At 48.0% G+C, this 143,468-nt stretch overlaps 1 protein-coding gene across 1 annotated transcript; it reads left to right on the plus strand.

Annotated features, from left to right (window-relative positions):
- The first annotated feature begins 10,173 nt into the window (after positions 1-10,173).
- Positions 10,174-120,951, plus strand: Hunk (hormonally up-regulated Neu-associated kinase). The gene is made up of 11 exons (XM_051150191.1): positions 10,174-10,446; positions 56,323-56,615; positions 70,105-70,160; positions 76,239-76,374; positions 86,203-86,330; positions 94,026-94,161; positions 99,175-99,337; positions 103,896-103,979; positions 109,980-110,027; positions 115,988-116,168; positions 120,204-120,951. Exons 1-11 carry the CDS (start codon positions 10,189-10,191, stop codon positions 120,860-120,862), a joined length of 2,142 nt encoding a protein of 713 aa, XP_051006148.1. The 5' UTR covers positions 10,174-10,188; the 3' UTR covers positions 120,863-120,951.
- The last annotated feature ends 22,517 nt before the right edge of the window (positions 120,952-143,468 follow it).

Raw genomic sequence — 143,468 nt, forward strand, 5'->3', positions numbered from 1 at the left:
TATGCCCAACTCTCACGAGAAGAGAGAGGAAAGGGAAACAACTTAGGCAATTTTTCAGAGAGAGGAGGTAGCTTTACCAGGATAGTAATAGATATGGAGTGCAAAGAAAGAACAGGTGGGGATGGAATGGGCCAGAAAATGAGAAGAAGCCAGAAGATTAGAGCATATAGATGAGTTTAATTTGGTACAAATATGGCTTTAGCTTCAATTACACAGTTTTATATCTTAGATGTATAGTCCCGGATTGATTTTCTTTTCAAGTTGGGAGCGTATGGTTTAAACAGTGTTTGCTGACCATGCCCATGTCCGCAGGAGACTCATTGTCAGTGTTGTAAGCCAAGCTCTCTGCCCTGTTTTATTTTTAAGTTCAATTTTAATATTTTTATTTTTAATTAGGTGTATATGTGCATGTGTGTGTGTGCGCGTGCGTGCGTGCGTGTGTGTGTGTGTGTATGTGAGTGCAAGTACCCATGGAGTCCAGAAGAGGGCAGTAGATCCCCCTGGAGATGAAGTTATAGGCAGTTGAGAGCACTCATATGGGTGTTAGGAACCAAACTTGGGTCCTCTACAAGATCAGTGTGTGCTCTTAAACACTGAGCATTTTCTCTAGCTTTTTGCCATGTCTTTCTTCCAGAAATATTTTCAACAATTTATGTGAGCTGATACCCTCCCCCCCTTTTTTAAAAGTGATCTATCCACAATGGCAGAGCCTAATACAGTTCTTAATACTGTACATTAGACTTGATGTGAATGTTGGAAAACACACAACCATTCAAAATGCTGCAGCAATGGCTTATATTCCATTGAGGGACTAGAGGACCTTAAGATCATGAGCAAATGATCCTGATTTGTTGATGAGGAAGTTGCTCTTGGGCATCCAGCCTTGACTTCCTCAAAGTACATAAAATGAACTAATATCCTTGTTTGCTTGCCATCTGTCTCACCCCTAGGGCTATCATATTCTGTATTGACATAGTTCTCTATGAGGGAGCCATAACGAGGTGCCTCTCACCTCCTGTTTTCATCCCTGTGATTACACCTGCCTCGCTCCTGGTGGTTAGGCACTGACACCTGTTAGCTCAAGACCCTACTACATGTGGAAGTCTTGTATTTGTATTTTCTAGAGGAACAGAACTGACAGAAAGAATATAATGAATATAACAGTGATTTATTAGCATGGCTTACAGGCTGTGGTCCAGCCAGTCCAGCGATGGCTGCCTACCAATGGAAGGTCCAAGAATCCAGTAATTGTTCAGTCCACAAGGCTGGATGTCTCAGCTGGTCCTCAGTATATGCCAGAATCCTGAAGAAGTGAAGGAATGGGCCGGCCACTGAGAGCATAAGCAAGCAGGCAGGAGAGAGAGAGAGAGAGAGAGAGAGAGAGAGAGAGAGAGAGAGAGAGAGAGAGAGAGAAAGAGAGAGAGAGAGAGAAAGAGAGAGATTCTTCCTTCTGTGTCCTTTACATAGGCTGCCAGCAGAGCAGAAGGTGTGGCCCAGATTAAAGGTGGACCCTCCCACCTCAGAAAATCCATATTAAAAGCGGGCTTTTCCACTTCAAATGATTTTATTACAAAAAACCAAATCTCTCACATGTATGCCTAGGCGCTTGGCTTTTAGTTATCTGTTAGATGTATTCAAGTTGACAAGCAAGAACGGCCACCATAAGTATAAAGGAGCCCAACTCTGCCATGGTGGCTCCTGCTGCAGCTCTAGGAGGCTCCAGCACTCAGTTCACTATTGCATGGTAGGCAGACAGACAGACATCCAGTGGGACAGATCCCACTCTCACCATCCATCTGCACTGCCTGAGCATGGTCTGAGGGGCCAAGCCAGCCACACAAGCACCCACCAGGACCTCCTACCTCCACCATGACCCAGGGGCTCTGCCTGAGCTCACCCTGTGGAAGGGAGTACTGATGACTGGCTGATAGAAGGAAGAACATGGTGTATGAAGGCAGTGGGCACAAGCAGACAGTGAGTGAATTATAGCGGCATTTGGTGAGGCTTTGAGGCCAGCAATGGACCCTTTGGTGCGTGGAGCTTCTCTGTGCAGATAGCGTCCATCTCCTCACCTTCTGTCACCTGGCTTTCTGTTGATTAGTTTTTCTGCTAAGCATCTACCTAGATATCATTTGCTTCTTTGCTCTTATCTGTGCAGCATCTACTTATCTAGAGTTTACTGATCTGCTCGTATCTCCATCTATTTGCGTACCATCTACTAGTCACCCTCTACCTACCTATTAGCTATCTATTTTTTGAGACATAGTCTCATACAGGTATCTCAGGCTGGCCTGGCTTAGGTTGGTTTTGAACTACTAGCAGCCTTCTTGTCTTCGCCTGAGTGCTGGGATGGCAGGTGCGTGCCTCATCTCTCTGCCTCTTTCTGTATCTGCACATTGTCCACTGAAGTTCTATTTACATATCATTTGTCGTCAGCATCCTCCCCATTGCTATCAACATGTCTATTTACCTGCCATCTATTAATTTCTTTTTTCAATCATCTACCTATTATTTTTTTGTGTATATCTTGTATGTCTGTCTGCCTATTTGTTGACCTATATACTGATCTATCTTCTTCAATCTTTCTACATAGAGACTCACTGGCAGTAACAAAGGCAGGAGGCAGGGTCAAGGGGCAGGAGACAGGATCAGAGGCAGGGGCAGAGGCAGAGGCAGAGACAGAGGCAGAGACAGAGACAGAGGCAGGGGCAGAGGCAGAGACAGGGGCAGAGACAGAGACAGAGGCAGGGGCAGGGGCAGAGGCAGAGGCAGGGGCAGAGGCAGGGGCAGAGACAGAGGCAGGGACAGAGGCAGGGGCAGGGACAGAGGCAGAGGCAGAGGCAGAGGCAGGGGCAGAGGCAGGGGCAGAGACAGAGGCAGGGGCAGAGGCAGAGGCAGGGGCAGAGGCAGGGGCAGAGACAGAGTCAGGGGCAGAGTCAGGGGCAGAGGCAGAGGCAGGGGCAGAGGCAGAGGCAGGGGCAGAGGCAGAGGCAGGGGCAGGGGCAGAGACAGAGGCAGAGGCAGAGGCAGGGGCAAAGGCAGTGGCAGGGGCAGAGGCAAGGGCAGAGGCAGAGGCAGGGGCAGAGGCAGAGACAGAGGCAGGGGCAGAGGCAGGGGCAGGGGCAGGGGCAGAGGCTGGGGCAGAGGCAGGGGCAGGGGCAGAGGCAGAGGCAGGGGCAGAGGCAGGGGCAAAGGCAGTAGCAGGGGCAGAGGCAAGGGCAGAGGCAAGGGCAGAGGCAGAGGCAGGGGCAGAGGCAGAGGCAGGGGCAGAGGCAGAGGCAGAGGTAGAGACAGGAAGCAGGGATGGAGACAGGAGGCAGGGGCAGGGGCAGAGGCAGAGGCAGAGGCAAGGGCAGAGGCAGGAGGCAGGGGCTTCAGCAGAGGCAGGGGCAGAGGCTTGTGAGTGGGCTTCAGCAGTGAGCACAAGGAATGAAGATGTCTACCCCAGGATGCTCCCCGGAAGCTTCCGTCGAAGACGAGCTAGACAGCCATGTCTTTTAAATTGTTCACTCTTGATTTACTTTAAACTCGTTTTATAACTTACATATTCAACTACTGTGTTGTAAGACTGTTGTGCTAAGAACAGTAACAACACACAAAAATGTTCTTCCCTTTCCAGATGGAGAAAGCTGACCCTCAGAGTGTTCCCTCGCTAGGTTGTGGAGGGGGAAATAGAGTGTATCGGCCAGCAGGGGGCGCCCACCTCCTCTAGTCTGCATCGGTCCTCCTGCCTTCTCTAGGCAGTCCTCTGCGGTCAGGTCAGGCTCCGTCTGTGGATTCAGTGCCACAGTGCCTTCCTCTTACGGTCCCCATCTGCAGCCTCAGGGTTGTCCATTCACTCTGTGACTCCCTCACACTCTCACTACTGCAGGCTGTGTCCAGAAACGGACAGGAAGCAGTACCCAGCCAGTCACGGTCAATATAGTACTGATGGCTATAACGCACACACGCAGCTTTCCACAGAGGCTTATCTCTGTAGCATGAATATTGATTTCCCCCCAGTGTGCCTTTGGGATGCATACAATCTCCAGCAGGACCCAGTTTTCTTGCAATTTCTCTTTTCTGTCTTATTTATTATGGTGAGTTAAAAATTCATCCAACCACCACCAATTTGAATTGCTCTCCTCCCAGGAGTCATGCTCCACGCACAGCGCACTTAACCGAAATCCCAGCCCTCGAGAGGCTGTAGTTCCTAAAAGGAAAACAAACAATAAGCAAAATAATAAGGAGACTATGTAATATCTCAGTCAGCAAAAAAAAAAAAAAAAAAAAAAAAAAAAAAACAATAGAAGGGGGGAAAGATTAAGGAGGCGGGGCTCAGGGAGGCAGGGCCTGTTAATATGGTAGGGGGAAAATGTCACAGAAAAGACACAAGATGGTGAGAGTGAGCTCTGAGGGTATTGGGGGTGCATCTTAAAAGCAAGCAATGCAGAGAGTCCACTGAGCAGTGGCTTCATATGCCGCCGACCGTAGCTGGAGCGGGGTGACTGCAGGGAGACGATGTAGGTGACTGTGAAGTATGGGAAAGGATGTGGGTACCTCAGGGTGAGGGCAGAGCTCAGGGCTTCGGAAGGCTACAGGGATGACACTGGCGTTGGTGTGAGACGTGGCACCTCTTCCACCTGATGCAAGAGGCCTGCGCAGGATGGTGTCTTCCCAGCAGAGCGTCTTAAATGTCCGTCCTTCTCAGTGTCTCTGTCTGGGACTCAGACTCTGCGAATCCCGTGTTCCCTGGTGGTAGAGGACAAGGATAATTGTCTCTCCCACAACATCACATCCCTTGGCTTCTGGGGCCTGAGGCAGGCACAACGGTGTTGAGAGAACAGCTTTCCTAGAAGGGCAACCATTGGTGTCTTGTGTGGAAAATGTATCGTTCCCACAGAATGTCATTGTGGTGGCTGATGGGAGGCGGTTGTCGGGGGCTAATGTGGTACTGCCGCCCACATCCCATCACACTGTAGTTGCCACTCCCAAGACAAAAATCCAGAACTGTCCTCATCTCCCACACAGATAAGAGTTGAGAGGAAGCTGGGTGAGTGGCGCATCCCAGCACTCGGGGAGGCAGAGGCAGGCAGATCTCTGTGAGTTCGAGTCCAGCCTGGTCTACAAAGTGAGTCTAGGACAGCCAAGGCTACACAGAGAAACCCTGTCTTGAAAAACCAAACCAATCAGCCGACGAACCAACCAACGACCTAGCTAACCAACCAACCAACCAAACAAATGAAAAGAGTTGAGAGGAAGCTCCAGGCTGAACACCCGCAATGCATCAGGCACACAAGTGTGGCTCTGTATGTGTGCTTGCTTGTCTGTGTGTGTACCACATGTGTGCAGTGCCTAAGGAGGCCAGAAGAGGGCATCAGATACCCTAAAACTGGAGTTAGAGATGGTTGTGAGGCACCCATGTGGATGCTGGGAACTGAACTGAGGTTCTTTGGAAGGACAACTGGCACTCTTAGTCATGGAGCCATGTCTGGAGTCTGACTCCCATGATTAAGAGAGGGTGCTTTGGCTTGGTGTAGAAGCAAGAGACCCCAGTTAGGAGGTGAGAGATGGCAGTTGGAATAGGGTGACAGGGGTGAGAGTCACAGGTGGGCATAGTGTGTCTGAGGGAATACACACAAGCATTAAGGAGGAGAGGAGGCAAAAGATGACTGTTTGATGTCTGGGTGAACTCAAGTGAAGCCTAAGAAAAGACGGGAGAGGTGTGGGTAATGGCATCAGATGAGGTCTGAAGTCCCATCAGATGGCCTGGTGAGATGAAAAAGTCAGGCCCTGGGGCTTGGAATGAGGGAAGAAGGCCAACCTGGAGCTCATGCTTGAGATCCAGTGTATCAAAGAAAGGCATTTGTGGGCTTTGGGATACTCTGGGCTGACTTCTCCGAGAATGGCCTCTGTAAGCTCATTTATTTGAAGGCTTGTTCTGCACTTAATGGAACTGTTCGGGAAGAATTAGGAGGTGTGGCCTTGCTGGAGGTGGTTCGCTAGGGGTGGGGCTTTGAGGTTTTAAAAGCCCATGTCGTTCCTAGTAAGCCTCTCTCTCTGCCTTGAGACGTATTGTCTCAATATGTCAGCTGCTTGCTACTGCTCCAGCGCCACGCCTGCCTGCCTTCCTATCCCCCACATTCATCATCATCACGATCGTAGACTCTCCTACCCCCAGGAGCCATAAACCCCAGGTTAAATGCTTTCTTTTGTAAGTCGCCTTAGTCATTGTGTGTCTCTTCACAGCAATAGAAAGGTCACTAAGACCAATGGAAGCAGGAACAAAAGTAGACAAATTTATAATATACCAGGGACTGAGCTAAACACTGCTTTACATGATGGGGAAACTGAGGCACATAGGTGCACCGTCGTTATTCCCTATTGAGAAGCTGTTGATGTTGGAGTAATGCTGCCCAGGCACACTGGATTTTATGCCAGCGCTTGCACTGAGCACAGTCTGTGCACTGGCTGTGTGACAGGAATCGCAGCGGCCATGAACTCCGGTGACATGGTTCAAATCCAGATCTGGGGTTCACCAGTTACTTTGCTTGCGGAGGACAAACACACTGATTTCGCAGGATGTCGTCCAGGCATCGCTGCCCCATGCCTTCTGCCTTCGCTCCGCTGTGTCTTCTCCAGCTACTACGCCGCTCCTGCCAGCCTAACCCTCTCTAGCCAACTCTCATTTGCTGGCAGTGCCAGGCTGACTATTTCTAATTGTCTTTGGCTGCTTCCAGCTGGGTCTTGTAGCGGGCGTACTGGGGGAGCATACAAACAGTCTCTCAGCCATATGGAAGGAGGGAAAGGAGAAAAGGGGGGCAAGTAGGGAGCAGCTGGCACAAGCCAACCAAGACAACTTCTCCAGGCTCGCCTGGCCACTTGCGAGTGATGATACTTTGAAAGGGTTAACTCCCCCAGGCTTGAGAATGGCCTCTCTTTGATAAATGATTAAATCTGTCGATTTCCCAAAAGGCAACAATCTAACAATTAATAACTTTAGAAAGTCATGCGGTGTGGTGGCCCAAGCCTTTAATCCCAGCACTTGGGAGGCAGAGGCAGGTGGATCTCTGTGAGTTCGAGGCCAGCCTGGTGTAGTAAGTGAGTCCGGGACAGCCAAGGCTACACAGAGAAACCCTGTCTCGAAAAACAAAAACAAAAACAAACAAACAAAAAAGTCATTTGTAAGGTCTAACTGAGGGCAGATGGAGTCCCCAAGCAAGAAGTCATCACTGGGCACTCAGTGACTGCTTTCACTCACTCAGCCAACAAATACTCTTCAGACACGTCTGTAGCTTAGACACAGTGCTGGGTACAGTAGAGCGAAGCACAACCCAAACAGACACAGCCCCTGTCCAGATTCTAAAGAAGAAAGCCATGCAGCAAGCAATATGGTGGGGCAGAAGGTGGGTGTGAGGCTGAGTGGTATGCGGTGAGAAGACAGAGGTTTGTCATCTTACCGGCAGCTCATCAGCTGGGAAGGGCTTCTCCTACTGGGACACTGGGTCAGAAGCAAGCGTGGGATAAGTGAACGGAGCTAGGAGAGTCAAGCTTGGAGGAAGATAAATAACTTGTTTAAAAAAATATTTCGCTTTGCATTGTGTATGTGTTGGCAGGGGCGGGGCAGGGGAGGGCATGTGCTCCCGAGTGCAGGTGTTTCTGGAGGTGAGAGAAGGGCTTCTGGGTCACCTGGAGCTGGAGTGACAGGTGGTTGCAAGCAGATCACTGTGCACGCTGGGAACTGAACCGTGGCCCCGTGGAAGAGCAGCGCAGGCTCCTAACCACTGAGCCATCTCTCCAGTCCAAAGACAGCTAAGTTGTAACACCTAGAGGAACCTTACACGCTTGTGGGGGGGGTGGTGGTTAGTAGAAGCTCTTCAATGACCGGTGACTGGTCCTCAGCCAGGTATTTCCAGAATCCCTAGTGTGAGGATGACACAGCGTCTTGCGTGCTTATTTGTCTTATGAAATGAAGTTTCTGGAGTCAGTCCTTACTGAGCAAGGCCACTTCAGAGAGCAGGAACCAGTTGAAAAACCAGGCAGGGGTGGGCTTTGAACTTCTCTTTGGCATCCGTCCCAGCCAATAGAGTTAAGCAATGAGCTTGGATTACACCCTGGCAGCAGGCTGGAAGAAGATTTAATGGGCCTCATTTTTCTCTCTTCTTCACCCCGTTCCTGACCTCTACCCTGGGAGGGTATAATCAAAACATTAAAAGGGAAGAAAGTCTCTATTTCATCACAAATGACTTCCACCACTTGTGAAGAGCCGGCCCCAACTGATGAGGACTCTCTGGGATTTGCCTTAAACTGAAACAAACGATTCTCTAAATTTTCACAAAGAGCTAATTTCCTAAAATTAAATTAACGGGACATTGGGAAACTTCAAATCCTTTCCTGATGGAATATTCACCCCAAAGTGGGCTTCATCCTCCCCACACAATGAAACCTCTCCCTCTCCCCGTCTCCTGAAAATTCAATTACTGAATTAGAAACACAAAAGCAATTGGATGAGCCCTGCAGAAATTGTAGGAGCTAAGAAGTCCCTTAAGTACAGCAAGAAAGCAGTGGAAAGCTTGTCTTTATTGTGGGAAATCCGGAGCAATGACACCCCAGCCCAAGACAAGCACTAGACTCGGTTATAGTAGCAAGGATAGCGACTTACAGCATGTGCGTAGCTCAAAAGATGCTTAATCGTATAAAACCGGGCATTTTGGGGGTTACTTTTCAGATAGGCTAGGGACCTCCTCCGCCTCTGGATGGGTGACAGCTGTATCCCTTCCCCCACCTCAGAGCACTAATGTGGATCGATGATGTCATACCTGTTTACTGCGGGGGTAAACAATGAAATGAAGTTGTTAGTCCCTCCTCTCTTTGAGCTCAGATGATGCGTGCTCAAGAGGTTAAATTTACATTAGGCGTGGGCACCTCAACAGGTCGCATTTTGGAAAGGCCAGTCTGCATCCTTTTATTTTATTTTATTTTTTGTATCCCTCATTTAGGTTCGGGAAGATGTTGGGGGATCCTAGACATACTAGGTAGGTGTCTCAGAACAGATGTAATTGTTTATGTGGGATCAGTACAGTCACAGAGCCCGCAGAACAAAAGCATCCAGGAGCTGCGAAGCTCCGGTCTGGCTCACCCTGCAACCACCGACATCATCTCTATGGAAAGTAGAGAGGGAGCAAACGCACACGCACAGGCAGCAAACGCCCTGGTTCCTACGCTGCCGCCGCTACTATTAACTGTGGCGGCTGGTTCTTCTCGGAAGCAGCAATCTAGTCTGCTTGCGAGCACCGACACACAGCCTGTTACATACACACCCACCCACCCACACACCTATCAATCCATCCATCGCCCGGAATCCCTACTGTGTGCCAGGCTCTGGGCTGGCTACCCAACCCGTCCTACAGTCCAGAGCGTCTCTTTCTCTTTCTCCTGCCTCTGGTGGGTGCGGTTGGTAAGGAAATTCACTCCCGAAAGGTCCAGAAAGCTCAAGACCAGATTAGCGTGATCCGCACTGCCGGAGGAGCCTGGTCTTGGGTAGCCCGGGAGCGCGCGTCTACGCGGCCGCGCGGGGTCCCCCTGTCTGGCGCTCAGGTGGCTTCGCCGCCCACTCCGCCGCTCCCTCCCCCTCCCCTCTCCAGCGAGGGTCGAGTTCGGCTGTTGCGCGCGGAGAAAGAAGGAGGGGCTACGAGGGATTTGAAAGTGCTCAGGCTGCGGAGTGGAGCTCGCGTCTGTCCCTGCCGCCCGCGAGCGGATTAAATTTCTGCAAATTCAAACTGAATGGGGCTTTCTTCTGCTGCCTTCCAGAGGGCGCCTGCAGCCCGTCGCGCGCTTCTCTCCGGCGGGAGCAGCCCCGGGGCGCACTGCTGACGACCCGGCGGGCCTGAGGGCGGCGGCGCCCGGGCTTGGGGGACCCCGCCACCCGACAGCGCCCCTTTCGCATCAGCAGCCGTTCCCCCACCCCTCGCACCCGAACAGAGCACCCGACGGGGCGGTGGACACGATCTGGGCGATCGATCTTCCGAGAACGAACTTCTCGGGGGCGGGTCCCCGGTCGCCCGGTCGCCAGCTATTGTCTGCGTGTTGCGCTCGCACTGAAGCGCGGGGGGCGTGAGCGGGGAGACCCGAGCCGGGCGGGGCCGAGCCCAGGGCCGCCGGCGGAGCAGGAGGAGGAGCGGCTGTGAGCGCGGGAGCCGAGCGGGCGCGATGCCGGCGGCAGCGGGGGACGGGCTCCTGGGAGAGCCGGCGGCACCGGGGGGCGACGGAGGCGCGGAGGACGCGGCCAGGCCGGCGGCCTGCGAGGGAAGTTTCCTGCCGGCCTGGGTGAGCGGCGTGTCCCGCGAGCGGCTCCGCGACTTCCAGCACCACAAGCGCGTGGGCAACTACCTCATCGGCAGCAGGAAGCTGGGCGAGGGCTCCTTCGCCAAGGTGCGCGAGGGGCTGCACGTGCTGACCGGAGAGAAGGTGAGCCGGGGCTTGCGGGCCTGGTAGGAGGACCCGAGAGCACTGTCCCGCGAGCACTCTGTCTGGATTTCCAACCCAGTATAGGAAGACGCACGCTCAGGCTCTGGCAGTGGGCCACCAGGCGCCCACTGATGAGTAATGGGGGAGGGTCACGTTCGTGGGCTGGGGGACCTGGACAGATAGATGTACCCACGAAGCTACCCCACTGCCTTTCTGTTTTGTTTTGGAAGGGTGCCGCCTGGTGGACGCCAGAGAAGGGGGCTGCCGAGCGGTGGGGGGCTGGGAGGGATCCATAGCTGTGGCTTTGGAGGGTCCTGCGGTAGGGACTTGGATCAGTGCACAGGCGGGAAGTAGGTTCAGACTGGGCTTCAGCCTTGCTTTTGGAACGTGCCGCTGGAGAGCAGGGTAGCTAGCCTCTGAGGTTGCTTACTTAAGAGTTTCGTCCCTCCTGGGCTCTGGCGAGGACATGGAGTAGAGTTGAGGCTCCGTGAGCTACCCTGTCCACCCTCGTGGCCTGGGGCAGTTCTTCGAGTTGCAGTAAAGACCCCGCTTTTGACAAGTGCAGAACTACACAGATAAGCCCTGGACTCTACAAGTTCGGAGATACCTTTTTTTTTCTTTTATCTTTCTAGAAGACACTGAAGGGAAGGAGCCGGAAAGGAGCCCCTCCCCCACACCTGGAGGGATACTACTTTGACCTACTTAGAAGTTAGAGAGGAGTGTGAACTCTTGCCAGGCCAGGTGCGGGCAGATCTCGGGTGTTAACTTAGAAGAAACCCCAAGAGGCTGACTTACTTTTGAGGCAGGGTGGCCTCAGATAAAGAATTGCTCCTGGCTGCCAAGCTGGTATCTTTGCATAGACCCAATACTTTGTAATACTTCCCCCAGGCTGTGCGATGTTCCCTTGGGAGTAGGAGGGGACCTCACCCGGTCCTAGCAACAAATAGCCCAAGGGCAAAACCCTTGAGCTTGTTGCTTGCCCAGCCTAGGAATTTGTGACGGTGATAAATTTCGTGAACTCTGGTGACAGGGCCAAGCTGCTGCGCTAGCCTTTACTTAGCCTGATATCTTGGGTTTCCCTCTATGTTTCTGTTGTCCTGGAGACCCCCTACATTTGAACAGTGCCCATCAGCTTTAGAATTCATACCCTTTTTCAGTAGCCATTCCAAGGGGGTGAAGGGGGGGCGGTGGTGGTGGTGGTGTCCCTTTATACTGGGTAAGCAGCATTAGACTGAGTCATTTTCAAAAGTGCCTCTTGCCCGAATTGCTAGTGTTCTGTATGAACTCACTCAAGCTCTTCAGAGAAGAGCAAGCTCCTCAGACGGGGTGCTAGTCATTTTAAGTGGAGAAGGGGGAAGTTTGGTGACTCTTTGGTGTGCAGTGGGCTGCCTGCCTGGCACACAGAGGTCCACTCAGGGTGCTGGCTGAGCTCACTTCTGTTCTCTGCAGGAGAGGCGAAGGGCCTTGTTTGCACGTGTAACCTATATGTGCCACCTCTGTAGAGATGAGTCTTCCTGTCAGCCAACTTTCTCCTGCGCTTCTGGTCAGAGCTCTTTAGAACTTCTTGCCACATTGGGCTGGACCTCAGCTCCTCAACTGGGACAGTGTTGCCCCATAGCACAACACTCTGGGCCTTTGATAAACTACCTGGGGACATACTCAGAGTTCAGCCCTCTGCCCCTGTCCACCAACTCCCAGTGCTTCAGTTCTGGATGCTTCTGCTATTCCTGCCAAGCGGGATCCCCTGGAATAAATACAAGGAGTTTCTGCCCAACTGGGGTCCCTTTTCCTCCTGTCTTTATGACGGCTCAATTCATCTTTGTAATGAGAGGAGATATTTGTTGGATGTAAAGTTATTTCCCTGGACCAATTTATCTGCTCTAGTTAAAGGCCCTAGTCCTTCAGGCAGAGGCTGAGGCCAGGGAGGGAAGCTTAGGTTGCAGACGGTTGGCCTTTCCTGCTGTGCTTTTCTCTAGCCAGGAGGGTCGCTCCTCTGGGACAGCAGAGTATCAGGAGGGACCTGGATTTGAGCTCCTTCCACTGTTAGCTTTAAAGAAACAGTGCTGTCTGGTGGCGCACACCTTTAATCCCAGCACTCAGGAGGCAGAGGCATGTGGATCTCTGTAAGTTCGAGGCCAGCTTGGTCTACAAAATGAGTCCAGGACAGCCAAGGCTACACAGAGAAACCCTGTCTCAAAAAACCAAAACCAAAACCAAAAAAAAAAAAAAAAAAAAAAAAAGAAAGAAAGAAAGAAAAAGAAAAGAAACAGTGCTTTTATCTCCCTAACCCTACACCTTTAATGCTTAAGTAATAGATGTGGGCTTTAGCTGATTGTAGAGATGAGAAAGAGATGGGGGGGGGGGGGGAGGGAGAGAGAAAAGCATTATTAGTGAGTTAGTGAGTTCCCCCAGCCCTCCTTTGTTTTGGGAATCTTAAGCAAAGCTGAGGAAAGGGGAAAGCTACTTCAAGCTATTTGCAAACTAAACTGCAGGGCAAGTCGTTTCACCTGGGGTGGGGGGAGGGGAAAAGCATGCCCCATTATACGTTCCTTGTGGTGCATGCATTAGTTAAAGCATTTCACCATTTTCAGCGGGTGCAGACTCTCTTTCTTAAGTGGAGGATGGAGGGCACACCATCTTAGACTCCTTCCACTCATCAAAGCAAGCCCTTTATTCGGCTTGATTTGTGGCCAAATCCAGACTCTTGCTGGTTGAAGGCATTTGAGGCAGTGTGTGTGTGTGGGGGGGGGGGGCGGGTAGGGTGGTGGTGGTAGTGGTGGGATTGGGCATGTATTTGGCAAGGTTCACATTTCCAAAATGCTCTGGATAAAACCCTCCACAGTTTTCTGGGAATTCCTGGCTAAGTCCAGATGACAAACAAGTTCCCCTTTCCCTAGCTCAGTCCTCCGTGTCTGTCTGTCTGTCTGTCTGTCTGTCTGTCTGTCTGTCTCTCTCTCTCTCTCTCTGTCTGAGACAGGATTTCTTTGTGTAGCCTTGGCTGTCCTGGACTTGCTTTGTAGATCAGGCTGGCCTCGAACTCACAGAGATCCGCCTGCCTCTGCCTCCTGAGTGCTGGCTCAGTCCTACCTCATCACAAGGCTCCTGTTGCTTGCTACCTGCAGAGCAGGTCGGAAGATGTTTTGCCTCAGTGGCCTCTGAAGTTGTTGCCTGGGAAGTGATCTGAATCTAGACGGGGTGGCTTAGGGCTGAGACCCAATTTGCTTTCCTTTAGCTTTTAAGTGAAGACAGTCTCTGTCCATCTGGCTTTATAAAAATAAATATTCACTGGACCACACGAGATTCTTAATTACTGGGTTCTTGGTCATGGCTGAAGTGCTGTTTGGACCAGGAGGCATCATCTGTTAGATTCTGAAAAGTGTCACTCATTATGGCTTTGACATGGAGGACAGTGCTGGGCAGGAGTTTGGGCTAGGGACTTTGACAGACTGTCGGAGGCTGTGCTTTTGGCCTCAGAGTGGCTCTGAATTGGTAGGGAACATTTTGTGTTTGGCCCATTGGGAAGATACTGTCACATTTTAAAACTCAGATAAAACGTAGCTGAAATGGCTCAGTGGTTGCAGGTGTTTGCTGGCCATGTGATGACCCAGGTCCCATCCCCGATGCTCTTGTGGTGGAAGAATGGTGGAAGAAGACAGCCAGCACCTGGAAGTTGTCCCCTAATGCCCAGACTTCCATAAGTTCACTTTGGTGTGCACCCTCCACCCCCAGTAAATGTAATAGAAAGTGTGGTGGTGGGGGGAGGTCTAATGAAATCTACTGGGCTTGGCAGGCCAGCGGCAGTGTTCAGCAGGGCAGACAGTGGTGCCACCTTGACCTGTGATTAAGAGGCCAAGGTGGGTACACTAAACAATTAGTGAAGAGACTCTAATAACTCATTCTAGCCTTTGGTTTTTATTTTAAAAGCTCATTTATACATTTCATTAGAGCTATTTTGGGGCTGAAAAAACAAGGACTGCCTGCTTAGTAAGTTGCAAGTCATCGCGTAAAGAGTGCAGCGGTACCAGATACCTGGAGTGAAGAAGTTACTAAAATTACCCTTTACTATGTTTTGCAGAACAGGAAATATGACTAATTTTAGAGGTGGCCTTTTGGCAGATCTGTTTTTAGCAAGTATTTCTGAAACAAACAGGTGCTAAATCCTGTATTTCTTTTAGAGAGAGAGAGAGAGAGAGAGAGAGAGAGAGAGAGAGAGAGAGAGAGAGAGGGAGAGGGAGAGGGAGGGAGGGAGGGAAGGAGAAATTGATTTCGGGAGCAATGTCTTTGAGGTATGAGGCATGCATGGAGAACTGGAAGTTCCTATTAGCCTTCGGCAGGGGTTTCTTGGCAAGGCTTTTGCCGAGGCACCTGCCCCGTGTGTCCTGTGTGACGTGGCAGTGCCTATATTTCCTGAATTACAGGTGGTGGGGTTGTGGGCACATTCTTTTGAACTTCCTGCCTTGCCTCATCTTTTTGAAGTACTTGGGACGATGGAGATTGGCATGTGGGGCTTGGTCCTTAGCGCTCATTGATACGGGGCCAGAGGACTTCAAAGGATGCTGTGAGTCAGCATCAGCGTGCAGACCGGCGCCCATGAGGAGGGGCGCGCCTCACATTTTCTCTGCAGGTGTGGAGTCCCGGCTGAACTTACTAATCTTGTGCAGGTCTGTGGGCCCATCTGTGTCTGCATGCTGCTGGATTTTTCCAGAGTGGTGATTATCTTCCCAGAAGGGGTAGGGAGTGGCAGCCACATCCGTCTGAAGAGACAGGCAGGTTGTGTTGATGGCTTGGGCACGAAATGGCATTTGTACTGGAGGTTTTTGCTCCTCTCTATTATTCATGGTAAGTGAGAAACTTGCTGCCTTACCACCACCCCCCGCCCCTGCCCAGTCAGTGAAACTTATCTTACTGGTTTTGGTTTGTTTTTGAGATAGAGTCACCCAGACTGGCCTCAAACGTGCTACATCACTGGGAAAAGTGATCTTGAGCTGCTTGGCCCTCCTGCCTCCACCTCTATAGAGTACCGGGATTATGGGTGTCTGCCCATCCTGCCCAGTCTATTCAGTGATGGGGAGTGTCTTAGTTACTGTCTATTGCTGTAAAGAGACACCATGACCAAGGCGACTTAAGAATAAAGCATTTAATTGGGGGTTTGCTTACTGTTTCAGCGGTTGAGTCCATAGCCACTGTGGCAGGGAGCACACGGGAGCAGCGGGCGGGTGAGGTGCCGGGGCAGTAGCTGGGTGCTTCCATGTGATCTATGAGCAGGAGGCAGAGAAGTAGACTGGGCTGGGCATGGGCTTTTGAAACCTCAAAGCTTGCCCCTGGTGACACAGCTCTTCTAACAGAACCGCGTCTCTCAATTCTTCCCAAACAGTGCCACCTACTGGGAATCAAACATTCAAATATATGAGCCTATGAGGGCCATTCTCATTCAGACTGTCAAAGTGATCAGTCTCAGGCCTTTGTGCGCGGCAGGCAAGCACTCTACCGTATCAGCCATATCACCAGCCTCGCCTTTGCTTGGCCCAGGCTCTGCCACATTCATGTGCTGTGCTGCTCTGGAGTCCCTGCTGTCTCCTCGGAGCATGGCTGGATGGTTAGATTGTCAGCAGCGGTGGGGCACATCCCGAGGCAGTCTTCTCAGAGGCTTTGACCCAGGTGAAGCTGGATTCTTGACGTTAGTGCAGAACAGAGTCTCAGGATAGCAAGAAGCGGAGCTGTAGTTTGTTAGGAGATTTTTAGGGCTGGAAAATGGCTCAGGGGTGGGCAAAGTGATCCGAGTCTAGTCTCCAGGGTCCACACTACGGAAGGAAAGAACCAATTCCTGCAAGTTGTCCTTTGACCTCCCCAGTATGCTAGGGCCCCCAAAGCAGGTACACACACACACACACACACACACACACACACACACACACGCACGCATGCACGCGCGTGTGCTAAACAAATGTAATGATTTGAAACATTGTAAAAAGAGATTTTAAGGGCCAGGGAGCTACCTGGGTGTGGAAAGTGCTTGCTGTACAAATGTGAACACACCGGAGTGTAGATCCCAGACACCACATAAAAGCCAGGTGGGCGTGGCAGCTCCTCTGTTATCCCAGCAGGGAGGAGGCTGAGACTGAAAGCACAGAGCAAGCTGGTTAACCAGCCTAGCTGATTTGTAGCCAAACGTTCTGCCTCAGTAGGTAAAGTGCAGAACAGCTGAGGAAGACACCAGACATCCACCACAGGCTTCCACATGGATGTGCACAACCCCACATGTGTACGCTCACATACATGTGGACACATGTATATACGTATACAAACCCAACAAATAGTAACCAGGAGGTTAATAGAGCAGCTCCTAAAGAGAGATCTTACACACCTTACACACGTGAGTGTTGGTTCCTCAAAAGAGAGCTCCACCTAAAAGGCCCAGCAATAGCCGAACACACGATTTCGGTGGCTCTCAAGTTATTTCTGAAAAAGCTGTTAAAAAGTCCCCTTACCCTTTGACATCCCTCCCTCCCTCCCCGCCCCCCCCCCCCACTTTTTTTTTTTTTTTTATAACAAAGAATGAAATTATGATTCTAGGGTAGCCCTGGAGATGGCTTGGGAGGGACGGCTGTCTGGTAAAGCTATGCATCGTGAGGGTTGTACCAGGCGGTTAAGTTTTAATGCCGGGCGGGCGTGGTGGCATATGCCTTTAATCTGCCTCACTCAGGAGGCAGAGGCAGGTGGATCGCTGTGAGTTCGAGGCCAGCCTGGGCTACAAAGTGAGTCTAGGACAGCCAAGGCTACACAGAGAAACCCTGTCAGGAAAACAAAAACAAAACAAAACAAAACAAAAAACAAAAAAAAAAAAAAAAGAAGAAGAAGAAGAAGAAAAAAAAAAAAAAAAAAAAAAGACCTGTCTTTTACTGTGGATGGGTTTCTTTGTGAAATTTCTAGAACATGGCTGGTTTCCAGCTCCAGGTAGGGGGAGTATACAGAGAAGGGCCATATGTGCTCAGACCTTAGGCATGATCCATTGTTATTTTAGCATTCTTAGTTAAAGTGTATAATGTAATATTCCTCTGTGAAAGGGATATTATCTCTATGCACATAGCCTTCTCAGCAAATGTAAACTGTGTGGAGATCCTTGACTCTCAGCTCATGAGAGGTTTCAACCAGACTCCTGGGTGGGCTTCTGTTCCTCCCAAGTTTCTTCTGCTTCCCACCCCCCAACCCCCACCTCCACCGCCATCGTTGTATTCCATAACAAACCGGGAAGTATAGAAAATCAGGCCCTGGATGTCATGGGCATTAGGTGATGCTGGCAGATTCAAAAGTCCTTGTCTTGAGTACCGGTGCTGTGGCTTCTACTTGCTGATTGATTCTGGGTCTTCTATGCGCTTTCTCTTTAGATGCCGGCGGCGGCTTGCACAGGGGAGCACTGCCTTGCTGACCTCTTTGCCTGAGGGATGTCTTGAGCAGGTTCATTCTCTGTTGCTTTGTTGGGTGGCTATAATAAATTACCACAGATTAGGAGGCTTAAATAACAGAGATTTTTTTCTGTCACATTTCTGGAGATCAGAGTCCAAAGGGAAAGCCTGGGCAGAGCCATGCACCCTCTTTCCTTCTTCTGGTGCTTGGTGACCGCAGCATCCGCCACAGCCCGCGCTTGTTCGTGTGGCCCACCAATCTCTGTCTCCCTTCTCACGTGGTGTTGTTCCTCAGTGTATGTCCTGGGCGAGTCGCTTCATTCTTCCGATCAACGCACCCATCATTGGATTTAGAACCTGTTCTAATCTAGTTTTACCTCCTTTTAACTTGATTACATCTACAAATGCCCCGTTTACAAGTAAGACCACACTCGCAGGCGTTACCCATGGGTTGCCACCCCTTTGGGGGCCGAATGACCTTTGCACAGGGGTCGCATATCAGATGCTTACATTACGATTCATAACAGTAGCAAAATTACAGTTAGGAAATAGCAACGAAAATAATTTTATGGTTGGGGCGGGGTCACCATATCACGAGAAGCTGTATTAAAGGGTCACACAGCATTAGGACGGCTGAGAACAACTGAGCCACGGGTTGAGTCTGTGTGTGAGTGAGACACAGTTCAACACGCTACACTGTAGCTCACCTTGTTGTGTGTCATGGGTGATTTCCTGGCAAGCTGACCTTGAGAAAGACAGCAATGTGTTCCCAGAGACTGAGGAGGGAAAGAAGGACAGTTCTGGAGGCTAAAGGTCTGACTGAGGTCAGGGCTGGGGAGGCTGGGAGGCCCGGGAGGCCGAGGAGGCTGGGAGGCTGGGGAGGCTAGGGAAGCTGGGGAGGCTGGCTCCTTCTGAGAGTTGTGGGGAGGAGTCTCTCAGACCTCTCCCCTTTGGCCTGTGGGTAACTGTCTCCCACTGTGTCTTTCCTTGTTTTCGTCTCTATGTGTCTTCCCACACCCTTCCCTTTCTGTGAAGGAAGTGGACACACTAAGGGGTCAGCTTCCCCTCTAATGACCCTGCCTCTCTAAAGACCTGGTCTCCGAATAAGGTCACACTCAGCGCTGTGGAGAGCCAGGCCTCTCAGCTATGAGTGTGGGAGGGGTGCAGCGGGACTCTTGTTGGTGCACCCACATCACCCATGGTATTGCGTTCATGAGTTCATCTCCCCACTAGACCATAAACCCCATGAGGAGGGGACCACTGCCCTATTCCTGATGGCAAGGGTGACCTCTGGCACACACAAGGCATTCACTAGAGTTCATGATGGACAGAAGAATGCTTTGATCTTCCTGGGTGTTGTATAGCACTTTTTCTTTTGGGTATAACAAGATGCCATCTTGGACTTTGCCCGGTAGCCATGGCAACTAGAGCAGAACAAGACAGTGCAAGCCAGGCCTGAGATAATGGTAACAGAACCTTTAACAAACACTCCCCAGTATATGCAGGAGAGGAGACTCCAGCTGTCGTTCCCTGCCCCCTCCCAACGGCTGCAAGTGACCCCAGGAGATTTGGGGTACCTAAAAACAGAAAGGGCTAATTCAAACCAGGACTCCACGGTGTGGCTTCAATGAGGTCACACGGCTATGATGGCATGGGACTTCTCAGTGGTGCAGCTGTTTTGGGGGTCACCCACATTTCTGTAAGTAGCCCCTTACCCATGCTCTGTAAGGTAACCCAGTGATTCCTTGATCTCACTAAACTGGGCTTCGGAGAAACTGAACTTCGGTCTGTCCTTGGTGCCCATCTAGGGTGAGTGGATGTTCACTGCTGTCTCCCTAGGAAAATTTACCACAAACCAGCATGTGGGGGAGGGGTCAGGCTGTGGTTCTGAAAATGCAGCCGGTTTCCCTCCCTCGTGCCGCATGACGTGTGTGGAACTGAACGGGTTGCTGGGCTGCAATGCACCCTGGGCTGCCACCCTAGCCCAGCAATAGCTGTGCTTTCTATAGAGACTTGTTAAGGTCATTAGGACAGCTAGTTATTAGAGCGACGGGATCAAACAGAAGACACCTTTTAGTGTCTTAGCATCTTAGCACTGTTCTTGGACCCTCAGCTCTTCCCAGAGAATAGGAACCAACGCAACAGCAGACAAGAGAGGTTGCTATTTGCAAACATACACTTTTTTTGGATGCCTCCCATGGAGATATACATAGGCTTGGAATCTGTCTCTTTGACTATAATTTTCTCCATAAGTTTATTAGTCTCCTAACCCAGATTCTTGCCAAAACATTCCGTAATCCTGCAGGCTCTGCTTGCCTGTTTTCTGAGCAATTTGATAAGTTTTGATCTCATTCCCCGTGTTACCTCTGGTTTGTTTGAGTTGTCTTACAGGCTGTCTTGAGGCTTTTTGTTGTCAGGGCACATTTCTGCCACAGTTTAAACACTATTAGTTAATGTGGTGTGTGTGTGTGTGTGTGTGTGTGTGTGTTTGCCTACATGAGTTTTAAAAAAAAATATTTATTTATTATTACGTATACAGTGCTCTGCCTGCATGTACACCTGCAGGCCAGAAGAGGGCATCAGATCACATTACAGATGGTTGTGAGCTACCGTGTGGTTGCTGGGAATTGAACTCAGGACCTCTGGAAGAGCAGACAGTGCTCTTAAGCTCTGAGCCATCTCTTCAGCCCCTGCCTACATGAGTTTATGCATACCTTGTGTGTGCAGGAAACTATCTGAGCCCGAAGAGGCCATCAGATCAGCACTGGGAACCCAATCTTGGTGCAGGAGCAACATGGGCTATTAATTACTGAGCCATCTCGCCAGTCCCCTGTTTGAACTCTGCTTTCCCATGAGGCACCTCTGCTGGTCACCTGCTCTCTGTTTCTAGAGTAGGCAGGAAGGTGAGTGTCCACTGAGCTCAGAGGGCCACCGAAGGGGCTTGATCTTCAAGCAATGATAGGATGGAGGTCAGAATCCTGTAGCTCTCTATCTGGGTGAAACAAGAAAGGGTTTCATGGCCTCCCCAGTCCCTGACTTGCTGGAAAGAAATGAGTAGGGATCCAGATAATGAAGATAAAAGGGTGAACACTATGGTTCATACCAAGTGAAGGCCAGGTCTTTCGTGTAGTGTTGGATAAGATGTTTTCCACCATGTAGCGTTCTGTGGTAGGTGCTACTGCCTTCATTTTCCCCTTAAGCTTGAATAGAGTCCTAGGAATCTATTGGCCTTACCACATAAAGACCCACATTCTGAGCTGCTCGCGGTGGTGCATGCCTGTGATCCCAGCACTTGGGAGGCAGCGGCAGGCAGATGGCTGTGAGTTCGCGGCCAGCCTGGTCTACAAATTGAGTACAGGACAGCTGAGGCTACATAGAGAAACCTTGTCTTGAAAAACAAAACAAGACCCACATTTTGGGACACCCATCGGAGAAGAACGAAGCCAGATTTGTCCAAGAGAATGTTTCATCAGTGTTTGGGGTGTTAGCTAGCTGAGAGTTTCCGAAGGGAAGTGCCGCTAAGTAGGCAGCTAACTAGATCATGAGTCAGGGCAGCATCAAAGCGCAGAGGCCTAGGCAGAGCTCAAGACTGGCTGTGGGTAGTAACCTTCATGTGTGGTCCTGGGGAGCGGGGAACACTTCCCACATCTGTAACATCCAGCTGCTGTCTTTTACAGATTCACCATAAGACTGTGTGTGTGTGTGTGTGTGTGTGCGCTCACCAAAACATATGTGTATGCGGATATAATATTAAATATAAATTATATGATACTACACTGGGTATAGATATAAACAAACATAACCTTTTGGCAGCAGAATTTCTCAGTGAAGGATGCAGTGGAAGGGATGTGGAGGAGGCAGGATGGCTAGCAACTTAGAGGAGATAGTTGGAAGAGAGAGACCATTTCTCTCCCTTCCGGTATTGTTCTGTTAAAACCCCAGGGATTAAAATTTCCCCAGGAATCCTGGGCTTGACAAACCAAAAGGGAGGGAAGGTTGAAGGCCACATGCCAGACAGAGGAGGAACCATCTCCCAGAAAGACATTTCACACAGCTGTGATAACTTGTCAGAGTAGCTTTCAGGAGAGATTGGAGGTGAGAGAGTGATGGGTCAGCTATGAGGGATGAAGGACCATACCTCAACTAGGACCGCTTCCTTACGGGAGTCTCTTACCTTCTATTAGAACCTAAACTTAGTATCAGTCTCCCAAGGGTGGCCTGGGGCGGGGCAATGTGTGTTCCTTTTCCCATTGTTGCCACTGGAAGTCTCGAGTTGGCGTCCGAGGAGGAGGAAGGGGAGGAGGATTGTCTTTCTGTGTAAGAGACTTGCTAGAAGGGTCATTAATGCCACAGACAGCAGATGACAGGGCACAGAGGGGTTCAGGCCCATGTGGCAGAATGGGGTCCCTTACACATTGACGGCTCTGTGCCATGTGATTGATGAACAGTCCACAGTACAGATTGCCTCTTATTGGGAGGTGGGGTGGGTGGGAGCCCCTGTATTTTGAGGAAGGAATGTGTGATCTTGAGGATTTGTAGAGAAGTGTGGAGGGGAATCCCATAGAGTTAGAATGTGTCCATCGCAGGGGCCACAGGAGTGGAGTCTGGTAGGCTGAGGCCTGTGTGCAGACTCAGCTATGAGTGAGGCGACACGGCTACAGATTGGCTTTGCCTCAGCAGTGACTTTTCTGGGTCCCAACATCCTCACCTTGTTTGTTTATATAAAAGGAAAAGTGTGGGGAGACTTTTGGGGGTATGGGTGTCATAGTCAATTCCTGGTTGCTTCCTGAAGACCCTTGGGGCCTCTTGGATACCTCCGTATCCTGGGGTGATGGTTTGGAAAAGGGGGTTGTCTACGCAAATCTATACGGTGTACCTTGGGGTGGCCTATGTGAACTGACTTAGCAGAGGGATTGGAGAGGGGCGGGTGGACATGAGAATAAAAACTGTCACTAAAGGGATAATCACACGTGTGTCGGGATGCCCGTGAGGAGTTTTGAAATGGAGTTTAGCTGTACTTGCTACGAAGTGTGGGCAGAAGGCAAGCGGAAGAGCGAATAAAGTGCTGGATCCCTGACAATCGCAGAGAACGCATCAGAACATAAGAGTAGGTTTCAGTTCCGTTGCCATCGTTGCCATCGCTCTCCTTGCAACAGAGATCACTAAATTGTTTCGATTTGGTTGCAAGACTGTTAAGTCACATCGAGATAAAGGTAATTGACTGCCTATTTGTTGTTGTTGTTTATTTTAAGACTAAGGTAGCCCAAGATATAAATAACCCTTGGCTTTGGGGCTGTAACATGCCAACTCTTCACACTTGTTGAAGTGCTGGGGGAACAGAGGCAGCTTTTACAGACACTGCTGTAGCTTCTCCTGGGAAACGTTCTCTGGTCCAGCAGGACAGATCCTATCCCAGGTGAGGGTGAGGGGGGATTATCAGGACAGAGAAATGGCTACCAAAGCCACAAAGCAAGGGGCCTCCTGCATCATGTGACTCTGTCAGCCTTCATGATCCGACCTGAGTTTGTATTGTGGGTGTTATACCTAATACTACATTAAACAAACAAACAAACAGCAGAGTATGTGCCAAAGTCTAAAAACAACCTCTAAATTTAGACTAGAAGAGATCATTTAAATCTTTAGATATCCTTAACTTTTGTAAATGCCCTGGACCTCATTACTACTTTTCTTAATAGGAAAAGACTTTTGGCTGTAAGAGTTTGCATATAAAATATAGGAGCCATGCTGGCGCACGCTGGGACAAGTCACTTGTTGCCAACCAACTCTAACTAGCTGAGGTCATTCTCTATGACCCACGTGAAGGAAAGAGAAAACTGGCTCCTACAAGTTGTCCTCTGACTTCTACATGCTCCCATGGACACACATACACACACCACACTCGCATGCACGTGTGTGCGCACACGCAGGTGCCCAATAAAAAATATTTTTTATACAAAACATGTATTTGCATCCCCAAATGGAATTTCTTTTGGGATATTCAAAATAAATTTTTATCTATTTCAGATTATGTTTCTTTATATATACATTATACTGTGTAATTATAAAATACTTTCACAAAGACAGTGACACACTGGAATGTTTTTAAACATGAAAACTTGGTTGTGGTAGAGTAGGGTCTGGGTGAGTGAGCAGTTAAATAAAAAACACGAACAAAAGGAGAACACAATGCCATGCTTTTCTGCAGTCCGGTGAGAATCAAGAGTAGCATCATTTTACCCATGAAGAATAACCCGGCAAAGTCTTACACATCTTTTAAGTGTAGCAGGACTGAGGCGCTGTTAGAATGCGGTCCTCCGCCTCTAGGCTTTGGGAATCTTCCAGTAAATGAACTCATCTTCTTGTTCCTCTCTTGGAAGGAACTGTGATGGACTCGCTGTCAGCTGGTAGCAGTTGCTATTTAACTATCCATCCAGAGCTCTGCAGATCGTACGCACAAGGAGGATTTTATCTAACTGGCCAAATTTAGAAATAGATTGAATTATTTGTCCAGCAGAGTAAGTTTTATGATCACTGTAATTTAGCAGAAATGTCTCAAGCAGGCATAATTCTTTGTAACAGAATTTTCCCTCCTGTTAGACAGTGCCTATTCAACAAGAGACAGCTTTGCTCATTGAGGGTACATACCAACAGGATTTGGAGAAATCTAATCACAGGTTTTATGTGTCTCATTTAGTAAAAGGATAGAACACAATCATTTTTCTAAGCCCATTTTTGTAAACATTCTTAAGAGAAGATCCATAGAAAATTTTATTGTAGTAAACAGAGAACCAGCATTAATTTAATATCAGTGCAATAGAATTTTGGTCATAGGAATTATAATTAATTAAGAACTAATATAGCCATATTTTTAAAAATAATTTCCCACATAAAAATCTTTTTATCCAAAGCGTTTCCTTTCTTTAAACTTCTTTACCAAAAGTCCACTTTATAATGCCCGTATCTATTAATAAACAAACGAGAACTGAAGAAATGACAGTGCGTTGCAGAAATACATTGTAAAACGAGTTTATATTTAAAATGCATTAATATTATCGGTAAATTCCAAGACGTTTCTCTGTCTTTTTTTTTTTTTTTCCTTTTTTCTCTGGGTAGCCCTGGCTGTCTTAGAAATCAATCTGTAGACCAGGTTGGCCCCAACTCAGAGATCCAGGAGTGCTGGGACTAAAGGCACAGGTCACCACTGCCTGGCATGTCTCTGTGTGTCTTATAAAAAAAAAAAAAAAAAAGCCAACCCTCCCGCCCCCAAAAAACCAACAACCCTCTTTACCTTATACGTACATACCCATTCATACATGAGCATACATCTTAAAATCAGGTATGTAGCACTTGATGGTGGCTACAGGTCTTAGTTTTTTTCTCTAATATTAGAGTACAGAATGACACATAAAGACAGTTTACATACATGGAACATTTATGAGCACACTTGCAAACCAGCTGCAGCATGTCGACAGAGTGACAGGACATGGAAACGTCAGTGAGAGGCGCTAAGGGTGGAAGGAAGGTTTGGCTGTGGGCAGACAGTGAGCATTTGGGAAGAGCTGTGCTATGGGAGAGGGGCGTGGCTAGGCGCCAGTTGGGGCATTGAAACTTATTCTCTGGAAGCCTTTGCTGCTTGGGGCTGCAGGGCAGGCATGTGGTGATGTGATCTCTTTCTTTCAGGTGTGTAGCTCCAGAGAGAGAGAGAGAGACAGAGAGAGAGACAGAGAGAGACAGAGAGACAGAGAGACACACACGCAGCTGCGGCTGAAGGGGTTTTGGAGAGTCAGGAAAGCAGCTCGGGCACCTTCTGATTGAGCCAGATGATCAGGTTCCTGGGAACCAGCAGTAGCGTGCCTTGCTCAATTCTGGAGCTACTTTGTCAAGAACCAAGGCCCCCAAGATTACTAGGGTAGTGGGGTGGCACGCTCAAGCCAATTCACGAAATTTGTTAGTTGGCAAGGACTAAGCTTTTTGATCAAGAGTCAAGAGCCACGTGTAGCTTCTATTGCCAGGGAACACGCTTTCCTCTCCCATCCCTTCCGGTCTCCCTTTCCCTTCCCTTTCCATCCCTTCCTCTGCCCCTACCCCGCCCTCACCTCTTCGCCCACCTCCCTTGTAACTCAATAGTATTTGGTGTGGGCTCCAAGGCACGAGGGACCCCTCTGTGGGTTCCTGTCTGGCTTGCAGTGAAATCTGGTTTTACTTTGTGTATGAGTCAGCGGTGAGGGGCTGAACATTTGTAGATGGAGGCCTCGGGGATTGTCCCCCAGGGAGAAACAGTGGCTGTTTCCTGTGACATACTGCCCTGGAGATGGATCCTGGCAGGGTGCCCATGTACAGACTAACAGCCGAGAGAAGGAAGTTGCTCCTGGGGTACGGGTAAGGGTGAGGCTGGGCAGTGGAGAGAAATGGGAAGATTTTACTTGAGAAGCTTCAGAGTGTAGGAGAGTGGCAGCCTGGGGCCCTCACACGTGTCACAGTGTAGGCGATACCAAGCTGGGGAACCTGGGTGCCACCATGTAGAAGCTGGGTCCCTTGTTATGTGATCGGAGGAGGCAATGTAGCTAGGAAGGACAGCGCAGGAGGCACAAGTCCTAGATCTCCTGGGAAAAGTTGCTCTGGGCCAGGTGAAAGCCTTTTTGAATAGATAGGTCTGTAGTAACAGGATTTGGAAAGCAGCATGCAACTGGCTGAAAGGAAGGTGGTTTTTAAGACAGAAAAGGTTCCCGCAGGAAGTCAACCATTTGCCACTGCGCTCTGTGAAGTTACCTGGGTCTGTACGCACAAAGTTTTTAAAGTCAGCTTGCAAAGCTCTGAGCTCTGGTCTTGAGCAGCACAGAGAACAAACGGTCCCTGGAAGTTTCTGGTCAGTGCATCCTCTTGTTAATACGCATATTAATTTCTGGGCACCACCAAGAGTTTCAAGTTCTTGTGTCTTGGCACAAGAAATTGGATAGGGACGCATGAATAGTGGGAGAAGCAGAAAAAGCTAATTCACAGAGCGCTTCCAAGGAAGGAAGTGGGCAAGAGCGGAGAGCAAAAGTTAAGAGCGCCGTGGTGCCCCTCCAGTGCCTTGGAACCTGCAGAGATAGATCATTCGGAAAGCATGGGCCTTCTCTGTACTGTTCTGTGATATATCCCCTGGGGCCTCCTGTCGGTTTCTTTTAATGTACTTTCTTCTCCTCTTTTCTTTTTGATTTTTTTCCAGATAAGGCTTCTTCTCTGTGTAGCCCTGGCTATCCTGGAACTCGCTCTTTAGACCAGGCGGCCTCCCGAGCGTTGGGATTAAAGGCCTGTGCCACTTCTTCTTCTTCTCCACTTTCTTGTCACACCTCTACAATAGTGACCATTCTCTCAGAACTGCCCTTTTGCCTACTTGATCATTTGGCTGTCTGGAGCTAGCAAACCTTTCCTAAGCTTTGAGGCTGCGGGGTTGGGGGTGGGCGGCCAGGGGTTCCCTCGTGGAGACTTCAAGTTCCAAGGAATGAGGAAATGCCCCTGGAAATGAAGGCTGGCTGCTGTACATCTGCCTGTCTGTCCGTCTGTCCACCTTGGGGTGCGGGTGGGGTGGGTCGAGTGGAGGTGGTAGTCTGAGAGCAATCATCAGAGCCCTGTGTCAGTGAAAGCAAATGGCTACAGGTAAGTGCCACACTTACATAATAGGGCTTCTAGCTGGGCTCGCCCTGCTCCCTGCAGAAGCGGGCTTCCTAAGTGCACCCTTTATTCCAGGTTAAAATTTAATTAGGGAAGCTAGTCTCTGACTCTGCTCTCAGCCGAACATTTACATTTAATAATACTAATAAAGAAAGCTTGTTTTGAAAACGCGGCTGCAGGTTTGAGAAGTGTTGTTCCCATAGGATGACATTTTATTCTATTAAAAACGAACGTTTGTGAGCAGTAGTTGCAATTTCAAGGCCAATTTGAAGTAATAAAACTCAAATTTCCCTCTGGAGGGGAAGCGCTGTGTGGCTATTGTACTCCCACCTACTTCATTACTTTATTTCCCAGCTCAGAAATGAGTTGTTGTCTTGTTTTTTTTTTTGTTTTTTTTTTTCCTCACTTCTATCCCCTCCTCCTTCCCTCCCTCCTTCCCTCCCTCTCTTTCCTTTCTCCTTTTCTTTCTGATGGTAGGCATTGAAACAGGTGATAAAGGGCCACAGAGCATGCGTAATAACAGGTTATTTTTTTTTTTCCCCAATCAGCAGACGAAGAGCAGTGGCTTTCTCCCTTCAAAGGGGTCACTACTTAACTGCACATTTATTTAAATGTGTGTCTGTGTGCATGTGTGTGTGGCACGTGAGAACTCTTTCTAATGATCAAGGGTACATGTGGTACCGAGAGTACACACATGGGCTCCTTCATGCTAAGCAGATACTCAACCGCAGACTAGTGCCCCTCACCTAAATGCTGTAAAAATAATATTTGTAAAGCATTTTGACAAGCCATTTCCTACTTTAAAATCAGTCACAGGAGTGTTTTGTATTTTTTGAGGGTTTAGCACATTCAGTTTTGGGCTAATGGCTGCCTGTGTTGTCTTGCATAAGCATTTAGCGTCCTCTTTCCCTTGTCGTCAGCCCTTCCTCTTGCTGTGCACTCTAAATTCATGATCTGCTCCCCCTTTGTTTGAGATAACAATCATGTTTTTCTCCTGTTTAATTAAACATGCCTCCCCTTTTTTGTTGAAAGTAAACATAAACTTAAGTAAAAATTGATTGGAGGCACACAGTCGAGAGAAAAAAAATCAGTGTGCACATTTAGTTCACATGTGCTACACGCACATAATAGTTATATGTAGTTGCATGTAGTTCATACATTTATTACTCATGGACATTGCTCGCTTTCCTTTCTTTTTGATTACATTGTTAAATATCCTCTTAAAATGTGATGTTTCATGACATGTTTCATTATTTGAAGTTATTGTGATGTTGAAAAGTTGGGATTGTTTCAAGGGTTCCCTGCTATAAACATTGCCGCTGTGTCTGTCTCTGTGAGCCATCCTCTAGGAACAGTGCCTTGAAAGTTTTGACATATTGTCACGTTGTAATTTAAAAGGATTCTGCTGCATAACAACGTTGTATGAAATTGATTCTTAAAAATATGCATCTTGGTATATTGTTAATGGTTTTCACCGTACCTCTCCTGCCTTATTGGCTTTTGTAGGTCTTTTACACATACGGGTTATCTTTATTATGTCTTCTGCTTAGTTAGCCTTTCTTTCTTTCCTTCTTTCTGAGTCATTGTATGACTCCTTGGCAGAGGTACATTGAAGTTTTGTTTTGCTTTGTCTTGTCAACCGATTTTTCTTTACTGTCCCTTTATTTTCAAGCTTATATAGAATGAAGGGTTTGTTGTTGGCTTTGCTTTATACATTGTCAGCGACTTGCCTGTTTCTTGTTGTTTTATGCAGAAGTCTTTGTGCCGGGGTAAGGAAAGACTTTCGGCTGTGTTTTCTAACCTGTTGCATAGTGCAAGCCTGCAGGCTTTGGGGGCTCACACCTTTCTGATTCTTAGGAGTTGTGTGGTCTTGGGTAAGGTATTGAAATCCTTTTAAACTTCAATCTCTCCATCTGTAGCGTAATGAAATGTACCTCATGAATATTCAGTGGCAACCATGCACATATGTATATGTAAATGGTGTGTGTGTGTGTGTGTGTGTGTTGCTTAATTAGCTTAGAGTGCGTTCATCATTCTGTTGTAGAGCACATGGCAGTCAGTCACATACGATTTCATTTATACTCCCAAACCTTTTTTTAAGCTGAAAGGTATGTAGGGGTCAGGCCCCTGGAGCTTGCAAGACAGAGACCGCCCACTCGGTTTATCTGGATGATGGAGTTTCCTTCCCTCTGAGGCTTGGGGAGGATCATGGGACACCTCTGCAGCAGTCACCTCCCCAGGGCAGGAATGCCTCTGGACGTGCAGGGACACACTTGTCTGCATTCCTCAGCCTACACACCCTTCGTATCTGCCCGTGCCATGAGCCTCTTGGCAGCCTCCCTGCTCCGCCTGGGGAAGGGGCTTCTTTGTCTCCTGGTTTTTACTTTCTGCTCTTTGTAGGTGTGTGTGTGTGTTGCCCCTCACGTTTCTATAATTCAGGGTATCATGCTAGGGGCTGACCACTGACTGACCCTTACCAGTCTCACCTCCTTGTCACCTTTGTGGCCCCTTTAATAGTAGAGACTTCTTTCCAAAATGAAATCATAGACACTTCTCCACCAGTTAGCTGTCTTAGGTTGGGGAAGCTTTGTTGGATTCAATGGCCTCCCCTTCCCTCAGTGGGCAGCTCAGGATTCGTTCTCCTGCCTGCTGCCATCAGCCGGCCCCGGACCCCCCCCCCCCCCCCCCCACCTCGTTAAAGGCCCCTGCAGCGTTGAGCCCTCCGCTGACAGCATGGTACTGGGTAGGAGAAGGTATTAGGATTTTCTGCAGTTCTGTTTCCAATCCCACAGCCTCCCCTCCTGCAAGGCCGTTTTGTTCCTGTGTCTCTCGGGCTGCTGTGACTGCCAGTTGTCCCAGGATGAAGACGCGATATTGATTGTTTCCTGTTGCCTGTGGGACAGGAATGCATCTTGGATTAAAGCTAATTTTGGAGTTTGAAGTATTAAATGTCAGATTTGAAAGAGAACATGTCTAAGACTTCTTTGTTGTAGAAAGGGAAGGTCATCCAAGGCCTAAGGGAAAGGAAAGGAAGAAATGGGAGAAAGAAAAAAAACTGATTTCTTCCTCCATATACCAAATTGCCCCCGCCACACTACACTCATGGGAAACTCACCCTTTCGGTAAAGTCTGTTTACGATAAAGTAGCCTGGACTCTTTTCCTTTTTTCTTCTGTTTAAAATGATAATCAAATCATTGTTATAGTGCTGTTTAATATGTAGAGTGTATTGCTGCACATAAAATAATGCATGCTAAAGTTTTGTTTTTGTTTTTTAAATTAAAAAAAAAAATCATTGGATAAACACTCTTTGCTTCACAGAGCTCTGCTCTACAGTAAATTCATCAGGTCCAAATAGCCCATTGGACAGCCCCTAGCATGGCCGCAAGGTCAGAATGTTCAACACTGGGGAAATGTTCCACTTGTAGTTAGCTGAAAACAAGATGGCGATAAACAGATGGCTGTGGTGACGAACCCCCATTCTGTTTTGTGGTTGTTAGCATGCACGTGTGTGTGCATGTGAGCGCATGCGGGAGGAGCATGGTGTCCCCCTGGGGCTGAAGTTACAGGTGGATGGGAGTGAGTACTCCAGTATGGGTGCTAAGAACTGAACTCAGGTCCTTCCTTGGCAAGAGGAGCAAGTGCTCCTAGCTGCTGGGCCACCTCTGTAGCCCCCCTCCCCGCCCTTCTTAATTCAAACATCTATTGGTTCTTCCTTCATGTATGGCATGTGCTAATCACCTGTGTGGGCTTTTGTACAAACTAGAGACAGCTCAGTTAGAAATGAGGGACAGAGCAAGTGTACAAGTGCACAAGTGTAGTGAACTGTAAGTGAGAACAGGCCAGCGTCAGCCCTGGCGCTGGCTCTGCTTTGATGAAGTGCATCTAAAGTGTGGTTTCCTATAGAGCAGGCAGGCAGCAAAGGACTTGGGAGACTCTGGAAGGGAAAGGTGTTGAGTGTCGCTCACCACCCAGCAGACCCGGCACATCCGAATCTTCTGGAACAAGTAGAGCCTAAAGGGAAATGCCTTGGGCCTCATGACCTTCAACCCTCTGTCTCCAGAGGCTTTGCTCAGTTGGACACAGGAGGGACTCAGGGCTCAGATTTGTAGGGTGGCAGAAGTCCAAAACCCAGTTCAAACAAGGTGAGAGAGACCCCAGGGTGTATGTTTGATGAAGAAAAAAAAAATCTCAAAGTGCCGGCACTCAGCCCCTCCCCTGCTCCTTCCCACAAAGTCCCTTCCATGGATGAGTGAGCAATGTGACAGTTTAATAAGGGGCTGTGACAATGACATGCAAGTGGGGAGAATGGAAAGCCAGAGCCTCTGTACTGGGTTGGTTTTTTTTTTTTTTTTTTTTTTTTTTTTTCTTCTTCTTCCTCTCTTTCTGGGAAAGGAATTCGGTGGTTTTGGGTTTCTTGGTGTGTAACCTGAGAGGCTCATCCATCTCTTTGTGACAGAGGACCGGTTCTGCAGTGGGAGAGCAACTTCTGATTTATCACACACAGCTGGGTGGGCCGCGGCTCCCTGGTGCCTCTCGGTGCCCAGGAGCAAGCCCAGTCGCTCAGCAAGGCCTTCCAAAGAGGCTTGTGAGCTGGGGCTCGCTGCGGTGGCTGCTGGGAGCTGTCACTATGAGCATGTGTGTATGTGGAAGCTCAGATGAAGGAGGGGTCACCTACCTACCACCCCCTCCCCATCCAGTCTTGTATTTGCCCAGCCGGGTTGGGCCCCCCTAAAGTTCCTTTATTAAAGTCTGAATTCCTAGTACCTCTGAATGCATCTATGTTTGCCTTGAGAAAAAAAGGGGACCAGAAATCAGAGGTGTCTTCCTAATCCAATACAGTGTGTTCTCCAAGAGAGGAAACACGGGCAGATGTGTGCACACACACAAAAGACCCACGGAAGAAAAGACACAGCATAGGGGTAGCCGTCCACAGCTGTGGAGAGAGGCGTCAGCAGAAACCACCCTGCCCATGTCTTGCGTTTCTGGCCTCTGGAACTGGGAGACAATGCATTGCTGCTGTATAAGCTGCCCAGCAGTGCTTGGGGCTTTGTGATGGCCCTGGTAGCTGACCAGCACCACGCTCCCATGCTGGGAATGCCAAAGTCGCCTCAGGAGTCACCTGTGGGGAACTTTGGCTGGTTCCTGAGAGCTTTTTCTAACCAGATCCTCCCAAGGACCTTGGGCTCTCCCTCTCACACCCTTTGCTTTGCAGAACTCTGCTCGACAGTAAATTCATCAGATTCAAATAGCACAGCGCCAGTGCCCAAGCAGCCTCCCCACGGAGGAAGGAGCGGAACTTGCTGAATGGTTAATCATTGATTGGTTTGCTTCTGTGATAGAGAGCTTAGGGCCAGCTGCTTGGGTGGGTCTGGCAGGGGTGAGGGGGGGGGGACTGGAGTTCCTCTTTAAAGAACTAACAGGAGGTTGAGGCAGGAGGATTGCTAACAGTGCTAGACCAGCCTGGGTTCTGTGGTGAGACCCTGTCTCGGGGAAGGGGGGCGGGACGGAATCCCTATTAAAAGAAGGAAGTGTTTTAACTTCCAATTGAACACTCTTCAGTGGCCACATATATGAAGTTATTAGCGTGACCATAGAGCCGCTTACATTTGATTATGGGAGTCTCCCATGTGGCTTGTGAATATTGGTAACTTATGAAATCTGTGAGCCTGACAGGCTGTTCTGTGTGGCTTCTAAAGTGTTGCCACAAAAAACAAAACAAAACAACAACAACAAAAAAACTGTTGTTCTTCCTAATAGCATTTTGTGCCTAAGTCTTTTCTTTCCTGAGGCTGTCATGAGACAGTACCGCTGACCTGATGGTGTCATAAGCCACAGCCATTGTCTCTTGGGTGTCATGGGCACTGCCTTCTGAGGACAATTCTATCTGGATTTCTTTACCAGTGGCTCAGATGACCTGGGACTGTACCGGTCTGCCCCACTGTCTCACCTCTCTGTGTCTATCTCCTGCTCACATTTAGACTATTATATATTGCATTGGATGAAGGTCCATCTTTGTGGCCTCTTTTTGAGACAGGGTTTCTTTGTGTAGCCCGGCTGTCCTAGACTCAATTACTAGACCAGGCTGGCCTTGAACTCACAGAGATCCACCTGTGTCTGCCTCCCCGAGTGCTGGGATTTACAGGCGTGTGCCACCCCACCAGGTGCTAAGGTTTTTCTTTGTGGCCTCCAGTGTTGGCTAATCTTGGTCAACTTGGTGCATCTAGAATCAATTAAAACCCAAGCAGCTGGGCACACCTGTGGACGATTTTCTTGACTGGGTCATTTGAGATGGGAAGACCCACCCTAAACCTGGGCCACACCTTCTGGTGGGAGCCCACATAAAAGCACACAGAAGAAGGATGCCTTGTGCTTGCTTTGCCTGCTTGCTCCTCCTCTCACTGGCATGCGCATCTGTCCTGCTGCTGAGGCGGTCCTTTGCTGATGTCAGAGCCTGCTTCTTCGCTGTTCCAGTGTAGACTGAAGACCAGCTGAGGCATCTGGCCTCATGGACTGAATAACTTTGGGATATTTGACCTTCCTATAAAGAGACTCATTCATACATACATACATACATACATACATACATACATACCGTCACTTACATCCCTCTAAAGAACTGTGACTAGCACATCTCCCAAAGATCTTTGGTTTCACAAAGCAAAGAGCAAAATAAAGGCAAAGTGAAGGGGTCAGTGAAGGAGGTGAGGTCACCACAGCCAAAAGACACACAGTAGCCATTCCTAGGGTTCTGTGGAGATTTAGTTCTATGGTCCTCCTTACATAACCAATATCTGCACGTGCTCAAGTTCCTTATGCACTATATGGTATAACCTGGGCACCTCTACATTCCCAATCACCTCTAGATTGGTTTCAGTGCTAATGAGATGCAAATGCTATGTAAATCGCTGCTATACTTGTTTAAGGAATAAGGGCTGGAAGTCTGAACTATTGGATACAGGCTGCAATCTTGTATCTTCCATCCACAGTTGAATTAATGGCTGCGGACCAGGACCTCCAGGTTTTGTTGCTCTTTACAGGCTTGTTGCCCCTCCCTGTGTTGTGGCTTTTGAAATGCTCACCTCATTAGTTTCTTTCCTTGTTGTTGTGAAAGATTATCTGACGCAAACAGCTTAAGGGAGGATTTAATGCTCCTGGCTCCTGGGGAAGGCCTAGTGGTGGGAGTGACTCCCAGCTACAGCAGTGGGATCCTGAGGCGCCTTGTCCATATCTCAGCAGACTAGGAAGCGGAGAGACCCAAGGTAGAGGTAGGGCTGGGTGTCCTCAAAGCCTGTTTCCCAGATACCCACCTCTTCCAGCTAGTGCCCACCTCCAAAGGCTTCCAAAGCCATTGGAAAGAGTACCATCACCTGGGGGACCCAGTGTTCACACCCATGAGTCTGTGGGAGACACTTCATAACAGACCCATAGCTCCTACCTAGGAGGTGTTCACTGTTGGGATGCTTGGGCTAATGGTGCAGTGCACGAGTGTGGAGAGAGATAGAGCCCCCATGGAGGAGAAATGCATGGTAGAGACCAGGGTGCTTATCTGCTCTTAGGTAAAGCCCGCCCTGGCAGCAGTCTGGGCCCGTGGTATGACTTTCCAGGAAAGGTGAGCAACACCACGAGGCAACACACTTCACCCACCTGGCCTGTGGCGAGTGAATTCCCATCCAGAAAAGCCTCCTAGTTATTAGAACAAGCTTTCTGCTTTGTGGTTTTAAAATTAGGGCAAAACTTTGTGCGTGGAATGTGCTTTTTACGGCTCGTGTTTTCTTCTAGAAGATGTTGTGGGTTCTCTCTTGTTCCTGGATTGACCATTGTTCTGCTGTGGGTAGAGCAAGGTGGGCAGGGATAGAAGCTTCTGGAAGCATGAAATGGGGGTTGTGATGGAATGCCTAATGCCAGACCAGCTCTTCCTGGCTGTGCTTGAAAGTTAGAGTGGAATCAGGAGGAGCTAATTATTGGCACTAAGCTGTCATGAAGGCAAAGCCTTCGATGCTCATGAAGTTGTTAACGGGCGGAGAGGTTGGGAGGAGTCCCTTGAGGAATCCTGTGTGTGAGCTTCTTGGGTTTTGTGGCTTAGAGTTGAAAGCGTTTGTAATATATGTCATGGCAGTGGGCTTGCCATGGCTCCCTCCCTGGTAGTCCTCACCCCAACCCTTTCTGACAGGCAGATGAGTGGGAAGAGAGGACACTGTTGGATGTCTCAGCCTCCAGACCAGGGGTTAAATAAACCTTTTTTCTTCATAAAAAGTCTTCATTTGTGATATTTTGTTATAGTGTCAGAAAACGGATTCAGACCTCAATGCTGCTCTTTATTTTTGTCTGACGCTTCACATGACCTTTCACCTGTATACCTGTGTCCCATCATCTTGTAAGGCCACCATGTCTGAGGCACCATAGACACACAGTCCACACAAATGGCCTAATCATAACTGGTGAGATCTGTAATGACTCTGTTCCTAAGCGGGGTCATGTTTGATATCCTGGTTGGAGTATGGTTTCATATCTTTCTGGGGGACAAATTCTGACCCTGGTGTGTTTCAAAGTGGCCTTCACCACGGAGGACTCTGCCTCCCCGTCTCCCTCATCACTGTCTGTTACTTCTCCGTCTAAGCATCTTGGCATTGTCTTATATTTTCTACTCTCTTTTACCCATTGGTTTATTTGAGTTGCTTTCCATTCTCAACTTGGCTCCATCCTCCTGTCTCGGTGCCCTAAGGTTGTAATACATCCCAACTGTCTGGATATGAATTCTCACAGGCCACGTCCTGCCGATAAAGCTTGCGGGTCTCAGAGAAGATTCCAGTTGTTCTGTGCATTCAAGACTGTCAGGGTCAGTCCCCATAATACTCAGCGCTGCTGGTGAGCACTCTGTCCTCTGTGGGCACCTGCTGGCTCCCTCTGCTTTCCTCCGGTGCCTATAGTGGGCATACATTTCTAGAGCATTGATGTACATCCACAGAGTTTGTGGTCATCTGCCTGAAACAGGCAGTATCTCCTACCAAACTGTTTTGACTCCATGACAACTGCTCATGCTACCTGTGACATTATGAACATTAATGAATGAATGAATGCTGGCTTCCTCATCAAGTCCTAGGATTATTTCAGGTAGAATTGGGCTTTAGACATGTTGAAAATACACTTTTTATCTACACATAATGATTGTTCCCAGACAGTGGCTGCTTAGACAAGCTCAGCTGAACAAAGGTCTCTGGGAAACTGTCATGGTCCAGAGGTTTCCTCTTTGAGCCTGTGTGCAGGTGACATGCACGTTAATGAGTATCTGTGAGTCAGCCAAGGACACTGTGGGTGTGTGGTAGCTTATATTTTAACTTCTTGATGGGCTGGACACAGAGTGGTTGGAAGAAATTCCAGTCAAGTGGACTCAGTGGAGGGATCCCTTGAGAAGTGTGTTTGGTTTCTTAAACTGCCACAAGGTAGGTGGTTAGAGGAGCACAGATACATGGTCCCGTGGTTCTGAAGGCTGGGAGGCCAAGATCAGGGTGTTAGGCGGGCACATGCCTTCTGAAGGTGCAGTGGAAGGCTTGTTTCTAGGCCTTTCTGGAGGCTTGCCATGGTCTGTTATTCCTGGTGGTGTAAAGCCACTGTTGACACAGCAGTCTCCCTATGTGCCAATTGCCTCCTCCTAAGCCCAGCACTCTGAGAATTTCTTTAATCCATTGTGTTGAGGTCCTAGGAAGAGGACATCACATGTTTTACAAGACACATTCCCAGGCTAGCCACTGCTAGCCTGGGCTCCCTACCCAGGCTGAAGCGTGCCTGCTAGGTGGATTATTAAAGCTTGTTAGGTAGAAGGACACACCCTACAGATAAAGATGTGAGGAGGTGGCTACTCACATCTATGTTTAGTGAGTGCTTCAAGTGGCTTGTCACCCTCGTCTGGTTAGCCCTGTTCCGCCCGGGTTGTGCCTTTTTCTGTGAGCCGGGTTCTGATGATCAGAGAAGCAGTGACGGTCAGTGACTGACTTCTCAAGATGGGTGAAAGTTCTCACTAGTGAACTCTGCTGAGTGATACCTATTGAAGCAGTCCTGATGGCCAGTGGTCAAATTCTAGTTAGTGGTCAGTAAATGAGTTCTGAGGGCTGGTGACCAAGTACTGGTAATGGTGCCTGAGTTCCGACGGCTGAAGTCTTAGTTTCATTTCCTGTTGCTGTGATACAGTGCTCTGAGAAGAGCATCCAGAACCTGCAGAAGTCAAGGCAGCGGAGAAGGAAGGAGCTGCTCATCTGTATCTAGAGTCAAGCCCCAGAGAGTGGCGAATGCCTGGTGCTGCTCGGGCCACTTTCCCCCATTGATACAGAACAGGATCTCAGCCAGGGAATGTCACCATACACAGTGGGCAGATCTTCTCACTCTAGTTAGAGTCATCAACATAACCCTCCACGGGCATGCCTAGGGGCCCCTGTACTGTGTGACTCAATCGTTCACTTGACAGTTAGCACTGACTGTAATAGTCTCTCATTGCATTCTGATGGTGGGTGATTAATTTGCTTCCTCTATACTGAGACACATAACTGAGGTCACCTACTTAGGACATTGGCGGTGAGGAGGTTTGAGAATTAGGCCGTTGAAGTAGCCAGTGTGGACGATACGCTGATACTGTTCTCCCTTGCTTACTTTATCATCGTTAAGTTATTTGTAGACAAACTCAGGGCAGACCCACGATCACATCTCCCATCTGTTCCAAGCAGCAGCTTATCCACAGGTCAAGACCAAATGCCAACCCTGCCATGGCCCAGGTAGGGGACCGTGGGGTAGGTTTCTTAATCTGTGTAAGCCCAGAGTTTTCCTCTGTATGGGGAGAGCTGGTGTCCCCCTTAGAAGGATAGTGTACACACGATGCAGAAAATGGCTTATAAGACCTTGCTTCCTAAGTGCCTAGTGAGCAAAACTAGTCCCAACTAGACATTGTGTTTTCGTGACTGTGGTACTCGGGTGTACCCTTTTCACACTTCTTAGTTAACAAAGATGTGACAATAGACCCTATCAGTGTTACCCTTATCAATTGTGAAACTAGATCATTTAGGCCATTTTGAATGCAACCCATGGGAGATTGGTTCCAAGGCTCCTAAAGAGCACTAGAAACTAAGGGTGTCAAGTCCTCTCCATGAAAAGATAGAGCGTATGCGTAAAACTGAAACACTCCTCCAAATACATTAAATCAACACTAGGTTATTTGTAACATCTAACTCAATACTCTGTAAATGGTTGTTATGTTAGGACATTTAAGGGTAAGGCCAATATATTGACATCTCTCTGTATTGTATAATATCGTCAGTATATGTTAGTATGGATACAGGAGTCATAGGCCTGACTACTTACTACGAGTGAGGCTCCAGGCATGATGCTCCAGTGAGCGCTGGCGTGAGATGGAGGACCAGTGGAGTTGCGTGGTGGTGAGAGGCAGGGTATGACTGCATGTGGCCTCAGTGCGGTATGCAGTGTGTGGCCAGTTCAAGCTGTTTTTGTAACCTTATGAAATTTTTGTCCTCTTTTCATTTCTTCTTTTCTCCATTCCTCTCCCCTCGCCCCCCACCCCCCCCCCCCTTGACAAGGTTCTAGTCTGTACATACCCAAGGCTGGCTTGGAACTTGAAACAGTCTTCCTCTCTCTGCACCCATGGAGTATGTACGACTGTGCCCATTTTTTTTTTCCTTAATATTTTCCTCTGAGCTGACTGATTCTTTGGATGAAAACTTCCTAGATGAGGCAGGATCACTGTTTACAAAGCTGAAGTTAATCCGACAGTTGTTTGGGTTGATTGATGGATTGATTGATTGATTGATTGTATCTGGACCATCGAGCCTTCACTTGTGTGCTGCTTAATTATAAGTGAACACACAATTAATTAACCTTTCCTTCCTCCCTCCCTCTATACCTCCATCTAGCCCTTCCTTCCTTTCTGTTTTTGTATGTGTGTACTTCGTGTGTGTGCACACGCGTGTTCAGGTGCACATATGTGGCATGAGATCAACCTTGGCTGTTGTTCTTCAGGAGCTATCTACTCCTTTATTTGGTAGCAGCCTCTCACCAAGTACGCCAGGCTGCCCACTGAGCCCTAGGGATCCGCTCTGCCTCCCTAGCTCTGGGGTTGTGAACACCACCCACAGCTGAGTGCTTCTGGGTTCTGAGGATTAAACTCAGGTCTTCATGCTCCTGCCGAAAGCACTTAACCACCTGAGCCCTCTTCCCAAGCCCCTAACCTTTCCCTCGTGAGTGATTAAAAAGCTCTGTGTGGTACAATGAGAGCTGCCCTCTTGATCATTTTTTCAAAGTATGATAACAACCAACGTATCTTAGTTTGTTTGTTTATTTATTTATTTATTTTGAGACAGGGTTTCTCTGTGTAGCCTTGGCTGTCCTAGACTGGCCTTGTAGACCAGGCTGGCCTCAAACTCACAGAGATCCACCTGCCTCTGCCTCCCAAGTGCTGGGATTAAAGTCGTGAGACACCCTTGCCTGGCCTCTTATGTTTTTATTTTATTTTTTATTTTTGATTTTTTGAAGCACAGTTTCTCTGTATAGCCTTGGCTGTCCCGGACTCGCTTTGTAGACCAGGCTGGCCTCAAACTCAACAGCAATCCACCTGCCTCTGCCTCCCGAGTGCTGGGATTAATTTTTTTTCCCCCTCTTACAGGCAGAAGGTTAGGTTTGTAACCAGCACATCTTGTTTCCCATGAAAGCAATGTTAAAATCTTTCCGCCCTGATTTTGACCTAGCAAAGCTCCGTTAATTGTGATGAATGAAGGACATAGACAACCAGTAGTTAGCCCAGATTCTCAGGATGAGGCCCACTGGGACCGGCATTTAAGAGCCGAAGATGGCAACTCCCATCACGCCTGCCTCCAAACTCAAAACCCTCAGAATTTAAAGTGTATTTTCAGCTAGCGATCACACTCTTTTAAGTGGAAAACACCCTTTGAAGTCTCCGATGGTCTCCTTTTTTTTTTTTTTTTTGAAATGGTTCTTTTATTGATTTGATCATATAAATATTCATATCCTTGGATGTTTGCCTTGCACATTTCTTTTTCTTTAATTAAAAATTGTTTACACTTGTGTATTTATTTTGTATGTAGGCGGAGGCACGCGTGTCGACCACAGGTGCGAGGGTTAGAGGGCAACTTTGGGGAGTTGGATCTCTCAGGATTCGTCGCAAGAACCTTTACCTGGGGAGTCATCTCTTTAGCCTGAAGCAGTTCACATTTCCTTGTTAGTTTTTTTTTTTTTTTTTTCCCAACTGTCAGGTTGGAAGCCTGCATGCAAGCCTGATGACCTGAGTTCGCTTCCCACGACCTACATTGTAAATGGAGAGAATTGATTCTTACAAGTTGTCTTTTGACCTCCCCATACTCCACTATGGCACTTGCACCCACACATATATGCATCCCACCAAATAAATATGATTAAAAAAAACAAAATAAAAACAAGAAGTTCGTATATAGGTATAGTAGACTCATTGAGGGCACATCATCCAACCCCCGCTGTGAGAAGAGGCTGCCTGCCAGCCTCTTACAAAACTACCCCAAACGACCCCTGTTAGGGATTTGATCTTGCACTTACGACCCTTAAATTTGTGGGGCCACAGATTCCTGCTGCTTGAGGCAGACATAGTGTAGCATCCCTAATGAGTGAATACACCGGAAGATAATGACAGAGATTGGATGAACAACTTAAATTAAAAAGAAAAGGAAGAGAGAACGCAGTTTTAGGATCTCAGCCAGCGGGGTCTCCACACAGCCCCGCCCTGCTCACAGAAACATGGGAACACTCAGCCCGCCCCCCACAGCTCCCCTGGCTGCTGCTTAAGGATTCCTTCCCTTTCCTGAGCTGTTATCTGCTTTTTCTCCGAAGCAGAGCCTTAAGTCTTTCGTGGAGCGGGAAGGAGGCCGGGAGGATTTATGGAGGCCTTGCAGGAACACAAATTCTGCTTTATTCAGACTGACACCATAATTGCATGTGGATAAATCAGAGCAGAGTCGGGGAAGGACCTTCTTCTCTGTTTCTGAGGGATGTAGGCCTGGGGCTGGCTTGACAGCAGATGATTTAGGTGAGACTTGGGCAGAGATACCGGAAGTGGCTCACCTGTAGTGAGTTGTGAAGGAGCTTGTGTGAATGGGGACTGGAGCACTGTGCGACTTCACCCTTCTTCTCCTCGAGCTACCATGTCTGTCGCTGCCCTGGGTTTCTGACATTTCTGCCTCCTGGTGTTGACTTCTGAGCCCCACTGGTGGCTGTGTTGTCGCTACCACTTACTCAGTTATGAGCCAATGGATGATGGCCACTGTGTGCCAAGCACAGCATGTTATACCCTGACCATCTTTATTGTCCCCACACCACTGGAGGGGGCGTTTCTTGCCTGGGATTCCTCAGTTCTGGGACACTGACCTTAGATGTGAGTGCCAAGTGTCTTCAGTGCCTATGGGAGCCTCTTCATCCCCTCGTGCCATGGCCTGACTTTTTGGCTGAGCTCTGGGACTTAGGCAGGCAGTGTGCTGAGACCCAGGCCTAAAGAACAACTGATGTGTACAAAGCCACATGGCTAGAACTCCCTCACAGTTCCCCGTGGTTGCCGCCAACCTCAGATGGCTCTGACATGTGCCTGGGTGTAGAAGATGTGCTGTCGAAGTATGTAAGGCATGTCAGAGTTCCAAGGCATTGAATAATAAAGACCTTGCAAGGTAGGCCGGTAAGAATTCTGACTACAGGCCGGGCGTGGTGGGTGGGGCACACCTCTAATCCCGGCAGAGGCAGGAGGCAGGAGGATCCCTGTGAGTTCAAGGCCAGCCTGGTCTACAAAGCGAGTCCAAGACAGCCAAGGGTAATACAGAGAAACTCTGTCTTGAAAAACAAAACAAAACAAAAAAAAAGGGGGGGGGGGTGGAGAGAATTCTGAATACATGTGGGGCTGGGGTTGAGGCAGAGGCAGGAGGCAGGAGCAGAGGCAGGAAGATAGATCTGGTCTACAGAGTGAGTTCAGGACAGCCAGGGCTGTTACACAGGGAAGCCCTGCCTTGAAAAACCAAACCAATTCTGAATACAGGGCCTGGAAAAAATTGGCTCAGCAGTTACTGGCACCTTTTACTCCTGCAAAGGACCCAGGTTTGGTTTTTAGCATCCACGTGGTGGCTCCTAACTGTCACTTCAATTCTGAGGGATTCCAAACTCTCTTCTGACCTCCTTGGGCACCATCATGCATGTGGTACATGTATATATACATGCAGGCAAAATTTGTACACACACACACACACACACATACACACACACCCTAGCCTGCTTAGCTGATGAGCTCTGGACCATGAGAGATACTACCCAGAGGGCAAAGTAGATGACTCCTGCACTTGACCTCTGTCCTGTATATGAACACACGCACACATGTATGGGCACCCCTGCTACAAGTGTGCCCCTCCCCCCAAATACAGGCACATACAAAATCCTGAAGATGGTGTGTTACACATCACTTTTTAAAAAAAATCTCTAAAAAATGAGAAAGAGAGAGAGAAAGAGAGAGAGAGAAAGAGAGAGAGAGAGAGAGAGAGAGAGAAATATTACGATGAGTGGGGAAGGATGAAAGTATGAAGGCCAGCAAAGTGGTCCAGTCGATAAAAAGTGCTGGCCACACCTAAGTTGGATCTCTGGGCCACATCACAGTGTAAGGAGAGAATGAATTCTACAAAGTTGCCCTTTGTCCTTCACACTCAGGCTGTGACGTGTCTCCTCTCAATAATAATAATAATAATAATAATAATAATAATAATAATAATAATAATAATAATAATGAACAAAATAAAGGAGCCAATGTTTCACAATGACTATTATGCAGAAGCATTTAAGGAATGAAAACTTTATTTAAACAAAAGCAATGGAGGCAAACAAAAACTGATAGAATGTAAGTAGTCAAAATAAAATATGTTCCAAGGAAAATAAAACGGAGGGGCAGGGAGCCGAGCTGATACCAGATCATGAAGAATTTCACATTTCCTATTAAGGACTGTTGTTTAAAGATTTCCTGTCACTAGCGGTTAAGGACAACGCTTCAGACTCAGTGTGTGAGGATGGGGGCAAAGAGAGGGCTGAGAGTGAGTCTACACTTGGAGCCTTGAAGGAAAGAAGGCCAGAGGGAAGGTTCTGGAAGAAGAGACTTGGTTGCCAGGAGGAGAAAGGAGGTCGGGGTTCCGTCACTGAAGCGGCAGATGAGAAAACATAGTCTCGGAGCCCAGGGGACTCTCCTCAGGGAGAGCTGGTGCTGGTTTCCATCTTAGGCATGGTGTATAGGGAATGTGGGGTGCAGGAAGCCTACCTTGGGGTATCCTTGGGCAGCGAGTGAGTTCATTGGCCTGGGAACTGTAGCTGTATAAACCCACCCATGGCCGTTTCCACTTCTTGGATCTTTGCCTTCAGCCCGTGTGACCGAGGCTTCCCTTCTGTTGCCATTGGTTTAGACTCTGGACAACATGGGGCTGGGCCAGGGGGGAAAATGAACAGAAATGGTTGATGGGGAACTGATAGGGAACTGAGACGGGCAAATTGTGGAGATTTAGCCGCAGTATTTATGGGTTGGCTTCCGAGACCAAGGGTGGGGACTACTCAGAAAGACCACATGGCCTCTGCAAACCTGTATCATGAAAGAGAAATGACGTATGCGTCCCTATTTCATTAGTCCCACATCTCCCCCTAAGATGACCTGGTGTCCTGAGACCTACTATGTACTGCTCAGGGTGACTTGATGCTCTATTATCGTGGCACACAAAGGCCAGGATCACGAGGAAGGAAGAAGGCAGCTTTCCGTGAGAGCTTCAGGCACTGACTGAACAGGCGCTTGTATCTGCAGTCCAGCCTTTGCTGAGCTAGTTTCAGTTTGCTCCCCCCCCTCCGCCCTCACCCCCACCCCCACCGCCCCCAGACCAGCAGGATCTAGTTTCTTGTTTCCCACCAGCAGGGTGTGTTTCCAGGGTGATTTGCCCAATAAATTAGAGCCAGAGTGGAGTGTGTACAGAGTAACCCCAGGAAAGTAGCTTCTGAACTCCACAGGGTGGGCGTGGGAGGGCTTCCCAGCCCTGCAGAGGCGGATTTTTTTTTCCTCTCTCTCTTAAAATATAGTTGAGGCTTTTTCTTTTGCCCAGTGCCAGGTAAGGCACTTGTTGGGGAGATCTGTTGTAATGAGCTCTGTGGTTTCCTCTGGAGAAGGTTTTTCCTCCGCTTATTTTTAATACTGGGGGAGAAGACACTTCCCTCATTTACAAAGAGGCACTTTTTAGCGTGCAACCCTGGGGGGCCAGGAGGGCCAGGAGTCAGGAGCAGTTGTGTTCCGCTACATAAACACAACAACTAGTGGAACTCTGTAAGAGAGAGACATGCGGATTTGCTGTTTGACATCCTTTTCTCTGGGAATCTGAGCAACACTGAAATTAATTATGCAGGCAGCAAAGGGTATTTTCCACTTCCTGTTAAATAAATCTCATCCACACAGGAGCACGTTCCAGTTGGATGCGTGTACACAGTTTCTGGGGAGGAAGGCATCAAGCCAGTTGATTTTCAAAACTTCCCACTGGGTCATGCTAATCACGCCAGCGTTGAGCCCTTTTACACTGAATTCTGGCTGGGGCCTGGACGCAGGGCCCTTGTCACTTTCTTCCTTCCTGGTTTTTTTTCGGGGAGGGGGAGCTTCTCTTTTTTCTCCCAGGGTAAAACCAGGGTAACCCAGGTTTTATTGTGTGTTATGAGGTTTACAAGGGTGGTGCTAACAACTTGTTAGTTTGCTCAGGGGTTGGCAGGGCGAACAGTCCTGGCCTCTGCTGAGTCCTGGAGCAGAGGTTTGGTTTCTCCTGAGGCCTCTCTTTGTCCTGCAGATGTCTCTGCTCTCGCTCTGTCCTCACATGGCCTTCTTTCAACTGTCGTGACAGGGATGAAGGCATTGTAGAGATGGTAGTGCCCCTCCTTTCGGTAATGAGACTAGTGTGACAATGATTTCCCTCAAACTGGAATTTCTCTCAGGCTGAGAAAAGGAAAAATCTGCAATCAGGTGCCAGCCAGAGGGGGAGCTTGTCACCAGGAAGAGATTTTACTCGCTTCTGACTGCTTGTTAGAAGCCTGCAGGAGGGACTTTGAGCTGAGCCAGTGATGGGTAGGACAAACTCTGCCCAGGACAGCTTTGTTAGGCATGGTTCTTGACTTGGACTAAACTCAGCCCTTGTGTCAGGGCCCCTAGAATGGATGTGGAGTTCACTAGACCACTATTTCTTCTTCTTTCTAATGTGGTTGAATTGAGTAAGTCTCCCTTCTGTGCGCTTTACTGTTCAGTTGGCCTATTGAAGATGTTGGGCTAGCTCTGTAGGGCCGATAGGGTCCAGGCTCTGAGCCCAACTCTATCACCTGTGCACACGACCAGTGTCTCCCTCTTATGAACTCATCAGTCCTGGTGGATTGAGGAGCCACTCTTAGAACCTCGGTTCACCTCGATTTCCCATTGTTAATACTCTTCCGATACAGACACACTGGAGACTTGGCACATACATTTGTCAAGGAGTAGATACAACCTTTTCTTTTCTTCCTCCCTCCTTCCTCCTTCCCTCCCTCCCTCCTTCCTCCTTTCCTTCCTTCTCGGAAACACTCACCTGAGTGCCTTCCCTGTGTGTCAGGATGCTATGAGCATGCCAGTAAATGAAGTGGTTATCTTCTCTCCTAAGCTTGTATAGCTCAGGCACAGCCTGTCCTCAGTGAGTTCCAGTGGATCGCAGAGGTGATAAATACTGCTCCACAGGCCTCGACCACATGCTCACTCCCACAGCTGGGGAGACTTTGAGCAAATGTTTCCTTTTAGAGAGACCACCTGTGGACTCAAAATCTCCTACCTCTGCCCTAACCTCCCATGCTCCCTTTAAACTTGGCAGTGGTCCTACATTTCTCCGATGTTATACTCATCCAGAACCGATATGTTCCTGTGTGCCCTCCTTCTAGAATTAACATTTAGCCTAAGAAAATGGCTGCTGTCCAGCTGGAAGTAGAGCCATGGAGCACATACTTGATTGGAGAAGGGCTGGGGTCAGGTCATCTGTCTGTCCATCCCTCCTAGCTTCCCTCTTTCCTTCGTATCTCTAGTCGACAGCATGGTGGTTGCCCCTTCTTGTTATTAACACAGCTGGGCACTGGGCACAAGGGGAGTGGTGCTGGGTATGGGTTCTAGGAAAATGGTGAGAAGACTCAAGAAGGATTGACCTCAGAGCCTGGGAAGGAGTGAAGGTGGGAGAGTTGTGAGCCCTAGGAGACATCTTTACTGATGACCAGTGGCTTATGAGGGAAAGTAGGCCTGATCAAGTGGGTTGTGGGTGTTTTGGTGGGGATGCAGCAGTAATCAGACTACAGGAGTGTACCTTAGAGGGAGCTCTGTGACATCATCCCAGTCATCCACCAGCTGAGTCCATGTCCACAGGTGGTATCCACTATTACCGTCTCCATGGATGCAGCGAAGGGGCTGCTCTGTTGTTACAGTTTAGGAAGCCAGTGCCTTGAATGCTTAGATTTCTTCCAGACAGTCGTAGAGATGACCATACTAGTTCTCTGTGGAGTATTGGAGGAACTGTCCGTTCTTCCATCTACCCATCCACCCATTCATCCATCTAAGTATCCGTCTACTCATCCATCTGCCCATCCATCTACCCATCATCCATCCATCCATCTGTCCATCCATCCATCCATCCATCTACCACCCATCTGTCCATCCATCCATCTACCTATCCATTCACCCATCTATCCATCTGCCCATCCATCCATCCATCCATTCAACATCCATTTACCCACCCACCCATCCATCCATCCACCCGTCCATCCACCTATCCACCAATCCATCTACCTTTTATCTACCCACTGCAACCATTCATCCATGCCCACCTTCTATCCTTTCCTCATTCTTAGTTCTTGCTGACCCTAAGCACTTTACTAAGTGCTAGAAGGCCAAACACAATTTTTGCCTCTGTTGGGGATCTTTCAGTCCCTCTTTTCCTTTCCCCTTCTCCCCCCCCCCCCACGCCGCCCCACCTCTCTCTGTGTGTGGTGTAACAGAGAGGGAGGAGGAGCAGGATGATGGAAGTGTTGGGATGGAAAGTGTAACCTGAGTCTGAGAGGAGCGTGGGAGTTGGGAGTACAGTGTGTGTGGGAGGAACTTCCAGGCCAGGGTGAATGGGGACCAGGGCGGGAGACAAGGATATTATCAAGGCAGTATGACCCAGGTCAGTGTAGTGGTGAGGGGTGGAGGAAGTGGGAAGATAAGAGAGACTCAGGAGATGGAGCTGGCGAGCCCTGATGATTAATTAGGGATGAAGGGGAGAGTGGAGGGAGAAGTGGATGAGGCTGCCAGTGTGAGTAGCCTGTGGGTATGTGGAAGATTCAGACAGAGGTGACAGTGTTCAATGACCTTTGGAAGATCCATGTGCGATGGCACATTACAAGCACATGTGAAGTAGAACAGTGCTGTCACTCATCACCTGTGGACATCATCAGACCCAGGCCAGTAGAGGAGGGGGACATGACCTCCTTCAGGTAAGACAAGTGGCCTGGTCCAGAGACCTGAGGCATGGGTGGGAGGAGAAGCAGCAGGCGCTTATGTCTGAGAGGAAGATAATGTGGGGCCAGAGAGAATTGGGATACTGGGGTCAGTCCCTCAGGGCACTAGGGATTTGAGGGGGGCTGCTGCAGGGGATGGGGAAGTTGGATCGCACAGGTTCCCCGCTTTATGTTTTTCGCCTCCTCCTTTTGCCCAAAACACAAAAGCCCTGACAGGAATCTGGCAATTGTCTCGTCAAGGGTTCATTCATCTCTCTAGTGTCCTAGAAGGCAGACATTATAATCCCTTCCATTACAGAAACCAGTGAGGAAGGTTTGAGAGGTCCCAGGCACCAAGTGGTACACAGTCAGAAGTCTTGTGCCCACCCCGGATTCTGAGTGTGGCTAGCACTGAACTGGCAGAGTCCTGGGCTCTCTCTGTTGCCTGTGGCCAGCAGGCTGAGGACAGGAGAACTGCTGTAGCCTTGGTGACTGAGTCCCGGGCTTTGTTCTCACTGTGGGGAGCCCTGGAGAACTTTGAGATGTTCACTGGACCATTTGTCTGCTTAGGCTCCATATTGAGATCCATGGACTATGTGGCTTAAGTAAAACACATTTATTTCCTTGTATCTCTAGAAGCTTGAAACAGAGGTGCTGACAGGTCTCGCCTCAGGCCTGTCTTCCTCTTTGCAGTGTCCTCCCAAGGCCTTTCTGTATAGAACAAAGAAAGAGTCTAAACTTGGCTCTCAGTTCTGTTTTCATATGGACCCAGCAGCCCTGGGTTAGCATCCGCCCCTGTGACCTCACTGCACTTTAAAGCTCCTCCTTTAAAGCCCTGTCTCCAAATATAGTCATGCTGGAGTTAGGGCCTCAGCTTATGCATTTGATTCCTATAAGGGTCAGTAACTCCAAACCACTGCAGAGAATCTGAGCTGCCCCTAAAAACAAGTTCATGAACACTCGAGTCATTTATGGCTTCGAGTTGATACCTGGGACACTATCCAGTGTGCGTTAATGCTGGGTGCCTGCTCATTAAGGCACGAAAGATTAATTTCAGTTTAGCAGGTAATATCCATTAAGAAACCAAAGTGCTCTGAACAGAAAGCTTTTTGGGGCTCGTTTCCACGTAAAAAGAAGCCAAGCTGTTAGGGCCTGTATTCCCTGAACAGTTAGATCCTTTAAAACATTACAATATAAAAGGGCTTTGACGAAGGCATGAACTCCCCTAAACCTGGCATCCAGAGTGAAGTGTGCAAAGTATGCGTATGCTCCCGTAATGTTAAAAGGAGTCTATTTTCCTTTCAGCCACATGGAAAGCTCATTTTATACCTGAGTTTCTTCCTTAGGGAATCGGTACATCATTCTGGATCTGGCTTCAGAGTGATGAGTTTTAAAGACTGGAGAATCCAGGAGGAAGGGGTGAATTGAAAATGCCATTAACTCTGGTCCTGTGTAGACAGACTCAACTGAGTCAATATTTAAAGGTGAGAGAGACTAGATTGGTAGAACGCGGCCTCGGGATGGAAAAGCCAGACCAATGCGGAGAACTCAAAACACCAAGATGCGGCTCGGGCTTCTTGTGTATAGGCCACAACTGTGGGTCAAGGCGGTGTGTGTTTTTCCATCAGCTGACTGGAGCCAAATGCTTTCTCGCTCCCTGCAGACTGATTCATTGAAAGGAAAGTGGTGATAATAACGCCATCAATTTAAGGAGTGCTTACGAGGTGCAGGACACGGTACTAAGTGCTCCGTGTACTTAGGGACCAGCTGGCTTACGGACTTGTGGACCATTACTGTGTCCACACGTGATGCTCTGCACCATCTTGTTACCATTATAGTATCCACACTTAAACTATACGGCAAAGGCAGTGGGCTTCCTTTCTGTGACAGGTCCTTTTCCTCCCTGGTACGGGCCCATGAGCATGCTTTCCTTCTGTTTTGTCCTGCAGAGGGACACTGCCATTCCACAAAGGGCAAAGCCTTTTCCTATTCTGTTAGCTCTGACTGTTTTATTTTATTTTATTTTACTAATTTCAAGGGATTTCCATTCTTTCTGATGAGCTTATCTCATTATTTAAATGTTGCTCTAATGATTGCAGCCATCTTGGGTGGGGTGTGGGTTTGTTTGGACAGGGACAGGGGAAGGGAAGTGGAGGGTTACAGTCTTCTGAGGCACACTGTTTCTTCTGAGTGCAGAAGTTGATGAGGAAACTGCTCTTAGCCACTGTGCACTCCTCTGTCGCTTAGCATGCTGGGTAGTTGGGCCAACTTTGAAAAACAGATTCTTCTTTTTATAGCTTTAAAAATTTGTTTTATATGTCTGGGTGTTGTGCCTGAGTGTGTGCCTGTGTACCATGTGTGTGCCTGGTGCCTGTAGAGCCAGAGGAAGGTGTTGTAGCTCCGTGTAGGTTGCGAGCCTGGCCACTAGGAATCAAACCTGGGTCCTCTGGAAGAGCAGCCAGTGCTTTTAATCATGGAGACACCTTTCTGAAATTCTCAGAGCTTTTGCAGCTCAGATCATTGGTTCCACTGACCTCTGAGAGAACTGGTTTTCTTGATATTCTCAGGGAAACAGCAGGCTTGGGTTGTCCTCAACCTTTTCCACTCTTCCCAACATGGGAGAACTAAAAACCACGTGCATACCCTGACTGGGAGTTCCTACACAGCACTGCTGTGGCCCTGACTGACGCTCCGTGGCTTTGTAGCAAGGGTTTCAGCTGCCAGGGTCCTTTCTCCCATGGTCTAGGACATGGTAGAGCTTCTTATTTTACAGTTACTTGGTGACACTTTCTTTTTTCTTTCCTAAAACTCTCCTGCCTAACACAGTTTTCTTTTACAGGCAGAGAACCATATCCACAGTAGCTTTTACCCTGATGGAATAGGTGTTAGACATTTTCCCACAGATCTCTGATTACCATCATATTAAACCCCAGGCTTCCCTGTGTCGGTAATTGATTGCTTTTCCCTTAATTCCCATTCAGTTTGTTTCCCATTGCAGTTGTTGTACATGCAGTTGATTAAATGGTTTTGTGTTATCAGAATGATGTTCCGTGTTCAAGCATGATCAGTGTGGAGCCTGTCAGTGTCTGGTGAAATGGAAGTGAGACTTTTTATCTTTTTTTTGAAGATGGAGAGGGAGCTAAACAGGCAGTCTTCTCTCCCTGAGGTAGCTTTATTTAAGCCTTCATGCTGTTCTCAGAGGGCTTCTGGGCTGGTAAAGCTTGGTAAATAAGACATCATATGATGGTGACATGATGCTAGTGTTCTGGGCTGCTGTGACAAATTACCACTGGCTTGGTGGCTTGAAACAACAGGAAATTGTTCTCCAGTATCTGAGATCCAAAGTCCAAAATCAGCTTTGTTGGTTCCAAGTCAGGATGACAACTGGGCCATATCCCTTCCCTGGAGCCTGGGGGAGGGCTTGGCTTTGTTCTGCTCTCTGGCAGTTGTCTTATTCGTTGTCGTCTTGTTCCTGTAGCCTTCTTCTCCGCGTGCCTGTCTGATTTTGCTCATCCTCTAGGGTCACCTGTGATGGTCTTTGAGACTCACTTCACTGATGCAGGGCAACCTTCCCATCTCAAGTGTCATCATGTCGACAAAGGCTCTTTTCATAGGTCCAGGGCTTGGCGTATGAACCAGTCTTTGGGACTCCAGTTTCCATGCTATTATTACTATAGACCTCTGTCAGACAGCTCAGGAGTAGGGCTGTGGTGATGGTTCAAGGGGAAAGTCTGAGGTGCTCCCTGCTGTGAGTCATCTGGGGTACTCCTGCTATGAGTTTTCTGCGGTGCTCCCTGTCCTGAATCATCTTAGGTGCTCCCTGCCTTGAGTCTTCTGAGGTGCTCCCTGCTTTGAGTTACCGGAGGTGCTCCCTGTTGTAAGTCATCTGGGGTGCTTCCTGCTGTGAGTCATCTGGGGTGCTCCCTGCCATGAGTCATCTGAGGTACTCCCTGTCCTGAATCATCTTAGGTGCTCCCTGCTTTGAGTTACCGGAGGTACTCCCTGTTGTAAGTCATCTGGGGTGCTTCCTGCTGTGAGTCATCTGGGGTGCTCCCTGCCATGAGTCATCTGAGGTACTCCCTGTCCTGAATCATCTTAGGTGCTCCCTGCCTTGAGTCTTCTGAGGTGCTCCCTGCTTTGAGTTACTGGAGGTGCTCCCTGTTGTAAGTCATCTGGGGTGCTTCCTGCCATGAGTCATCTGGGGTGTTCCCTGCCATGAGTCATCTGGCATGCTCCCTGCCATGAGTCATCTGGCGTGCTCCCTGCTGTGACTTATGGCATTGCCTTTCCCTCCTTCTTTCTCCTGGTTTCTAGTGGTTGCCAGTGTTCTGTGGCCCTCTAACCTCCACCCCCTCTGCTCCTTCCCTGCTGTGCCATGCACAAATTTCCCTCTGCCTCCATTGCAAAAGAACACTTGGTAGGTTGTATGAGCCCGCTCGCTGTGTAACTCAGGTTAACCTCATCATATCCCTTAACCATGTCTACAAGGTCTCTTTTCCAAAATAAAGTCACGATACCAATCCAGGGATTAGCACTTACTATCTTTGGATAGTCATTATTCAGCCCAAGACAAGCAATTAATGAGCTAAATAAATTATCTCAAAAGTAACTGTGTCCTCTGCTATTAAAAAAAAAGGGGTCATATTTTTGCTAGCTTTTAGACTATTGTTTCTTTTTGGTACTTTCAAGACTTCTTTGCCAAAGTGTTTTAAAACACTCATGCAGAGTCAAGCAAAAAAAGAACTCATTTGTGGCCTTCCAGCATCTTTCCATTCCCCAAAGGGTAGATCTGTCTGTCTGTCTGTCTGTCTGTCTATCTATGGAATAGATATGCATAGATGTACATATATGTGTGTGAGTAAGGGTGCACATGTATGTATGGGTGCCCAGAGACCACCAGTTAACCATGGCTGTCAGTTTTTAGATGCTATCCCCTTTGTTTTTTCAGACAAGGTTTCTTAGTTGCCTGGAACTTGCTTCCTTGTCAATGGGATTATAAGCATGCACCTTCATGCCAGGCTCTGCCCCCCAACCATGGGTTCTGGAGATTGCACCCAGGTTCTCAATTTTCAATTTACCAATTAAGCCATCTCTCCAGTCCCAGAAATAATACATACACATACATATACATGCATAAACACATGTGTGTATAAATGCATACACACAGAGGGGCCAGGAAGAAGCACACTTGATAACACTGTGATGTTAGCATCTGGAGTTAGTTTCAGACAAACCTCAGCCAGGGTGTAACATTAGCTCTGGGGGGACTGTGAGCCTGAGAGGTAAGGCTGGAAGGCGACCTGGTCTGAGGTAAGAGCTGAGCGAGCTCCTCCAACCAGTGTTCCCCTTGCTGACTGTGCATCGTCCTCTTTCTATCTCTCATAAAGGGTTTGAAATTCCCTATTAGAAGGAAATTGGTTCTCGGAAAACCATAGACTCAGGGGTTCACAGCTACGCTCTCTTCAGTCGTCTTATCGGCCACTATTGCTTATAATGTGCTGTGAGGTGCAGAAAGACAGATTGTAAAATGAATTAACTATTTTATATATATTAATTAAATGCTGGACATTATTACAGCAGCAGTTATTCCTAAACCAACTGTTTTCAAATAATAGGCACAGAAACTTGTTAGATTTATAATAAGCCTTAAGGCACCAAAGCTGGTCACATATCAACCTTCTAAGCTATCTTGTCTGCTTCCCATCAAAAATCCCAAATACTTGCATATGTTTCATTTGGGATGCTTCTGTTCCATCAGGCCAGCCCTCAGAGCAAGCTGCTCTTGGCTGTGTGCTCCTGGTTCCCCGTGGCAACTTCCTGTCTCCTCTCCGTTTCCTCTTCTCTCCCGCTACATCTTCTTCTCCCTCTCCTCCTCCTGTCTCGTGGTCTTCTGGGGGTGGGGGGGGGGGCAAGCCCTGGGAACCTCAACTCCACCTACCTCTCTTCTGCCCTTCCCAGGCTGTCAGCAACTTTATTAACCAATCAGAGCTAGTTGGGGAGCATTCCTTACTTCACAGGGATGTAGGAGGTGGGTTCAACATTCATGATAATGCCCGAGGCAGGACGGTAACCGGATCTCTGGGCACTGAAATCAGCATCTCAAAACAGTGCACAAGACCCTCCTCCAGCAACAGGCTCTACTTTAGCGATGAGCATCTTTGTTGCTGTTGTTTTGTTTGTTTGTTTTTGAGACAGGGTTTCTCTGTGTAGCCTTGGCTGTCCTGGACTCACTTTATAGGCCAGGCTGGCCTTGAACTCACAGAGACCTGCCTGCCTCTGCCTCCCGAGTGCTGGGATTACAGGCGTGCTCCACAGCGCCCGGCTGCAATGAGCATCTTAACGTCTGGCAGAGGCTCAGCGTGCAGGGATGTGAAGGAGGTTTGGGTGGCTCTTCGCAGGCATCTCTTGAGTTAGTCTGTTGGGGCACAGGGACATGAATGGAAAGGAAGGTGGCAGAAGTACTTAGGATATTGTAGACATGTCCCTGGCCACACACTGGAGACAGGCTGCACCCCAATAGTTCATGGTAGGGCTGATGTGAAAATGTTCAGATGCTTCTGCATACAATAGTGAGTGACCCCCAAAGCACTTCAGCCAGAAACCAGGACTACAGCCCCCTCCATCCAGTTTCTAGGTGGAGTGTAGATTGAATTCAGGGGAGGCCCCGGCAAAGGTCATGGAATTGTTGGAACACTGATGCCATCAGAGTCCAGGCTGTCAGCTAATGGCCAGGGTTTTGCTAATGTAAACTTGTCTTTGGCTTGTACTTTTTCTCATTTTTCTTTTTATTAATAGTATCAGTTGAGGCCTAATTGACAGCTACAATGTGCATATGCTTATTGTGTGCAGGGCAATGATGTATTGGTATGTGTGGCCGCGTCTGCCCTCAGGCTCTTTAGCATCCCCATTGCCCACTGAGCACTTCCTCTGTGTGTGGCAAGTGTGTTAAAGTCCACAGTGCATCACCGTCGACCACAGCCACCTTGATGTTAATGAAATCTCATGTTTTAATGATCACGAACTATGTCTGGAAAATACTATTTGAGCCTCTCACTGTCAGCGTATCTACTTACTTATGGACATACCCTGCATTACGTATAGAGCTGCGGCGGTGTCCAATTGCACCGCGCGCACTGTGCAACAGGTACAAAATCCAGCCGTTCCAAAAGAAAATGCAGAGGAGTGGGAGGCCTGCTGTGTTCCTGCTGCACCCAGGGGCTCCGAGCTCTGTTCCAGAGCGTCCATCAGAGGTTCAGTTCTCGGTACAAGGGAACACATGTCAATGGATGGAGAGGAAGGACAGATAGGGAGATGGACCGCTGGCAGGATGAACTGGCATCCTGTTCACAGCTGGGCATGCTAGGAGGGGCACTGAAGTGGAAGGGGAGGTGTGCCTTAGGACCTGGGGTGAAGAGGTGACTCCCCCAAAGGAAAAGAGCGATGAGGGTAGTGCAGATTTGCATGGGTGGTAGAGCCAGTCCCTCCTCTGTCCCATGTTTTGGACAAGGTCGTCATGAGGAACATCTGTGGGTGACTGATATGTAGGGTGGCTCTCAGCGGTGGGGCAGGAGTTCACCTGAAAGGCGATTTGCCAAGGACAGGAAGCCACCACTGGAGGCCAGAGACAGTCTGACCTGGACTGTGCAGGTCACAGAGCCAGCAGAGCTGCATCTGAGGGCGGTCTCTCCGCAGGTCCTCAGGGTGTGCCTGGAACTGAAGATGGGGTACAGGTATAGTTGTTTCTGAAGTGGAGCCTTGGGGTCACCTGAGGGAAGACAGTACTACGAGCAAGTGGCAGAGCCTTTAGTCCCTCAGGAAATTAATGTCTGTCTCTGCACCCTCTTTTTTGGAAAGCCAAGCTTGACATGGACTTTTTGCTTAGTTGTCCAGACTCAGGTTGGCCTAAGTTAATCCTAATTTTTCTTCTTTAATAAATAACTTTTTTCCCCCTGGTGTTCTAGGTTTGTTTTTTGTTGGTTCCCCCGCCCCCCATTTGATGTGAATTGTTTTATTCATGGTGCTGGGGATGGAATGCATGGCTTGCACGTCCTAGGCAGGAGCTGTGCAGCCGAGTAATTCCCAGTCCCCCCCAACACCCTCCCCCCCTCCGCACTCCCCTCCCTTATCCCAACCAAGACCCAGGTTTCCTCTGCTGCAGAGAGACAGAGCTCTGTATTCCCTCAGAGTTCTCCAAACCCCATGAGGAATGGCCTTCACCTACAGCGCCTGGTAACAACCGTGCTCTCTGCTTCACCTTAGGTAGCCGTCAAGGTCATCGATAAGAAAAGGGCCAAAAAGGACACCTACGTCACCAAAAACCTGCGGCGAGAAGGGCAGATCCAGCAGATGATCCGCCACCCCAACATCACGCAGCTCCTGGACATCCTAGAGACAGAGAACAGCTACTACCTGGTCATGGAGCTGTGCCCCGGCGGCAACCTCATGCACAAGATCTATGAGAAGAAACGTCTTGATGAGGCGGAGGCCCGCAGATACATCCGGCAACTCATCTCTGCGGTGGAACACCTGCACCGGGCTGGTGTGGTCCACAGGTGAGAGCTAGGCGGGCAGCATCCCCCGAACCTGTGCTGAGCCGACACTCCTAGCAAGACTCAACACTTGCGGCGTCCTTTACAGTCTCCTAGTTTTGTTTCGTGAGTTGCTTCCTGAGTTGGATGGGGGATTCAAGAGGTCGAATCTGAAGCCAGGGTACCTGGGTCTGCACCTAGGCCTGGGTCTTGGCTCTGCTCTTATGGTTGTTGGTTCCTGGCTCCATGACACCTCTCTGAACTCAGTCACTTCATCTGCGACATGGGAGCAATGATCGAAATCTCTCTGGTGAGGTAGCGTTAGGCAAGAGCACTAAAGGTCAGCACCAGGCAAGGGTTACCTCTGTTCTTATCATTTCCAGAGGCACTTCCTGTTGTTAACTTCCTGTTACTGTGCCACTTCCTGTTGCTGTGATTGAAATACCAGATGAAGGCAACTTGAGGGAAATGGGCTCAAAACTGTATGTTACAGTCTGTCACTGTGGGACCGACAAAGCTTGATGCAGGCGCTTGAAGCAGCTAAATACAACAATGGAGAGCAGAGAGCAGTGAGTGCTTGCAGGGTAGCTGTCGGCTCACCTTCCTCACACTTCCTCAGTCAAGGGAATGGTAACACCACAGTGGGCTGGGTCTCCCAGAAACTCAAGACAATCCCCCCACCCCACCCCACCCCCACAGACGTGCCCACAGCCGACCTGATTTAGATCCCTCATTGAGACTCTGCACATGGCTCTAGGGTGTGTCAAGTTGACAATTACATCCAAAAGACATCATATATGTATTTTGTATGTCTATACATACATATCAATGTATATGCGGTACAATGTATATGTATATATGAACATTTTAAAGAATAAACAAAAGTATTGTTAAAAAAACAAATAGAAAATGTACAGAACAGAACCACAAAAGTGAAGCCCCTCAGCAAAGGACCAGTTGTCCAAGTGCCTCACGGAACAGTTGGGGCAAAGATGGCGTGGATCGCTCTCAGCTCAGCGATTTCATTACGTGGGCTGTTTGATGGTAGCCGCTCTGCAAATGCTTTATTCCATTGAGTGGGATCACCACGCAGATTGTGCACATACCCTTAAAATTGAGGAGTGTTCCCCGGGAGTCTAACAAACCTCTGCCCAGCTATGAGAGTCAAGCTTGTTTATACCAGCTCGCTTTTTGCGGGGTGAAGAGGCAGAAGGAAAGTGGATGAGATTGTATTCACAGCACGGTTGCTGTTGCCGATGCTGCAAGTCTTTGCCCAAGTTTGGTTCCCAGCACCTGTGTTGGGTGGTTCACATCCCCAGGGGATCTGGTGGCCTCTGTGGCCTCTGTGGACACAGACTCACATGCATACCCCTCCACCCACACATCACCCCTACATACATACATATGCACATAATTAAATAAATTAAATAAATAAAATCTTAAGAAAGAGTGCTGGCTGTGGTGGTATGTGGAAGGCAGAGGCAGGTGGATCTCTGAATTTGAGGCCAGCTGGGTTTACATAATAAGTTCCAGGCCAGCCAGGGCTACAAAGTGAGACCTTGCCTCAAAACAAACAAACAAACAAACAAACAAACAAACCAACCACAAAATAAAACAACAACAACAAAGAGGGAGGTGGGGGTTGGGGGAAGACCACCTCTCTAATAGATGTCTGGATATTTTAAAAAAATTATTCTTTATTTTTATAGAATTACTATGTTGTTGAGAAAAATTACAAGTCATTTAACTCACATCTTAAAAAGTAAAATCAAGGCATAATAAGATGTGCATGCGCGTATATTTTACATGCATATGTGTATATTTAAGTGCATATTTAAACATTGTAAAATTGAGATATACTTATAAAATTTACAATGTAAAACACACAACTTAATTGCTTAAGTATCTTCAGAGTTGGGCAACCATGACTACGTACAATCTTAGCATAGCTTTTATCCCTCACCAAGAAGCCATGTTCCTGTTGTCAGTCACTCACCCCTCTCCCCTTCAGCCACCTCTTGCCAACTTTATCTACTGCTTGTGCCTGTGGATTTACCTATTTCAGATATTTCACGTAAGTGGAGCCATAAAACACATGTCTTTTGTTGTTGGTGTCTTTTTTTTTTTTTTTTTTCCCCGAGACAGGGTTTCTCTGTGTAGCCTTGGCTGTCCTGGACTCACTTTGTAGACCAGGCTAGCCTCGAACTCACAGCAATCCACCTATCTCTGCCTCCCGAGTGCTGGCATTAAAGGTAGGCGCCACCATGCTTGGCCTTATTGTTGGTGTCTTATGCAGCATAATGCTGCATGTTCTAGCTTGTGTTAGTTCTTTCTTCCTCTTCACAGCTAAGTACCATTTCAGTGTGTGGATACAGTGTGGTGTATTTTCCTCTCCATCTGCTAATGAACATTGAGATCACTTCCACTCTGGGGCCATTGAGAGTGATGCTTTGACAAGTGTTCATGGTGGACTTTTCACGTGGCCATGTGTTCCTGGAGAACTCGTCTATACCGGGGTGTGTGTGTGTGGGGGCCGGGATTACTAGGTCACGTGTCACCTCTTTGCAGAAACGTGTATCTTCTTAACAGTTGTCTTTGAATGCGTCTCTTAACTTTCTGAAAGCCATTCCTTTCTGACCAGTGAAGGACTTTACTTGGTAAACTCCAGCACATGCTTGGTTCACAGGGTTGGGTCCTCTCTCCCCAGTGAGATTGGCACCCAAGGATGCTCTGCCCTGTTGTGTCTGAACCCAGGGGCAACAGCAAGGATGTCCCTTAGGGATGTTGTTTGTTTAAGGCTTTTTTCTGGGCTGGCTTTAGCTTGCCGCAGTCACTTATCTGTGCCTCAGTAAGACCCCAACTCTGTACCTGTGGACTTCTTCACTCACACACTACCAGGCAGTCATGCTCTGTTAAAACTCTTTAGGTCAGTAAGGAAGGAAACAGTTGTAGATTTGCAGTGTGTGACAGTTTTGGGGTTGTGTATCCTGCCGGCCGTGATCCATCCCTTGGCTGTATAAGGAAATGGCGGTGAATAGACACCTGGCTCCGTCTTTGACAGAGGCAGAATCACATCATGACGGAATCAGGTTGGATTACAGACTCCGTGGGTCACTGCAGATAATAGGACTGGGGGACTGCAAGTGGCAGAGTGTTCCGTGGGACTTGGTGTTTTCCCCCCAGGGTTCCACGCTATCAAAAATAAGACAAGTGCCAAGCTTCTCAGGGTCAGAGGACAACAAAAGAAGCCCAAGCGAATCCTGTGAGGTGGCACATGGATCTCCCCGCAGGAAATTCTCAACAGCCCCTCTAAAGTAATTTTAACAAAATCCAATCCCTCAGTGCAATTACTGTCAGAATGTCAAAGGAAGGAATTTAATAATGTTTTGATAGCAGAGACAGGGTGCTTTAAAAAAAAAAAAAACAAAACAGCTCTCATCTCCAGCTTTGCCGCTCTTCCTTTCTCTCCTTGGAAATAGGTTTATAATTCAATACTGGCTCGGGCTCTGGCCTTTGAAAGTTAGAAGACAAGTAGAGCATGTTTTTCTCTCTGGAAGTCACACTGTGTGTGTGTGTGTGTGTGTGTGTGTGTGTGTGTGTGTGTGAGTGTGTGTGTGTGTGTGTGTACACACATACATGTATGGGACAGAGGTTGACATTGGGTCTTTTTCAGTTGCTTTCCCACCTTACTTTTTGAGACAGTCTCTCACTCAGCTTTGAATTTACTGATTAGATTAGACTGGCTGGCCCTCTTCCTCAGCCTTGTGATTGCAGGCATGCGTTTCCGTGCCTGGCTTTTATGTGGTATTGGGAACCTGAACTCAGGTGCTCGTGCAAGGACAGCAAACATTCTAGTGAGCAAGCTATTTCCCTAGCCCTTGGAAGTCCTGTTAGACATGGGGGATGGGTTGTTAAGACAGCCACTAAAATATGTCTTATCATATATTGTCTTGGCTTTTAAATTTTTTATATAACTGACTTTTTAAACTTTTTTTTTTTTTTTAGGGCCATCAGCATATTTTTGACTGTCATTCCTTTGGTTCTCCCCCTTCACCCCAGTGGTGGAGAATTTTCTTTTTCATATGATAGTGGAGGTATAAAGTTCATAAATTATTCTGAGGCTGGGTTTTTCAAACGAATGAGAGAAGTTAGCATTTCAGAGAAGCCTTGGAGTCTCTGGTGGGAAGACTTGTGGGTGAACAGATTGAACCATGGGAAAGGATGGCAAGAGTTGCCTCTGGCTGTGCGGATATGATTCTTGTGCTGCAGGATGCTATAAGCTCTGAGGCTTCTGAAGGTTCAGGCTTGGTCCTCCTACCTGTGCCTCACCCACTGAGCCCCTCAGTTTGTTTTATGGGGCCCCTCCCCCCAAACGCTCTCTCAGCAGGACGTCACCATGTCGTCGTCATAAATGGAGCTTGACTCTTAAATTGAACCCGAGAGAACACTGTGATGAGAAACTAATTTGAGACTCTGCTGGTCATTCACAGAACAGATTCCAATCAGTGTCTGTAGGCACAGCATTCCAGTGTAATCTAGGACCAGTTGTCCCTGAGCAGGAAGAGACAAGCCACAGGCCTGCTGGACCAGAAGAAAGGGCTCCAAGATCAAAGGGGACCTGCAGCCTGTGCTTAGACTGGGGTTAGCACCTCCCTGCCCAGGGCCTTGACCCTCCTCATTCATCACATTGGAGGGGTGTCCTCCCTCCTGAGGGGATCACAGAGGGGAAGAGAGGCCTTTTGTTCTCTGGAGGCTGACAAGAAGCAGGCGCCACCTGGTCAGGTTGTATAAATCCTTTCAACCTTTAGTACTTGTTTCTTAGCAAGCAAAGGGGAGGGAGGGACGAGCGAGGGGACTCCTGTCTGCTCACATCCGGGAACCCGGGAACCGCTGGGGATCCCAGAGGCCAGAAGCTTGGATTTAGATTGTGTAGACCACCCATCTCTATCCTGTCGGCTCACAGCCTACAGTGGGTGAGGCTTCCCATGCCTTTGCGGGTCTGCTCTGTAAGGATCATCCTCCATGTAGTGAGTGTGTGGGTTCCGTGTCAAGTGTTCTGAGCCACTGGTTGCTGCCTTCGCCATCTTTCTGTGGTCCCACTTCAAGCTTAGCTCCTCTGAGCAGCCCCACGTTCTTTCTGGAATATTCCATAGTCTCCCCAGGATTTCGGGGGGGGGGGCGGAGTTTGCTGGTTCACTTAGTGTGAACTTATTTTATTTATCTTTTTTTTTTTTTTTTTTTTAGCTTATTAGCAATTTGCTTGTGGAACATTATAGGAAATAAAATTTTCATTTAAAATAAATAGATCAGACTTCACAGACTGTATGTGCATTTTATTACCATGCCATCTTGTAAATAATGAGATTTACAAATCACTTGGTCTTAAGGTAGTGCTTTTGAAGGTAAGACAAGGAAAAAAGACTCCAGTTCACCACAAAGTGTCTGCTGCCTTAGGGAGCTAGAAACTTTCCCCCACTCTAATTCTAAAATCCATCTGTGGCTGACTCCACAGGAAAAACCTTCTCCCCCAAACTTCAGCCTCACCCTCCCTGGATTCCATCCCCTGGTCCTTTCCATGGGAGGATCACGCCCGTAGTACTGATTGTTCATCGCCAATTCTTTAGCCACTCTAAGTCTTTTCTGGAGCTGTCCCTCTTTCATATGCCATACCACATGTCAATTTCACATTATCATATGTGTGTGGTATGTATGTATGTATGTATATATGTATGTATGTATATATGTATGTATGTATGTGCTGGCCATGGAACCCAGCTCATAGTTCTAAATCTTTAAGATGACCCATGTAATAGTCAAATTTGCAGTGTGATTATCTTTTCTACCATCCTCCTTTACAACTGTTATCACCAGTGTCCCCTGAGAGTGCTTTCTTAGGATGCTATTGTTCCTTCTTTAAGATGTATTTTTTAAACTGTGTGTGTGTGAGTGTGTGTGTGTGTGTGTGAGAGAGAGAGAGAGAGAGAGAGAGAGAGAGAGAGAGAGAGAGAGAGAGAGAGAGAGAGAGAACACAGGTGCCATGGAATCTACAAGAAGGTGACAGATCCTCTGGAGGCTCCTCACTCGGGTGCTGGTATCCTCCACAAGAGTGGCATGTGCTCCCAGCCTCTGAGCCATCTCTCCAGCATCTCCTGACAGATGCTGTTTGTTTTAAAGGAAGAATAAAATGCTCAGGAAGTTTGATTGACTTGCTCAGGGCAAGCCAGTGGGGTCAGTGAGAGAGACTGTAGGTGGAACGGAGTCCTGCCTTACTTTCAGGGCCATGGCATCCTGTTTGTTGCTGCCTGCTTAGTCCCCAACTCTAGGCAGTTCCTGCTCTTCTGTGTCTTAGGTTCCCTTCATGTCTCCTTCAATTCTGGCTGCTCAGCACACTGTATTCTCACTCTTCCCTTTCATTTAGGGTCTCACCCCTGAGGAGGTCCTCTGGCCTTTCTCCTAAATTCCTGCCACTCCTTTGTTACAGGCTCAGTCTACTGGGGGTCATGTTCCTTTCTTCCTCTTCCATGATCCTGGAAGCAGTTCTTTCTGTCTCTGTGTCTCTGTCTCTGTGTCTCTGTCTCTGTGTCTCTGTCTCCCCCCGACCCCCGTCTCTGTCTAACACACACACTCACACTCAGTACACACTCACCCAGTCATATCTATTCTGTCTACACGGACAAGTACATGATCTTACACACATGTATGCGTGTGATGCATTCACAGGTTTGTGTACTAGGACACACATGTTTGTGTGTGCACGCTTGTTTGTGTACCCTATGCATGCTTGTTTTCTTCCACATGCATGCACATGTATGTAATACTCTCATGTGTGAGTTTGTATGCTTATAGTGTGCACTTGCACATGCACACAAGCACACAGTGGACCCATGCATGCTCACCTCCACACCTGCTCCCCTTCCCCAGTACTGCTCCTGGGTAACCCTTTGTCCCACAGGATCTGTGAGATCGTCCCCACCAATCAGTACCCAAATGCATGTGACAACAAAAGTCCTCTCTGCCTCTCTCCTCTGTCACACTCCTCTGTCTGGCAAGGCAATGGCTGGAGTTGCTTATGGCCAGTCCTCCAAAGTCCAAGGTGACTATCTTTTCAAAAACTGCAAGTGTGGGTGGATGGAAAAGAGAGGAGGCACACATGTGAATATTGGGGTGAACTTTTCATGGTCAGGAGTGGATCTGGTTTTTTGAAAGACCTAGAACTAAGGGCCTATTGGCAGGTGAGCTCACTACACATCTCAGTGAACCACACCACACGTACACACTTCAGCGTCGCGTGTTGCACTTTCACCCTGCGCCTTGACGACAGGCAGCTCCAGTGGCGGTGCCCTGGTGCTTAGACTCCCCTCCAGCACTGACTCAGAAACTCATCTCTGCTGCTACAGCCAGCTCCGTCCTCCTCCCTGCTGTTCCTAAGCACCCCCAACCCTGAACTTTAGTACAAAAAGTCTCACTTTTCTTTCTTTTAAGCATTTTCAATTGACACATACTTTTGCACATTCATTGGGCACAGTGTGATGATTTAATAGGTGTATGCAATGTGCGAAGGTCAAATCAGGGTAATTAGCAACCATCATTTCAGACATCACTTCCTGGTGGTGAGAAGACTCGAAACCCTGTCGCCTAGCCGTTGTCGGTCACACTGGATTATTGTCAACTATAGTCACCCTACCATGCTATAGAACCCCAGATCTGGTTTCTGTGTTTTTGTACCTGGGTTGCTAATCTCTCTCTGTCTGCCCTTCCTCCCCCAGCTCTTCCCAGATTCTGCCTCCTACTTAGAGGAAGTAATTTCTTTTGCATCCATAAATGGCTGAGAACATTCAGTATTTATCTTCCTGTGCTTGGCTTATTTCACTTAGCACACCACCCGTTAGGTTATATATCCAAAGGAAAAATAATGAGCAGTCAATGACCATATTGCCAAGTCATCCATCAAAGTTGATGGACAGAGGAATGTGGTACATATACCCGACAGAAAACTATTCGACAATGTGGATGAGCCTGGAGGACACAGTATTAAGTGAAATAAGCCTTCTCTTTGAAGCCCCGCAGCCCAGAAAAAGGGACTTCCATGAGCTAACCCTGAGCTTTCAGGTTCACCTGCAGTGAGGAGGCGAATCTGTTTATATTTTATTAATTTTGTAAGATGGGAGGAAGATCCTTTCGTTTCCTCTCCTGTTCATAAAGTGGTGAATCCAGTCAAGGACCACTAAGTGGAACCAAGCCTGCCTTCTTCACCTGCCTGCTGTTGGAGCCTCTCTTCCCCTGGGCTAAATCTGGCATCTGATACAGACAAGCACTCAAACCTGTGGTGACTCTAGAGTGGGTGCCACATGTGCATTTGGGACACAGGAGTATGGTAGAGCTGGTTTTCTGGACAACGGAAGCAACCTTTAGAAGATATATTATAATGTGAATGTGAAAAAAACCTTATTAATAAATTTATCATCCTTTTCTGCTCAAGAGGCTGCCTTAGTTTGGTGACTCCCCCCCCCCCCAGCTTTTTTGTGGCCTTTTTTGATTATAGGAGAGTGGGTGGACAGTGTTCAAGTGGCCCATTGTGCAGAATGGACTTGGATAATAACCTAAGGTAATGGAAGATGTGCCTAAGTGAACATCCAGAGGGAGCCTAGCGTGTTCATAACACAAAAGCACAAAGGCTGCTTTGAAGAGATTGTAGACTTAGTTTGTAGAGCGCTCGCACAGAAACTCCAAGGTCCCCAGTCACCTTCCCTTCCTCTATAAGTGTTTTCTACATACATGTCTTGGGGCGCCGTGGCACCTGCCCCTTTTTAGTTGGTGAACTAGTTAGTATGCAGACATTGGCCTTAACTGAGGTCTGTAGATGACATTGGGGTTCACTGTAGTGAGCATTTCTGTGGACCCTGACAGACCTATGATATCCTGGGTATCCCAGGTGTAAAAAGAGCCTTTTCTCCATCACCCCAATCCCTCACATCCCATCTTTCAGATACTCCAGTCTCTGATATGAAATGACCTATCTAGTGTTTGGATATAACTCTAGGATGTCTCTAGATGGCCAGTGCAAACGCCATGCTAATGTTACACTGCCCTGTTCTATGGCAAGGAAAGAGTCTGTATACTCCCTGCATAAGAAATATTTTTTCCCACCATATATTTTTTGGTCTAAGCCTGGAGAACTGGTGAATCCAGATAATGTACTATAGCCAGGCTAAAACAGTGTTTGAACCCTGGACATTAAGTCAGGGGTAGTGGTGCATGCTTATAATCCTACCTTTGGGTAGCTGAGGCAGGAGCATTGCCACAAGTTCAAGGTCAGACTGAACTACATAGCAAGACACCCGCCCCCCAACTCCTCACCATTTCAAAGCTTAAAAAAAAAAGGCTTCCTCCAAATTTGGACACAGAGACCTTTGTCTTTGAATCATCAGGGGAATACTATTCTTTCAAAACAGGAGGGGGGGGGGAATGTCCTGGGAAGGTTAATGCTTTTGCCATTGGCAATCAATACCACTTAGCACAGAGGGACTTCATCCTACCTCTCTAGCCTTGGGTGGTCCTGGTAGTGAAACTGGTTCCTGCTGGAATCCTCTGGAAAGCTGAACAAGGGTATAATCTGGGTGGACACCCTAGCTAACAAGGTTTTTGCTATCCATTTCTCCTGGGAACTGGAGTTGGTTACTTGGGGAGCGACTGAGTGGGAAGACAGTGGCTTTGAGCTGATTTTATTCTCCTTTTACTGAACAATTATGCTTTATACCTCCTTTTGGTGTTATTCATTTCCCTGGGTTTTTGCAGATTTTTTTTTCTTTTATAGTGTTTCTTTTCTGTGGGTGCTCTAATCATTGCTGCTGGTTTCTCTCGAGGCATTCCCCGCCCCAGAATTACTCAGCTTCAATTTATTTTTCGTATCAATTACTTTTTTTTTTTTTACCTTGATTCTTTAAGCTATTTTTCTGAACAATGTTTGTTCTGAACATTTTTTTTTTTCCTTTCATGCCTGACTGTGACTTCCATTAGGCAAGGAGGCTTGATTTCACTTGAGGCAAACTGTGGCTCTGCCTTAGACTGAAACAGTGCTGCTGCTGTAATCAGTTTCCACCGAATCACACTTTGGGCTGTTCCTGGTACACTGTTGTGCAGTTGCCTGCCTCTTGAAATTATCATAAATGCTTGAGTAAAAGTCAGATTTATGTAAGGTCTTAATTATCTTCGGGAAAGAAACCGTCCCTTGCAGTCTCTCTGCAAATCTCTTATCATGGTGGGCACAGTGGATGCTGTTACATTTTCACCAACAAAGTTGTAGTGAGAGAAGACACATTATACTTGGCCTGAGTCACTGATGACCCCGGGGCTCTTCAGTCATCCTAGGAATCAGGTTGGAGGGGAGATGAAGGCAGTGGACAAGGCATCGCAACTTCTGGAAGAATGGCTTGCAACTGTGATGGCTTATCACGCAGACTACATTGAAAACCACCGAGTGGTTCATTTATGCAGATTTTAAATGAGTCCTTATGGTTTAGGGATTCAAGCAAGTATTAACACACACAGATACATTTATCGTATCAGCTAGTGGTGTAGCTCAGTGGGACAGTGCTTGCTAGAGCTGCACAGACCCAGGCTTGGATGTGAGCAGTGAGAAAAACAAGATGTTTTGTGTAAATGTTTAGTTCAGGAAGGGTTAGCTGCCACGTGGTGACCCGAAGAACCCCTGGTTCTGACTTGACAAATGGTAGTAACCGTGTTTTGTTAAACGTGAGGTGTGTATGTGTGTGTACTTAATCATTCTAAAGTCAGGGCTGGGTGTGGTAGCACACACCTTTACTCTGCAGAGGCAGACAGATCTCTGCTGGTTCCAGGCTAGGCTGGTCTACATATGGAGTTCTCGGCCAGCCAAAGCCACACAGTCAGTTGTATGAACATTTCAGTCTGTCGTCTTTTGTTTTTTTTTTTTTTTGTGGTGTTGGGGCTTGAATCCAGGGCTTCATGCAACTGTGTAGTCTGATGCGATATTGCAGTTTCAAAGCTAACCGGTAGCCAGAGACTCCGTAGTTCCGTCAAATTCCTGAAAATTCATATACGTGTTTTCTAAAAACCCAAAGGGACAAGGTCTGCTTTGGGGAAGAAGGTGGGGCCCCATTATATTTGTGTGACCTCATGTCTAGATATATGTGATGCCTTTTAAATCAGTTTCTAAGTGCACTGTGCATTGTTCCGCTTGAGCTGAAAATAAACTGCTTTTCCCCAGCTATGTGTGCATTCAGAGGAGACTGTGTGTTTGGAGTCTCCAGTCGGATGTTAACACACCCCTCACCCACATGTCAAGCCTCAGAGCTCCCAGCAGCCTTCTGGTTCTGAATCCACTGGACATTTTTCCTCCATTCGACTCCTTGATTCTCCTCATTCTGAGAGCCACCCTTGGGCATTCTAAAGAAGCCATCTTTAGCTCCCTCTGCCCAGTCCTGCTGCCAATGCCTGTCCTCCTCAGGGGAACCTGTGCACACTGATTTGGTTAGATTTTTTTCCCCTCCAGTTTTCTTCCTTGTCACTAGGACAGTCCTGTATCTCTCCTGTGCTTCATCTCTTACTCCTACTGACTTGGTTGCTGGCGGGCCAGATCCTGACTCGAAGCTTGGTCTGCTTAGCGTCATTACCGTTTTATACTCAAGTTTGTTACTGGTATTTAAAAATTGAGGCGTAGTGGAAACTTCTGGCTTCTCTTGCAGAATGGGCAGATTGGTAGCACTGGGGCTGAGCTGTACGCAACTGTCTCTATTTGGTGGGACATCACTGTTTCATCTTTTGCAGACTTTGGTATAAGACGTCAGCTGCCATTTTTGTTTTGTCATTATTACACTGTTAAGTTCCTCATAATAGACACAAGAAAAAGAGTATTTGTGTCCTGATTTCTCTATCCCAATGTAGGAAAATTAAATCAGGGTCAATCATAGCAGATAGCATATAAATGTGTATGTATATTGACATTTATGGAAAGGCATTATTTAAAAAGATTTTTAAAAAAAATTTATGAGTATTTTGTGTGTGTGTATGTGTGTGTGTGTGCCCGCGCAAGTATATGCACTGTATGCATGTACTCACATAGCTTGAGGCTTGCAGAAGAATGTGTCAGATCTTTTGGATTTAGAAACAGCTGTGAGACGCCATGTGGGTGCTGGGAGCTGACCCCAGGCCCTCTGCCTGAGGAGCAAGTACTCTTAGCTGGGGTGGCATCTCTCCAGGCCCTGGGAAAGTATTCTTAGTTAGCATTCAGTGCATGTCTGAGTTGGTTGGTATAATTTACGATTCCAGGAATTCTAAGTGTTGACTAAGATGGTTCTGAGATAGCTTACATGTATATTTTCGTACAAATCACGTAAAACTCTGTGGGTGTTGTGGTTTGGTTTTGAGGTGCTGGGCTGTGAATCCAGGCATCATGCACATTAGGCAGTTGCCGCAGCTCCAGACCCCAAATGATCTTTTTGTTAATCTAGGTTCACTCTCTTGTTACTTACTGATTACCTGCAATGCACAAGGATTCCAGGGGACAGCAGAGAGAATGGCAGCTTGTTCCCTGGAGGAGCTCACGGTCAGCTGTGCTGGGGTGTCATGCTTAGAGGGCTCTGCTGGCTTTTCTGTCTCCTGTGTCAATGGGCGGCATCACCTGCTGTCAGGGGGATACTCCTCATCCCATCTGCAAACTCAGCTCCCTTTCTCCATGTCAGGTTAACATCCACTCAGGCAGAACACCAGGGATTAGGATGCCGACATCTGTGGAACCCATTATTGCACCTGTGGTAACATCTGTTTGCTAAATAGATGAAAATGTTATCTGTCTGCCGACGTGCTGTGACATGTAACACTTTAAGCGTGGGGGCTGTGGGGTGGGTTAATTAAATCAGCTTTCAATTCTTATTTATTTTATTTTATACTTACTTTGCTGATGTGAGGCAGAGGAGGGCGGACCATAGCACATGTGTGGAGGTCAGAGGACAGCTTGTAGGAGTTGGTGCCCTCCTTCCCCCGTGTAGGTTTTGGGGATCGAACTCAGGTCATCGGGCTTGGCAGCAAGCGCCTTTACGTCCTTAGCCCTCTTGGCTCTATTTTGTTTAAGCATTTCCCCAACTCCGTTGGTGTCCCCGATTGGTGCTGCTCAATGTCGCAGACTCTGTTTCTAGTCACCAGTATGCAGGCAGCAGCTGTGTGGAGTGGTCTGTCCCTGTGCTTTTATTTTTATTTTTTATTTCAGCTATGTTGCACTCTCAGATTTCAGGCCCACTCCTGGGATCTGCTCACCATCTATCTATCCTGCCCTTCCCTGAAACCCTTTAGCTTTTATAGTCAGTGGCAATTAATTATGTCCTGTCTTATACACATTTACTTAATGACCAGGTTTCAGCAGAGAGGGGTTGGGGGAGGGTTGAAAGTGGCTCGATAAATGTTCACTTCCTTTCAGGAGTGAAGCGCCATTCTGCTCTTTCCAATGCTTACCTGAAATGTATGGTTTTATCTGTTTCAGAGACTTGAAGATAGAGAATCTGCTGCTAGATGAAGACAATAATATCAAGCTGATTGGTATGACTTTTTTTTTTTTAAAGCAAGATTTATCTTTTAAGTGTTGTGTTGTCGATTGTTAACTTGGAAAGTTGCCCATGGTCTGTATCTAATCCTATAGTAAGATTTCAATATATTATTCCTTATACTTCGAATGTTTAATAATCATTTTGATGGTGAAAATTAATTTTTAAAGTAATTTAATAATTTATTTAAGTAATAAATTGAAAATATTAGGAAGATAAAAAAAAAGAGCATCATTGGATTGTGAAGTTAGTTTTATAGTTCCAAGTGAATATTTGCTGGTCACATATTTTCTTGGACTTTTTTAAAGCTTCAACTTCTTGATATGTGTATGTCCCGTTCAGGTGAGTGTGTGTGTATGTGTGCGCGTACCGACATGCGTACATGTACATGGGTACGAAGGGCAGGGTTAGCAGGTGTTTTTCTCACTCACTTTCCACCTTATTTCTGAGACAGGGTCTTACTGAACTCAGAACTAACCCAGCTGCTTAGGCTGTGTGGCCAGGGATCACCAGGGAGCCTCTGGCCGGCTTCTGTTTCCTCAGTAGCAGCAGGAGTGCAGACATGTGCCTCCGTGGCTGGTTTTTTACTTGGGCGCTTGGGAACGCCAATGCTCTCACGCTCTCATGACAAACACGACCCAAACTTAACCACCTCCTGAGAGCTCCTCAAACTGTGACTTAAAATCAGATGGTTCTGACCTCCCTCCTTTCATAGATAATCTTGTGTGTGTGTGTGTGTGTGTGTGTGTGTGTGTGTGTGTGTGTGTGTGTGTGTGTTACCTGCATGTATGTCTGTGCATCACATTTGTGCCTAGTACCCATGGAGGCCAGAAAAAGTCACTGGATCCCTTGGAATTAGAGTTATAGACGGTTGTGAGCCGCTGTACGGGTTCTAGGACTCGAACCAGAGTCCTCTGCGAGAGCAGACAGTGTCCTTAACTGCTGAGCCATCTTCAGTGTCTTAAGTTCAGATGCTCCTCAACATTTGTATAGGTTGTTTCTTATGTGAATTAACCAGAACATGTATTGTTTCTAGTAGAAAATAGTTTGGGTCAGAAGTGTTGCCTGTAGCTTTTTCGTATCTTATTCCACTTTCCCACATATCTTGTTTGGGAAGCATCAAGCAAGGCAGAATGAAGCTGGCCTTCCTGTGGCGATGGGGCTGTGGAGGAGGTGCCTGTAGAGGAGTGATCAGTTCTGGATTGCAGGGAGGTGGCTGGGCATTAACATGACAGGACACTGGGTTCTGATTAGTTCTAATTCAGGAGCCAAGGGGATTCCCAGCACTGTCCTGGAAGAACTGGGCTGATTTTGCTGGTGGTAGTCTCTGTCTCTGTCTCTGTCTCTCTCTGTCTCTGTCTCTGTCTCTGTCTCTGTCTCTCTCTCTCTCTCTCTCTCTCTCTCTCTCTCTCTCTGTGTGTGTGTGTGTGTGTAGTTGCTCTTGGCTGTCAATTTCTGCCCCCAGCCGTGAGGCCGCCAGCACCATCTCACACATCTTGCTTTTCTTTCTTTTCCTACTTCAAATGCAAGTAATTTCCTCTGCCTAGATGGCTGGAAAAGACCCGTTGACATCTTGGATCACACTCAGTGCCTGGCTGCAGGGACTCCAGCCCACTTCCCCGGGTGACTAGGCACCTTGACAGCTGTTGATGGATTTACCCATTAGTGGAAAATTAACAGTTATGAGGAAACCAATCTTCCCAGCGCAAAATAGGCCCTTTAATGACCCTATTTTTAGCAGATTCTTAGACCAGACCAATGATTTTCTTTTGTTAAATTGCTTCACTATTGCACCGAGGCTGTCCTGAGAGACACACTGAAGCAGGAGACGAGGTGGAGGCCCTGCTGAAAGGTCTGCGGGATGTCTTTCTGGTCCAGCTCTCTGGGACCCCCAGCCTATAGCAAACGAGCCTCCTGGAGGAAGGCAAAGGACAGAGGGAGGAGATTCCACTCGCTCGCCCATGGCTAATGTGTAAATTTATCTTTGGACGATCTGGAGGTAGAAGTGACAGAGTTGTAGCAGCAGAGATTCTGAGGGAATGCGCTTGGTTAGGGCTGGGTGGATACTGCAGTAAAAGCCGGAGGAGTTCACTTCCATATTGAGGATGAGGCCACTGACTGGGTCAGGCAAAGCGTGTTGCCTGTGACAATTCCAGGTCCTGTCCCAGGCACTGTCCACACCTTCTTTCTCTCACTCTCCACCTCCCTTTCTTCCTCAGCACCTTTTCCCTTTTTCTGTCAAGCTCTGGATGACCACTTATTTATTTATTATTTATTGTATATGAGCGTTTTTATCTGCAGAAGAGGGCACCAGATCACACTATAGATGGTTGTGAGCCACCATGTGGTTGCTGGGAATTGAACTCAGGACCTCCGGAAGAGCAGGCGGTGCTCTAAACCACTGAGCCATCTCTCCAGCCCAGGATGACCACTTACAAATCTGTTCTGTTGTACAGACAACGCTGCTGCAACAGGCAGGCCTCGTTATTAACGAGGTGCTTCCTCTACGATAGGCCAGCACATCTCTTGACTGCTGTGTCCATCCACAGCGTTGAGGACCACTCGCTGAAGTAGCAGGTGCTTATCTAAGCAGGACCGAGGTTGTGCGAATCAACCTTCTGAGGGGAAACTTACACAGTCTCTGAAGGGACTGCAGGCCTGAGCTAGCCCTGGAATTCTCTTCTCAGGAAGAATGGTGGTTGCTTTGTGGAGACCAGGAACTGTTCCACCCACCTTCCTTAGATTTTCACCTCTTGGCTGGTAACCATGACATCTGGCCAGGTATTTCAAGTCATCAAGACTGTTAAAAAAAAAAAAAAAAAAAAAAAAAAAAAAGGCAAATTACAACTAGTCGTTCAGACCAAATTTGCCTTTGAGGTTCTAGCAGTGGGGACCTTTCCTGGTCATACGTAGTTCAGGAGAGCCTGCCCTACCCCACGGGCATGCTGTGCTTGTAGCTAAAGTAAAGGAAGTGGTGTACAGAGAGCAGAGTGAGGCACAGAGAACCTGATTGGTTGTAGTTCAGAGCATCCTTACATGAGCATGGCTTCAACAGCTAACCACTGGTGATGAGCCAAGACTCAGCCCCTTATTGTAGACTGCAGTGTTTACCTGCCATAGTAGATTATAGTTCACTATGCATAGAAAGGTCTTCAGTTCCGACTTAGAATATATAGAGGTGTTTTAGGCCAAACTTAATTTGGTAGTACAAGATGGCCAAGCCTATTGGAGAATGGAGCTAGGATACTCAAAATCGACAGGAAGGAGGTGCTGGTTTCTGTTGGTCTCTTCACTCTCTCACCTCCTGGTTCTCTTATGACCTAAATGATACTAAAAATGAGAGATGCGTTGCTCTATCCTTGAAGGCAACCAGTTGCTCCATTCGTCCAGTCTGCTTCCCTGGATTTCAGGGGGAAAAGCCCAGTGTCTTATGGGTTTTCTTGCCTCTGGGATGGGCAGTGTGGATGAAAGGTCTTTACTAAGCCTTATTATTACTATGTTAACTTGAAAGCCCTTTGAACCTCTTTTCTTCAAAGGATTTACTTAGGTGGTTTTCAAAGAGGATTATAGCTATTATCATTTCTTCTTAATAGTTTCCTTGTTTTGGAAACTGTTTGGTTTAAATAAACTTACTTAGCCATGTTTCAAATTAGCCAGAATGAGCAGGAGAGTCAATCATATATTTTCCTTCTTACAAAAAGAAGAAAGAAAGAAGGGGAAAAGAAGAAGTCATCCCGCTGTTTGGGGCAGCTCACCCATCCCTAGGGATAGCTACAGCTTAGAAGAGCTGTGAATGTTCACTGGGGCCTTCTTTGGAGATTTCATTTTGCAGCTCTCAGAAGATTGAGTGATAATTAGCTTATGTATTTACCAAATCTAATTGAGGCCGACCTATCTGACATTACTGGGAGGCAAATTTCTCTCTAGTTTCACCATTCTAATTATAGGCATATGTGTAAAAATTTAATAACCATAATTATGAATGTGAAATATTCTGCCGTTTATTTCTCTACAATATCTTTAAAATCAAGTCGTTTTACTAAGATGGAGACAACTTCTAAATGTAGGTTCTGAGCCCCTTCCCTTCGCAAACCCTGCACGGATTTATCCCCTTGAAATGCACTCTTCCGATAAGGTCCCTAACTTGCTTGGGACAGGGAAGGGTGATCTGGCTTCTTATCTTGCCTTTCTTAATAGACCAGCTGAGAGAGAAGGGCGGAGGTGGTCTGATGGAGGCCGCCCTTTGCTTTAAAGAGTCCCTGTTGGAGGCATGGTATCTTTGCCTTTAATCTTAGAAACGTAGAGGAGCATTTTCTGGGATTGCTGTCAGACTGAGCCTCTAATAGGCAGCTTGCTTTAAACTTTGCCTCCTGGTAGCACTGCTATCTTTACTCTGTGGTACTGTGTCCAAGCTCCCACTGTAGGTGATTTCTTCCACTTAGCACTCAAACCCTTCTCTTCCCCACTGCCTGAGTATATACTGGGAGCTGGGAACAGGGCCCCTCACCTTCTTAGCAACAGATGCCTTTTCAGATGGGAGGCCAACTACCCTCTGTAGTGACAGAAAGGCTTTTCTATGCAGGTCTTGGGGTGCACACTGAGGCAAACTGGACCAAAGGGTACAGGTAAGAAGACAGGAGGGAACAAGTGAAAAAACAAACAAACAAACAAACACACACACACACACACAAAAAAACCCAATCAAAACAAAAGAAGGCAAAGTTCAGTGTTAGAACATGTTGTTCCTGTTGGCTGTTTCGTCAGATGCCTAATGTATGCTCCAATTCTTCCTCAGAACCTGAGCTGAGAGCTTGGCACTCTTTGGAGCCCAAAGGACTTCTTGGGGTTCACTTCAGACAAGCTGTTCATTACAAAGTTCACTGCACCAAGTGTTAGGAAACTCTCCAGTCTCCTCATTGTAACCTGTGCTGTGCGGGTGGCTCCACACCCTGCCCAGTTTCTCCTGCCGTCATCTCCTGAGTTTTCGCCACCCCCCCCACCCCCTACGGCTTTTGTGGCAGGCATGCACTCGCAGGTGGAGGCATGCTAGCACTAAGCGGAGGACAGAGATACTGCCAGTAGTACTGCTGCAGAAAGCGTGGGCCTTGCTTCCGGCTTTGGAGCCAATCTCTGCCTTGCCCTTATGGGTTAAGAGCTCGGTATTTGCAGTGGAGTTCAAAGGATGACCCAGGATCTCAGATCTGAATTCTGGCATCAACAAAGATTGAAAGAAGATATCAGAGGAGGAAAGAACCCTAACAGCTCTCTAATTACCCTCCACTTGTTGTATCTTTAAGATCAAAAGTAAGTAGTTCACAAAACCCGTCATAGACCCCCAAGTAACTGGGAGGCACATTGGGGCTTTCCCGCTGGCTTCCCAGATGCCTTCCTCAGCCTAGAACAAAGTGAGGCCATGAGGTCACTCAGTCTGGTTGGCATCGCCATCCTGCCGGGCCTTCTTTTTCCAGCCAGCATGCAGGGATGCTTAAATTGTGTCTCCTCCCACCCCACCCCAAATCAAATTATGGTATACCTCTGGAAGGAATTTCTTAAAGACTTTAACGAAATGAAACTGAGCTGAAGAAGTCAGCTGTAATCGGTCAGTGACGTAGTCGGGCAGCCGGAGGGACTGTCTCTCCCTTCAGTGTCTCCATTCGGTTTCTCCCAGCCTGGCCACCGGGCAGCCAGGATCTCAGCCCGCTCTCCATTCCTGCCTCAGTCCTAGAAAGCTAACCGTCTCTCTTTACCCTGGATGACTCATTTGCAAGACTCGATAGAAATATGTTTTGGCTCATCACACTGTTAGGTCTAGCTGGCTTGTGCAGTGAGGGCTGATGTAAAACGTTCCACTGAAGAAAGGGAGCCGCCACCCATGGCACGCCTTCGTCTCGAGAAGTCTGTCAGAGGTTATAGTTTGCAGCTGGCTGGCTTCCTGCTGGATGTTAAATTATGTGTTAGCCTGAGAGAATGCATCCTTTCCTGCTGTCCTTTTTTTTTTTTTTTTTTTTTCCCTTCCTTCCTCGGTTTTGCAATTTTTCTAATTCAGAGTTTATGTTTGTCTTTTCCTCTGCAGACTTTGGTTTGAGCAACTGTGCAGGGATCCTGGGTTACTCGGACCCATTCAGCACACAGTGTGGCAGCCCTGCCTATGCCGCTCCAGAACTGCTTGCTAGGAAGAAATACGGCCCCAAAATTGATGTCTGGTCAATGTGAGTTATCCAGCTTGGAAAAGTCGGGGTTCCCTCCTGTGCTCGCCACGCCTTTCTGATGAGAATGTACCTAGTGCATGCTGTGCAGTCTATCATCCAGCATTGTGGGGTCCAAGCTTTCTTGTTTTCTTTCCAGACCTTTTCTTTATAAACTTTCAATGGCATTTACAAACATTTCATTGGGAGCAGGGGAAAGCAGAAAGCCAAGCCCAGCCATCAAAGACCTTGCATTGGTGTTGCATGGAGCACTCATGTTCTTAGGTAAAACACTGTCCTAAAGCCAGGAGTGCTGAAGTTACAGCTACCTGGGAGGCTGAAGGAGGAGGATCTCAAGTACAAGGCCTGCGTGGGCTCTTGAGTGCGTTTAAGGCCCCTGAGGCAACTGAGCAAGACTCTGTCTGAAAATAAAAAGAAATGGATGGAAATGCAGCTGGTGATAAAAACTGGCTTACTATATGGCGGGCTCTAGGTTCAATCACCTATGCCACTAAACCAAAGCAAACAAACACATGTACAGGTATATAAACACACCCATATAGACCACCACATATACACTCATACCTACACAACATACCACATACACGCACCAAACCAAACCAAACACATGTGCACATGCATACACATAGACACACAGCACACACAATGCACTCCACATATATGTCTCACACATCCTCACTAAAACAAAAGCAAGCAGATCCTACCATAGTTTTCTAAGCACGAGCTTTAAGTCTGTCTGATGCTGCCCACCTCTCCCACTTCTTTGTACCTGCCTGGTCCCCCACCCACAGCTTGGCGCCTCTCCCATGTTCCCACCCATCTTCCCTTTGCTGGAATGCTGTTCCAGCTCTCCATCCAATCTCACATCCTGTCTTTATTCCAACAGCCCCATTGTGGACTCTCCTTGTTCCCTGCTGAGGACCCCTGGGCCCTGTCACCTCCTTACTTCTCCTTTCCACCTGCCACTGCCTTTCACACTCTTGTTTGCAAATCCCTTCACTGTCTCCTCCTCCAACAGGAAGGACAGCAGTCTTGGGACAGCTGGGGAATCCATTAACACTACATGGAGGAAGTGAGAGGAGTGTAGAAACCCTGATACCAGGAGACCTTGCAGGGGTGTTGTGTCTCTTGCGATGGGGAGATGACCATAGGGAAGGTGGACTTGGTGGGCTGGGGAGCAGGTGGCAGTTTCGTCCTGAGGTCAGGCTTAAGGGAACACACAATATTGTGTTGCCCCAGGTGTCAACAGGATGAAATGAAGCAGGGGTCTCCTAAGTGTAGGAAGCCTGCAGAGGAGAGCACCAGGCCCAGGCTCTTCCATCGCTTCATGCTAACTCTGAGACAGAGCGAGTCAGTTACCCGTATGGAGACGAAAGCACAGGCTGAGAAACGTTGGGCTTCATTCTTGGCCTTTTTGCCAGGTTGCTTGGCCAGGGAAAGGAATTCATATTTAGCAACTACTGACATGGCCATCTATTCGTTCTGTGACCAAGATAAAGGGTCCTGTTTCCCAGGGAAGGTTCTCTCCAGTGCCTCCTTCCCAAGCCCTGTCCCCGTTGAGACACAAGGACTCTGTGACTGTCTGGAGTGGTGGCAGGTGACACTGGAGATGATGTCGGGCCGTGATGCCTGGATAGATCAGGAGCTGCTGTGTGCGGCCAATGGGCAGTTTGCCTCTCTCAGTCATCTTGGTGTGGATGGGTCCCTCCTGGGGTTCCTCAACTTCTCTGATAGTGTCCACTTGGCAGAATTATTTTCTCCAAGAAGATAAAGCCCAACCATAGGTGCTCAGAAAAATCTCTGTGGAGGCCAGGTGACCCCTCTTGGAAGTTTACTGGCAGGTAGACCAGGGAGCAGAGTGTGGAATAGGTAGACTTTCACTCATGCCGGGGTAGAAGAGTCCCCAGGAGAAAGATAACAAGCAGTAGTGACCAAGACCCTGTTGGGTGCTTCTGTGTCACTTTTCCTGGTACCTCATTAGGCAGAGCCAATTGCATGGCCCAACTTTAAGCCAGGAAAGAGACTGCCTTTCCTGCTGTTGGGGGTATAGCCAGCTACTGTGACTCATTTGCCTGCTTCTAAGAACCGAGTTGTGCCCCACAGTCTTCAACTAACCCCCCCCCCCCCACCACCACCAATGTCGAGGTTTTTGGTGATAAGGCCTTTGGGAGGTTTTAGAATTAGATGAAGTGAGGAGAGTGGGGCCTTATAAGAGACACAGAGAGCTTGTATTGTCTGGGTGCCATGTGCGGCCACAGGACAATGGTGGCTCTCTCCCAACTAGGAAGGAGGATCTCACCAGAACTCAGCTGTTGCTTGATCTTAGACTTTCAGCTTCCAGAACTGTGAGACAATGTCTCTTATTTGAGTCCCCCGCTCTGTGGCATTTTGCTATGGTAGCCTGTACTGGCCAGCTTTTCATCGCCATAGCCAAATTCCTGAGGTGATAAGCTCATGAAGAAGAAAGGTTTTATTTCTGACTAACACCTCTGAAGGTTCTAGTCTGTGATTGATTGGCCTCATTGATTGGGGGGGGGGGCAGGGGCTGTGGTGAGGCACAGCATTGGGGGGCAGAGTGAGTATGTGACAGGGCAGAACTGCTACAGTTACAAGCCAGGGGACAAGGAGAAAAAGAACGCAGAGCCCGACGGTCCCTTCCCAGAGCATGCACCAGCTGCTTAAGGATTTCCAGTAGACCCCGCTCCTGAAGAGCCCATTTCTTCTAAGAATGCCATCCTGGCAACCAAGCCTTGAAAAGCACATGGACTGCTCGCTGGTGGAGACCTGCCCAAAGCACGGTGTTGATAGACCAGGCTGAGCAAAACACATAACGTCCCAACAGGTGCCCTGTAAACAGAGGCAGTGGCAGGTGGTGTGGAGGCTGCTTGAAACTGAGAAAGCAGGGGAGAGGCCCTTTAATCTGCTCCTGAGAGCCGAGCGATGCTGGCCTGGTACAGAATAGGTAGGGGAGGTTCCAGGCAGTGTGTACAGTGCAGGCAGAACTGGCATCCGATCGCTACCAACTCTTAAGGTCTTGGTGAAAACAAGACACCTTCAAGCTTCTTTAGTAGACGGATTTTTCCACCACATGAGAGTCCTGTGTCAGAGGTAGGTATTAGGTTTCTGTGTGGCACCCACGGCTTTGTTGACAGGACCTGGGAAATGGAAACCCAAGGGAATTCAATTCAAGGCTGTTTAAGATGAGTGGACACGGAGGCCACCGTCTCTCTGCTCCAACGCCATTATTACAGAATGCCCTCTTCTTCCTTATTACCATGAAACAGCGCAGTGAAGACCAGATTTCTAAAAGCAAAGGCAAACTCCTCTCCAGAGGTTTTGAGCCTGCTGGGTGGCAGGGATTAACCCTGAGGCTTGTGGGGCTGCTGAAGCGGGAACCCCAGCCTGTTACATAGGAAGGCTTAGGCAGCCTGGAGTGCTGGAGCACCCCTCTGGTGACGACATCATCATCTACAGGAAGCAAGATGGGGTCTTATGGTGGTCATCGTTTTCAATAGTATTATTTTCAGGACCATACAAATTATCCTTAAAATCCTCTTCACCTTTTCCCCTCTCCTCACTCAGAGGTCTTGTACGCACACACATACACATTCAGTCTCTCCCTCCCTCTCGTCCTCCCTCCTCCTCTTCCCTCCTCCCCCTTCCAGTGAACTTTGAGATTTTAGACACCAAACTAGAATGTTCGTCCTGGTACATCAAACACTTAATATTGCTTCTTAACTTTTCCTCGGAGTGGCATATGTCCTGATTTGAAAATAACTTTAATGCAGATTGATTGATGATTGAAATACTGGAAGGAGCTAATTGCAAGATAAGTTAAAGTATGTAAGTGCAGGTTTATTGGAAGCAGCTCTCGGCCGCTATGCTTGGGAAAGGGAGGGGGGAGGGAGAGAGAGAGAAGTGCATGGGGATAGATAAGAGGAAGGGAGAAGAAGGAGAAGCACAGAAAGAGAGAGAGGAGTCGGGGGGGGGTGACCAAAATGTCTGGGTAACATAATCAAGGGGGAAGGGACGCTCAGAGTAGGGACAGGGTATGCCAGCTATGCTCTGCACAAGGTGGAGGCCAAGGGATGTCTGAAAGCAAACAGATTTTTCTTTTCAGCCTACCTGATCTGGAACTCACTCCATAGACCAGGCTGGCCTCAAATGCAGAGATCGACCTGCCTCTGCCTCCTAAGTGCTGGGATTAAAGGTGTGCGCCACCACCACCCTGCATCAGATGTACTTTTAAAAAAATATATTTTATTAATTTATTCATATTACATCTCAATTGTTATCTCATCCCTTGTATCCTCCCATTCCTCCCTCCCTCCCATTTTCCCCTTACTCCCCTCCCCTATGACTGTGACTGAGGGGGACCTCCTCTCCCTGTATATGCTTATAGGGTACCAAGTCTCTTCTTGGTCAGATGTACTTTTTAATTGAATGGAATATATTATAATGCTTGTTTGAGAAGCTCAGCGAGCCTCTAAGGATATGAAAAATGGACACCAGGAGTCGTGTCCCTTCAGAGAGGAGGAGGAGGAGGAGGAGGAGGAAGCATCCTCACAGTTTGCCCTTGTAGCTGTGGAGATTGGGTGCAGAATCATATGCAGCACACAGGATCTCCTGCACTTCTTGAATCCTCTTTCACAGAGCTCATGGGAGGGAGCCTGCCTTTTCCCAGTGCCTGTGGGAAGATAAGTTGGGCAAGAGGCACCATGTTATTTCCTGTACTCCCATCTCTCTACAGAACAGGGTGCTCAGGAAGAGAATGACAAAATCTGGGCCGGGTCCCAGGCTCTGCGTTTTGCAGAATGATGCCAGCTGCCATTCCCTGGGGGCAGGGGTCACACACAGAAGGGGTTTCTCTGTCTTCGTGTTAAAAGATGGTGAGGGCAGCTGCAGGGAGGAGATATCTGCTCATCTGGGGAAGCTGAGGGTTTTTTGACTTTTAAAAGAGAAGTTCCACGCTAGCTGGGGGTGGTGGTACATGCCTCTAAACGGAGGAGTGATGCATTTGAGGCTATCCTGGGCTACATTGAAACCCTGTCTCAAAGATGAAGCTTCCTTTAGCTTTGGGGATTTTTAAGTTAATAAAATACAAGGTATTCCCCCCCGTTTGAAGCTGGCACATTTATTAAATAGATCAGGGAAGCAAAAGGAGCTAGCACCTTGAAATCCATCAGGAAATATTTTCTTACCAAATGAAGACCATTTAAATGGAAGAGGGTTGGGCCAAGGATATTTTTAGATGGACGAACTATTTCTATTTCCTTTCAGGGTCTTGAATTGGGAGTTGTTACTAAAAATTGATGCAGAAAGAAAGGAGATAACTTTCTGGTGGGGGTCAACTTTAAGTTTCTCAAGGTAACCCTTTATTGTAGAACTGTGTGGAACCAAGATAAGTGTGATTCCCCTCAGCTGATCCCTCTATGAACCAGGTGGTTGCTGAGGGCTCCTGGCCATATGGCTCCAAGACTAGTGGCTTCACTCCCCACCTGCCCTGCAGAATGACACTTGCTTTGTTCCTTGCATCAAGGCCAAGTTTCTGGCAGCTTCTCCAGGGAGCACTGACTCTGCATCTCTCCTCTCGGAGATAGCAGCTTTTCCTTCAGGGAATATTTTAAGGTCTCGGACTGACTATCAGGGCCAGCATTTGCCTTCTGACTCTGTACCACCGACTCCACACTCTTCTCCCAGGGGTCCTTTCCTTCTTCCAGCTGTCTACAACTGGCACCAGCTCCTCCTCTTTCGACATCAGAGCATTGTGCAGCGTCCGCCATTCTGTTGGCTTTTCCAGCCTGCAGTGACTCCCTGCACTTCCTCCACTCTTGCACCGTTCCTCTTTCCGTCCCTGTCTCTGTAATTGCTGGCTTTCTTCAAAGCTGTCTTGGAGTCATAGAGGTTCTGTGTCTGCCGCAGAGAACCCAGGAAACCCTTGGGCCATATTTCAAAAGGCTTTTCAGGAAATTCTGAGCATGTTTTGAAACTCCGCCTGATTCTATGGGATTACAGAGGTTTATAAACCGCATTCCACAAGTCTCCCTTGGTATTCTCACATACTTGTGAAATGTCAAAGGGGCTGCATTTCTCCTCCTCCACATATTAAACATGGATGAAAACTCCAGGGGAGAGGAATTAAGATGTCCAGTCTGGTTTCTCTTTTGAAAATCTCCTGGGGCTAAAATGTGGCTTTCTATTATCATTTGCAGTATGGCTCAAATATAATTGTAGTTTCTGTTGTTTAGTTTTATTTTTTTAACTTATTTTATTTATTTTTAATGAAACAACATAGAAGATTATTTGGTGCTTAATTTACACCAGACACTGCACTTAGCTCTTCGTCTGGTTTCAGTTATTTAGCCCTCAGATTGTCTTATATTTCATGGGTAAATAACCTTGGGATGAAGTGAGAGAAATCATCTGTAAGGGTTTGTGAGGTTTGTTTTTTGTTTGTTTTTGAGGGAGGTTTTTTCGAGACAGGGTTTCTCTGTGTGGCCCTTGGCTGTATAAGAACCGGAAGCTTCTTGTAAGGCAGTCAAGATATTGCTTGCTCGTTGGAGTTCCCTAGTGCCATCTTGAAGATGGTATCTTTCATCCTTATCTGTGGTCTAAAGAAGACAAGAGAGACAAGGGCCGGTGTATTAAGCTGTGACGAGTGGATTTTTTTTTCATTCTTTGAGGCCAAGAGGTGATAAGGAGCCAAATGACTTGGTGTCTTCAGGCCTCCCGAAAGGAAGTGTTTACAAAGGTTTTGGGGTTGTTCTTCGTTCAGACATTCAGCAAACTCCTTCAGGCAGCTCCTTCCCCACCACACAGCATCCTGCTTCTGGAGGCTTGCTGTGGCATTACAAGCATTCAACCTGTGACAGAGAAGCCACGTGTACCCGAAAGTAAGACATAACTTGAAAGGTGGCAGGGCAGTGTCTTTGGGCTTGGGTAGTTGTATGATGCCCTCTGAAAGGAAAGGCGGTCTTGAGGTCCTCACGTGTTGGCTTAGGCTCAGGGCTTGCTGTTGTTTCAGTGTTATGAGCGCACGAATCCAGAATTAGGTTCAGTAAGTTTATGACTCCGTATAACTAAAATACCAAAACTAATTTACTTGCTAAAATTGCCGAGACTAAGGAGCCCCAGCTTATTCCAGTAAAACCATTAACATAATGTAGTGAGGCCAGTGCTGAAGAGGAACTAGATGGCTGTTCATAGTTCATATAACCCTCCCTGCTAGGCGCAAGTGCTTGGGAGACTGGCAGACCTACTGTGATGACTTGACTCCCCTCAAAGCCTTGCCTGCCAAGGACCGTCACCTATTGAACCATCTCGCTGGCCCCAGACGGCTCGTCAAGCCACATATTACAAGGCTTTGCCTCTGAATCTCTGACTCCCTGAATTTGGAGCCAGGCCCAGGAACACACACTTTCGAGTGTTCAAGCAGGACTGATGCATTGGAGTGAGGAGTGAGCTCTGGGAAGTGGTGCACTGCGCATCACTCAAGGGAGAAGTCCATTTTGCCTCTTCCTCTTAGATGGTTCTCACTGAGGGAGAGAACCTGGCTTTGGTCCAGAAGCAATGCACAGAGGACACAGGCTCTGGCTTAGTATTTGGCCACCCCTCCTCCTTCATCCCTGCATGGGATAGGCGGCCTCCAGGCTGCCTGGAGCAGTTTATTTTGCAGGTGACTGTTGAGTGGTCTTCACTAACTATGGAAGAGGTCAAAAGTTTTCCATCCATTAGTGCCTGTATCCAAGGCCTCTTCATAGATACAGATCTTAGAATTTTGAGATGGCTTAGTTGCTTCCTTCTCTATTAGTGCTGAGGACTCCCCCACAGCCAAGATGTCTGGCTCTACCTAAAATACATCAAAGACACAGCACCATAGAGTGGGTCTTTGAGTAGGGTACCCATCCCACCTCTCCTTCCATCCCCTTCCAAACTGTCTCCCTCAGCTTACTAAGTTCCATCTGTTGTCACAGCTAGCCTGGCTGAGTTTTAACCCGGTGCGCCCCTTCATATGCCTCTGTTGCCTCCTTGCTTTCTTTTTGTGTGATCTGTCACTTCATTCTGACTTACAGCAATACTGTGTGCTTGCTGCCACGGTCTCCAGCCCTCACTCTGCCCTTTTTGTTCACTGAAACGCGATGATGATGCCTCGCCACGTTAAGTCACTTATTTGGCTATGGAACTTTTGTTTGTATCTGTTCACGCCCCACGGGATGTGTTGCACTGAACACACACCAAGACACTCTTGGCTGTGCACATGCCTTGTCTGTTCTTGTCTCGCTTTTCTTCGTTTATGTAATCTGTCACATGGCTGTGCCCAGCCAGCCACAGCTGCAGAGGCTCATGCATAAAACACTCACCTGAGAGGCTCTCTGGTCTTAAAAGTCCTTTGTCTCCTTAACTGAACTTGCTGTCCAACATTTTCTTGCTCTCTCTACTCTCATTTCACTCAAAGCAGTTGTGCTTACTAACTTAGAGTATGTTTGCCCATTGCCTGTGTCTATCCAACTCAAAATTCAAAATGGCGGCCTCCTTGTCTGCCTGACAGTACTCAGTCAGAGAGAGGCATCCAGCAAGAATCTGTGGAATGAATGTTTGTGTGTCTGCCTCCCTGACTCGAGTCTGAGTTCAGAGAGAGAGCTGGGGCCCCAGCTTATGTCTGAAATCCGAGAGTGCTTTATGCTGGAGCTGTGGGCTCCACTACCTGTCATTATATGGAATGCAGAGGCACCTCTGTGGAATTAGGCCTCAGGGGTCTTAATTCCAGTCTCATTGGCTCTGTTTTGACTGGAAATCCTGTTTCCGCCTGGGGTGCCTTTGATCAGTGGAGACCTCCTGGCAGACAGGCAAACATTTCTTCCCAGTCAGGAAATCTCATCCACATGATAGTAGGTTTATCCATGGAGAAAACACAATTCTCCCAGAAGACTTTGCTGTCCTCTGGGTTGCCTTTGGGTGGAAGAAATAAAGCCGGCTCTGCAATAGCTCAACCAGAGCTGAGATATTGGGCCAGGGCCTGGTGGCTGAGTCTCACAACAAGCAATCCAATGAGAAATAAGGCTGGGAAGGACTTCCCTTAGTGACAAGCCAGAGCAAAATTCAAGAGATGGATAAAAGACTGGCTTTGGGGGTGGGGTTTTGGTCTCAAAGGGCTGAGTGACGAGCAGAGGCCTCCTTAGCCTTGTAGGTCGTGCCTTGTATCGGTTCATCTGGCTCTCACGTCCTACCTTGTACATCATACCTGGAAAGGTCACAGGCTGGCAGGGTCACTCTTGATGCTCCTCCCAGTGGTCCCACATACTTTCCTCTGGAATCCTTCAGTATTGATGACATTTCCACCAATGTAACCTGAGTGGCCCCTACCCAAATGCTTCCGACCAGAATAGTGTTTGGTTTGGAATCTTTGTGTATATATAGTGAACTTTGCTGGGTATGGGACTCGGGCTGGTGATTTCGAGTCGTGCCCTTCCTGCACCTTTGTTTTGACTACAACCTGCCACATGAAGGCAGAGGTGCGACTTTCTGCCTATAGCATTGCTTTGGTGGTTCAGAGGCTTCAGAATGTGGGGGATTTTAGTTTTCCAGAGTTTTCCCTCCTCCTCAAGGCAGCTCTTTCTGCTCTTGCTCATCTCCAAGTCCCTTTGGTAGGTCTACACAGTGTTCTCGCCACAGACTTTCACATGTCAACTCCTCAACCATGACTTGATGCGAGGGTTCTAGAAAGATACCTCAGTCAGAGGCAGGGGCATGGATGCTGGCTTCATCGGTGTGCTCTTTGTCTTCAGCAACCTGGGCCTCTTCTGTTCTCACCTTCGTTGTCTCTCTTTTCAGAGGCGTGAACATGTATGCCATGTTGACGGGGACCCTGCCTTTCACAGTGGAGCCTTTCAGCCTGAGGGCTCTGTACCAGAAGATGGTGGACAAAGAGATGAACCCCCTCCCGACCCAGCTCTCCACAGGTAATGGCGCCTGCTGCTCTGCCTGAGGGTTCTGGCGCCTGTGCGCGGATAGGTTTGGACTCATTTTGGAAGTGGTATTTGTCTAATGGGTGAGTTCTTTCCCCAAGTTGAAACAACAGAAGTCGTTGGCCTTCCCATCCCTAAGAGGCCAGACCATTCTTGTGTGTGTGTGTGTGTGTGTTTGTGTGTGTGTGTGTGTGTGTGTGTGTGTGTGTGTGTGTGTGTGTGTGTGTTCCCCTTTTCCCTTGTAATTTGGAAGCTCTGATCCCCTCCTTCTGTCTTTGTTACAAAACGCATATATTAAGAGGGCCTTGCATTCCTTGCTTGGGAAGTCGTTGCAGGCCCAATTCTTTGAAAGCTCACCGTTTTACAGTGTTTCCTTGGAAAGGAGAAATTTTCTTTCATCTGTTTACTATAAAGAAATTATTAGTTTCATTCACTTATTGGGTCTGTGATTTGTTTTATTATGTGAATTTTTGAGGCAGTTCAAAAGCTTTCAGGGATATGTAGGTTCGGTTACTTCATTAGAATAAATCATAGATGTGTTTGAGAAGTTCCTCTCAAACTTTAGCAGCTTCCAGTCGCAGTAAAAGGCTTGAATAAAGATTTGGTTTCAGACTCAGTAAATTAACAGGATCTGATCTTTTGTTTGCGTCACAGTTCACATCAAGTTTCTGGCCTCCGCTCAGCTCTGAGGGTCATTTAATTGTTCTGTTAGAATGAATCTAGGTTCACTGAAATGAAGCTTTTGACCAAAAAAGGATAATTATTTAATTTCCCCCTTTCTGATACATGGATAAAATAGAGCATTTTACTTCGGCACTGTTAAGTATTTTTCCCTTGGGTTTGTAAGCGTCTGGGAAACTGACCCGAGATTTGCTCTTGTCAGTGGATCCGACTTGAAATGAGTTCTTGAGCGTAATTATCTAATCCGGCTGCACTTTCACCTTGCAAGTGAGATATAATCTCTAGAGGTTGAGAGCCAGAAAGCATTGTGTCTGCAGGAAGAGAAGCTGCAGTACTGACTTCTAGAAGAAATATTCCTGCCACTGGAGTCCTACCTCATTAAGTTAGAAAACATATGACATATAGAAGGAATCACCACATTGAAGCATTAGGGCACTTAGTGTTGGGAAGTGTTGCAAAGCATTGTGGGAAGAGTTCAGTCATACTTCCATTTATTTATCATTTCATATGTACTCTCTTAGTCCATGACAACTAATCACATGCTGCGCGTTCTAGATGCCAAAAAGAGAGGGAATGAGTCACACGCAGCCTCTGCCCCTCCACAGAGTGTAAACATCTACGGGAGAGTTCTAGGTGTATACATATGCCTACACACACACACACACACACACACACACACACACACACACACATTAACGTCAGATAGTTGAATGTCGGTACTTTAAGTGAAGTAATAGATAATAATTCAGCTAAGGGCATAGAAAGTAAAGTTTTAAAGAAAACTAATAAAATGTTTTCAAAAACAGTTTTTGGTTGAGACTTATTTTCTTTTTGATTCTCACATAGTTTAAGGCACCCAGTTTCCCACAATGCTGATATCTTGGGGAAATTTACTCTAGGAAGCTGACTTTCTTAAAATCCACAGCTCCATGCAAATTTATCACGTGTGTAAATTGCCACTAGCATCAGGGCACATAGTTGCATCACAAGGGTCCCTCTTTTCCCCTGTGTAGCCGTTGCCTTCCTCCCTGCCAACCTCTTGCTGGTCACTTTCCCTTCTCCATCTCTCTAGCATTTTTTAAATGAATGGATTATAGAGATGGACAAATGGACAAAATGTGTACAGATGTGTGCAAATCCCTTGTCTCACTAAGATAGATGTTAAATGTTAAGATGCATTTTAGTTGTTGGATGCATCAGAGCCTTGTTTCTTTCCACTGCTGAGCAGTGTTCCCGGGAATGAATGGACATACCACAGTTTGTTTAACCATTCACCCGTTGAAGGACCACTCAATGGGCTCCAGGTTGGGACTACCATCAACGAAGCTGCTGTGGTTTCTGTGAGACAAATGGCTAAGAACAAAATCACTATGTCAGTTAGTAAGTGCAGACAGTTCTGTAAGAAGGCGCCACACTGTTGTTCAGAGTGGCTGTGCCATTTGGTATTCCCCTTTGAATATTCCATTTGCAGACTCATTATACAGACTTAAACACTGTCACTCTTGGGGTAATCCTGATGTGCTTCTGATGGTTTAGAGCCCGCCTTGTCCTAAGTGACCCATAACACAGGACGCTAGGAAGATGCCGGGAAAGAGCAAGCAGGGGCCGCTGAACATTGGTGGGACCCTGAGAGGTTAGACAATTGCTGATTTTTTTTTTCTGCCTTAAGTCACAATAATAGTGGTCGGTCCCAATTCCCAGTGGCTTAGGACCACAAGGTCTTCCTATTAATTGTGCTTTCTATTAATTGAAAGTTGGATCAAGGATAGAAGACTTCCAGGCCCAAGTGGGGTCTCAACCCAATGTGAGACCATGCAGGGAAGGCAGCGTGGGGTGTGTGGGTATGTGTGTGCGGGTTCCTGCCCAGCAGCAAAAGCCACCCATGCCTTCCGTATCCAAGCATGGTACGTGGCCTCAGTCAGATAATGGGGATGGGGTAATGCAACCCCACCATGGCTCCTGAGGGTGGAAAGGCAGAGATACATGTGAATAGTGCTAGTGTGAGCTGCACACAGGTAGTAGGAGAAGCAGGCCATTGCAACAAGCCTGCTCCCAGTGCTCCCTCACAGTGCCATCTGCCATATCATGAGACGCTAGTTCACCGACAACAAGTGTCACCCCCCCCCCCTTCGTGGAACAGAATGCAGGCATTTTCCCGTCACCAACTTTTTACTCAATCAGGCAAGGTAAAAGCCATTGTTCCCAGTTTACCAATGAGGAAACTGAATCTCAGAGTAAGTAACTTGGCTTGACTGAAAAACCTGGATTTTCCTCTGCCTTCTGTTACTCCTTTCCCACATGCACACACACACTCCCAATATGAGTGTGCATATGTGTGCAGTGTCTACAGAGGCCAGAAGAGGTGGTCTGACACGCCGGAGCAGGAGTTAGAAGTTCTTGTGAGCCGCCCAACATGGGTGCTGGGATCTGAATTTGGGTCCTCACCCTTAACTGCTGGGCCATCCCTCCGTTCCCCTTTCCTTGTTTAACTCACACTCTTTTCCCTCTGCAGCCCCAGAACTTGCAAGCTTTATCTCTTGTCTTCAGGCCTTGCACATTGGGTGATGTCATTGGAAACTGAAAGTGTACCAATGTCACCATCTATGGAGAAAATGCATCACCATCGATTTGATATTCTGTCTGTCCTATCCGCAGTGACTGCACCAATTAAATCTTATTCCATTTAGATGAAATTCAAAGTTTTATTTTATTTTTATTGTAGCAAATTTCAGTTGGGGGGAGGGGGGACACAAAGTTGCAGTGCGCCTGTCCTTGTGCATCTATGAAATGTGCGGGGAATTGCCTCCTTGTTCCCAGCCCGTAGTTGGAAACCTTCAGCTTTGGGGGCCTTCCCAATTCGTCTCTCGTTGGTTTCCACTTTCTTCAAGTTGGCTCTTGCACATCACAGAGTTAGCGTATGCTTTTCGAGGCTGAGAGATTTTTCCGACAGTTTACTCTTTCATCACGGCGCCATAGCAATAGCATTTATAACACATTCCAAACAGACACTTCCAATTACGAGGATTTTGTCCCACAGATGGACCAAAGCAAAACTGAAGAAGCATTGGCATTGGTGAAGGCTGGGCCTGGTTACGATTTCCAAGAAGGCTTAACCACCCATTGTCAATGGATTCTTGGCTGAGAGGTGTTGAGAAGGCAGCCTCCTGCCAGGACAGGCCTCTTGCTCGCATTTGGCTGGCTGCTCTAATGTCAGGTGGCTTTGTCTGCTGTCTGCAGTCTTTGCCTTTGGCAGTGTCCAGTGCTCACACAGGCCAGTTCAGACTTGAGAAGTCTAGCTGCTCCTGAAAGAAAGGGTGTTAGCACCACGGTGGTATTATGTGCAGGTGATGGAGCCCTCATTTGGCCCGCTTCAACTGGAATTCAAGAGTCAGCTTGGAGCCTAAGAGTCAGCTTGCAGGTGGAGGGTGGCCTGTGACTATGCTAGATTCCACCTTCTGGGATGATGGGGAGTGTGTGGTCCCTCTTGGCCCCAGAGACATGGGTATTTTCAAGATGCAAGGACAAACTTCAAAGCACTTGGAGGCTGTTCACAAAGTCTTTTCAGGATAGGATGTGATGTTCGTGTTGTCCAGAGGCACATGACTCATCAGCAGAGACTTGAACTAAAATTGCTTGTGCTCATCAGCAATTTGTGACGATTTAGAAACTTTGTGGTGAAAATGGAACAGAAGCACATATACGGGTATCCTTAGCTGTTCTGGTTGATCATTTTTCAAAGAAGCCTGGCCCTGGGTACAAAAGGTTGCCAGTCTTTTAGAGGTGGGCATTAGGGATCACAGAAAGCACCCTAACTCAACACCCCAGTTCACTTAGTCAAACGTCCCCTTTTCCTTGAACAACAGATGCCCCTGTTTAAAATCCAAATGGTTTGTTAAGTGAGTAAGAGGGCTTGGCGTTCAAGCAGGAAGACCCGAGCACCCACATTAAAAAGTCTGAATAATTGCAGATAGGCCTATAGCCCCATTGTTGCGGAGGGCAGAGACAGGATTTGCCGGTTCTTGTTGGCCTCCAAGCTCAGTGAGGAGACCCTGTTGTGGAAGGGAGTGGCATAGGACACTTGGCATTGTTCTCTGGCCTCTGTGTCTGCACACGCCAAACCAAAACCAAACAAACAAACCAAAAAGCCCTCAGGTGACTCTTGTAGTATAAGGGTCCAGAGGGAAGGGAAATATCTGTTCAAAACAAAGAACCTCTTTTTTGGAGAGATTTAAGGCAAGTTTTTATTTGGAGACTTAGCTATAAAACTGACAATGTTAAGGCTGGAGAGATGGCTCAGCAGTTAGCAGCTCAGTTCCCAGCATACACATGGTGGCTCTCAGCCTTCTGTGACTCCAGTTACAGGGGGATGGCTCCTTCTGGCCTCTGTGGGCACTGCATGCACATAGTGCAATTACATACACGCAGGCAAAATCACTCATAAAATAAAAATAAGTGAATCTTAAGAGGGGAAAAGCCTGGTAGTGTTAAATGTACTTTCTGGCTATTATGGCACTTAAACATTCATTTGGCTCCTACGTACTTGCAGGCAGGTGGCCGCACACCAGCTGCAACCTGCATGAGATACCTATGGCAAAGGGCTATTTCTCTGGAGCTGATTCTGGTCTCACAACTGGCCTCGCTTTTGATTGCTCCATTTCTACCATAGAAAAGCCACTCACAGAGGTTTCATCATTCTTTAAAATGCAGTGTAAAATGGCAACAGAAGGCAAATAGAAAAGTGAATTTTCATGACTGCTCTTGGATAAGTGGGATCCTATTTTTAAAAAACTGGGAAAGAGTTCTTGACAATAAGACAGAACAAATTGGAGTTAAAAAAAAAAAAAAAGGAAATTGTTGTCTTGGACTTACTATTTGGTACAATAGGGATTGGATGTGTAGAGGCTGAATGGAAGAACTATTTGTTGCAGGCGGGGCCCATGGAGATAGTTTAGTCGGTAGAGCACTTGAGATGCAAGCGTAGGCCCCTGAGTTTGAGTCCCCATATCCCGCATAAGAACGGTGGGCGTGGTGAACACCAGGACCTGTGCCTGTAATCCCAGCACTAGAGTAGGAGAGACAGGAGGACCCCTGGGGCTAACTGACCAGCCAGTCTAGCCTAGTGATTGTGCTTCAGACCTTGTCTAAAAAGGAATACATGACATTCTTTTTTTTTTTTTTTTTTTTTGTTTTTTGTTTTCTCCCTCATTTTAATTAGGTTTTGGAGAATTTTATACAATGTATGTATTTTATATACCCCTCCCTGACTCCCCCCAGGTGACACCTTAGATGGTCCTTTAGCCTCCACATACATGCACACACATGTACACACACCTGCAGGTACATGTGCACTTGTATAGTCATGAATATGCTTACATACATAGCAGAGGAAAGAATATTACTTTCTGAGAGTAAGGAGGATGTGTTTTATGTATCCTACCCTGGAGGCTGGCCTTGAACTCCCGACTCTTCTGCCTCAGGTGCTGAGATCACGGGCATGTGTCTTCCTGCCTGGCTCTATGGTGTTAGGGATCTGACCAAGGACACTCATTCACTCTGCTGAGTGAGTTATCTCCCCAGGCCCTTGCAAGGCGCTGTAAACGATGTCATAAAACAAGAAATGTAGTCTCAGAACTCAGGAAAAGCAGGCCCTGTGTGTGTGGACTCTCACTCTGTCCGTGTGTGAAATCTTACATGAGCAGTTTTGTACCTGAGATCTTCCAAAATAGAATGCTGTGTGTTGTTCAGTTGTCTCTGCTGTTATGATCATAAGGACACAGACGACCGGTTCCCTCGCTCCAGTGTTTGAGGTCACAGGCATTCTGTAAATGTTTGTTTAATGAAAGGAGACCCAGGGCATTAAAACAAATTATGTGTGCTGGGATTTGGGGAAGAGGGGCTGGGAGGGTTTTACGGTTTTGTCAATGGATTCTCACACCTGCCCTTATACTTCTGGTTCAGTGTGGCTGACCTTACTATACCAAGTCTATGGACTGAAAATAAGAGCAAATCCTATTGGCACACACTCTGCCCAGGCAGCCCCTTCCTTTCAAGGGACAGCATTAGATGCGCGTGGGTCTGCGGTGCGGTGCTTGCTAAAACTTTGTGACAAACTAGGATTTGAAGACACGACACTTCAACAAAGCATGCAGATTTCTGGTGTCGTGTCTGCCTGGTTCACGTGGCTAGTTCATGTGGGTTTAGTCTACTCTGACTACTGTATTGTAATCTCAGAATGCTTGGGGAGAGTGGGGGGGGTGGTGCATTAGGGAGTTGCTTTGAAACAAAGGACCACTGGTGAGAGGCATGTGTAATCCTGGCTACTCAGGAGTCTGTGCTGGGGAAGATAGAAGCCTGCCTGAGCTACAGTGGGAGTTCAAGGCTAGCCTGGGCTACTTTGCGAAAGCCTATCTCAGAATAAAAAGAAAAATAGGGCTGAAAACAGCTCAGTGATAAGAGTGTTTCCCTGGCATGTATGGTGCTGCACGCTTAATCCCTGGTGCATTAAATGAATCAATTAGCCAAAAAACCAGAAAGCACCTTTCTGGCCTTAAAAGACATGGTGGCCCATGGTAAGGACCAAACTTAGTCATCACCATGATACTGGGCATTTAAAGAAATGTTTAGTTTCTACTCTTTTATCCTCCACACATATAAATAGTTCGTCTCTGTGGTTGATCTCTGAGTGACAATAAGAGCACACAGCTTGTTCCGGAAGTGCACGGCCCAGGGAGAGCAATTCTTGTTCTCTTGGGTACCAGGTGTGCCCCTTGGGTATACAGCACCTCTGTGAAAGACAAGTGTGGCAGGAAAAAGAGCTTCAAACTCCAGGCGTCTGAAGGTGGGGGCTGAACTCACGTTCTGTGAATTCTGGAGTCGAAGCCCCGCTAGAGACCCCAAGGTCTGGCAGGAGCTCTTGGGGTTAAGAAAGTGGAAGCCCACTGCCTGTGGCTACCGTGATTGTGCCTGCGTTCAGTCTGTAACGTGTGCTCTTTGCTGACTACCTCGCAGGAGCCATCAACTTCCTGCGCTCTCTCCTGGAACCAGATCCCGTGAAGAGGCCGAACATTCAGCAAGCACTGGCGAATCGCTGGCTAAATGAGAATTACACCGGGAAAGTTCCCTGCAATGTCACCTACCCCAACAGGTAAACTGGTGCTTACAGAGGGCCACCTCCTACAGGGAGATGGGGCCTGCCCCAGGAGCCCTCCACAGCTCTGACAGGGAGCTGTGCCCGACTGAAGTCAGTGCTGTTTATCTTCCTCCCTCTTGCCTGCCTGTGCCCACCGCTGCAGCCACTTACCGACAGATGGGCCCGTCTTGTTTGTGAGGAAGACGGAGCCAGGGCCATCCCATGCGCTTGTGCCAAATGGGTTCTGTGGAGCCTGGTTAGAGGGATGGGAGCTTGAGCTACAAAACATCCCCTCAGCAAGCCTTGCTCTGTGGGGTACATCTTCCCTAAGGGGCACTTCTTTCTCCTCTCTCTCTCTCTCTCTCTCTCTCTCTCTCTCTCTCTCTCTCTCTCTCTCTCTGTGTGTGTGTGTGTGTGTGTGTGTGTGTGTGAGAGAGAGAGAGAGAGAGAGAGAGAGAGAGAGCGCTACCCAAGAGATCATCTGCCAGCAATAAGCTTCTTGAATCCCATGGAACTGAGTCCTTGCCTTCTGATGCTTGACTCTTGCATCTTTCAACCCCGAGCCCCTTGCTTTAAAGTAACAGGAGTGGGAGCAAATGAGGTCGGACTTCAGCTGCCGCATTATGGGCTGCTTGTGGAGGCCTTGCTTCCCAGTTGCCGTGAGGGAGGATTATAGGCAGGTGCACTGAGAGGGGAATCACCCGGCCTGTCTCTGCTGGAGTGTAGACACGGATGGGAAAACAGCACTAGAAGCATTTCCTTTTTCTCTGTGACTCACTTTTCACACTCTTACCCACTCTGAGTGAGAGGTAAGGACCCTCCCTTTGGCTACTTCAAGCACGCATGGGGAGCTCCTGACTCCAGCCTTCTGGGATGGCCAGTCTCTTCCTCCTTTTAATCATTGAGAGCCCTATGAGGTCTACCAATCTTGGATCAGGACCAGAGAGCCACAGACAGAGCAACAGGGAAGGGGTATCCTCTGTAGCCACATTTTTGAAAATCCCCAAGCCTTGGGCCAAGAAGGTCTAGAAATATCCACCAAGCCATCTGAGAGCTAAGGTGATGAGTCCTTTAAACAAGATGGCTGCAAGGTTCTCACTTGGGATGTATTTGCATAATGTGAGTGGGCAGACATTTGTAGGATCTACATCTGGGCTACTTGACCAGATTAACTCTTGCCCTGGCCATAGAGAAGGTGACTTTGTCTAGTCAGCCTGTACGATCCTCGCATTGGCTTGTGGGCGGTAACTTAGACAAAGTCTGAGTTACCTCGGTTGTCAAGGGAACCTGGAAATAGACACCGCTTTCCAATACCTGCTCAATTTGGGCCAGGAATGAAACAGATACCAGAAAAATTATCCTCCTGTGAGCCTGCAAACAGAGCTGAGGGACCATGTCCTACCTCTGTGGAGCAGCGCGCAGCCTGCCTTCTGGTGAAGAAGTGGGTGGCATTGGTGGCCATCAAAGGAGCCATTAAGTGATGTAGTCACTGTCTAAGTGACCATAACCCATCCACCCAACCCTGCAGCTGTCCGAGGCTGTGGATCTGGCCCCAGAAACACTGAGGGCACCTCCGTTTAGCCACCTCATCAATGACAAAGACTTATGATGTGGCTCATAGTTTTGTAACCTCACCACAGGGGACAGGAGGCAGGCTTTGGTGAGCTAAACCTAAATTCAATTTCTTACACTGTTTTAGCCATTCTGGGGGTAGTGTGTGTATGTATGTGTGAGTTTGAGGGTGTGAGGGTGTGTATGTGTGCACTCAAGGGTGTGTGTCTGAATGTGAGGGTGTGTGTGACCTGTGTATGTTCGAAGCTGTGTGTGTGTGTTTGTGTCAACAAGTAGCTAATAGATGGTAAAAGAGGTAAAGGTCTTGTTTAAAGAAAGTGGCAGTTTTGATGTCTTCTGTTATCTAAAGTTATGGCATATTGTATACAGATGACGAATCTGTTTTGATAAGATAGGATACCAGAATTCTAAAATATTGGGGGAGGTATTTGTTATTTACAGTTTCATTTTGAGAAAGTATTAATTGTCAAGGCAATATATATATATATAATTTTTTCTGGCAATTGTTTTTCTGGCTTTAGTAGCCCTTAAATAAAAGGAGAAGAAGCATACAGCCAAAGATGCATAATACATGTGTCTATGTGTACACACACAAACACACACACATATGCTAAAGATACATAATACATATGTATATGTACACACACACACACACACACACACACACACACACACACACACACACACTGAAACATATTGTCAGTGTTCGTCTCCCTTTGGGAAAATGAAGAAAGAAAAGACCTGAGTTTCACTGCTCTTCTGCACAGCTTTCTCCTATGAAGTCATTTGGCCTCTAAGCTGCTTTCCGAAGCATAGGGTGGAATAACGTTATGAGAAATACTTTATGGTGAATACTCATCCCAGCCGGTCAACAGGTGTTGGCTGGATGCCTGGCCAGCCTTCCTGGCGTGGACACAGACTTCTGACAGAGAAGGTCTTGCTTCCTCTTCCTGTCTTCTTGTGGCGCCTGGACAGCCCACACCCACAGTCAATTCTGTACATGGGCCAGAATGAAGCCAAAATAGTATCAAGACAATTTAATATGAATTTACTTAGCTCAAATTATAACTTACATTCTAGAACATTCTCTTCTCTACCCTCCCCTTCCCTTCCTCTCTGCTGTCTAATACAGGATCTGGTTATATGATCCAGGCTAGCCTCATACTCATTGTGCAGCCCAGGCTAGCCTGAAACTGTGTAGCCCAGGCTAGCCTGATACTCACCTTGCAGCCCAGCCTAGCCTGAAACTGTGTAGCCCAGGCTAGCCTGATACTCATCTTGCAGCCCAGGCTAATCTGATACCACTGTGCAACCTAGGCAAGCTAGAAGCTTGTTGCACACCTCTTATGTGAACCTCCTGAATACAACACTGGAATTACAGATGTGAGCCACCACCATTCTCTATAGTAGCCAAAAACGTAAAGATTCAATAACAAATATGTTAGAACCAAATGTGCACGTTACCAGAAAATGTTTAAACCTATATGACTCTCAGTCAAAGCCTACGTTCTGGGGGGAGTCTCCTGGGTTTGAAGAGAACAGTTGTGGAGGGCAGAGATGGAGCATTTGCCTTTGCTCACACACCCCTGCCACCTCCACCCCTCCCTTTGTTCCCGCTGGGTTGGCACACTACAGCTTCCTGCATTCTGAGGAGGCCACGATCCAGGATTCCAGGTGTGCGCTCCCTGGAAACACACATTGGTGACACCAAGAGCTCTCATACAACTGTGTCTCGCATGCTCGCTTTCAGTTTAGTTTAGTTTGGGGGACAGGTCTTCTGCCCATCCCAGTATGGAGTCTCCTGAATAGCAGAGGTGACAAACATGTGCCACCAGATGAATCAGCAATCTGTTTTGGTAAGATAGGAGACTAGAATTTTAAAATATGTGTTATTTACAGCTTTATTTTGAAAAAATGTTAATCTTCAAGGCAAAAAATATACATTCCTGGTAGTTGTTTTTCTGGCTTTACTAGCCCTTTAAAAAAAAAGAAGAAGAAGAAACATACAGCTAAAGATATACATTATCTATAGCTATATGTATCCATCTATCCATTTTATCTAGCTATATTTCTATATATACATTTGTAAATATGTTTTCTAGTTTCCCAACACTGCTATCTCTTGGTTTGATTAGCTTGGAAGTTGTTAGTGTTTCTTTCCCCTTTGGAAAAATAAAGAAAATAAAGCTGAGTTTTACGTTACTCTTGTGCACAGCTTTCGCCTATGAAGTCATTCGGTTCTAAAGGCACACCCGGAAGTGTTTAGGAATGACATAGCGTAGTGTCTACAACTTAAAATATTTTTAGCAACAACAATAACAACCAAAAGTGAAGCAGGCATGGCAAAGCAAGCAGGATGATGAGCACATTGCGCACGCACATGCTCACCACAGTCCACGTTCCGTGTCTGAGGGTCCTCCTTAGGATCTCCCACAGTCCTCGCTCCATGTCTGAGGGTCCTCCTTAGGATCTCCCACAGTCCTCCCTCCGTGTCTGTGGGTCCTCCTTAGGATCTCCCACAGTCCTCCCTCCGTGTCTGTGAGTCCTCCTTAAGATCTCCCACAGTCATTCCTCTGTGTCTGTGAGTCCTCCTTAGGATCTCCCACAGTCCTCGCTCCATGTCTGAGGGTCCTCCTTAGGATCTCCCCTAAAAGAGGCAGTAAAAATCTACAGACACCAGGTGGACAGGCGGATCTCTGTGAGATCGAGGCCAGCCTGGTCTGCATCATGAGTTCAGGACTACATGGTGAGCTGCCTTCAATGCTCCCACCCACAATCCACAGACGCTCGAGTCCTCTATATAAAATGATATAATTTGCACATAAACCATACGTATTCTTCCATATACTTTAAATCACTAGTTGATTTATAATAGCTGTTATATTTTATTGCTTAGTGAACAATGACAATAAAAAAGGCTTTAAAATCTTTATGCTTAGTATGAATATAGTTTCTTTCTTTTTTTTTTTTTTTTCCTGAAGTTTTCTGTCCAAGATTAATTGATTCCTATAGATGGGGAACTTACAGGTATGGAAAATACATTATAGAGTAAACCCACTACCTTTCCATAAATGTGGAAAATTTCAAAATAAAACGTCTGTTGGGGCTGGAGACGTAGCTCAGTTGAGACAGTGCCTTCCCAGCATGAGCAAAGCCCTGCCATTCCATCACAACACTCATAAAGCAAGGCTGACACTGTGCGCCTCCAATCCCAGCCCTGGAGAGGCGACCTCAGGGTCTGGTGTTCAAGGTCACTCTCAGCTGCTCAGAGAGTATGAGCTCTTCTGGACTGCATGAAGGTCTGTCTCAAAAAAAAAAAAAAAAAAGAAGTGTATGAGTGAGCGACAGGAACTCAGTTGTCCCCGGGGCCCTCTGCGGATCCTTCTGCCTGCCATGTTTGCGTGTCACTCTGTGAAGGTGGAAAGATGACCGGCTCTCTGTATCCACCTCTCGTAGGATTTCCCTGGAAGATCTGAGTCCCAGCGTGGTGCTGCACATGACTGAAAAGCTGGGCTATAAGAACAGCGATGTCATCAACACGGTGCTCTCCAACCGCGCCTGCCACATTCTGGCCATCTACTTCCTGTTAAACAAGAAACTGGAGCGCTATTTGTCAGGGGTAAGTGGGGACCCTAGACAAGTGTCTTCTGCATCATGTTTCGGAGCTACGGACACTTGATCCAGGCTGTTATTTTAGCCTAAAACGTGAGGCCGAGTCCCTTGATTGTGGGATAAAGGACTAGGACAGCCCGATTCGTAGATCGTGCCGCTGAACCGAGATGCGTTCCAAACGCTCTCGGTACAAGTTAGGCCTGGCAGATCCCTAAGCGGCTTAGCTTTGTTGTTTTCTGTGCTTAGTCTGTCACCTCTGAGCTTTTTGGGTTCTCTGCTTTAGAGGAACTGGAGTCTCTATTGCTAGTAAAAGTTATGGAGCAGAGCCTGGACCCACAAAACCTGGACCACGGAAAAGCTCCTCACCGGTCAGCCCTCGGTATGATGGTTTGTGTCTGCAGGAGTCAAGTGACCGTGGGTCAAAAATATTTAGAATATTGTATTAGCACTGCACACGTGCACTTTTCTCTCACTCTTCCCTAAATTATGGCTTCATAGCATTTACATTGTGCTCGGCATTGTAAGTCTGAGATTTAAAGTGTATGGGAGTTGAGCATAGTTTATATGCAAATGTTGTTGTATGGTTACCTGTAAAAGACACGAAATTGGGATTTGTAAGAGGCCCTGGAACCACTTACCCCAGGGTGCCAAGGGGGAAAGATGTATTTAGGTTTATGTCTCCAGAAAACAAGAACACAACGGCCGGGCTTCGCTGGGTTGACTCCTGTAGCCTCACACAGGCCAGAAGCTAAAAAAGCCCTAGGGACGTGGCGGAGAGATGCATAACAGTTAAAAGCTCTGCTTGCTCTTGCAGAGGACCTGGGTTCGATTCCCAGAACCCACAAGGTGGTTCTCAAGCATCTGTAACTCCAGTCCTGGGGGATCAAATGCTCTCTCTGGCCTCCCCTGACACAAGGCACTCACATGGTGCACATATGTGTACGCAAAACACTCATTCACATAAAATACAATTGTTTTAAAAATGCAAGCGCCCTGTGCCACATGTGAGGCACAGCTTGGCCACCAGTGGTAATTTCATATTATGGTGCCTGTATCACCTTGGCCATAGTAGCTCATATGTTAGTCATCTCTCTCTAAATGGACAATGTCTTGAAGAGAATTCTGTAAGAGTGTATAGATCCCGTACAAAGCTGCTTTGTATTAGCAGGGAAGGGTCGGTGCAGTACGGTCCAACTCTAACAGTCAGAGAAACTCAAGATTGACGGAAGTCCATCTGAGACATGACTGACCACTCACTCTCTTAAAGAGGACCTTGGCCCTGTGTTTCTTGCACCTTGAGGTCTAGTGGTGTGTCTGCGTCTCTTTTAGGAAGCCAGATGGTAAGATCAAACTTCTAAAGATGGTTCAGTGCTATTTAAAGTCACACAAGGGCATAATGTGTCATAAAATGCCACCAACCAAGTAGGTTTAGAAACCGTTTAAAGTTTCTGTCTTAGAGCAAAAGATGAAAATCTGCCCACAGCTAGGGGACAGGATCGTCCCCTGACAGGGCAGAAATGACCAAAATAGTATCCATAAGGCATGGTGGTCCCAGTGACGCTCCTGTTAGCCACCAGGCTGAGAGCCAGTTAGACAACAGGGCTCAGTGTGTGAAAAAGCTTGACTGGAGGCCAGCCAAACGTCTGCGTGGAAGTGCAGGTGTCCTCAAGCAGATTCAGCATATGTTCTGCTTCCAGGAAAATTTACCCAGAACTTTGTGTGTGTGTGTGTGTGTGTGTGTGTGTGTGTGAGAGAGAGAGAGAGAGAGAGAGAGAGAGAGAGAGAGAGAGAGAGAGAGAGAGAGAGAGAGATGAGAAGAAACACTAAAGTGCTTTCCCAAACAAGAGCAATGATCATGAGATGATCATGAGGAGATAAATGTTTTATGCTTCTGATGGGGCCCATCTTGACCTCTGAGGCTATGAGATGGTACCCGTGTGGTAGACATCAGTCATAGGAAAATGACATCAGGTGACGTGTTATCCTTATTCTGGTACTGTAATAAGCCACTCTGACAGGAAACAACCCTGGGAAGGAGAAGGTTTGCTTGGTTTTATACTTCCCAGTCTCAGTCCATCATCGAAGGCAGTCAGGGTAGGAGCCGGAGGCGGGGACCAGTGGAAGAGGGCTACCTGTGGCTTGTGGTCCAGCTTGCTAACTTTCTTATACAGCCTAGAAACACCTGCTCAGGGAAGGTCCTGCCCACAGTGTGCGGGGCCCTCTACATCAATTAATAACCAAGACAGCCCCTCACAGACACACACACACACACACACATGCGCGCACGTGCGCAGACAAGCCTGGTACAAGCAGTTATGCAGTTAAAACTTTTCTCCAGGTACATCTAGGCTGACAGCTAAAACTAACATAGAAAGACGGCATCTGCAATGTAGCATCAATATGTAATGTGTATTTATTGTGTAATATGTAATAGATGCCATATATATGTAATGTGTATTTATTATCTAATATATCAATATGTAATAGATACTGCATACATATGCATGTATATTATAGTCTGTCTTTTGTCACTGTAACAAAATACCCAAGAGCTTGATAGTCACTTAACAAAAAGAGGTTAGGTTGAGCCCACACTTTGGAAAGTGAAGTCAAGCCCATGCTCTAGCATCTGGGAAGCATCCCAATCCTGTGTTACAGGGAAATGACTTCAGGCAGAAGGGCTGAGAGAGCACAGTGGCCTCCCTTCCTAACTGCCCGCTCCCTTGACAGCTGACTTGCGGTGTGAGGCAGGGTCAGTCCCTCCCGCGAACAATGCCCCTGATGACCTAATGACCCTGGGCCAGTCCCCGTAAATGCTCTTACTGCGTCTTAACACCGACACATGACGGTCCAAGCTTCTAAAAGGAGAACTTCCAGAAGGGAATCTCAAACCATAGTGACATAGTCTGTTAGTTTATTAAGCGATAATAATAATAATAAGAAGTGGCCCTCTGCTCTCATCAGAAGAACCTCAGGGACAGTTAGGGCTTGAGGCCGCTCTTTGATTCCCTTCTATAAGAAGACCGTATCTCCCAGTATCTTCCTGACCTTGTCCTCTGCCTCTCCCCCTTTTCCTGTGCATTGTGTAGTTTAGACGATGTATTCATGCCACAGCACATGATCAATAATAAATATGCATGTTCCTGTAGATGCCTCTGCACAGCTCTTTCGCTCACTAAGGCTCCAGATAATACCATTTGGAGACCACGCCAGAAGCTAGAAGTCCATCCTTCAGAGGGCCCCTGAATGCGAGGAGCTTGTGCGCACACTGATGACTGATGTTCAGAAATTTTTGAGTATCTTGATGGTGCTGACGTGTGAATCTCCTTGCTACAGACTCGGGTGATCTAGGCCTTTGGTGTCTTTCAGGGCTAGGTGGAGGGGTGCTTGTTCCGAAAACAGTGTCCAGTGGCTGTTTCAGCATTTACACCTGGCAATTTTGGTCACTCGCAGCCCCTTGACACTGTGGCATAGCCCATGTCAAGCAAGAGGGACACTGTGTCAGAAACTCCTAGGCTGTGTCTTGTTTGGCCTGGCCTCCTTGCCCTCTGCTGTTTTCCCTCTCTTCAGTTTTGTCTAGCATTAGTTTCAAGCATTGCAAAGCTAAGTGTGGCTTTGCCTTGTGCGGAGAAGCGTTTGGTTTGACTGAGCAATAGCCCTTAACCCTGGTGTAAGACTCCAACCTCTAGGCAAGTGGAGTGAACTGATCTTGCCTGGGACTACAGCTCCTTCTTGCCGTAACACCCAGATGTGGCTCCTGTCATTGCCCTGTAGGCGCTGCCCCAATTGTCTTAGCTATCACTGACAGCCCAGTGAGCAAGAGTGCCCATCTCCTCCCCTTGTTTGTCCTTTCTTCCTTTCTTTTCCACTGCTTTCTTTTCAGAACCAAGAGCTACCGTATTTTAAGCTTCCTCCTCCACTGGCTTCCATCGTGGCTTGCTGTGGCTTTCCTTTCACGCTCTTTGTCTTTGTTTTGCTTATTTGAGACTGGGTCTTCTGTCCCAAGCTAGTCTGAAACTTTCTATGTAGTCAAAGATGACCTTGACCTGATCCCTCAGGACCCATTTCCCGAGTCCTGGAATTACAGGCACGCGTCACCAGGCCTGGTTTTATTTAGTGCTTCAGATTGAACCCAGAGCCCCCAAGTCCTAGGCGGGCATTCTACGAAGCAAGCTATGTGCCCAGCCAGGTCACAGATTGAACTCAGAGCCCTGGAATCCTAGGCAGGCCTTCTACCAACCAAGCTATGTGCCTAGCCAGGCCACAGTAAGCAGTGAACGTGCTGCCTCCTGTCAGCCTGGTAAGTAGGTTGTCCTCCCAGCTTAACTACTTGGCATCTGCCCTCTCCTTCTACGGTAAACATTGGGCATATGAAAAACCAAGACCAAGTAGAGAGCAGAGGCGGGCCCAGGGCTGTCTGACTGTGGGCCTGGGTTCGCTTGCTCAGCACTGAGATGAGACTGCACTGGCTCAAAGAGTCATGACTGTGTCGTGGACATTTCTATCTCCCAAGACTTAAGCTGTGTGTGTGTGTGTGTGTGTGTTTTTTTTTTCTACCCCTGCAGAAATCTGACATCCAAGATAGCATCTGCTACAAGACCCAGCTCTACCAGATAGAGAAGTGCAGAGCCACCAAGGAGCCCTATGAGGTGAGTGGCCCCGAAGCAAACGCCAAGGGCTCTTAGTCCATTTTAAGGGGAAGATGGAAAGAAAGCCAGTTACCATAGGACACAGGAATACCCTCTTACAGGCGAGCCCTGGAGAACTGGCTCACAGTGGACCCAACCTTGCTCCGCCTCCAGACCACAGCCCTTATGTGCCACATATCACCAGGAGCATTGAAGCATCTGTGTGCTCAGCATCTGTGTACTCATCCGTGGCGCAGACCACCGACATTCAGTCTTGGGAGGCAAGATGCTAGGATTTCCCCCTCCTCCCCCAGTCTGTTAATGAGACTTGCCAAATGCCTTTTATTTTTAGAGTTTCATTTTGTATATTCATTGTACATAGCATTGCTTTACTCAGGACATTTCACACATGTATACACGTGCTTTGGGCATACTTCCCCCATGCCCCGCCTTCTTCCTTTGTTCTCCTAGACACCTTTGCTTCTACTTTCATGACATATGCATATGTGGTTTTGTGTATCTGTAAGATCTAGGACCCACACACGAGAGAAACATGATATTTGTCTTCCTGGCCTGGCTTAATTCACTTAGTGTGATCCACCCCCCCCCCCCTTCAGTTTCATCCGTTTTCCTACAAAAGACCCAACTTTGTTATTCTCTATAGCTGAAACAAAACAAAACAAAAATACCACCCAAACCCTTCGTGTATGTAGACCATATCTTCCTTACCCATCCGTCAGCCGTTGGACACCAGGGTTGGCTCCATGGCTTGGCTGTTGTGAGTAGAGCTGCAGTAAATATTGGGGTGCAGGAGTCTCTGTGATGTGTCAGCTTGGAGGTCTCCTGGGTGGCTAGTTCATAAAGCCATCCAGATGAGTCCCTTTGCACATTCATGGTTGGAAACCAAATGCTGGGGTACTCAAATAGAGCCGAATGACACAGTCGGCACGGGAAAGAAAACAGAAAGTGAAGAGCTGGGAAATTTCTGGGTGAAAGTGCATCTGGATGGATAGTCAGCTGTCCCCGGGGTCTTGAGACGACTTGCAATGTACCTGAAAGGAAAACACTGAGGTTCTTAGATTTAGCCAGAATAGTATCCTACGGCAGCCCAGGTGTTACAAACTTGGACCAGAAAAGTACACATCGTGAAGGGGTTTTGCTGTGGGTTTTCAGACCCAGCGCCAGGAGTACAGGGCTTCCTGACCACCAGAGTCACTCCTGGCCTCTTTTTGCTCAGTTTCACTCTGAGGAGACAAAACCCTCAGCTGTAGAGTTTGTCAGAACTGCTGGGGCCCTGGCACTGGAGCTTTGTGGAAAACTCAGGAAATAAGAGCTCCAGCTCCAGACTGTGGCCACTCCCTCTTTTCCTACATCCAGTTTTTATCCTAGCGAGCAGCTCACCTGGGGAGGCCACCCTCTGGGGTGGATCCTGCCTGTCTAGGGATGTGATCACCCTGAGGGCTGAGTGAATATTAGAGGAGCTCAGGTGTGGGGTCAGCTCTGAAGGTGGCGGCTGCGCTTGTTGGCTGCTCATTTTAGACAGAGCCTGGGGACAGGAAAGGACGCCCCCCCCCCCACCAGGAGCTGAGAGACCCAGGTGGGACGGGGAGCTGGGCAGGGGGGAAGGTGATGGAATGAGATTCGGAGAGGCAGTTGGGGTAGAGCTAATTAATTGCCTCCTTTCTCTGGGGCCAGCTGTGATGCTCCAGGATAAGAAAAGAAAAGAAAAGAAAAGAAAAAGGCCTTTGGGAGGGTGGACCATCTCTAGCAGACCCCCAGCAAGAGACCTTAGGCTGATGGTAGGAAAGTCGACTACAGACCCGGATGCATCTGAGCTCCAGGAGCTCCAGGCCCGGCTGACTCATTCCCATTCCGTGTTGCCCTTGTTTGCCTGAGTGGATGTGGCTCAAATGTCGCCTGTGCCTGAGTGCTCCCCACTGCTGTCCTCCCCGAGGGTGGAGTAGAAACACAGGCATCCATCCTTCTCCTTGACAAGTCCCTTTTGCACCCCTCAGATCCCCACTCTGGTCCTCACCTTCACCTGCTCCCAGCCGCTTCCCCTCTTCTCCTGGAGGCTCTGCCATGTTCCCCTGGTCCCCCATCCATCCTCCCTCATCTCCCATCCCCTCCCCTTCACCCCTCCCTCGTGGCTGTTCATTACTCCTCCACACAGGAGGCAGAGTGGGCTTGTCACTGTCCGGTCACATTGTGCCACTTCCCTTCTTGAAGCCTTTGGAGGCCCCATGACATAGCCACCCATGTGGGAGTCAGCTTCCATTTGCTTTGGCCCCATGGCTTGGCCTCATATCCGGTAGAAACCCAGTCTTTCTCTTGCTTTGTGCCTACTTCCCTGGGCCTAGGAGGTATGTTTTAGTCACTCGGCCTACCAGGGTCGTGTCTACCTTGTTTCTTCTTCCTGGATCTTCTCCCCGACTTCCGTTGCCCACTTGGTGCCTTTGTATCTTCAGATTTGGTGGTACAGCCAGCCCCTCATGGATTCTTGCCACTCCCTGACATTGGCCGCTTGGTCCCGGTTCTCTCTGATGCAGCTGCCATGTAGCAGTCTGTTTACAGGGACGGTCTGAGCACTTTCTCAGGGAGTCATCTGATAAACAAATGACTCTCCCAGCTTGGTCCATGAGTTCCACAAGAGCAAGGACTGTTTTAGCATCCAACAAGCCTGTGTGGTTCCTGGCACGGCGGAAGTACTCAGTCAATATTTGCTAAGTGAACAAGTGGAAGAGTGACAGGGACCTTGTCCTACGTCAGAGAAAGGATCGAACTGAGAGGCAAGAGCTGCCGAGGGTAGACGGTTCCAAATGCAACACTTAGTTCAATGCCCACAGCATCTTAAGCAGGAGGCATTACCACTAGGTGGTTGGGAAAGGCCTCTCGCTAGCACTCGCACTGAGACTGATCACCCTACTGGAGTCAGGAGCATGCATAATTCACTTCTAGATATGTGTTCAATTAAAAAAAAAAAAAAAAAAAAGATGCCTGATGCATGTACGGAGTGTCTTCTACGGCTCCTCGCTCCTGCACATCTTCCTGTCTGTGCTGCTCTCACACCCAGCCTTCTGCGGCAGAGGTGGCTGTAAGTGCCAGAGCCCCGATGGGGAAAGTGCCTCATCTCTCATTCAGATTCCTTTTCTCTGACGGTTATTTCCACTTGGCCAGAAAACACGTGGCGGCCGCTTTAAACATTTGTTGAACTCTTGAACAGTTAGGATTTAAATAGGAGCGCTAATGGACAAACTGCATTTCAGTTTTCTATGATCCATTTGTGTCTCCAATGTGCAGTATTACTTCAGCTAATTGAATTGCAGGCTGTTACTGGATCGCACCGCTCGTCTCTGTTGGAACCTGGGGAGTGGAGTGGGGCTGGGTAGAAAAAGTCCTAGGATGCAGCCACAGAGTTGCCGGGGTTCACTCCAGTTGCCACTGGCTGGCATGGGAAGCCGGGGTGGGGTGGGGTGGAGGACGGACGACACAATGCAGGAGTGAGGGTGGATGGGGAGAGGGAATGGAGTGTGAAGTTGTAGCGTTTGGCTGGGGGACCACATCCTCCTAGGATGTCATGAAGCTGCATCCTGTGCCCAGAGTGCATGGGTGGCCTCTTTTTATTTCCTCATTTTTATTCTTTTTTTTTTTTTTTTTTTTCCCCTACTAGAGGACAAATAAGCCTGATTGAGTTTCCAAACTTCCCTTTGGGGATTACAGTGCTATGATATTAAGAATTATTCTTCCTCTTCATGTAAAAAGGCAAAGAGACCATTTTGTAAAATTGGGCCATACGGCTGGATGTGGTAGTGCATGTCTTTATCACTGGAGAGGCAGAGGCAGGGGGATCTTGGTGAATTGGATGCCAGCTTGGTGTACATGTGAGTTCCAGGACAGCCAGGACTATGTAGATGGACCCAATATTAAGACAGACAGACAGACAGACAGACAGAGACAGAGAAAAGAGAAGTGGGACAAGCATCTCACTTGGAAACACCAGTGTCTAAAGGACCCCTGGGCCTGTTGCAGTGGAGAAGGGATGCTCATCTGTTTTAAACTACATATTAAAAATGGCTTTAAGTGGGCTAGCTATAATGGAGCATGCCCTTAATCACAGCACTCTGAAAGTAGTGGACTGAGGATCTCTGTGAGTTCAAGGCTGCCAGGGCTACACAGTGAGAACCTATCTTTAAAAAAAAAAAAAAAAAAAAAAGATGCAAAAGCTATTTTCATTGAAATATTTTCTAAAATGTCAACTTTTAAAGTGTGAATTTAGAAACAGGAAGTCTCGGAGCTGGAGAGATGGCTCAGAGATTAAGAGCACTGGCTGCTCTTCCAGAGGTCCTAAATTCAATCCCCAGCAACCACATGGTGGCTCACAACCATCTATAATGAGATCTGATGCCCTCTTCTGGTGAGCAGGTGTACATGCAGGCAGAACACTGTATACATAATAATAAATAAATCTTGAAAGAAAGAAAGAAAGAGGAGGTCTCTCCAGACTAGGTGTAGTCATGGGGCATCAGGAACTGGATTCTTCTGACCCGGCTGTTGTAATAGGTAACACCCAGGGCAGACATTTTGTGTTTCGGTTCTAGAGGTCAAGGTGACACAGGGCTGGTTCCTCCCGAAGGCTGGGAGAGGGATGCTGCTCCCAGCCTTTCTCCAGGCTTCCGACGGTGGCTGCTGATCTTCCCTCCTTGCTCTCCCTTCTCATGCCATGTTAGATGCATTCCCGTGTCCAAAGTCTTGAAAGGACACCAGTCGTATTGCAGAAAGTTCCTTCTGATAACCTTGATTTAACTCAACTACTGCTATAAACACCCAACTCCAAACAAGGTTATGTTCTGTGATCCAATAGTTTAAAACTCCAAGATAGAAATTTTGAGATACTGTTAACCTGTGGGGACTATAAGAGAATATTAAGATGTTCAGTTTATGACTCAGGGTTGGAGAGATGGCTCAGCAGGAAAACACTGCTCTTGTAGAGGACCCTGGTGCTGTTGCCAGCACCCACATGGAGGCACACCATGGCCTGTAACCCCAGTTTCAAAGGACCTGGAGCTGTCTTCTGGCCTCCATGGGCACCTGCACATACATGGTACATATAAACTCACACAGACACACATATATATACATATAAAAATAAAATATGGCCAAGGAACTATTTGCAGTTGATACCTGCTGTCAAAGGGAAAATCCATTAAAAAAAAACATATGTAGAAAAATATTATCAAACTACATTATATGTTTTTTTTTTTAATAAAAAAAGAAAAGAAATAAAGTGTGGGGTTGAGTCAAGTAACTAATTAATAAAATAGAATAAAAAGTTTTAGGAAGAGGGTTTTGGCTGCGGGGGGAATCTGAGGAGAACTTCCCAGGGACTGGGTGGGATCTACTTCCTAAGGGGCTGTTTCTATGGTCTCTTCGCTGTTGGAGAAACATGTTAAATAGCTTGTCGGGAGAACATCCCTCCCTTTGGAGACGCAGCATGTAATGACTTTACCTAGAAGATCCGTGTGGTTCTCCTCTCCCCTGGGGGTTGTTGGGTACCAGCCCACGGAGGCAAGAGGAGCAGAAGACGAGATGCAGAAGCTGGCAAGCCATAAGGAGATAGTTCAGCTCTAATCAGGGAGCTGTGTCAAGGGCCATATATCGAGTTGTGATTAGGGGCATCTATGTCTAAAGACACTCTCCAGATGGAGTCAGACAGAAAGCCTGAGGCCCTGCTGGGGAGAGGGAGGCCTGCACCTAACACTGAGCTCAGAGTGGCTCTCTGGACCGGGAGGACTGCAACCTCAGACAGCAGAGTTCTTACACAGATCTCCCTTCGTGTGAATCAGAACACCTGCTTCCTCCTTACACTGAGACTCAGGGGGTTGGTTTCTTTTTTTTTTTCCTATAATCATCGAAATGATTAATTTTCCACCAGAGGTACAGGGGGAGTAATAAAGGGTAGAGTTCTGGTAATAAGTGGTAGATGTAGCTTCGTGAGTTGATGAAAATTGGTGTTCTTTGCAGGCTTCCCTGGACACCTGGACGAGAGACCTTGAATTCCATGCTGTGCAGGTAAGAACTTGGGGTTCTGATGGATTGGCCAGGCTGTCCAGAGAGATACATTCTGGCTCACTTGTGGTCACATATGAAAATAGAGATATGATAGAAACAGGGATAGACAGTCAGATAGCAACCTTTTTTTTTTTTTTTAATTCTTGTGTGTGTGTCACTGTAACTATGGAAACCAGAAGAACACACTGGGTTTTGTCCTGTATGTATGCTTTATTCTTTTTGAGGCAGGGCCTTTCCCTGAACCTGTAGCTGGTTTTCCAGCCCCAGAAATCCTCTTGTCTCAGCCTTTGAAAACACCAGCGTTACAGGTATGCACAAGACCACACCTGGCTGGTTACGAGAGTGCTAACATCCCAGCTCAGGTGCTCATGGCTGCGTAGTGAGCGCAACTGAGGCACTGAGCAGCTCCGTAAGCCTACTTGTCCTTTTCTTCTTAAGGCTTTTCACTGAGTGGATGAGACAGATCACATTAAGGAGGACCATCTACTTTACTCAGCATCTGCTGATGTGGCTCCTACAGACCCTAAGCATTGCCTGTGCAGCAGCATTTGCACTGGTGTTGGCCACACACCAGATAATGTGGTCTAGCCAAGTTGACAATGGAATTAACTGTCATGTGATCCAAGGACCAACCCCTGCAGCCCTCTTTCCTTCTCCTGAATCCTGTGCACGGAATCCTGTGGAGAGTTGCTCACACCCCCGACACCCCCTCAGATGGGTTGGGTGCCTACTGTGCAGAACTGACCGTGTGTCTCTGTCTTCCACTCCTGTTTCTACTGCATGAGACATGTGGGTCTGCAGCCACCGTAGGGTTCCTGGTTCTATGGTTGACTTATGAGTCGACCCTTCTTTTTATAAGCTCACTCATAGTTTTCTTTTGTTCTCCACAGCCAAATCTGGCTTTCTCTAGCATGTTAGGCATAAAGGAACCGGTACCACCTGGCTGATGACATCTGGGAATACTGGCCATCTGGGGTGGGAGGGGTGGGCACCTGGCTCGTGCCCTGAGCAGCCAGGTGATGCTCCCTGATTTCCAGGCAAGCTCCCAAAGAGTTACACTTAATAGAATTCACCAATGGAAGCATCCTCAGATGGGCGGAGCTCGTCCTCACCCCGCCCCCTGGCTCTCCCTGTGCTGGAGTCACCCTCAGTATGGGAGAGAAGCCAGTTTTCCCAAGGGGCAGCTCTGCAGCCTGAGTACCTGCCCTGGGTAAGTGAGCGTTTGGCATTCTTATGCCGTGCAGGTGCAGATGGATTCTTGCTAATGCTTGCAGAGCTAAGAAGGACCCACACTTCTAGTTAAAGGTGGGGATACACCTCACCTGAGGTGATGGTAGTTGCTCATGCTCACAGCAAGTTGTTAAGAGCCAGGGATGGATTCAACTGCCAACTCTTACCGTGGCTGGTGCTCATTGGTGACTGGCCTCCACTGCCAGTCAGGAGGGAAGACCCTGAAAGGGACTGGATCCTTGGAGCTTAGGGCTTAGCGGCTGAGGACTGACCCCAACCCCCAGATTGGCTATTAGAGTAGAGTCATCTATGTTTGTGTGTGTCTATTTGTGAATGTGCCTGTATGTACACATCTGTCTGTACACACTCAGTTCATGTTGGTTTCTTCCATTGAATGGTTCAGGACATTAAAGAACTTGGTGCAAATCATCCTTTCTGGGGCCATGTTAAGCTTTTCTGTCACTGTTTTCTGTGTGTCTCTAAGTGAGTAGAATTGGGAGCCAGAGGTCAAGATTCTGCTTGTGGGGCTGGAACAATGGCTCAGTGGACAAGGTACTGTTGCTATGGTGTGAGGATGTGAGTTCAGACCCCTAGCACCCACATAAAAGCCAGGTGAGCATAGAGGCCCACCTGTATGTTACCTCAGTGCTCAGGAGACGAAGGATCCTGATGGTTAGCTCGCTTGACTAGCCAAGTCTGTTCTCTCCCAGCTCAGTGAGAGGCCCTGATTCTGTAAATAAAATAAGCAGGATTGAGAATGACAATCGATATCAACGGTGTCTATCTGGCCACACATGCACACATGTATGCATGCATGCACACATGCACACACACAGACATACATACACACATATACACAAACACAGACAGATGTACACATACACGCATGCGCGCGCGCACACACACACACACACACACACACACACACACACACACACACACGGTACTCTCTGGTCTGACTTGCTGATACAGCACTGTCCTGTGCCTAGAGTCAAGACTGTGAATTTCCCTATCTGTTCCTAGCCCTTATGGATGCTAAGGACAGACCAAGGAGACTCAGGAAAGCCAGGTCCCTGCCAGCCCCAGCACAGGTGGGTGGGGCACACACCCTCAGAAGGAAGAGTTTGGTCCTTTTTCTCTGAGGATCACTGTCCGTTATGTAAGATGTTAGTCTCTTGTTCCCCAGGGGATTTCTTTGGGAGAAAATAGGCTAAGCAAGTGAAAAGGTCTAACCGGGTGATCGCAGGCACGTGTTTGGGGCAATGGAAGCAGCTGGTTAAATAAACTCAGTTCCTTTAGACAACTGAACTTCCATATGGGCCTAAGGTTCACCCCCTTCAAGGAGCAGCAGGAGTGAGTTCTGACTGCTCCCTGGAAATAGGTACTGTGAAATCTCTGCGGAGATGTGTGTTCTGAGGGTTTGCAGGGCATGCTGAGGCAGGCACAGGCCCAACAAGGATGGCTTTAGCAGGGCGACCTGGCACGCTTTGGCCTGCAAGCAGTTTCCTCCTCCTCACATAGAATGCCCTCTCCTCATTGTCAAGTATTCCTTCCTTCACAGGAAACCTGTTCTTACAGGCCAGCCTGGGGCTCCCTCTCCAGCAGGACCCTCACATCTTGCCTATTGTCTGGGTTCAGCCTGGGTGGTGAAGCTGGTCCCAGAACTTTTATAACCCGAATCTTAAACTATCAAGACCCCCAAAGGGGCCTGGTAAGGAGCCAAAATAGGTACCCAAACAGCTGCTGGCAGCCCTCCTATGCCTGGGGCTACATAGCAGCCTGAAGGAGCCTTTGTAGTTTGTTTTGTTTTTAATTCTAAAATGGGTAGATGCAATTTGATCTTTTCTATCAAATTTTATTTTGAAGTGTGTTGCAAAAGTGCATCTAGTGTGTGATTTTTCTTCCTGCTTCAGGTATTAACAGATAGAAATGGTGACTTTGCATAAGAACAGAGAAATTAAAAAAGAAATTGAAGTGGTGGCACACGCCTTTAATCCCAGCACTTGAGAGGCAGAGGCAGGTGGATCTCTGTGAGTTCAAGCCAGCCTGGTCTACAAAGTGAGTCCAGCACAGCCAGAGCTGTTATACAGAGAAACCCTGTCTTAAAAAAACCAAAAAATAAAGAGAAAGAGGAGGAGGAGGAGGAGGAGAAGAAATTGAGCAAAGGAAGTTCTTCCAGACTTTTCAGGACAGATCTATCATATCCTCTGTCATGCCAGACAGGGGTGTGTGTGTAGCTGGCTGGCTGACTGTGCATCTATGTTTGTGTGTATCTGTTTGTGTATGTGCCTATATGTCTGTCTATGTGTGTGTCTGTATGTGCCTATCTGTGTGTGTGTCTATGTGGCAGCTTTGTGTGTCTGTCTGTCTGTGTGTGTATCATATATGTGTGTGTGTGTATGTATTGATCTGTCTGTGTCTGTGTGTGTGTGTGTGTGTGTATGTGTGTATCGGTGTGTTTGCTATAAAAGCTTGTTCTCCTTTGCTTTAGCGAAGGTAGAAGGTAGACTGTTTGTGTTTCATGGAAACAGGAGCAGAGAGAAGTGGAAACTGTGCATATCTCCTTCTGGCCTTCCTGTGGTCACCTGCAACACACCTCCTAGCGTTCTGGATATCTTAGTGCATTTTCTATTGTTAACAACAGAATGCTCGAGACCAGATCATTTATGAACAACAAAATGGTTTTGTCCGGTTGGTTGGTTTGGTTTTGGGGTTTTTGTTTTGTTTTGGCTTTTGGTTTTTTGAGACAGGGTTTCTCTGTGTCGCCTTGGCTGTCCTGGACTCACTATGTAGACCAGGCTGGCCTCGAACTCACAGAGATCCGCCTGCCTCTGCCTCCCAGAGTGCTGGGGTTACAGGCTTGTGCCACATATCTCCCAGGGGCAGTAGCTCCTGGGAGTGGCACTGAAGACACAGCACCATCACTTCCCCTTCCTTCCCAGTTGTTCTTTGCCGTTGGTGAGCCAGTCATAATGAGCTCTCTCCCAAGGCCCTGGGCATCCTTGTTGGGAAAGGCACTTTTGTGAAAGTGCAAAGAGACTCGCAAAGCTTTTCAGCACATATATGAAAAATTGATGAGCTTCCTTGAATTGCAAATCCTCTTCAACTTGACGGCAAAAGAATGTGGAAAGCTGCCTTTTCCCCTCACCCAGGGTGAGGTCAGGGATGCCTTGGCTGTGTTCAACAGTAGACACCCATGTTGTCCTCAGGGCCAGAGAAAGGATTTCTCCTTCTGCAGCTGCTTAGTGGCTCCACTGGTCCTAGAAACATGAACTCAATTAATTTTAATTCAGTTCAGTTTCCACTGACCTTTCTCCCTCCCAATAGCTGCTTATAATGCTGTTTCTTGGTGCCTGGCTCAGGGCCAGAGGCTGGGGGGTTATAGGCAAATCAAACAGTCAGGTCCACTCCCATTAGAGAGATTAGGATCTGGTTCTAGAAAGATAAACTCTACAGCTAAAAACACGGCAGCATACGTTCTAGATCTATATGTAAATGCTCCCATGCTGAGATGGTAAAAAAGGGTTAGGGACCTACCAGGACATCCGGCTCCGAAGGGTTCACACCAAGCATACTGGGCCTAGTGTTAAATGAAAGCAGCTGTCGCTCTGTGTTTGCCAACTCTTCATTGCAGTTGGGATCACAGGGTACCAGTCGATGGATGGATGATGGGTAGATGGGTGGGTGGGTGGGCGGATTTAGAATTTTGAGACATGGTCTATTTGGGCTTTTTCATTGTTGTATCATCTAACTTATAGAACAAATTACTTTGCTTCAGAGTTTTCAGGCCATAGGGGTAAGGGCATAGCAGAGCTATATTATCATGGCAGATGGAAACAAACAGTGATAGGAAAGAGGCCAAGGAAAAATGTAACTGACAATAACACATATTCAGTGATCTCTCTTTCTCAGCCAAGCCCCGCCTCCCTAAAGTTCACCTCTCCCTGAACAGCTGGTGCAAGATTTGAAGCCATTAAAAGATGCATGGATTAGATCCGAGCCCTCGTGAGCTCAGGGCCTCGGAGTTGCCCTTGGAGACACTCCCAGGAGCAGCCTCTCTAAACCCCCTAGGTGCTGCTCAGTCCAGTCCAGCCAAAAGTCAAGATGAACCACAGCCAGGTCTCACTGTAGGTCAGGCTGGCCTTGAACTTGAAATCCTCCTTGCTCAGGCTCAGAATAGTGGAATTATAGTTCTGCACCACCCTGCTTCAAACGCACACAGTAGGTCTTTAGAACTTTGGGTTGTTTGCTCCTTAGTTCCTTCAGACTTTTCCAGAATCCCTGATCACATACGGTGGCTTTACCCACTCTGGACATGTTGACACAGTTAGAACAGGCGAGCTAGAGAGGGGCCAGGTTTACTTGTTTCCGGCATGGCTCCCTGGAGGACGGGCTAGGCCTCAGCCTTCCTCTCAATCCATACCCTGCAAAGTGTACAGCATTTAAAAGATGAATTCTTCTTCTGGGTGGTGGTGGCGCACGCCTTTAATCCCAGCACTTGGGCGGCAGAGGCAGGTGGATCTCTGTGAGTTCGAGACCAGCCTGGTCTACAGAGCAAGTTCCAGGACAGCCAGAGCTATTACAGGGAAATCCAGTCTCAAACCACCACCATCTCCTCCCCCACAAAAAAAAGATGAGTTCCTCTCAGCTATTTGGATGACTTTTCAGAGGTGAATCCTAGAGTAGATTCTGGTGGGTGTCTGAATATGTATGTTCACTTTGATTTGAAGGATAAAAAGCCCAAAGAACAAGAAAAAAGAGGTGATTTTCTTCATCGTCCATTTTCCAAGAAGTCAGACAAGAGCCTGCCTTCTCATAAACAGCCTTCAGCCTCGCTCATCACACAGATTCAGAATACGACAGCCATGCTCAAAGACCGGAAGGCCTCCAAGTCTGGCTTCCCCGACAAAGGTGAGTCAGCCCCACTGTCTTGCTTACTAATGATGGCTGTGCGGGCTCGTGGCAGAGGTGGCTGTGCCTCTGCCCATCTAAGGCACCAGGACTCAGGAGCTAAGCAGCGGGGTGTCGACCTCCTGTGCTAGCTTTGAGAAGACAGGGACAGGCACATGGTATAATGGAAACAGACACTGAGGTACATAGTCCTGCAGGTACATAATGTTGAAGGAACAGACATAGAGACATGGCGGCAAGTCTTCAGGGTGTGCAGGATTATGGAAGAAGAGTTGAGGTGCGTAGAACTATAGTGGCAGAAATTAGGACAGGAAGTATTGTAGGAGCAGAGGCTGGGGTGTGTGACACTGTAGGAGCAAGGCTGGGGTGTGTGACGCTGTAGGAGCAGAGGCTGGGGTGTGTGACACTGTAGGAGCGGAGGCTGGGGTGTGTGACGCTGTAGGAGCAGAGGCTGGGGTCTGTGACGCTGTAGGAGCGGAGGCTGGGGTGTGTGACACTGTAGGAGCGGAGGCTGGGGTGTGTGACGCTGTAGGAGCAGAGGCTGGGGTGTGTGACACTGTAGGAGCGGAGGCTGGGGTGTGTGACGCTGTAGGAGCGGAGGCTGGGGTGTGTGACACTGTGGGAGCAGAGGCTGGGCTGTGTGACGCTGTAGGAGCAGAGGCTGGGGTGTGTGACACTGTAGGAGCAGAGGCTGGGGTGTGTGACGCTGTAGGAGCGGAGGCTGGGGTGTGTGACGCTGTAGGAGCAGAGGCTGGGGTGTGTGACACTGTGGGAGCAGAGGCTGGGGTGTGTGACACTGTAGGAGCAGAGGCTGGGGTGTGTGACGCTGTAGGAGCAGAGGCTGGGGTGTGTGACACTGTAGGAGCAGAGGCTGGGGTGTGTGACGCTGTAGGAGCAGAGGCTGGGGTGTGTGACGCTGTAGGAGTGGAGGCTGGGGTGTGTGACGCTGTAGGAGCGGAGGCTGGGGTGTGTGACACTGTAGGAGCAGAGGCTGGGGTGTGTGACGCTGTAGGAGCAGAGGCTGGGGTGTGTGACACTGTAGGAGCAGAGGCTGGGGTGTGTGACACTGTAGGAGCGGAGGCTGGGGTGTGTGACGCTGTAGGAGCAGAGGCTGGGCTGTGTGACGCTGTAGGAGCGGAGGCTGGGGTGTGTGACGCTGTAGGAGCGGAGGCTGGGGTGTGTGACGCTGTAGGAGCGGAGGCTGGGGTGTGTGACGCTGTAGGAGCGGAGGCTGGGGTGTGTGACGCTGTAGGAGCGGAGGCTGGGGTGTGTGACACTGTAGGAGCGGAGGCTGGGGTGTGTGACACTGTAGGAGCGGAGGCTGGGGTGTGTGACACTGTAGGAGCAGAGGCTGGGGTGTGTGACACTGTAGGAGCGGAGGCTGGGGTGTGTGACACTGTAGGAGCGGAGGCTGGGGTGTGTGACGCTGTAGGAGCAGAGGCTGGGCTGTGTGATGCTGTAGGAGCAGAGGCTGGGGTGTGTGACACTGTAGGAGCGGAGGCTGGGCTGTGTGACGCTGTAGGAGCGGAGGCTGGGGTGTGTGACGCTGTAGGAGCAGAGGCTGGGGTGTGTGACGCTGTAGGAGCGGAGGCTGGGGTGTGTGACGCTATAGGAGCAAGGCTGGGGTGTGTGACACTGTAGGAGTGGAGGCTGGGCTGTGTGACGCTGTAGGAGCGGAGGCTGGGCTGTGTGACGCTGTAGGAGCAGAGGCTGGGGTGTGTGACACTGTAGGAGCAGAGGCTGGGGTGTGTGACACTGTAGGAGCGGAGGCTGGGCTGTGTGACGCTGTAGGAGCAGAGGCTGGGGTGTGTGACACTGTAGGAGCGGAGGCTGGGGTGTGTGACGCTGTAAGAGCGGAGGCTGGGCTGTGTGACGCTGTAGGAGCGGAGGCTGGGGTGTGTGACGCTGTAAGAGCGGAGGCTGGGGTGTGTGACGCTGTAGGAGCGGAGGCTGGGGTGTGTGACACTGTAGGAGCGGAGGCTGGGGTGTGTGACGCTGTAGGAGCGGAGGCTGGGGTGTGTGACGCTGTAGGAGCAGAGGCTGGGGTGTGTGACGCTGTAGGAGCAGAGGCTGGGGTGTGTGACACTGTAGGAGCAGAGGCTGGGCTGTGTGATAACTGTAGATGATTGTGATATGAGTCTGGGGGTCCGTGGCGTGCAGGAGCAGAGGTTTTGGTGCATGGCATTTTACGACTGGAGGCCAGTTGTGTAAGTGTCACAGAACCAGATCAGCGCACACCACACTGTGGGGCCGAGATGAGCATACGAGGCTACAGGAGTCGGTGGGATAGATTGATAGGAACAGCGGGAAGAGAGCCAAAGCAGGTGCCGGGCTGTAGGCTTGTTGGAGCTTTCCTCAGAACCATGGCCCCGTGAGGCATTCAAGTGTTCCTGTGCCTGAGTTCTGGACTGATGGTTGGATTTACTGACCCAAGTTCAAGTCCCAGCTGTACTGTTTGTTGTGGGCTGAAGGTCTACATTGACTCCCTTAGTTGTAACAGCCATGGCTGTTAAAACTTCTAGGTAGACCCAATGTGTCCTGACTCAGAATCCATCCCACTGCTGATGCCTGATACGTGTGAGCCCCTTTCTAGGGCGGCACAGGCTTGAGATGTATGGGAGAAACACCCTGGGAGGGAGACACAGGAACTGGGGCTGTGTTAATGTACAATCTTGAGGCAGGACCGCTCTCTATTGTAGGCTGGCTGCAGAGACTTTGTTTATTTTACAGGTCTCAGCATCTGATCCTGAGGCTCAGGGACAGGTGTGGTCACTTAAGGTCAACTCAGGCTTGTTGCTTTGTTTAGTGAGACCCGAGTATGGCAGCTACTAACCCTTCCTTGCCCAGAGCAGCCTGTCTTAGTGCACAGAACACAGCCGACCCAGGAGTGGAGGCAGTGCTCACCGAGCCAGCCGGATCACTGACAATGTTAGCCATTAATGAAATCTTACTTCTTCCTGCTGTCGCATCTCAGGCATCTGCTGCCCCGGGAGATTTATTTCCATGTCTGGGTTTTTATTTATGTGGGCAAGGAAGAGTCTCAGAGCCCTCGGCTGTTCCCAAAACCACTCCCACTGGGCAGCAGCTTGCTCCTGCAGCCGTGCCACGGTGAAGTCCATAAAATGTTACGCAGTGAAAAGAGCCTGAGACAGAACTTGTTCTGCGTGAACTTGGCTTTCCTTCCCCCAGGTGTGAAGCCTCTAGCGGTTTCCTTCTCTTTCCGGGTGCAGTTTACAAACCTGGACTCCGGTCTGTGCCAGCTCAAGATGGAAAATCTGGGCATTGGCCGGTTGTCTTTGCTACGTTATCTCTGTTTGCTGTTGTCCAGGCCGTACTGAGTTCAAAGCCATGAAGGAGGCTTGAAAAAAGAGGGGCATCTTCAGGCTGAATGAGCCTGGAAGCACTTGCGCTAAAGGAATGGGTCAGCTTCCAAAGTTCGGGCACTATATGACGCCATTCCAAGAGTAGCCAAATTCATGGAGCTGCGGGTGGAATGAGGGTGGCCAACAATGTATGGAGACAAGGGAGAGTGGGTGAGTGTTTAATGGCAGGAGGATGAGATAACTGTGTAGACTTTGTTATATATATTACCATGATAAACTTGTAAGAAAGTTTCTGAGGGGGCAGAAGTCCTTCCAGGGCCAGCATTTGGAAGACCAGATGTATGGGTGTTCAGGAAGTCAGACTCTGTACTTTCAAGGCTTTAGTGAATGTTCTAGTAGGTAAACCTCTTTATTCAAAGGCCTCTTGACAGAGTTGGTAATTTTTAGTTACCAAAGGGGCGCGGGTGTTACCCTGTGCTTCTAGCCTGGGCTCATGTTTCCTATACCCTAGAAAGGCTTCTGGGTTCCTGTGGGGATCTCAGATGCTCTGGCTGACTCCCCCTCTAACTAGCCAAGGCCATTTGTTTCTTGCTTCCTCCTGCCTTGTACCAGGTTGTCGCTGTCTCAGTTAACCGCGAAGGGGTGCATGGGCAGAACAGCCGTGTACGTTTTTCCGAATCTATTTTCACGGCCTTGTTTTCTTGGTGTGCAGATTCCTTCGGCTGCCGCAATCTTTTCCGGAAAACCTCCGATTCCAATTGTGTGGCCTCTTCTTCCATGGAGTTCATCCCTGTCCCGCCTCCCAGGACACCAAGGATTGTAAAGAAACTTGAGTCACACCAGCCAGGGCCCGGAAGTGCCAGCATCCTCCCGAAGGAAGAGCCCCTGCTGCTGGATATGGTGCGCTCCTTTGAGTCTGTGGATCGGGAAGACCACGTAGAGCTGCTGTCCCCTTCCCACCACTATAGGATCCTGAACTCACCTGTCAGCTTGGCCCGTAGGAATTCTAGCGAGAGGACTCTCTCCCCGGGGCTGCTGCCTGGATGCACGTCACCTCTCCAAACTCCACTGCATTCCACATTGGTCTCCTTTGCCCATGAGGAAAAGAACAGCCCCCCGAAAGAGGACGGTGTGTGCTCCCCGCCTCCGGTTCCCAGCAATGGCCTCACGCAGCCTCTGGGGAGCCCCAACTGTGTGAAAAGCAGGGGAAGGTTCCCTATGATGGGCATTGGACAGATGCTGAGGAAGCGGCATCAGAGCCTACAGCCTTCCTCAGAGAGGTCCCTGGAGGCCAGCATGTCCCCACTGCAGCCCACAGCCCCCTCCAGCCTCTCCTTTGACATGGCTGATGGTGTCAAGGGCCAGTGCTAATCTGGGATTGGCAAGATTCTGGGCCTCTGGGGACAGCAATGGACCAGAGCTCTAAACACACACACACACACACACACACGCACACACACACACACACACACACACACACACACACACACACACACACACACACACACACACACACACACACACCCCAGGGCATGAATAATCAACACCACAGTGGCATCTTTTATTCTTTTATTCCTGCCACATGATGTCCCATGCTTGGATCAGCAGAATTCCACAGACTCAAAGTCCGTACACCCAGCCTCACTGAGGGAGCCTCTGAGATGCTGAGAATCGGGAGGACTGGCCGGGCCATCACCTGTTCCAGCCTCTGTTCAACCACCAATCACTGAGCCCTCTCTGGTGTCTCGGTGTCCTAGATGGGCTCAGAGCTGAAAGCTGCACCTCCGTTGGCGGGACCACTCAGATTTCCAGACCAGCACCAGTCCTTCCCTCCCTTACTACGTGTGTGCCTCTCACAGACTGCTCTGTCCAGTGGCCGGTCACAGTCTCACAGGGACCATACCACAGCAAGGACGTTCACGCATCCCTGGGATTCCTTCCCAGAGGGAAGCAATCTTTCTTCTCCTAACAGTGAGTCCCTACAGGAGAGCAGGAGTGAGTCACAGTGCTAGGCCCTGGGAACCCTGGAGGATGATGGGATCGAGCCCAGCACAGAGAACCCAGATGGAAGGTGAAGACTGAAGGCCGCACTCTCCTGTGCAATGTTTTGACAGATTCTTTTTCTTTCTTTCTTTCTTTTGTGGTTGAAGCTTGCTGAGGATTGAATGAACTTGTCTAAAGGGATTCTTTCTTTATTATGTCATTAAATTGAAGTCCTTTTTTTTTTTTTTTTTTTTTTTTTTTTTTTTTTTTAAGACAGGGTTTTATTAAGTAGCCCAGACTGGCTTCAAACTCATCCTCCTCCTGCCTCAGCTTCCAAAGTGCTGAGATTACAAGTATATATCCCCTGTGTCTGGCTCAAAATAGCAATTAAAACAAAACAAAAACGACATGGCCAGATGAGAAGTACTTCTTACTAAATTCATGTCTTTCTGAGAGGCGGCCACTCAGCTGGGTGGTGATGGTGGGCATTAGACGTCAGTGGCTGGCCTGAGGGATGACAGCCTAGCCATCCTGTGGCAACAGCAGGAGGCGCAGAACATAGCAGCTCCAGATGGCTCTGGAGAAAGTGAGAAAGGATCCTTCAGGCAGAGCTGAGGTGGCAGGAAGGAGGCTTGCGCTGTGCAGTGCTGTTCTACTGCTGCAGTTAGGCCTTAGCTGGTCTGCTGGGAGCTGAGCGCAGGCTTGCCCACAGGGAGCACGCTTATGGACGCGTCCTTCCCCGAGGAAGAAGACAGTGCCCCCCCCCCACCCCCAATGGACTCTCAGTTCACATTGTATTCTACACCTCTCCTTCCAGGATTGAACCAAAGATGCATTTCCGGTTTTGTGACTGTGCTGCCCTGTGTGTCTTTTGTGGAACCTGGTGTTGTCTGATCGTGTGCATCTGGCACTTGGCGGGGAGCGTCTGTGTGGATCCCGCGCCCGGTACTTAGCAGGAGACTGCTCCGACACGAGTAGCACTGCAAGGAGGGGAAGAACTGGCACAAGTTGGGTCACAGTTCGGGTAGGAGATGATTTCTGGAACAGCCTAGAATCTTTGACAGTTCCAGATGTGATCGGAGACCACAGCTGTGGCCATGAAACCAGGGTCATCCTCTTGGTCCACTGATTCTAAAGTGGGCAGATTTCCATAAGGTCACAGAGCCAGCCTTTGCCAGTAAGGGATGAGAGGCAATGTCACCGTTTCTCATTTACCAGTGGTGGCTTCCTTTGGCTTCTCACAGCTCTGACTGGCAGGAAGAGAGCACACATTTGCCTGGCCCTGGAAGCAGGATGCTCTTGTTTTGGATGGTTTGGGTTAAGACCTGGGCTGGACTCACACCCCCCCCCCCCCCCCCATGCTAGGGCCCATTAGGAGGAAGCCTGCTTCTCTCAGCAGCTGGTGGCGGGCGGTCTTCAGCATGGCTTCACTTCAGCTGCCAGGACCCAACATTGAAGACAGAACTCTTTAAGCGAGAGAAGAAGAATCATCATCTACAGACACGCTCTCTACTTGACGTGATGTGTTTGAGTTTTGATGAGTGAAGAGTCCTTTTTTACAGATAACTGCCAACTGCAAGCATTTGGCTCTGCAAGCTGGTAGGATGTGTACCTGTGTGCTGTGCCCTGCCCCTCCCCTTTTTTTGTAGCTCCTTATGTCTTTTTTTGGCTGTTTAGCTTTTCTCACACGTGTATGTGCCTGTGTTGGTGTTAGCTCACGGAGAAAGTGTTTCCCATTCTTCGAGAACTGCAGCAGGTGCACAACTAGGTGCCTGTGTTGCCATGGTAACCTGGACTCTGAACTCAGGTGTATAGTGAACCCAGTGAGAAGTAAAGGGGAGCCAGAAGGGGAGACAAGCTGTGTTTTGGGGTGTGCACAAACACCTGACAGACAAGTCTATGAAACCGAGTGAAAGAAGAATTGTTAAGTTCTTTATTGTTTTATTATATTTATATGGGACACTTGACTGTCTTCTTGTTGAGTACAGAATGCTTTGTCTGTTTGACCCACGACTGTCCTTCCTGAGTCTTTGCCTGTGATTCCAGTCAGCTGTGGCCACTGATGGGAGTGACCGAACCGTCACCGTGTGAGGTCCCGGAGGAAGAATCTATTTTAGTTGTACGATTTGGTCATAAGTAAGGACTATATTTATGTCACTGTTATTGAATATATGTACTTTTATAATGGCTGTGAAATACACTTTTTCCTCACTATGGCTACTTCTCTATTTATTGATAAATATTGAAACATTGAGTGTGTGGTACAGAGTACCACTGTTGACCTGAAACGCTTGGCATAGATGGCAATAGGGGTAGAGCGGGGCCTGGGAGCCTTTCTGCTCCTCGATTCTCCTACAGTGGGTGTTTACAAAGGTTTAGGTGGCTGATGGACTGAACGGCAGCTCAGGATGACTCAGCACAGCTTTCACGTCGATGAGCCAGGGTTTTGCCAGGAGACGGATCTCCGTGAATCTTGCGTCCTTGTTTTAGGTCCTGGGCCAGGCAAGGGGTGGAAATGTGATGGGGAGGAGAAGATTCGCTGTTGGCATTGTCCTGGGCGTGACACAACTCACGGCTCGTCCCAGAATGTCTCTACAGGTGCCACCTTCCTTAAATCCTTGTGTTCCTGTCCTATGGGGACTTCAGGCTCAGCAGGTTGCATGGCTACAAAGCAGACAGGGCCCCTGTCCTCACTATACAGGCTCACTCGGAAGTTAGACTTAAGGAACACTTTGTAGCTCTGGCATTTTATTGTAAGAATCACAGCATTTCAGAGCAGGAAGGACCCTAGGATTCTCTGGTCCAACCTTACTGCTGTTTCTCATTTCTTCTCCAAGGTCTTGTGCAGTCCAGGCTTGCGTGTGCTGCCGGCAGACCCAGCTGTTTCAGTCTGTGTTTTGCTGAGTAGCTTAGGATTACTATGTAGTTTAGGCTTTCCTTGGCATCACAATCCTCCTGACTCAGCCTTCCAAATGCTAAGATTACAGGCATGCACCACCGTCCTCAGTTACACTGGCCTTTGTAAAGTTGATACCTCTAGGGTCCACAGGTGAATTGGCTGCTGTGAGCCAGGAGGAAAATTGAGGGAAACCAAGCTGTCATTGTAGAGGCATTTCTGAGGTTCCTGGGTGGAGCTGTCTGGGCATTCTTCAGCCATTTTCAAAATGGTAGAGTTTCTCAAGAAACTGCAGCTGGTTAAGCGTCGTCCCCTTCTGCTACCCTCCACTGATTATTGAAGCTTGGCGGACCACTTTCTTTTTGGACTCTCTTGTTTTCCTCAGTAAATCTTGTGTAAATAGAGATCCTTTGCTATCTACTGAGTTTGTGAGAGTAAATCACACAGACGTATCACACAGTGAGACAAATTCAGAAAGAATGCTAGAGGTTTTTTTTTGTTGTTGTTGGTTTTTTTTTTTTTTTTTTAAAGCAGGGTCTGGAAAGTCTCTTGGTTACTGTGTTTGTTTTCTGTGTACGAGCCTCTGAGCCACAGACACACTGAGAATAATTCAGAGCAATGCTGGGAGCTGGTTCAATTTAGTGTCATCGCTTTTCAATGGCGGCAGTGTGTTTCCTGAGTGGTAAATGAGTGTATTATCTGTGGCAGCTTTTTGCTCCAGGGAGCTTCTCAGACATCTGGTTCCACAGACAGTGGGGGTACCTCTCTGAACTTCTTTGCTATGAACGTGTTTTCATGGCACTGTTCTGGGATTGGATGTTTGTGGGCACACAGGAGTAGTGAGGGAGGGTGGCCAGGAGGCTTGTAGGTACCTGCGTCCGAGTTGGCACACATGCAATGAGCTAGCTGGGGGAAGCCCATCTGGGACCGTAAGGAGGGAGTTATCAGACCAACTGGGGTTAAGCAGCTTGTGATGAAAGATGGGACCAGACAGAGAGGGCACCACCAGGGAACTTAGAAGACAAGCCGTGTTGGCAGCAAAGACCTTAACTCAGATTAAGCTCTGTAACTCAGTTATTTAAGCTTTATACAAGAACAAAACTCGATTTTCTAGACATCACACCACAGACAGCTGACAAAAGGGCAGGTGGCAAGTCTTGTATTGGGGACAAACTTTTCATCCAGAAGTTGGGCAGCGCTTCACCAGTGTTCTCCTCGTGAGCAGCCCGCTTGTGGGATCCTTTGGGCTTCACTTGCATAACATACAACACCCCGAATTCTAATAATTTTCTCAGTAAAGATTTCTTTCCTACACAAATTTTAACAGAACTCATGTAAAGACCATCACAGAACACAGAATTCACAGAGATGAAATATTGTAAAAGCCAGAGGTTGGGGGGATGGGCTGGGCACAAGGCATTGTCTTCTCAACATAACTGGACCATTGCATTCATGAGCTCACAGCAGCTGTGGGTGCCTCTACAAGGTCAAGGCAGCAACCTAGCATGGAGTGGGAGGGGATTACAGCGCCCACCTCTGAGGAGCTGCAGACGATTATAGCTTCTTGGGGAGGAAGAGTCCTCTTCCTTTAAGGGATTGGCTCCTGGTAGTTCAACCATACCCAGAAATACATGGACAACACAAACTGGACTCAATTGGTTACTTAAAAATATATAATCGATTGAGTATATATATATATATATATATATATATATATATATATATATATATATATATATTATGAAATTCTCATGTATGTGTGTGTATGGGTGCAAACATGTGTGCGTGCGTGCGTGCGTGCGTGTGTGTGTGTGTGTGTGTATGTATGTGACCATAGTTCTTTGACAGCTAGAAAGGAGAGCAAGGGAGTTCCCACCAGCTGGTTAGCTCTTTGCAAAGGACAAATCATAAGTTCTTGTCTTTGTGTGTGTGTGTATGTGTGTGTGTGTTTGAGACAGGGTTTCTCTGAGTAGTCTTGGCTGTCCTGGACTCTGCAGACCAGGCTGGCCTGGAACTCATAGTGATCCGCCTGCCTCTGCCTCCCGAGTGCTAGGATTACAGGCGTGTGCCACCACGCCCAGCAATAAATCTTTGTCTTGAACTGGGTGTTGGCCTTGCCTGTGTGTGTGAGGCCGGAAAATGTAGAATTTGGCTATCCAGATTGTAGTGAGTGTTTCTGCCATAGAACCCTGCAGACCTGTACCATTTAAAGGACTCTGTTGCTATTTAACTTCCTGGGAGATGTAAAAAGAAAAAACCAAAACCATATCTGTTCACCCCAGGTAGAGGACACTGACAGACCTAGGAGAGTCTTCTGGCCAGATGTGGCTGCACATAACCTTTAATTCCAGCACCGTGGAGGTACGGGCAGACATATCTTTGTGAGTTCAAGGCCAGCCTGGTCTACATAGCAAGTTCCAGGCAAGCCAATGAACTTCTTGGGGTTATGCACAGGAGCATGAGTGACTCAGACCACCAGATGTCCCCTAAGTGACTTATGGACAGCTCTCCCATCAGGAATTCCTAGCCCAGTTGTTTACCTCACTCCACTGTGAAACAACAATGGCAGCTACTGTTAAGCGAGGGATTTGTCTTCTCCTTGTGCATATGTGTGTGCGTATGCGGGCACACATGCGTGTGCACGTGCATGGAGGCCAGAGGGCAAGCTTGGTTGTCGCTCTTCGCTTGTTATCCACCTCGTACTATGACACAGGATTGCTTACTGACCTGGAACCTTCCTAGTAGCTAAGCTGACTGGACTGAGAGTCCCAGGATCTCTTTGTCTGTGTGTTCCCAGCACTACAATTGCAAGCGTGCACCATCACATCCAGATATTTTTGTTGTTGTTGTTGTTTTTAACCTGAGTTTCGGGAACTGAACTCAGGCCTACAAGCTTCTGAGACAAGCAATCTACCCAAGCAGCTGTTGGCCCAGCCCAAGAGTTCTCTTTCCTAAAGGAAGGGACCACACCACTGAATTCTAATCTCCCCTAGGAAGAGCACATTAAGGTGATTTGTGTTCTTAAAATTCCTATGCTGAAGCCCTAATCCTTATTACCACGGGAAGTGACACCTCCAGAGAGAAATTCAAATGAGGCTGTTAGGGTGAGACCTGATCTAATCTCAGCGGGGACCAGACAGGAAAGATTATGTGAGGACACAGGAGAAAGAAAGCAGTGGCTGCAGCAGGGAGGCTGGCCTTAAACCACCTCAGACTCTCAGAACTGTGGACAATAGATGGCCATTGAGGATGCCACCTAGTCTAGGGTGTTTTTTTTAAGGGTGCCCCACAGACTGACATGGAGAGATGGCCAAAGAGTAATGTTTATATATTCTACAAATCTTATGATTCTTGTCACATCTGCTGTATTCATTTACCATTTCTCTTACCGTGAAATGACTTCCAGAAAGTTCCCTGGCTTGGGAGTAAAACTTCTACCTTTTCCATGTGTTCCCAGTGTGCTCAGCTAATTAAAAAAAAATCCGACTTAAACAGAGATCTGCCAACTTTTTCTACAAAGGACCACACAGGAAATATTTCCAGTTCAGAGGATTTTTTTCTTTGTTTTGGTTAGGCTTTTAAACAACAACTAACAAACAAATAAAAATGTGCATTTATTGTTTTATTTTCACAAGGAGCTAAAACATTAAGCCTATTTTATTTGGTGGCGATACAAAAGCAGACCACAGCTGACTTCAGCCCTCAGGATGTGGTTGGCTGAGCCCTGACTTTGTCTTTACAAGGACACTGTGACGTGTCATAATTTCTGTTCATCGAGCTCTGATCTTCGCGGAATCAGGACTTCAGCAGTCAAGACACCGAAAAATAAAAAAGTTTTTAAAATCTTGCTCCATGACACAGGTAGAGGGAAAGAGAGAGAAAAGAAAGGAGGGAGGGAGAGTAGGAGAGAGGAAAGAAAGGTGGAAGGGAGGGAGGGAGGGAAGACAAGCGCTAGTTTGTTAGTTTGTGGTGCAGGGGCCAGTGGGTCTTAGGGTCTGCGCATGCTCACTTAGTGTTTGGAAAACGGTTTAACCTAAAGGGAAGCAGAGGTTAAGAAAGACGTGGCCTTTTCAAGCTTTGTCATCCTTTTTCTTGTTTCGCTTTTGGTATTAGTCTGTTTTTGGTGATTTTAACCAAGTGTCTTAGGCTGGATAACGTTATTTTTTAAGAAGTTTATTTAGCTCAGGGTTCTGGTCCCGGATTGTGAAGTCCTCGCTGGCTGCAGCGCATCACCTGCAGAGAGACGCGGAACAGATGTGTATACCCATCCTCCAGTCTCTCTTTCCTTATGGAGCCGCTGGTACTCAATGGTAGGGCTCCATCTTCATGACCTCATGCAATCTCCATCAGCTCCCCAAGGCTCCGCCTCTAAACACAGTGGGTTTACATTTTCCTACTCTTCACACCTCACCACGGGGATCAAATTTCAATGCATGAATCATCCAAGCCATAAGCAAACCACAGCAGATGTGCAGGGTCCTTTGTATCATGAGGTCAGCAATACTTGGGTAGAGCCACGCTGACGCCAGTCTGCTATTGCCACTGAGTACCCCACACTGAGATCCATTCCTGTCCTCCCCACCGCCACCACCACCACCGTGAAGAGTGGGGGCACTGCCCCTGTCATCAAACTGCTTTCTGTTTCCTGATTTTGCAAAGCACCCCAAAATATGGGCTCTTGTTTGCATATCAAAAGGGAGTGCTTCCTCAAAGTTTAGGTGGAGGGGTGTGAGCCTGAATGATTCTCCTTGACTAGTCACGACTGTTAGTCACAAGGGGGTGACGCGCGGCCACAAGCTGGATAGGTATCCCTGCCGCTGAAAGACAAATTGTGCCGTCTGAGTCAGGGTTCCAAATAGCCCATTCAAGTGTCCCTCCCGCCCACAGCCACTTCAATTTCATGAGCCATTCTCTCTCTCACTTTGGCCATCTCGGAGAATCGCAGCGACCTTGGAATTGACCTGTCTCTGGGCTCCTATGCTTGGAAGTGTGAAGTGTCACCAGGAAAACAGATTCCCAGGATGAGCACAAAGCAGCTTCTCGGAGTGTAGTTTTTTTATAACTCACAGCTGATTTCTCAGCAAACCTTAACATGTCCTGTATTCAGATTTTTAAAAAACGGAGTGAATGTTCTCTGTCCGACTCTCCTTGTCCTGTGCCCTCTGATACCCGTCAGCAAATCGTAGTAGGAACCGGAAGTCAAGCTGGGCTTCTCCGTAAGGCCAGAATGGAGAGGTGATGCTTCAAAGAGCACATGGTTGGGAGGCAACATCTGTCCTCAGGCCCAGTTCTCAAACCATTAACACGAAGAAGGATCTAGAATCAAAAGGCACCTGGGGTGCTCTGCGGGGGAGCGGGGGGGAGGTTGCTGCATCTGCAGTCTGCTCATTCTCTTTCACAAAACTTTAGGCTTCAGAGAGGGTGGATACGAGGGTGAGTGTGACAGGAGACTGGTTTCTGGGGAGGGTGTGAGGGAGAAGGCTGTGGGTGGTTGGATCTGCTCTGGCCTCCTCTGAGCTCTCTTGCCTAGTTTTTCACTGCAGCCCTGAGCATACTGCATGGCAATCATTAAATTGTTAACAGCTTGGCAGACCTTTACTTATTCTTATGTGCAGGGTTCAAACACAGGATAACGGACAGGTAGCTGGGCAGATGGATGATGTATTAGTTACTTACCTTTCTCATCACTATAGCCAGATAACTGACCAGAAAAGAATTTCAAAGGCTGTGATAGAATCTTGGCTCAGTTTTCATCATGGCAGGGGGACCATAGTGGAACGGACCAGACCAGGTCACGTGCTGGAAGAGGGGACATGCACCCCTCCTCACCTCCCCCACCACTTTCTCCTTCCTTCCCACTTACCCTTTCTAATCCCTCAGCCCACAGGACAGCACCACTCTCATTCAGGGTAGTCCTCCTTGCTCTGTTAACCTGTTGTAATATTGATGAATGTAGAGGTCATGCAACAGATCTGATATAAAGAGATCTATTATATAAAAGCAGAAAGACAGAGAGACAGAGACAGAGACAGAGAGAGAGAGAGAGAGGGAGAGAGAGAGAGAGAGAGAAAGCAATGAAAGGTCAGTCCCTTATATCTGGTGCACAGTTGAAGCAGGCATACCTGGAGGAGGCAGGTGATGACGTCAGGTTGCTAGACAACCTAGGAGCAGGCTAGCAGAGCCACCTGTATGCTAACATAGCCCTCTTCAGAAATGTTCTCATAGACACACCTAGAGATGGGCCTCACCAGTTCCCTGGATAATTCTAAACCCGGTCAGGTTGACAGTAAGTTTAATCATCACATACGGGGAACGAATGGATGGTTGGATGGATGGATGTGACTGCGTTGCATTTGGAAGTCGGAGCCTTAAAGGGGCGACTAAGATGGGGTCCTCAGGGTGGGGCCCTAATCTGGCCTCACTGTAGTCCTAGTAAAACGAAGAAACCAGAGCACTCAGCGAGACACCAGGAATTCAAGGACACAGTGTAAAGGTGGTGACTTGAAGCTAAGTCCTCAAGGGACCCATCCAGCAATACTTTGGTCTTAGGCCTCAGTCTCCAGAACTGTGGGACTTCAGCGTGGTGTTTAGCGACTAAGTGTGTGACATTTTATTCAGGTCTGCTCTACTCTAGTCAACCACTCACTCACAAACGCCCGATACTGGGCAGCGAAGCCCACCCAAGACAAACAGGCTGCTGGCTGCTGGGTCAGGGTAGACGGGCTGTAGAGCTTACTTGGCACATGGCAGACTCACAGGCAGACAATGTGGAGGTGGCCTATCTAGATGTGCTGGCTGGTTTTGTGTCAACTTGCCACAAGCTAGCGTCACCTAAGAGGGGGGTTGAGAAAATGCCTCCATAAGATGCAGTTGTAAGGCATTATCTTAATTAGTAATTGATGGGGGAGGGCCCATCCCACTGTGGGCGGTGCCATCCCTGGGCTGGTTCTGGGTTCTGTAAGAAAGCAAGCTAAGCCAGTCATGGGAAGCAGGCCAGTAAGTAGCACCCCTCAATGGTCTCTGTATCAGCTCCTGCCCCCAGGTTCCTGTCTGCTTGAGTTCCTGCCCTGACTTCCTTCAGAGACGGACTACAATGTAGCAGTGTAAGCCAAATAAAGCCATTCCTCCCCCATCTGCTTTTTGGTTGTGGCATTTTGTGGAAAATATCGAAGCCCTAAGATGCTAGATGTAGGACATCCTTTGTGACTTGCTTAAGGAGCTTATCTGGCTTCTTTCCGATTGGTTTGGAGTTGGGTACTAGGGTTAATAGTTTGATACTTGGATTTAATACTTAGGGAGGTCTGTAGTCATTGAACAAATTGTGGCTATTCAGACCCGTTGCTGTAAAGATGAACCTTCATGGGGTATTAACCTTAGAAGCTAAGGGCTTGAATTCGATTGTCACCTGTAATCTAACCATTACCTCTTTGTATAATCAATGTGTCATAGGTGGCCAGATGCCTCCTCACCCATGTTTCTCGGGCTGTGCTCATCTCCAGGGTCTCTTATAGAAAATTACCATGAACTCTATGGCTCAAAAGAGAACCATGTTCATATAAAGATTTATGGAGGATGAAAGCGAGGTTCTAGCAAGGCCATGATCTGAACCCTTTGGTTTATTTGGTTCCATTCTCTACCTTTAGTTTCCTGTGGCATCTCTCTATGTGTACGAGTCTCCGCACAACCTTCCTGTAAGGATATCAATAATTGGATTTAGTGTCCATCTTACCCCAGTGTCCCCTCAGCTAATCCCGCAATGACACTATTCCAGGCAGGATTATTTTCTGAGGGACATGAATACTACCCAACTGATTTTATAGGCTAAGGGTCCTTCTCCTGTCACTATGGCTAAAATGTTCCCTGGGTCTGGCATGGTAAGAGATTTAACTCTAAAGTCTTAATACGTTCAGGGAAATAACAGTTACAAGGTAACTTTTTGGGTACAAACTGTGAGGCCTTTACAGACGGGAAGAGAGAGACCCACATCTAAGTAAAGTGATGAGCAGGCTGCCTCCAAGAGAGACCCTGGGGTCCTGCTGACAGTCTGACCTCTAACACAGACTTTTTCAAACATACCAGAGAGACAGTTGGGACACCCAGAGGCACCTAATTATAGGAGTGCTGTGTGGAAGGCTTATGGAATCTTGATGTAATTTGTCATATACTCCCACTCCAAAGCAAATGATCATCGGGATATTTCTGACCCTGAAACTCTTATGTCTGGGACAGAGTACACCCTGTAGCATCATGTGTTCATTAAGACTCAGGGAATATCCACATCCCATTGGTATGTCCCAAACTAGTGACCTCACTCCCTAGCCCAGCTTGGCCCCTTCTGTGTTCCCTCTTATGGTGAAGGGTATGACAGAATCCACCTTGCCCAAATCCCAACTTGAGCATTCCTCTAGACCACATTTCCCCTCATCTCCCACATCCGGTTCATATGTCATTTCTGCCTCCTTTACCAGCTTGAATGCTCCAAAGATGAAAGACTAACAAGAGTCATTGTACAAACTCAAGATGGGGTACTTGATACCCACTTTCTTGCCATTCTTGACATTTGGCATGGTGTAGGGGATGGCGTATCAAATTGAGAATTTCTGGAAAACAGGGGCTGAAGGTAACAGCCTAAGCATAGACATTAATTAGTATATGCCAGACAAGTAAACATGCACAGGACGAGCAAGCGATTGTACTGTGGCTGTGTGGTTGTGCTATTGTAGGGTTGCCAGGTCTGAGTGCTCAGCCCTGATCTGCATTAAAGAGTTGGACACAAATCGTCTCCTTCCTGAGGGACAGAGTTCACATCAAAACAACTTAAAAACAAAAGAAAGAAAGAAAGAAAGAAAGAAAGAAAGAAAGAAAGAAAGGAAGAAAGAAAGAAAGAAAGAAAGAAAGAAAGAAAGAAAATTGAGTTCATCTTCTTGGGAGACTGAGCACCTACATTAGTGTTACCAGCATTTTTCAAAATGCTTTTGTGGACTTTCATTTTGGCCTGGAATCTGCTCTAGCTAAGATCTTGAATATCTCATGTGCTAAAGGCTTGGTGTTCAGCCTATGCCTATTGGGGGGTGATAGAACCTGTTAGAGGTGGTGGGAGCTGGACACAGCTGGATAGAACCTGTTAGAGGTGGTGGGAGCTGGACACAGCTGGACAGACCCTGTTAGTGGTGGTGGGAACTGAATGGAGCTGGAGGATTGCCTTTGAAGGAGACTGTGGGTCCCAGGAATCTTTCTTCTCTGTTTTTCACATCAGAGACATAATAATAGCGGTTCTGTTGTTCCTCACACTCCTGTGTGACATGCCTCCACAGGTGCAAAAACAACAGGGCCAGCTGGTCAGAGACGGAAAGCTCCCAAAGTGTAAGCCAAAATATACCTTTGCTGTTTCTAAGCTGACTGTCCCAAAAATATGTTTAGCAATAATGGAACACTAACACAGAAATCTTCTTTTTTTAATCCACTTTTTATTTTTGAGTAATTTTAGATTTATGGAAAAGTTGCAAAAATAATGCAAAGAATTCTTTGATGCTCCTCATCTTGTATCCTCACCTTCACATCTCGTACAACCTTTGTACATTTGCCCAAACCAAGACCCTGGCATTGAAGACTATCTGTGACAACTGGTCCATTTCGTGTTGTTTTCCATGACCTTGGGAGTCCTGAGGGGAACGGGCTGGGATCTCATTGCGTGTCACTCACCTGAGAGTATCTGTTTTCATCATGGTCAGACAGAGAACACCCTTGATGAACCAAGCTCTCAGCAAACCCTATTAGGCTGCGTCCTCGACAATCGGTGTGGGCGTGGTCCCTCGTCCTTTACTTTAAAGTACAGTTTGCAGCTTTCTCTATTGGAAGCTCTTGCTTTCCACTTTCTCTACTGTGGACTTGGTAAGTCACTAAGTCTAGTCTAGTCTACGGGCAGGATAGAGCTAGCGTCCTAGGGAGGGAGCATTTACACAAGGTATGTGCTGTTCTCCTTAAAAGAAGATGCATCTCTTTTCCCTCATTGCGTTATTTGCATAATCACATTCCTTATATCCACCTGGAATCATGGGTATTTCTTTTATATTTTGGGCTATAACCTAATGCTGCATCATCTGTTTTGTTGCTCAGCTGGTTCCGGGGTTGGCTTGGCGACCCTTCTGGCTGGCTCTGGGTTTCTGCAGAGCTTCCCTCCCACTGCCTCTTGAGTGCTTCCCTGCCTCCCGGCACTGCACTTCCGGATGCTCATGATCACCTAGACTACCTCTTGCCCTAACCCTACATTCAGCTCATCTCTCCAAGGAGCCCTATTTCATTATGCTCTTTCCACTGTTAGCAATGGTGGCAAATCCGATTCTTTTGTGAGGAGATTTAAAAAATAGATTAACAGTCAAAAGTCATTAAGAATTATATCTGCCAAAACAGATGAGTAACCAAGGACATTAAGCAACCTCTTTCATCAAAAATTTCTTACAGAAAGTAAACTGCCAGCCAAAGCATTCCTCAAAAGGAAAACCTGGCCAGTGTTTACCTTCTACTTTAGTATTTGTGCTTCAAGGAGACTGACCTATAGCCTTTCTGTAGAAAGCAGCGTCATTGATGTTGAGGGAACCAGTTAGCATTCTCATTTTGAATGGGTTCCCCTGCCCCCCAAGTCTTGAGATAAGATTGAAGCTTTGCTTCAAGATTATAATAAAAAACCCCATGTCCCATGATCGGTTACTATTTTTCTCAAAAACATGTGTGCTTCCCCCATCCCAAACCTCCCTTGAAAAAAACAATCAGAGCAAATGCCAAGATTTCATAGTGTGAGTTCATGATTCAAAGTCCTTGGCAAAATTTCACAGACATTCCCCGGGTGGACAAAGTTTTCTTCCATCCGAAACACAACACATCAGCAGCTGTGCTCAAGTGCATGGTCTGGTGTAATGACTTTGTCAACATTTGTGAGTGACAAAGCAAGCCCTTGGTGCTCCCTGGCTGGGCTGTCTCTGACACTGTTTGGAACTTCTGTGACCATCGGCAGCACTTGTCTTTGTCATTCGTCTACCCTTGGTCTTTTTTCCAAATGTTCCCTGTCATGCAGCACGTGCCCCACTTGTCTAATGTTTTACTCTGTGTGAAGTTTGGGACTCTCTGAGCCTGGGACTCCTATCTTTTTCACGAAGGAGTGAAGCTACATGTCGTTTCAGTCCCTCATCCCCGGATAATTAACCTTTTGATTTCCCCAAGTCTCACAGGACACATCCATATCCACCCGATGGATGGCGAGACAGTCATGGCACCAACAGTTAGAAATGTTTATTCTGTCGATAGGAGGACAGCAACTCCCTCATCAGAGGAGGCACACACAGACAGCCCACAGGAATCTTTGGTCCACAGTGCTCCCCACAAATGGGCCAGCCACTCCAGCTCTGCCCTCTCCTGACCCAGCAGAATTCATACTTCCGTCCCTCTTACTTTCTTGTCATACAATTTATAAAACCTTACTGAAAATATCAAAGAAAAACGTATCGAATCCAAATCATGGCCTGTGTTTCTTAATACTGTTCAGTTTGTCTTGGACTGGCACTCTCTGTCCTATTCATCTGTCACATAGCAGAGAGTGAGGGTGCAAGCACTGAGACGTGTGCTGCCATGTGGTTCTGGGGGCCTGGAACCCAGAGTCACACTGTGGGTAGGGCTGGCTCTTCCTGGATGCTGGAGTAAGACTCTCCTGTTCCTGGTGGCCTTGGGCATTCATCCTGCATCTTCACGTCCTCTTTGCATGGCTGTCTCTGGGTCCAAATTTCTCTTTTTCCAAGGATATCATATTATATGGTATCAGGATCCTAACTGAGGATGTCTGTAAAAGGACACTGCTTGGGCCAGCTTGGCTGCCCTAACAACATATCCTTGATGAGTAAAGAGTGTGTTCTGGCATGGTCGAATTTTGATGAGCTGCCTCCTTGTTGAATCCTCATATGGGTAAATAGAGTGAGATTTGGTGCCTCCCTTTATTATGAGGGCGCTAATCTCACTGTAGGGAGCCCCATTCTTCTCACATCTTTAGAACCTATTTCCTTCTGTATTAGCCTTTTCATCACTGACGTACCTAGTAATGAGTACCTGAGAGACCTAGTAACAAGTACTTGGGAGAGAACTTAAGAGGAAGAGGAGTCTACTTTGGCTTATGGTTTTAGAGGTATCAGAGCATTGCTTTTAGTCTAAGGTAAGGGGACATATTGTGACAGTGGGAGCCTGGTAGAGCAAGACAGCTCATCTCATCACAGACAGGAAGTGGAAAGAAACAGAGAGATGCTGGGTCAGGTGAATTTCCCCTCAAAACAACCCTCCACCAGTGACCTCTTAATAGCTCGTTCACCCTTGAATTCATCCTCATGGCTTAAGTTCATTGATGTACTTAGTGCCATTATGATCCAGTGTCGCTTGATGGTGTGCCACCCGGAGACAAGTTCCCAACACATAACCTTTTGGGGGAAACACTTACATCCTAAGCATATACCACTCCACAAGACCACCATCTCCCAATATGAAACTATGAATTTTGGCAGGGAGAGACATTGAGGTAAGGCCTCATTTTAAGGTAGTGGGGTGGGCACATATATATTATAGTGGAGGCGTAAACCAATCTCAGACTGCCAGCTTCCTGGGTAACCAACTTTGTGTTCAAAATGTGCCATCGGCATTTTTGCTCTAGAGAAACCTTTGCAGTTTGGGGCCAGGCTGTGGGATAGCATGGGTAGGGGTACAGGAGTCCTTGGAAAGATACCAGAGCTGCAGTGATGTCCAGGTCTTATTTCCTCTTTGATAATTGATGGGGCTGACAGTACAGGTGCTGATTATAATGTATTTGCATCTATAATTTTCTAGGACCTGGGGAAGCTGTTGTAAATCTTAAGACAGGACGATTTGATTTTTGAATCTGAAAGGGAGAGTCACAGCTCTACAGCACGAAAAACGTACCAGGTGATGTCAGCAAGGCTATGTGTTTCCACAGTTGTGATAATTGATAATAAAGGTGCAATTTACAAACCCAGTAGAGTAGAAAAAAGGGGGAAATTGACCTCTGAACCCATGGCCTAAAATATTCAAAGTATCCTTGTGTATACTTTTCTTATACATTTTTAAATATCTTTGTTGCCTTTTATGTATTTGTTCAGATAGTTACATTTTTCGTTTGAAATGCCTTGCTTACACTTTGGCTTACTTGTCTGTGTGGGCGAGCACACGCATGCTGTGCACACGAATGTCACAGAACAGAGAGCAGGAGCCAGTACTGTCCTTCCACCGTGTGGCTTTTCGGGTTCTAGCTCAGGCCACCAAACTTCGCAGCCGGTGCCTTTACCCAGAGCCATCTTGTTGACCCAGATATTACCTGCTTTTCAGCGTTCATTCTAGACTCACATACAAGTTGTAAAATGTACAGAGAATATTACCATGCCCTTCTTCCCACTTCTTCAGTGATGGCTCCTTCTGAAGTTGTTAAAACATGTACAACATTTTAATTTTTTTCTCATATATTACATCCAGCCCTCAGTTTCCCCTGCTTCCACTCCTTTCAGCTACCCCCACCCGCTCCTCTCTCTTAGAGCCACTCTTCCTTTGTTTCCTTTCAGAACAGAGCAGGTCTCCCAAGGGTATCAAACGAACGCAGCACAACAATTACAATAAGCCCAGGCACAATCCCTCACATCAAGGTTGAATGAGGCAACCAAGTAAGAGGAAAAGGGTCCCAAGAAAAGGCAAAAGAGTCAGAGACAGGGCTGGAGAGGTGGCTCAGAGGTTAAGAGCACTGTCTGTTCTTCCAAAGGTCCTAAGTTCAGTTCCCAACAACCACATGGTGGCTCAGAACCATCTATAATGAGATCTGGTGCCCTCATCTGGTGTGCAGGCACATATTCGGGCAGAATACTATATAAATAATACATACATAAATAAATAAATCTTTTTTAAAAAGAGTCAGAGACAGCTCTCATCCCATAAGAACACCAAGTTATACAATCATAACATATATGCTTAGGACCCAGCTCAGACCCATACAGGCACCATGATTGTTACTGCAGTTTCTGTGAGCCTCTATGAACCCTGCTTAGTCAATTCTGTGGGCTGTGTTCTTATGGTGTCCTGGACCCCTCTGGCTCCTACAGTCCTTCCTCCTCTTCTGTGGGTCTCCCCTGTCTCCACTTAGTGTGTGGCTGCAGGTCTCTGCATCTGCTCCCATCAGTTGCTGGACGAAGCCTCCCTGATGGTGATTGGTCTATGCGTATAGCAGACTATCATAAGGAATCACTTCACTTCACTGACTTATTTTTTCTTTTGCCAGTCATGTTTGGTTCTATCCTAGGTCTCTGAGCTATTCAACTTTAGCTTCTGGTTTCTGGCCCTCCAGGCAGTGTCAGATGTGGCGTTCTCCCTCCCTCTCCCTCCCTCCCTCCCTCCCTCCCTCCCTCCCTCTCTCTCTCTCTCTCTCTCTCTCTCTCTCTCTCTCTCTCTCTCTCTCTCTCTCTCTCTCTCTCTCTCTCTCTCTCTCTCTCTCTCTCTCGGCATGGGCCTCAAGTTGGACCAGTCATTGGCTGCTCATTGCTCACTCCTGTACATTCTGTGCCACCGTTAGCCCTCCCTGCACATCTTGCAGGCAGGGCAGATTGTAGGTTGAAGGTTTTGTGGCTGGGTTGGTGTCCCAGGCCCACTGCTCAAAGCCTTGTTTGGTTACAAGAGATGGATGGTTCACATAACATATCATGTGTGCAGCACTGACATTGCCTAGCACAGCAATCACCCAGAGTATCTTCAGATGGGGGTGCCAGTGCTGGCCTCTTCTGAAACTGTGGTATCGTGATTAAGAAAATGTTTTTCCTTCCTTCCTTCCTTCTTACCTTCCTCCTTTCCTTCCTCTCTTCCTTCCTTCCTTCGTAATTGAAGCAGGAACTCACATGACCCAAGCTGGTCTCAAACTCACTATATAGCCAAGGATGACCACACTCACGGGCATGCACACACCTCAGTATGTGCATATGTGTGAGGTCCCCTGGAGTTGGGCTATTGTGAGCTGCCGGACATGGGTGCCAGGATCCTAGCTCTGTTCCTCTGCAAGAGCATCAATCTCTTAACCACTGAGCTGTCTCTTGGGCTCCAATATGTGCATTTTGAATATTTTGTTTCCCTTTCTCTTTTTATGGCAAATGCATCTTTGTTGGCGCCAGCTTTGCTGACTTAACAAAAACCATATACATAGCAAAAACTATTTGGCATCAATCACTAGACTCCATGAGTATCATTTTAGCTGGCAGCCTCTTATTCCCCGAAGGTGCCATGGCCGCCCTGCAGGAGTGACCTATAAGGAGCAGGGAAGAGATCTGAAAGTGACCTGGTGGCACTCACTCTCCCTGGGCTGTCTGACATGTAACTGGATTCCCTGTGCACTCATTGACTCTCTGAGTCCAGTGACTGTATGGGGTACCAACTTGGGGCCAAAGACTTTCTGGTATGTACTTGGCATCCATGTCTCCTTTCAGCTGATGAAGGAGGTTTGAGGCTTGAAAGTACCAAGAAGAGAGACCAGTGGGGAGGCTCAGAAGAGGAGACAGCAATTAGGAACGAGGTTGGCACTGCCAAGGGTTGATTGCAGAGCTGCCTGCAGAGGGTTTGGCTTGGCCCTGACATCAGGGTATCAAGGTTATTGGACCGCAGGACCTCACCAGCTGCCTTAGTTGCCCCAACTGTCCAAATCTCTAATTGGTTGCTCAGTGTCCCGCCCCACCCCTGACCTGAAGCCCATCATCACAGGTCCTTCCAGCTGGTTTTCTGTGGCTGTGACATCAAAGCTCCTAACACTAAATGGTCTAGAACGTTCCATGCATATTCTGTCCTAGTCAGAGGCTAGAAACAGCCTCAAGGTGTTCAAAACCGAACTTCTTGAACACTGTGTGAGGTCCTGAATCAGTCTGCACTGGGGTGCTGTGTGCCATCAGCAACACTGGCTGCTGAGAGCCTCAGGGGGTACTCTTGGTGCCTGGCCCAGACCTCCCGGAGTATATTTTCCATTCTTTATGTTTTCCTCCTTCCTTCTACCTGCACAAGCCCCTGATGGGTTGGGTTCACCTGCATGCGTGTGGAGGAAGGAGATCAGAGTGACAGCCTTCCTGTAGTGGAAAAGGGTCTGTCATATTGACACCTTGGGCTTTGTAGAAGTATGAGAGAGGGGATGAGGGCCTCTAAGTAAGACAGCCCCCTGGTTCCAAGTGCAACCAGAACTATCCCACATTTAGCATTGAAAGTCCATTAAGACCGTTGGCCACAGACACCTCAGGCAGCCTTCCTGGCTTCCCATCCTCTCTGTGACATTTGGTTTACGTCATTGTGCTTGCAGAGGTGATGGGGGTGGGCAGGAAAGCTTGGTACGGCTGGTCCTAATGATCCTGCCACTGCTGTGGGTGGGCTCTGGGGTCTCCAGGGCTCCGCAGGCTTTGCAGAACCCCCATTTCTCTCCCATGGACTGATGCCAGTAGTGAGTTTGCAGCCATGAGTGTGGGTGGCGGGGTATCTCAGGCATTGCCTCCCCCCGCCCCTGCCCCTTTTAATGTGCTGGTGTGTGTGTGTGGTTCCCTGAGAGCTTCATGTTGGTTGGCACTTCTCAGTAAGCTGTGACGAAAGGCAGCCATGGAGACATCATAATCTACAGCTGGGAACAGCCATGTGGAGCTGGCTTCCTGCCTGTCCCCATGCGTGCACATAGTGCCAAATAGCTCCTGGATGTACATAGTCGGCCTGTGTCTGGGGTCCTCCTTGCAGTCCGTAAACTGTAGCATTTATGTTTCAAAAGCTTGAGGCAATATATACCCGTACGGACAGTGATTTGGCTGGTGTTTCTGTTTCACAGGGCCCTGCTGTTCAATTTAGCTGTTTTGGTGAGCTTTTCCCACAGGCATGGGACCGGTGAGTAATTAAAATCTACAACTCCTCTCCCAGAACACACCCCATCTAGGAAGCAGTCAGAGAATGCTTAGATATAATGTCAGATTCCTCCCCCCTTTGATGTGCAGAGGTGCTGCAAAGCAGTTGTGGGGTCTGTCTGCGTCTTGGGGGCAGGTGACGTTTCACTCAGCTAGCCTCCCTGACCCTTCATGGAGTTGTTCTTGTAGGTAGGACACGCACGGACCAAGCACTGGAGCAACGTCTTCTGCAATGCAGAAAGTTCGAGTCTCAACAAACATGTACTTCCTGATGGCATCAGAGACATCCAGGACAGGAAGGGAAAAGGGAATTCCCTCCAGCATGCTGGGTGAAATCTGTCCTTCTACAAGCAGGGGACGAAGGGGTCACGCGGACATCTGTCTGACGTTCCCGTTCTCAGATAGTGGGACGCTTTTGCAGCTTCATTTCAGAGGTGCCCAGCCTTTCAGTTGTACCTCCAAATCACTTCTGTTTTTTTATGGCGAGAGTAGAAGAGCTGCCAAGGGCGAGAGCACCTGGATGTGAATTAGGCAGGTCATCGTGAGTCTTGTTCAGTTGCTGATGGACAAAATGCGGACGCAGGGCTGCATGGGAGCAGTCCTGGGACAAGGGTTTAGTGGGGGTGTCTGAGGATGAAGTGGGAGTCTGGGGCACGTGGGGACTGGGTAACCTCTGACAAAACACAGCACCGTCAGAAAAGCATGTGACTCACACGTACGGAAATGTCACGGCGAAGCCCAGCATGTTGTACAGTGAACACGTCAATTTAAATTTTAGTGAAAGGCAAATGGCTTACACAAAAGATAACTAGAGGTTATCTAATTTGGGATTTTAAAAGATAATCTAGTAAGGAAATAAAAACAAAAACATCAGTGCTGGTTGTCAGCTTTGATTTCTCGGAATGAAGCCTGAGACAGGGGAAGGCCTGCAGCTCAGGGGAAGGAAGGCCTGCAGCTCAGGGGAAGGCCTGCAGCTCAGGGGAAGGCCTGCAGCTCAGGGGAAGGAAGGCCTCTAGCTCAGGGGAAGGCCTGCTGCTCAGGGGAAGGCCTGTAGCTCAGGGGAAGGCCCCCAGGCAGGGCTTATGCACTTCTCTGAATCTCCAGACTCCTTCAATCTTGTTGGTATGACAGTGCTCTTTCACAGTCACTTTCAAGTGTGGAAATCAGAACCTTTGCTTTGATGAGGTATTGTCACCGAAGCACAGGACAAAGTCCCCCAACCCCCCAATTTGGTGGCCCTTGAGGTTACAACCCTCAGTCATTTAACCCGGTTCTGATTCCCATTACTAGAGTAACTAGTGGGTTTGAACATGTGATGTTTATTGGTCATTTGCAAGTTCTCAAAGCCTTCAGCTCATATCTAGTTCCTAACTCTGTCTAGTCTCTCAGGAGCCCCCAGCCCCAGGAAGCACCCTTTGTTTCAGGGCCAGGTTTCCCTCACTCGACTCCCAGTTTTCTCTCCATGACTGTGTCTTCATTGCCTCTTAGACTTTGCCCACAGTCCATACACAGAGAGAACTCAACCCTTAGCCCAAGCCCCTCAAGTGGAATCACCCTGAAGAGAAAGGATAAATTATTACCGCAGCGTTTGGCCACCATTTGCAGTGAAGCAAATTAAATGTCCCAGATGCGGCACTTTGGATTTTTGTCCTGCGTGGGATGCGTGCTGTTGCTCGCTGGGTTCACTTTCTTCCCTTTCATGCAGCCCAGGACTCCAGGCACAGGGTGGGGTAGCCCATTTAGGGCGAGTCTTTCCACCCAGTAACAAGCTAGGATGCTAGGAGGCCTGTCTCCAAGGTGAGTCGAGACCTGACAAGTCGACACCGGATGATTTTAACCCCTTTCCAGCTGCCCTTCTGCATGGCTTTTCCCCAGGGAGCACACCTGCAGGCTCTTCTTACGACTTGTTGGAAAGCCACACTTTTTCTGTGCCCCCCCCCCCCCCTTAGGAACAGTGTCGTGTGTCTTTAGGGGTGTATTTTCAAGGTCTGGGCCAGAGAACTCCTGTTTCTGAACCACGAGTGGGCGTTTGCTTAAATTCAGGGTCCTGGACTCCTCCCGCCCCCTCTGTCCACCCCACCCCACCCCTACACCCCCATAATGCAGGAGTCCAGACAATGTAACTCCTTAAGAATCACCCTCTGTAAACAATATCCCC

Source organism: Acomys russatus, chromosome 8, assembly GCF_903995435.1.
Source record: "Acomys russatus chromosome 8, mAcoRus1.1, whole genome shotgun sequence".
NCBI lineage: Eukaryota > Metazoa > Chordata > Mammalia > Rodentia > Muridae > Acomys > Acomys russatus.

Bases quoted from the DNA above. Each gene is read 5' to 3' on its own strand.
- Hunk (XM_051150191.1), top strand. From the start codon at position 10,189: ATGCCGGCGGCAGCGGGGGACGGGCTCCTGGGAGAGCCGGCGGCACCG. The intron at 99,338-103,895 runs GTAAGTGGGGAC...CTACCCCTGCAG, and splicing joins TGGAGCGCTATTTGTCAGGG to AAATCTGACATCCAAGATAG. The intron at 110,028-115,987 runs GTAAGAACTTGG...TTTGATTTGAAG, and splicing joins TTGAATTCCATGCTGTGCAG to GATAAAAAGCCCAAAGAACA.